This window comes from Uloborus diversus, chromosome 3 (assembly GCF_026930045.1).
Source record: "Uloborus diversus isolate 005 chromosome 3, Udiv.v.3.1, whole genome shotgun sequence".
NCBI lineage: Eukaryota > Metazoa > Arthropoda > Arachnida > Araneae > Uloboridae > Uloborus > Uloborus diversus.
The window spans coordinates 73,959,482-74,103,660 of NC_072733.1; the positions used below are offsets into that span (position 1 = coordinate 73,959,482).

General features: G+C 33.6%; 1 protein-coding gene across 1 annotated transcript; it reads left to right on the forward strand.

The window, feature by feature from the left end:
* The first annotated feature begins 20,458 nt into the window (after positions 1 to 20,458).
* LOC129218086 (uncharacterized) lies at positions 20,459 to 117,302 on the forward strand. Its single transcript, XM_054852282.1, has 7 exons — positions 20,459 to 20,594; positions 39,084 to 39,144; positions 77,040 to 77,100; positions 103,853 to 103,930; positions 104,008 to 104,097; positions 113,422 to 113,535; positions 116,135 to 117,302. Exons 1-7 carry the CDS (start codon positions 20,471 to 20,473, stop codon positions 116,231 to 116,233), a joined length of 627 nt encoding a protein of 208 aa, XP_054708257.1. The 5' UTR covers positions 20,459 to 20,470; the 3' UTR covers positions 116,234 to 117,302.
* Positions 117,303 to 144,179: the final 26,877 nt, after the last annotated feature.

Here is a 144,179-nt window from a genome sequence, read left to right on the forward strand (position 1 = left end):
AAGCGTTAGATAAGGGAATATGCTTAATTAAAGACGCTGGCTCATCGGTGAGCAACCCTTTCAAATATTGAAACTTTTGTACATTAGATAATGAATCTTGATTATGAACTGTTACAAGATAAAGATCTTTAAAATTTATCCAATCATTAAAATTGCCAGAGAAAGACGCAATATTTAGCTTTGACAATCGGAAATTACTTAAATTTGTCTCCGCATTTTGCGTTACAGTAGAACCACCACCATTAATTTGTACTTCTCTTATCTGAGACGGAACATGAAAGCTTTCGATTTTGTTTTGATACTGAACTTTTAATCTAAAATATGGTACAGATGTGATATACCCCCCCCCCCCCCCCATTTGGCGACATTCGATTTTTTTGCACAAAATTAAAATATTTTTCTCGCCAATGAGGCGATAATTTTTTATGCATGGCATCCCTGGCCAAACTAACCTGTGTTTAGCAACCCGAAGGCAATCTTACAGATCTGTTCAAACTTGTTTACTTGGGTTGTTTGGGTTTCACGCAGGAGAGATACGTGGTGTTGTTTCGTGCAATATACCTTACAGGAATGCTCATTTTGTGTTAGTTTAAATTCAGTAGTTGTGTTTTGAAGTAAAAACATTAGAAAATGCCAGTTTCTTCAAACTTGAAGGTTAATTAAAAGTTAACTCCAACGTGGTGTGTATCTGTAACGTGCCATTGTCATATGATGTATTGTTTTAGACTGAGTGTGAATATTTATACCATATAAAAAGGTAAGTTCTTTATTTTAGAATTCAAAAAAAAAAAACCTCTCACTTCCAAAATTCTTTGTTTTTACAAATCCTTGAGGGGTTCTTGTAGTTTTAAACTTTATTTTTACTGTATGTAAATTAATTTTGCAGAAATAGTACGGTTATTTTGTTCTAAAAGTTAATTCTTATCGATGCCACGAATTATTTAGACATTAACGTGCCTCCTTTAGGTACTGAATTTTATGTTAACAATTGAAAGTTCTTTCGGTTGTACTCTTAAAAATGCTGAATTTTATTAATAAATCTGCACAATAATGGTGCATATTTCACAATTAAAACTGTGTCATTATTGTACACTGAACGGAAGGAGCCACCCTTGGGTGTACATACACATGAATATGCATAATATACATAAATATACATAATTGTGACCATACTCCGACTGTAATGTATATTGACAGTCGGATGGATAACGGACCGAGCGGAGCGAGGTCCTGGCGAGCCAGAGGTCTCATAGTACTTTCGTAATGAGACCGAGGCAGGGCCGACGAGCCGAGGTCTCATTACGAAAGTACTATGAGACCGAGGGCTCGTATCCCGGAGAAGTGATGAAAAAAAATTAATGCATTAATTTCGACTTGTAATTAATACAATAATTTATTTCATTGTATTTTAATATGTTTACAAAAAACCCCGGCCCTGTACATTTTTGAAGCATATATTCGTGATGTTTTTTGTTGTGCTTTTATGTTGTTTTTATATATATTGTGTTTTGAAGTGCTTTGATCATGTTTTTTTATCTGATTTTTTCCTGTTGGCGCTAAAAAAGCATCGCTCAGAACGATGTATGACATATGTCGTCATACATCGTTTTCTTGGCGACGCTTTCTTGGCGCCAACAGGAAAAAGTCGCCAAGGGTGGGGTATATCACATCAGTTCCTAAAATATTTTTCCTCAAATTCTGCTATTTCAGAATCTTTATCATCTAATAATACATCAAGTTTTTCAAATTCCGTAAATAAAGTATCTAACCTTTGAATACGTATCAAAACTTCATTTTTCGTATTTATATCATCAAATGTATTCTCAAGTCCTGTTACAGAAGCTTTAATTCTTCCTCTAGAAACTATTATTTGAGTTCTATCTGCCCCTTCCATAATACTAAATCGAAAGTAATCGAATTAAAGTCCAAATTCTTAATTCAAATAAATTTATACATCTCGCATAAACCAATATCAAATCAGCATCAGTTCCAAAAAATAAAGTGTAATCCTCAATAAGAACTCATTAAAATATTAACCGTAAAATATTCTACAAATCAAATTAATACTTCAAATAATAATATTTTCATGAAACATCGGAAAATGATCTTATGCAATAAATACAAGTAAATAAAATATCAGCTGTAAATCTTCTCAAGACGTCCAATTATCTTCTTAACAGATTTTATAAATAGAATAAAGAATTTTAGAATAAAGCACTTATCTTAGTATAAAGCACTTATCTCACCGGTGCCTCCAATAATTTATGTTCTTCCACTTCACTCAGAAAATCTCATAAATCAATAATTCTAAACTTCATTAACTAATTCCAAAATGTATTTAAACAAAGGAAGATATTTTATTGAATATAACATAATACAGTTCTCCGCCGACGTAGGGCGAGAAAAAATATTCAACTACCACGTTGTTATTCACAAACTCCCACCTGTTCCGTTACAATTCTTCGCTGTTGCCATACATAAAAAGAAATATAAACCGCAGACGATAAACAGAAAAACTATTAAGCAGAACATTGTACGTAAAAGGAAGAAGCCGTAACATAGATAGATAGAAAAATAGATAAGTGCATTGATAAATAGGTAAATAGACATAGAGATAGATACGATATATAAATAGATATAGATAGTTATATAGATAGATAGATAGATCTCAAAGAAACTTAGTTTCTTTTTGAATCAAACTTTATTATGTTCATTCACTGAACCAATTTGTGTTCATTTACTGGTTCGAGGGGTTCATTCACTGGGTCGTTTTGCCATTTTTTCTTTAAACACCTAAAAAAGTCGGAAACGGTACCATTTAAGTTCCCACGATTTTTTAGAGATATTTACATAGATCAATTAAAATGTTTTAACTATCACGATCTGTATAGTATAGAATTTAAAATTACTAGGATTTTTAAAAAATGAAATTGTGCTTAACTGTTCATTCACTGATCGGTCTACCCTATATTTAACAATAGGAGAATGTAATAAACAGCCCTTGTTTAAATAATTTCACAGCTTATGTGAAATTATTTTTCATCAATTTCATACTTAGAATAAAAAATATGTGAATTAAAAAATAATTTAAATTAAAAAATAATTTCACAGCTTATGTGAAATTATTTTTCATCAATTTCATACTTAGAATAAAAAATATGTGGAGTGGCAATTTGTAAATTAATAAGGCGATGTTTTGACTAGTACGGTGTAGGGAGCTTCCTATTTCAGTAATGCTAAAGGGAAAGTCCATTCGAAACTAATATTTAGTACCCAATAAAGAAAATACTTAAGCACCGTGATTCACTTCCGAAAAATTTCGTGTCGCGGGTAAGAAATTCGCATTAGCACCAAATTTCGTTGCTCGAGAAAAACTCGCTATGTAGCCATTTTGCGAAATCGAATCGTGTTGTAGTGCTAATCCACTGTAGTTAAAAGTTTCACATTGATGTAATGCAAGCATTCTTAGTTATGTTCACTTTTCGGATATTTATTAATAATTGATTACAATTTGAGATAATTTTCTACGTCTTTATATTGATTTTCACGTCTACGTTTGGAATATTTTTCCTATTTCTTTATCTATTTCTTTTTTACTGATAGTGTGTTGATATATTAGCATTATAAAACTCAATTACACTGATAAACAAAGATTTAGTTGCATGAAACTTTTATAGCGTTTCTAGGGCAATTTTTGACGCTGATTCCAAATATCTAATTAGAATTTTTCTATCTCCCACAGTGTGTAATCATAGGTTTTAAGTGATTTTTCCCGTGTTTTCCTATATCACGTAATGATAAAAACTTATAATTAACAATTAAAAAATCTTGTCATAAAGACTAGAAATGTGCAGATAGTCAGATTTTCTAGTACTGCAATGGAAACATAGTAGTCTGTCTTAATGGCACCTATTTTCGTGATATAAGCTACCTGAATTAAATCATTTTTTGTGTTTTTACAATTGAATGCAAACATAAAGAACTTATAGATTTTTACTCTAAGGAAAATGCTTTAGTATACGGTGATAGTATTGACTCTATATATTCATATTTCAATATCAAACAGATTAGACTTGGTATTACTTCTTTCGAAACTAGTTTAAAAGCTATGCTTTTGCATGATTGAAACACGTTGTCTTCGGTATCACTAGCATATTCTGTTAAAATGAAGGAAACATATGGAGATTTGTAAGTATTTTTAGGTAACATTTTTGTACAACACAATCATGAAGAATTATTTCTGGCCAAAAATTGAATTAAAGAAATTTTATGAACTGCTTGGTTTTAACGCAGTGCTGTTTTCTGCTCTGCAATTGGGAAAGCAATAGCAATAATAGAAAGAAAAAAAAAGACTAGATGTTTTTCTACGAGCTTTTTATATTAAATTAAGCCTTTAAAAACTTTATAGAGAATTTAACACTGGTGCTGAATTTTAATACTTAAAACCAGAATCGCTATGTATTTTTATTGGTGTAAAACTTGAAATACGTATCTTAGAAGGATCCCCCCTTCCCCAAAGTGCAAGTGAATAAATTATTGCTGATTAATGCTAGACACTTAAGAGGAAGATCCCTGATGCCAAATACAGAAAGAAATGAACAATAGTTAAGTTTCTGATCATCATTTTAGTATTAATCATGCATGTAAAATGCGCATTTCTTTCAAACTTCAGTCTAGTGTTACAAAAGATGTGTGGGTGATGGAGAAAAACTGTTAGCGTATTTGAATTTAGCGCATCATCTAAGATCAGGTATTTTTCTCCATGTAAACAAAAAAAAATCATTTTTGTAGACTAGTGTTATTAAACATTGTAAGTTTTGGAGTTTATTTGGTAAAATTGAAAAATGCTTTTATTTCATTTTATTAGCGGCATAAGACAGGAGACGGTGTCTAGTAGGTTCAAATAATCAATTAATTAGTTCCTAGAAAATATAAGTTAATATAAATTAACTCCTATAATGAAAATTAAAGTTTTTCTCTTTTGTTTAAAAGATGGTTTTTATCATCTAAATTAACTTTGTGTATATCTATGTAAAATTTAAATAAAATGATGACTGCATCTATTTACATTTTCAAGTAGCTGAGTTGCATTTCTTGAAATAAATATTCATTGTCAAGAGAAGATTAAAAATTTGAAGGTTGAATTCTTTCAACTTTTTTGCAACCCTTCTTGCAGCGAATATTTGTAAAAATCGTGAAAAATGTTTGGAATTACAAATTGACTCATTAAAGGAAAGAAAGAACGAATAATTGTTAGTAATATTCCATGTTTAACTGGCCAATTTATTAATCTAAAACCACTTTTTGAATTTTTTCGCTCAATCCTCAAACGGTGAGTATGTGATGCTTTTTATTTATTTAGTTTTTAAAAAGTAGCGAAGTAGCGACTACATTTCAAAAGTAGTTTGTAGTTGCTAGATTTCGGAAAAAGTAGTTGTAGTAAACTAAATTTGCAATGAAGTAGTTGTAGTTGTAGTTCGCTACAAATCAAATGTAGTTTTCCAACCACTGGTTAAGACAACTTACATTTTTTTCAAGATGAAAAAATTGTAAATTTAATTTAAAAACTACCCTTTATAACGAGAGAACACAGTATTAAATAGGAGAGCTTTTCCATTAAAATGTGTTTATTTATTTCCATTTTTGGCAGTAAATTTGTACTTTTAAGACTTAATGAACTAGTTAATGAAATAGTTGATGAATGAGCAATAATTAATTTTCAATTAATGATTAACGAAATAATGTGTGAATAAATTGGTGAATAATAAATAAATTCGTCAATTATTAAATCCAGTCTGCTATCGCTACAACGCGATCCAATTTACGTGAAATGACTACAATGCGAGTTTTTCACGAATAACGAATATTAGATCTAATGCGAATTCCTTGTGCGCAACACAAAAATGTTCTTAAGGGAATAGCGGTGGCTTCGTTTTTGTCCATTGAATATTGATTTCCTTAATGGACTTTTATTCTTTAGCGTTACAGAGAAAGTTATTAACGGAAACATAACTATTCGATTTAAGGCAGATTTTTGCAATTTCCGTTTGAGAGCTTATATAATAGGGACAGAAACTCCTCGGCAGCCATAGTGAATGTATGCAAGTACTTTTCGCTCGTAACAGGGATGGAAATCATACTTAGCTCTCTCAACACGCCATAGATGGAAGCACCATCTATCAACATTTCGATAGTTTTGCTCCAGACCAGAAGCCAAAGAACCTTTGATCCAATATACATAGAAATATCTTTTTGTAATAGAAACTTAGAGAGTTTGGTGATCACCACATATTTAACGCGACCTTTCGGCTTCGAGTTCGGTACCTAAGCAATCGGACCACCTCAGCAAATTTGTTTTAAAAAATTGAAAAAAAAAAAATCCCTTCCAAACTTTTTAAAATTTTGAAAATTTTCTTTAATGAACATCATTTTATTTGTTTACTTTTTTTTTCAAAGATGTTCCGAACATATTTAATTTCCTGAACATCTTTGAGAAAAAAGTAAACAAATGAGAAATCATTGAGAATCACTTTGAAAAAAATGTAAAAAGGGCAATGAGCAGAGTTTTTTCAATTCGTAGAGCATTAGAATTCAAAATTATCTGAGACATAAAAATTCTTTATTTTTCGAAAAGAAGCATCCATGTAATACACTGCAAAAAAAAAAAAAAACTGCAGTACTACTTGAAAATATCTAAAAAAAACCTCTGATTCTATAAAATTTCCTAACATAGCTTATTGTTAAGTAACGCCTGCTAATGCATTACTTAAGAAAAAGCTGTATTGGTTCCTAAAAAGTTTTTTCGAATTCCAGATTCCCCAAGATTTGCTAGTAGTACCGTAGTTCTTTGTTTATTGCAGTGTATAAAATTGCAAAACAACGAAACAGTCACCAGGAAAATACTCACATTTTATGTTTTCTTAAGATTAACCTATTTCTCAGAGGGAATTTATTATTTTTCCCTTTGTTGTTTTTTATACTTTTGTTAAAGTACGGAATACATAATATAACTTATTCACTACGCATACACTTGCAAAACTATACACACCAAATTGTATAACATTAAGCTTGCAACTAGAAGTAAATGCTTAGAGGACGTCATATTTGACTTTTTTGCTTCTAATAAAAAGACGTTTGGAGAGGAATCGTTTTCATTTACAACAAAAAACTTTTTCAACAACCCTTTCTTTCCCTCAACTTTTTTAACAAACCCTTTCTTAATAAGTATTGGCTGCACAATTTTACCGTCTAATATGTTTTCTGTATATATATTCTTCTATGAGATCTATGCACTTTAGTAATAGATTTATCTTTCTACTAAGTCTCCAAGACTGATTTCAGATTTTGAAACATGTACTACATTTAGGAAAAATGTGTGATTAATTCCTTTAGTTCGTTGGAAAAAAGGGACTGCATAATTTTACCTTCTTGGGGTAAAATAATGAAACATCAATTGAAGAACCAGAAACTTGGAAATTATATCTGACAGAGAGAATCTACTATGCTGTCTCACTTCACTTTCCTGTAGCAAGCTCTTTTCTATAAGGTTATGATTTTCTGCATTTGCTTTTTGTGATTTCAATTCTTATAAAGGATGAAGGATTCGTATAATTGATTAGAGGGATTCAGCTATCAAGATCTCCAAATAGTTATCCATATACATACATAAATATATATATATATATATATATATATATATATATATATATATATATATATATATATATATATACAGGGTTGTCTAAATTAAAGTTCCCCAACTCAGAGGCCTGTGCAGGATGTTCTATGGGTCATAATGTGATGATATTTTGGAAACAGACACTTCAGATCATGCGCTCGTGATTTATTATAAAAAAATAGTACTAAAAGTTGCCGATAGATGGCGCTGTAACACAAATAATTGGGAAATTTGCATATTTCAACAATGTGATTTCCAGAAATAAAGCTTTTGCGCAACGTATGCAAAAGATGAGCCCTACAAAAGTGGAAGGTGGAAGACAGGCGCTGCACATGCAGTTATTTTCAACCTCGCTGGTACACAATGGTGACTTTGAAAGACAAAGCTCTATTGGTCAAACTTTTTTACTAGAATGACGAGAACTCATGTGCTGCTTTAAGAGCATTCCGTCGGCTGAAGAACATGCGCCGAGGACCGATGTCACCACGCGCTTTAAGAGAGATGATGAGGAAGTTCGAAAGATCTGGACAACTGGGAATTTTGTCAGGTAAAGGACGCCATGCTGTGAATTCTTCACACGTAGAAGACGTTGCTTTGGCGGTCGTGGATACACTAGACATTAGCCGCATGGTGTTGTCAGTGTACCACGTGTTTCTCGTGCTCTGGCGTGTGATGCGTCGAATCCTACGCTATTTTCCTTCCAAAATCCATAGTCTTCATCAGCTGTCGGACGGGGACTCTGTGGTTCGGGAAACATTTGCGCTGTAGTTCCTTGCCAGAATGGAAGTCGATGCTGCTTGGCCGTGGAATATCCTTTGGACGGATGAGGCCCATTTTCACCTGAATGGTCAAGTGAATGCGCACAACTGCCGCATTTGGGCAAGTGAAAACCCGTGAGCAATTCATCAAGTGCCCTTGCACCCTGTAAAGGTTACGGTATGGTGCGATTTCACTGCAACATTCTTCATTGGGCCTTATTTTTTTGAAGAGGTGACTCCAAGAGGATTCGAAACCTGCTCTGTCACAGGAAGACGATATCAGGACATGTTGACAACGTTTGTGATTCCTGAACTGCAACAACGTGGCCACCTCCAGGATATTTATGCAGGATGGTGCACCTCCCCCATATTCTTCTGGGCGTTCAACGGGTGTTACGGGCAACTTTCACTGATGCACGTGTGATCAGCCGCTGTTTCCCAACAGCTTGGCCTCCTCGCTCGCCTGATCTCAACCCATGCGACTTTTGGTTATGGGGATTTTTAAAAGACCAAGTCTACAGAGAAAATCCAGCAACCTTGGCAGATCTGAAAGACTCAATTATTCAGAATGTGCGTGTTATTAATGTGCACTTATTGCGCTCCGCTGTGGAACACACTGCTTTACGGATGGAAAAAGTTGTGGAGAACCACGGCAGACATATAGAAAATCTATAGAATGTCTTGTTGATCTGCAACGCCACCCATCGGCAACTTCAGGTACTATTTTTTTTTTTTTAAATAAATCACGAGCGCATGATCTGAATTGTCTGTTTCCAAAATTCCATCACATTATGACCCATAGAACATCCTGCACAGACGTCTGAGTTGGGGAACTTTAATTTGGACAACCCTGTACATATATTAGGGTGGTCCTTATTTATATGGGAAAAAATTTTTTCGGAATTCAACAAGTGACGCCCCCTAGTTTTGTGACACTATAATAAAAAGTAACGTGTGCAAAATTTGAACTCGATCGGTCAATAATGACACGTGTCCCTAGGCCGTTGAACTTTAACACTTTTGATAATTTTCTCACAAATCTTCGAAGTTTACTTCAGACCCAGTACATCGTTTCTCCTAGGTTTACAAAAACATTTTACAGTGAGGTAGCACTAAAATTAATCTTTTTAATTGCTTTATATCATCTAAAGATTTTACGTTGATTAAGAATGAAATAATGCTTTAGAAACTTTCCTTAATCGTACGCTTTTCTCAATGTATCTCGATAGTGTGTATTTTTTTCCGATAGTCTTGGACGGTCTGTAAAATAAATTGCTTTGTGACTCATATTTAGTAAATAAGTTGTGAAATTCTTCGATTAGTATTGTGCTCCTCTTTCAGTTGTATCATTCACAATTTTCAGTATTTTAACAATCTCTCTTCCCTTTAAATAGCTTCCTTCATTTTTCCGTGAATCAGGATCAAATGGGAAAAAATCTTTTAGTATTTGTAACTTATCAAACAGTTTTATGGACTCGTAATTGATTCTATAAAGAGGAAGATCTTTACTAAGTTAATTCTTTCATCCAATGCGGACAAAGCTACTAGTTTATCCCCTAAATACCATAAGTGATTTATAAATTTTCCAATATCTGCTTCTGCTGAATGTTTGTCGTCATTTTGTACGCTGCTAGTTTTTCAGACATTCCTATTCCTATTCAGAGTCACAACTGACTACAACTGTATTTTATGTCGAGGACTGCATACTAAGTGCCTTGCCTCCATTATTTTATATACCGATAGATGGCAGCACCATCACCGGATAGAACAGATAATGAGAATTTAGAACTAATCCAGGAGCTAATAGCTACCTAGTACTAGCACCCCCAGAGGTATCGTTTCACTTGGAGGACATTGAGACCACGAGCATATTTAACGTCGCCCAGTCCCCTTTAATGACGACGATGGGTCTTCGACCATCGAGGTTCGAACCCAGGACCCTCCGGCCCCGAATCCGACACTGTACCGATCGGGCTACCACGGCCCCAGTTTTTCAGACATATTATGTTATTCAAAGGAGCCTCGATTGGTGTGCCGCAAAAAACCATATCTTCATACAGCATTTAATTGTAAAACGGCTTTGTGAAACAGCATTGAAGAGTTTTCTTTTCATGTAAGGTTAATTTAAATTATTTCCTAAATATAAAAATTTTCAAACAAAAATTCCTTTTGCCACCCATGTGGCTCAGGGATAAGCTCCAGGTTGCCGTAAACATATCCCTGTACGAGGAAATTCACCAGGAAATATTATTACAAGTTATGAGAATTCTCTGTAATCTTTCTCAATTCCGCTTTTTACGAACAATAATATGTCATCAACTTCGTCTTTTGGAATTTAAGTGGTATGTGTACTTGATTGAAATGTTATAAGTTCTGAATGATGGAGATCTTTCCACAAAATTTTGAAGCTCTTAAATAATTGAATATCTGATCTAGAACTAAGAAAGGAAAGAACTTCTTTAAGGACACACTCTGCAGTACGAGTTCAAGTGCATGATGATGGCAATTCAAATGTAATATATCACCGTTCAGTTTTCGCTCTAAAAAATTACATGCACAATTTATACGGTTGGTATTGCAAGTCGTTGTATCAAACACTACAGTTAAAACAGTTGGCAATAAAGAGCTATCATCTAAGATATATACAACTGAAGAAATATCTAAGGAATTCCGAGTAGCTGTTCAATATTAGGTCCTGAAAGCTATCACGGTAATCCTGTCGGCGTTCTTTTTCCAGTTACATCTGGATGTAGCTTTGTATCCCAGTGAATAACTGCAAAATCTAAATTTAAATTCATGAAATTTAATTTTACCTTTCGAAGATTTTCTTTTGCTCTCTTAAGGAATGTACGATTGATCACTAGGGCATTTGGATTTAAATTTACTGCATCTACACAGGCTGTAAATAAATGAACAATATCTTTATCCCTAATATAGCATTTGCCTAACAGTGATGAAAGGCGAGCAGATATCAATAGTTGTCAAGCTTTTTCGCATTGTGGTAGACCTGCTGTAGAAAACAAAAGTTCAACGGGTTAGGATAGATAAACATTTCGGTTTCTAAATCTTGTGAATCGCAAGAATTTGATGAAAATAAAGGACTATATACTGAAATAGAAGAAAATTAATATAAAGTATAGATTTCTACATTGTTCCGATCTGGATATTTTTTTAAATTTATATTTTAGCTATGGAAAGTACAGTATATTTTTATGTTAGGAGTAATCGAGGATTTTTCGAAATTTGTATTTTAAAAATTAAAAATTTCATAAGCATTTAGGTATGTTTATAACTAAATAACAGCGAATTAAAATATAATTGCAATTACTTATATTTATAGCATTGAAACCTTGCGACTCTATTTGCCAAGCCTATAAACGGGAATTATGTAAATCAACGACCCCAAAGCCTGGAGGAGGCAGTTTGTTGTTGTCAAAGATCGTTCATTAATGGCCTAGACCATTCATTAATGGCCTATAGAATCCCTTAGGTCCATCTTGATGGGAAGAAACGTTCCCCTGCCGCTTGTTTGGAACAAGCGCAGAAGAGCGGTACGCTTGACCGAAGGCTATTGGTGTACATTTTATTCTCTGTAACATGTTAAATTTTACAGAATGAAAGTGAGAGAATGGCCGGTCTGGAAGTAGCAGCACCTATTGAGGTTCAAAATTACTTTAAATATAAAACGTTAAAATATTTTTACATAAAAATAAGAAAATCCGCAATTTTGTCTTCGAAGCTCAAAGAAGGGGGCTTTAGGGGCACGTGTTAGTATTCATGGATTGACTTTAAATTTTGCAGGGATCATTTATTTGTACAATGGAACAAATTGAGGGGGCGTCACGTAGACTGTCCGCTACTTCAAAAATAAGGACCACCCTAATATATATATATATATATATATATATATATATATATATATATATATATATATATATATATATATATATATATATATATATATATATATATATATATATATATATATATATATATATATATATATATATATATATATATATATACAGGGTAATTATAATTAAAGTTCCACTTTCAAAACGCTGTAAAAATAAAACCACTGGTCAGAATGACGTCAAATTTGAACGGAATGTTATCGAAGACGGGGAAACTTATGGCAGAAGAAAAATAAATAATTTCAATTTTTAGCAATGGATGGCGCTGTAAGCATCACAATTTAATTAAATCGGTTTTAATTGTCCTCAGGCCAAAAACCGCAGAAAAAGCATCAGTAAAAATCAAATCGGTCTTTAATTTTCGTGAGACTGGCGCAAAAAATGTTCAATATGCTGTCCCCGCCAGTTTTCTGAAACAAGTTGAAATCAAGAAACAGCATGAAATGTTTCATGTTTAGAATGTGTTGCGCAATGCGTGCCTTCAGCTCAGCAAAGTTTGCAATCGCAGCATTGAACACAACAGCTTTCAGATAGCCCTTTAGCAAGAAGTCACACGGGTTAAGGTCAGGTGATCGGAACAGCCAGGCTGTAGGGAGATGGCAACTTAAATGAGTCGTGCGCATGACGGGTGTTTTGATTTACATATTTTGACACCTGCAGGGCCATCTATTGCTAAAAATTCCAACTTTTTATTTTTCTTTTGTCATATGTGCGTACTTCTTCGATATTTCCCCCTTCTTCGATAATATTCCTTTGAAATTCGAAGTCATTCTGACCAGTGGTTCTATTTTTACAGCGTTTTGAAAGTGGAACTTTAATTATAATCACCCTGTATATATATATATATATATATATATATATATATATATATATATATATATATATATATATATATATATATATATATATATATATATATATATATATATATATATATATATACCTGTTGGTGAAAAGTGCAACACCATGAAGGAAGCATCATAAATGAATAAAATTTAATACACAGTTGAGTGGTAATGGTACAAATAAATGATTACATTTTCAAAATAAACAAACAATAAAAAGAGATAGAAATTAGTATTTTGTGTGTCCACCACGCGCCGCAATAAGAGCTGCTACAAGACTCTGCATGGAGTGAAACAAAGTTTGAATATCTGCCTGCGGAAGAGTATTCCATATTGTTTGTATTCGCAGCCAAAGTTCTTCTGTCGAAGCAATAAAACGAGGATTACGAGCAAGACGCCGCCCAACAAAATCCCACACATGTTCAGTCGGTGACATATCCGGGGAATATGCAGGCCAAGGAAGAAGCTGTACTTGCTGCGAATCAAGGTAGGATTTGACAGTCCTGACGACATGTAAACGAGCAGTATTCTGCTGGAATACTGCCCATTACAATCCTTGCAGGAAAGGAATAGCTTGGGGCTGTAAAACTTCGTTTATGTATCGGGTACTGTTCAAATTGCCCACAATTTGTAGCAATTGTGATCGTCCATGTTATGCTATGGCACCCCAGACCATAACTCCGAGTGTTCGTCCACTGTGGCGTTCGATAAGGCACTCCGGAATGTGCCGTTCACCGGCATAGCACCTGACACGAATTTGGCCATCATGGTGCCACAAATTGAAGCGTCATTCGTCAGAAAAGACGACCTGCTGCCAATCAGCACGCCAGCTCCTGTGCACATTGGCCCATTGTAGCCACAGGCGGCGAACGTTTAGCGTGAGAGGAATCCTGTATAAAGGAATCCTTGCGCGCAGCCCACACTGCAGCAGACGTCTCCGAATCGATGAAGCACACAATGAAACACCTGCAGCTGTTGACCACTATGCTGCCAATTGTCTAGAAGAAGCTGTGCGGTCCGCCTTCGCCAAACGCACCAGGTGTCTGTCATCGCGAGCTGACGTCACATTTCGAGGTCCACTCCCGGATTTCCGAGCTTCTGACCCACGTCCGTCCACTGCTTTCAAACGCGCATGATTGTGCTGCTGTTACGCTGCACACGAGCGGCTACTGCACTATAAGACAATCCAGTTTCACTAAGGCCGACGATTCTGTCACGTTCAAACTCCAAAATTTGCTCAAATTTCGCTTTCTTTCGTCGAAGAGGCATAGTAAAGATTTAGTTAACATTTACTCTAGCATATAAACACCGATAATCATGCACGCCTCGCTACAGCCGTCTATTTATATTCGGTTCCATCCGCCGTTCAGAGGGTGCTGCTCTGCATACGCATGCGCTACCAGTCTGCAATTCTAATCATTTGCATATCATGCCCTACTTTACATTTCCTGCAATTTTCAGCTCACTTGTGTAAGTCCTTCGTGGTTTTGCAATCATCACAAACAGGAGTGTACTTTCTGTTTAATAAAATGATTAAGAACATTATATTTGTTTTCCTTACTGTGACTTTTCAGCCGTCACAGGAGTTACTTATGAATAAATTTTTTTCTTTTTCTTTTTTGCCTTTTTTACGATTTCATAAAGAATTCTTGAGCCTGATATGTATTATGGAGCGAACCACATATTCATGCAGCATTTTATTGCTTTTTTATAAATGTTTAAAATGTGTCTAGAACTTTTCGGAATCTCTGTAATTCTTCCTCTCCCCCCCTCTCTCTCTCTCTCTCTCTCTCTCTCTATATATATATATATATATATATATATATATATATATATATATATATATATATATATATATATATATATATATATATATATATATATATATATATATATATGAAATATTTTGGATTATAACTATATAGAGGAAGTGGTGCAAATGTGGAAGCGTGTTGGTAATGTGGAAACATAACCTGTATGACTTGTGAGGCGTTGCACTTTTGCGGTGAACGCATCAACTTGTTACTGTGTTTGATTAGTAAGCCTGTAGGGAGCGTTGGTAGTCAACTCGTGATTTATTATCAGTGAAGTTGTTGTTTAACGTTTTTCTCGATTTTTCAAACTTCTGTGGTAAGTCTTTAAAGTTGGATTAATTACGTAGTCCATTAGGCTATTTCTTAGTACATGAGCAGTTATTGGTCAAGCAAAAAATACTCTACAATCTGGTGCAATTAAGTGGATTCCTGGCTTGAAAATATAGCTTAGTTTTATCTTCATATTTCATTATGGCTATGATGTTGATGTGGATGCCATTTGCATTTTCTGTGGGGAGGCTTTTTCGAATGATATTCAAGGGGAACTTGGACCAAATGTTTGGTTTGTTAGTCTTGGTACCATACTTTGTGCGCTGGATGTGTAAATGATCATTACATTTGTGACTTTTGCAAGTTAACATTATATTTTATTTATTTTTTTTATTTTATTTTTTTACTAAAAAGTTTAATTCCTAATCCTTTGTATTAGTTTTGCAATGTGTAATAAATACACATTTAAGTATGAATATTTTTAGCTAGTGCTTTTATCCAGAAAACAAATGTTTCCACATTACCAGCACATTTTGAAAATCAGGTTAAAGATTCAATTTATTATTAACTATTATTAATACAATATAAATGTATTGTTTTGAATAAAACCAAAAGCGGGTTGAGTGTTTTCCAGAATTCAGGCAAATTTCATTGATAAAAAAACTAGATACACCAAAAATTAAAACAGGGTTTCCACATTTGCACCACTTCCTCTACTTATTCAAAATTTGCAGAAGGAAAACACAGTTGTAAATATAACATCATTCGGAGAATTATCGAACAGTTTGTCTATATTGAGGTAATTCAAGAGCGTCATTAAGACAAGAAAAAAAGATCTCAGTTGTTGTTCAGTACTGTTAGTTAATGACGTCAATAGTAAACTGTTTTTCCTGCTTACCCCCAAAGCAAATTCTGTGATGCATTTCCTAATCACAGAATTGCAAATGTTATCTTTCCGGCTTAATCCTCAGGGAACAGTAGGAGCAAGTATTGCAGTGTTCTGTCTGCAAGAATGATTCGGTTTTGTGCGAATCTAAAGTTGTTTGAATATTTTTCTCTGTGGCCAATTCCATGAAAAGACAACTTTCTTAAAAAAAATTTTTTTCTAATTTTAATGGAATGACTTTATAAAATATTTCACTTTTTATACTATATTCAGTAACTTCACAAGAATTCACTGAACTTCTTTAAAAAAAATATTTGAAAATATGGTCATTTTTATTGCAAAAAGTGGATTTGAAAAAATTCTTTTCATTCTGTCACAACGCATAAATTTCAATTATATAAATTTAATGCGTTAAAAACTATTCATCTTAAGTTTTTATTGCTTCTTCCGTATTTTAGAAATAATCATCAGTAAAAACAATAAATTCATACAGAATTCACATGAATTACGTTTTGTACTGACGATAGAACGGTATAAACTTTTCTTTCCCGAAAATTTTTTTAAACATGTTTCCTACCTAAAAGGTGTCCCTGAATACCGGGTACAAATTTAGACACGAGATAAATAGCAAGGCAAAAAGTAAGAACCAACTAGGAACATAATGATCGCAAACAAAATGCTGACGCGTTACATGCACAGAAATCCTAGCACTGAAATACCCGAAAATAACTTAAATATTTATCTTTAGCAAAATTTTAATTTCTTTTTTCAGATTTCTTATTTTCCGTTTTCATATGCTAAATATATGGCTCATATTTTGACAATGTTGATGTTTTGTTTTTTTTTATAATGGATGCATACAGACAGAAAACTAAGTTGTTATTTTTTTCTGAAAAACAAAAGCTTTTTCATTCTGTGAAATGGGGTGGGGGGACACGTATGTTAACAAATAAATTTTCAGAACACGCGAAATGCCAAAATCGGTTTGTAAAACGCCTTTTTCTGCTGCGTTATGAATATGGCAGTGAAATCAAGATCGCTCTGAGGAAGAACTAAGTGGCTTGCTAACACGTTGTTTAGGCGTGATCAATTAAAATTGCCTTTCGCATAACATTGAAAGTTTCACTAACCGTATTATTTAAAATACTTTTTAAGCAACTCCCCAGAACGTGTGAAAAGCATAAACGCATGCTTTACACATTGTATTAAACACATAAAATCAAGTATTAATACTTTGACAAAAGGAGTTGGTCTTATACATAAACAAGAACAAGAATTTTTCGTCTCGTGTAATAAAAAGAAACAAATTTTAAGGTATCTTCTTCTTCTCTTCTTATTTTGAGTTTTTTTTCTCCTAATTTAATTATTTAATGTTATTCATGTATGAACAAAATGCGATCGTGACTATTTTCCAGATCTCTACTACAATGAAATATCAATTAACATCTAACTAAACTCTAGTCAACAATCGTGTAGGAAAAAATAATTAAACATCTCTAATATGAACTGCAACATTAAAAAATGAGCTGGGACAGAAAGATATTTGCTGAAACAAAATTATAATACCTGAAATTATAAAACTCTCAATGATGTTAATAAATTACATATAAAACTACAGATATATGAATATTTAATGCTTCAAAACGAAACAAAACTTATAGTATTAAAAGTTAGATTTTCAAAAATTATGATCACTAATTCTTAGCTTTGAAACAGCAAGATTTATTATTCTAAGAGAACATAGGGCAAACTGAAAAAACGAGGCAAAGCGAATTGGTAAATCTGTAACCGTAATTATTTCTGTTTGTCGCGCCATCTACCTGGAAAAATTTCGACTTCGATTTTCAACATATAGTTGGTTCTAGTCTGAAAATAGTTTCCTCTAAAGATCAAAGTATTATATAATGCAATCCAGTACAAAAAATTTTCAATCATATTGTAATAGTTTGCGGGACATCAAAAGAATTTCTTGTTCTTTACAAAAAGAGTCTTGTTATTAACAAGAACTGTGAAGTTTAATTACAAAATATAAAGTTTTATCTTTATGCATTGTAATTTTGAAATAAAAATCGAATTTGTTAATTTTAAAAATGCAAGTTAATTTTAACTATCTCACTTTATCCCACATTACCCAACAAGTGCAAAAAATCTTAATAATTGTCCTGTCAGAATAAATGTAAAGATAATTTTTAAACATAAAGGCTTGAATATTTGCTCACTGTTTGCTAAAATAGTAGGTAGATAAACTGTAGTAGTTTTTTTTTTATAGTATTTATACGTTTGACTGCATTGAGGTAGTAATTAATTAAAGTAAGACTAAATTTATTTGTGTTTGATGCAGTGTCAGAACAACACAGTATATAAAAATTACTCTCTGAAATTTCTTATGTCAATTATATTGCATGTTCATTTCATTTCTTAATATTTTTTTTTCTTTTTTTTACGATAAAAGTAACAGATTTTTTGCTCCGTCTGTTATCTTTCTGTTTGCATGATCGATTCAGTGACCATCAGTTACCGAAATATATGTGTATACATATAGCCATAAGTCACTCTAGAAACCTTTAGTGACAGAAATTGGGACTAGTGAGCAAGCTTGAACTCATAGTTTCAAGTAAAAATTCCACCACGTGTATATTTAGGAAAACAACAACAAGATGAAGAATGGTAAAAATGTTTTGATCATCCTGCATCACTTGCTAAAATTTAGTTGTAAATTTCACAAAATAGTTCACTTCCTGGGTAAAGTAATTTAATGAAATATCCGTAAAAATTATGCGCATATTCACAAAAGCAAATTGATATTGACTGCAAGCATATCAATTTCTTTGCTTCTTCTTTGCCATTTCATCGCAAGTTCTTTGCTTATGGCACAGTTTTGCCTCAAATTTCAACAAAATTACAGAAAACTTGACAGCATCTAACATACACATAATGCATAAAACAGAAGAAAAAATATTGAAAATTTGATTAAATATGTGTATTTAACTTAAATATTAATTTTTAGGGTGCGAAAGATAGCAATTTTGAACTTTCATAATTTCGGAGATCGGATATTTATTTTGGAATGTATGTACTCACCTAAATGAAGATTTCTGGTATAAAATATGTATGTTCATTTATGCAAAGTCTGAGTAGACTGAGTAATTTGACCTACCTTATTTTGCAAATGCATGAGCTGTTTGCGTTAAATTTATCTTAAAATGTGTAACATGTGTTATTAATACTATGGTAGAGTAGTAAATGAATATATATGATTACAGAACTCCGGTCTGTCTGGCTTTATTTTTATTTGGTTTTTGCACATATCCGGTGAATAGGGTGTTTGCTGTAACATATCTGCACCAAGCACTCTTGGAACTATTCACTAATCTAGAAGAAATTTCTATTAAAGCAATGTATTTTTCCAATCTTTTTTAAGAAACTGAAAATGGCAAAAATTTCTTTTTTTTTTAATTTCTTATTTTTTATTAATTCGACGTAATGTTTAAGTAATCCTTGTTTTTATAGGCTGCTACAGAGGCCAATGTGGTTAAATAATGGACAGTGGAGTCACAACTCGTGATTATTTTCGATTAAATCGGCTTGAGCGTTTCAAAATAGTGTTTTGCTGAAATTAAAAACTACTTCAATTTGTGATGCTAAAATAAGGATGAGTCGGGTACAGTTTTAATTGCATATACTCCACTAATTGAAAAAGGCTTTATGAAGTAAAAAATGTATTAATCAGACATCAAGAATAAGGTTTCACATCATGTGTTTGTAATTTAATTTTTGAGAAATCATTCTATGCTTTTGAGTAATTAAGTTGTATGACATCCAGTTTTTTTTCTCCCTGATGATTCACTGTTTACAATTGCAAAATTATGTATATAATCATTGAGCAAAATAAATAAATTAGAAAGCAAAGGTGGTTTTAAAAAGAATAAAAAGAGGATAACAATAACTCACAAAAAAAAAAAAAAAAAAGGAACACGAAGTTTCTTTTTTTTTTTTTTTCTCTCTAACAGTCGCACTTTCAAGGCTTCCTGAAATCCGAATTCCTGCAACGGCAGTTTCATCTACTTTAATAACCTTGCAAATTAGTGGGGAAAACCTTCTTCTCTTTCTTTTTCTCCGGGAAGGCAAATATTTTCTTTCGGAAATGTCTATTCGCTTTTCTAGGAGCAGTTTCGATACGCGGGAGGGATTACAAATTCTCCGGAGCAATGACGTCATTCCGGAATGATGTCATCCCGCGCAGCTCGGCATGCCCTCTGGCGAGCGAACCCCCTTCATTGATTGATCCGATTATCTCGTGTCAACATGGCAGCTGAGTTTGCAGCTACCTACAAAATTCTGGTGCTCGGCGACAGCAATGTTGGAAAAACCTGCATTGTGCACCGATTTTGTGATGAAAGATACTATGACACATATATTTCAACCATAGGTAAGTTTTTTTTTTTTTTTTTGAATATATGTAACATCTACCAGCTGACCTTGCAAACCAAAACTATGATTTAAGAAAAAAAACTTGCAATTAAGTTGCTGCAAAAAATAATAAATGCAAGAACTTGTGCACATGAATGTATTACTCATAACCCGTATCCAAAATGCTTCAGCTCCAAAATATTGTGATACTGGTAACATTGAAATTTCTTAACGAAATTTTCTTGTCTGAAACGACTAAGACTCACTTTCGATATAAATAACGTTGTTGCTTTCCATATATATGTTTATATAATAAATAAATATACATATACTATATGTAGCTTTAAGTAATTTAGTGTTTCTTGCTGTGTGTACAATTTCGATATTTCTGGTGAAAATTCTTAATTGCTGTTACTATTCTCAATAGTACGTTGTTAAATGTGATTACTCCATTCGATTATACTGTGACACCTTAATTATTTCTACGACTTTTTTTTGTAATTATTTATTTATTATGCCCATGAATGTAGTACTCATATCCTGCATTCGAAACGCTTTAGCTCCAAAGTACTGTGATACTGGTAACTTTAAAATGTCTTATCCCTCTGAAACAACAAAGTCTTACTTTCGATATAAATAGCGTTGCTGCTCTCCGTATATATGGCTACATAATAAATAAATATGCGTATTCCACATGTAGCTTAATGTATTTTAGTGTTTCTTGCTGTTTGTACAATTTCGATAATTTCTGGTTAAAATGCTTAGTTACTGTTACTATTCTTATTAGTCTGTTGTTGAATGTAATTGCTCGTTTGATTATACTTTTCAAGACCTAAATTATTTTTTATGAATTATTTTATTTAATATTTTTATTATTTTCAGTATTATTATAGATCTTACCTTTAAAAATCAAGATGCGAAAGTTGTGTTTTATTTATTTCTGTCACTAGTGTTCATTAGAAAGAATAATTGCTCATGTGTAAGACATAATAGGCAATTACAAATGTCATTTTTATGCGCAGTGTCTCTCTGTAAAGGAAATTTATGAGAGCTTGGAAAATTTTCTGAATAAAAGGTTTTGCTACGCAATTGTGATTCTAACTTCAAATCATTGTTTTTAAATCCCTAACTTGTGAATTAGGACTTTTTTATTTTGTTTCTGTTACTTACCATTCTAGCAGTGAAATACAAAATACATATTAATGTCATAGTTTTATTAAAAACATAGCTGCATCTTTGAAGTTGAAATTAAAGTTTGACTAAATTAGAAGCGTATTTGAACGAAAATATTTCTCTGCTGTTAAATATGGTAAAAATTAAAAGAAAAAACGATAGAAAGAGAGAGAGAATGAAAAGCTTGCAGAATTAGTTAGAAAAGGTGAATTCCAGGAAAAAGGCGACATGACACTTGAATTTTAAAACTTAATATTCTGTCACTTGCCATACACCATTCTCTTCAGAAATAAATGAACTTCTTGAATCTTAACCTGTTTTTTCCAAATAATTTGATGACTTCCAGAAAATCAAGGGCAAAGTCAAGTTTTCTCTTTATACTTTTACAGAGCAAAAAATCTCTTTTTTGTTACATACTGTAATTTCAATAAACTTGTTATCAGCATATAATATTTAGGTTAACTTTTATCTTTTAAATGTCTAGTTAAACTTTTTGGTAAGTAATTTAAAATTTCTATTTTTTTAAACCATGAAATAGGTCCATTACTTTGATGACAATTTGATGTCCTTCCCTTACCAAAATACTACATCTCAGTAAGTGCACAAAGAACCTATTGGGCATAGGAACTAATGTTTTTTTATGCAAAGCAGAATTATGCTCCTCGTCAAGAAGGCATAATTATAATTTTAATGGATATTTAATTTATAAGGTTTTTAACGATAACGGAAGGACGTTTAACTATAAGCTGATGTAGGGTAAAATTTTAGAATACTTGTATAAAACAAACTATTGTTTGAAGTTATTAGTCACATTTAAAGCATATATAAGTAATATTTGGGCAAAAATTATGAATGCTTTTTTTAAACTAAATAAAAATTTATTTAAAAAAGTGTTTATGATTTTATTCTTCTATTGTAGATGATAAAAATCATGAAAATTACCCTTAAAAGTTCCTAAGTATGAGAAAATCATTCGGTAGGACATGTTTGGGATATGACAAGCCAATTTAAGCAAAAAGAGTTACTCACAAACTTGATATTTATATTGGAAGAATACAATATTGAAATTACTTTCAGATTGATTGCCAAAAGTCACAAGAAAGGACTGTCCAGAGCATTGGTTTAACGTACGTTTAACGGATGTACTGTGAAGAGATCAATTAATTCAAAGATCAACTTTCAAAAAGATGGAGAAAAAAAGATCCAAAAAGATCCATTCTCATCCTGGCACACAAAATATGCACTATTTAAATCCTGTAACAAGTTATGTTATTGAATATAGTAAATACTTCAACAAACCGAACGCGATTTCATTTCAAAATCAACAGACTCTCTGTTATAAACTATGTTAAAAATGAGGATACTGCTGAATCAAACGCACAAAATCATAAGAATATGCCCACGTATTCATTAACGTTTGGACAAGTTTTGTTAGTGGGATCGAAGGGAAAGAAATTAACAGAGAGAATTTTGGACAAATTCTTCATATAGAAGATGAAGGAATAGAAATAACGTGTTTCAGAATGCACAATGATTTGCGCTGCAAAAAAAAGCTGTTGTTTTTACAGTAAAATACTGGCAGCTCGCATTCCAAAGAAAAACTGCAAAAATTACAATTCTAAACTGTAAAATTTGCAGTAATATACTGTTTTATAGCAGACTTTTACTGTGAAATTTACAGCGATAAACTGTAAAATTAGCAGTAATATACTGCTTTTTAATAGAACTGCCCTGTAAAACTTACAGTATCAAACTGTAAAATTAGCAGTAATATACTGCTTTTTAATAAAACTGCCCTGTAAAACTTACAGTATCAAACTGTAAAATCAGCAGTAATATACTGTTTTAGGAATGACTTGACCTGTAAATTTAACAGAGATAATATGTAAAATTAACAGTTATATACTGTTTTGTAACGGAATTGCCCTGCAAAATCAACAGTATCAAACTGTAAAGTTCGCAGTATTATGCTGCGGAATCAACTGAATTGTGCCATAAAAGCAGCAGTAGTATACGGTTTTATAAATGATTTGTACAGTAAAATTAACAGCAGTAAACCATAAAATGAAGTTATCAATTCTTATGCAAAAGGGTTTTTTCACCGTATCGTTTCTTTTCATAGCCGAAATCACTGCTTTTACAGCTGAAGAACAATATCGAAAAGTAAAGCAATTGAGTCAGTATGTACGTTGTATAAATCAGCCTACATACGAAATCTGTTCCTTTTCTTAAGTTTTTCAACAACAAAAATAATGTTTTAGGCTATGAAAAGCGACAAATAAAGAAATATAAAACACTTTTCCATAGAAATAGTTAACTGCTGCTAAATATATGTTTTATTGATATTAATTTCCTTGTACACAAAATAAATCATTGATCCATCTCAATATTTTATAAACACATGTTAAAGAAGAAAAAGTGGTGCATTTTCATTTCTACAAAAAACTTTTAGCTCTATTGCAGACTTAAAAGTTTTCAAATTGAAGGAAATTGCAAAATATGGTCTGAAGCTTTATTTTAAGAACAGTTATAGCTTTTTCATAATACAAAACTTTTTGATCCATGGAGGTAGTAAAAATGAGAAAGGTTTTTTATATATAACTGAAAATACTACATCATATCTTCACTAAAAGTACTTTTTTCACTTCCAGCATTATTGTAATGCTAAAATGTGCAGCATAACGTGAGAAATGTTTTGCAATATGCAATCCATTAAACCTTTAAGTTTATTTTAACTTGATGCATGCAATTATATGCATTTATTTTTCTTTTATGGTAAAAGAGAATATTTTCATGGTTTTCTTCTTTTTTTAATGTTATAAGTTGCATTTGGATCTACTTCATTTGAGAAATACTAGTAACAAATTAATTTTATTTCACACCATATGTGCAGTATACAGCATTTAGACTGCACAGAATGGTTTTTATTCTAAACTGATTATTATAGATTAAATAATACTTTATCCTATTAACCTTTTAAAGTTTACATAGATGAAAACTATAAATATGTGACGGTTTAAAATTCCAGAGCTACTAAACAGAAACAATTTTTCAGTCGGTATAATAAAATCTGCAGGTTTATGAGTACTAGTATTAAAGTTAAAAATTGGTTTTACTACTCCAAAAATTATATAACTTTATATTATGTTATACTGTTTTCATGAGAAAAAATAAAACATTCACACCATTAAAAATTGCCAAATTATTTTATTTCGTATACATCACCGATAAATATCGATTAGTAGTTTTTACAGTGAAATTGCAGAAATTCATTTAAAACCGAATGCTAATTTTTTCAAGGCCAATATTTTTCCATTACAAACTTGATTCTTCTTTGTGACATCTTTGCCGACTTAGGTGCCATCACTAGGCCTTATATCATGAAAGCATCTGTCAAAATAAAAATTGTTAGAATCTCATAAAACTTGTGGACGCCAAAAAACATTCATGGAAAAATCAATTTACGTAGGTATAAAAATACGCCCTAAAATAATTAAAATTATGACTCTGAATGATCTGAAATTAAGATTGCCTTGGGAGTTGCTTTTATTTTGAAACCGCTTAACATATACCTAAATTGTAATTGAATCGTTTATTTCAGGAACCAGTAAGCGCGAAATATGTTGTTTTAAGGAGAAAAAAAAAACTGCTGTGCAGCAATTTGGAAACTACGCAATTGAAACGGTGGTTTATTAGTGTCTAATTGAAATAGACCTAATCTGAATACTTTACATAAGAACTCAAAAAAGAAAAAAGAAAGATTACATTTTATCTTCCATGTCAAGAAATAGACTTATACTGGTTTCTGAAATACAATTTAAAAAAATCCTTCTAACTTTCGGTAGTTTTGAAGGATTTTGTAATACATAGGAGACCGTTGATTAAGAGTAATATTTATTTTTTTCGATCGGATAACTGAAGTGGTTGGTGAACGGGAGAATATATATCTTAAGGATAATAAAACTTGAAACTAGTTTCTTCTTATAATAGGCTCCAGATTATTGGATTGCAATATGTTTACTTCAAAGCAATAATTAGGATGCGGTAGAGAATTATTTTTTTAGAAAATGGAGCAAGGTCGACGTTTAGGACAACCAATTGGGAAATATTGAGGTATTCATTTAAAATAATGAATACTGTATCTAGCCTCTTTTAGCCCCCCCCCCCCCCTCCCCGAGTTGCTATAGTAGCACTGAAAACCGTAGATGTTTTTTCTTTCTTTTTCTTTAACTCATATTCCATTCCAACACTTGTTAACAGCTCGAGCTATGTTCAACTGATACCAGCTTCATATCCTTTTTCTTTGACAGCTGCCCATTATTAGAAATCTGAATATGAAACAATGTGTGATGTAAAATAATTTAGATTTCTGTACTTAATATGAAATATTTTACTTGTAATTTTTTAAAATATTTTTGTTTCATATATTTTATTCCACAATTGTGCTATTATATTGTTTAAATTTAATTTTTTGGAGCTTTTTTTCTAAGTACTAAGGAACTGCATAAAAAAATCATTTGAGTTGGAATAAAATAATACCGTAAGAGCATTCTATCTTATATCTGTCTTAATATTTGAGCATAATTTAAGATGTTTCATTTATATTTTATGTCTTTTAAAATGTGCCCCCCCCCCCCCCCCCCCCCGTTTTGAACAGCTATCGATATCCCCATTAAATCCGCCGGCGGCTTTTTTTTTTTAAGTGCTACTTCTTTTGATAGGATTTAGACAATTTATCTTTAAGTTTTTCAGAATTTACCTGAAACTCGGAAGAAACAATTCTATATTCCCAAAATCAAGATGACTTAGTTAAAGTCAATTCAGTAAAAAGTGAAAATCGATCAGAAAAGTTGAAAGTTTTAAACAAAAGAATAAATCGACAAACATGTCAAGAAATAGATTAAATCTGATACTGCCAGTTCTAATCATTAAGAAATTGTAAGTCCACATTTGGCCCGCCGTCCTTGCTGTAAACAATGCTTACCTTCTTGGAAATGCTTGCCAGAAGACCGCACCTCTTTTAACTGTAAATTTAAATATGCTCACATTTGCAAAATAACTGCTTTTTATTTACATTACAATAAAAAAAAAACTATAATTTTGTTTGATAAGTGTCACAAGTCTGAATATACGAAGAAAGTTTCATACGCTGTAATACATCGTACTTTAAACTCTAATCTTTATTGTTGCTCTCATTATAAAGTTGACTTTAAATTTTGTTCCTTTAAATTTTTACAAACATACGTACAATAAATAATAAAGAACTTAACATTCTGATTTGGTTCCTTCAATTTTACTAACATGTAAAAACAAAGAATCAGTGCTCCAAAATTTACTGGAAAATAAAAATAAAAAAATAAATAAATAATGAAATAAATTACGTTTAATTTAGCACTAACAGAAATTTCTATATTCCGGTGATTCTTGAAATGATATTTTTCAACTACCCATAAAAACCAATATTGAATTACAAGTTTAAAAAACCCAGACGTAAATGAATTGTATGATCCATCACATTTAAATCAAAACAAAATTTAGTTTATCTTGTTCCAATACATAGTTCTTGATTGTAACATAAAACCTGACAACGGGCACACAAAAATCAGCTTCAGGGGCCCAATATGGCACACAGACCGTAGGATAGGCTTTAGTGGCTAAGAACGCTCTAAAGCTCAAAAGCATTTTTGATTACAAATTACATCCTAAAACATAAAAATATAAATGAAAAAGGTACTTATAAACTTCCATTACCGGCATTCATGTCACTAAGTGAATCATTGCAACATCCTTCAGACTAGAGGCTTCTTTGAAATTCCAAGCGGAACACAACCACGAATTGCCATCTTGATAAAATGAGACCACCCATTCAATTCTGGTACCACTAAACTCATAGAAATAATATTGCATTAGTGAATAAATTTAGATGAAGGAAATTCAGGCGGCTGGAATGAAATACTTTAAGACATGAATAAAAAAAATAGAAATATATTACAGGCCATCCGTTTGTATGCACAAATTATAACTTAAACATAATGGAATAATTGAAACATTTCAAAAAAAAGAAAAAAAAAACCCTAGAAAAATATGTCATTGCAATTCAAGCTTTATGTAAGTTTTCCCTAGAGAAAGGTTTTGTAAAACAATCAGCTATATTATTTTTAGTTTCATCAAATTGTATTCCAAATTCATTTTTATCAATCAAATTCCTTAGGAAATAGTACCCCACATCAATCTGCTTAGTTCTGCAATTTTCTATTGCAGAACTAGAAAAATCGATTGCAACTAGATTGATTAATAGTACTCTGTACTGTGACAATCTAAAATTCTGAACTCTTTTCGTAGACAATTGATTTAAAATTCCTTTAACCCACATCATTAGATTATTCACTAATTGAAATATACTCCGCTTCCATCGTTGACAGTTGTACGCATTTTTGTTTGAATGTACCACCATATTATTCGGACCTTATCCAAAAACACTACAAGCCCCCCTCCCCCCCCCCATTGAAATCCGGTCGTCGTGATTCGAGGCGTAATCTGTATCAGAATGACAATGATTTATTCAATTTACAGACAAAATTTAGATTTCAGGGACGAACAAACCTTTCAGGTTGTCTCACAAATCTCCTCTTTTACATCCGCATATAGATACGCATTGCAAACATCTACATGGAAATGGACTCAATGTAGCTTATACACAAAAATTGAAAAGAAAGCCTCAATCAAAGGAAAGGAAATTACTGGAGAAAACACTTTCGAAAAGTACCCCCCCCCCCCCCCCCCACCTGGTGGGTATTTAAAATTACCAGTCTTGTCTTGAAGCGCATTATTTCATTCTGCTCATTTGTTTTTAAATAAAAAAAAAACATCTGTACCCTTTTTTCTTTCTAAAACTTTCATTCAGTGGAACCAATACGTAAACGTTTCTTTCTCATATCACCTGAATTTCTTGAGCCATTCCGTTTTGCCAAATTTAAATCTCGGAAATGTTAGCTTCTAGCATACTTGAATTATCCCCCTCTATCTTCATAAAAATCCTATACTTTTCTTGAATTATCATCACAAGTGAAATTAAAATATTTTGTGTCATATTCAATGTTATTTTCAGAACAATAAACCTCGGCTTCACGATTCGGACTTTAGAACCGTCGTGTCAATAGAATAATACTTATCCCTGTATTCTTTATTTTGCCTTGGACTTGCTTTAACCCATTTAATTCTCAACATGCTATTTTATGATTTTCAGGATATTCTTCTGCTACTTCAGATTTACTCAGTAGTGAAATAAAACTGTGTCCCTCTGTTTCTCGTTCCTGAGGGGGGGGGGGGGGTCGTCCAGAATTTATTTTCATCGAATTTAACATTCAGCGTTTCTGTCACTTCGCGATTTTTGAGATCCCAAATTCTGTAACCTTTCGTATGAAACGCATATCCTACCATGACTCCTTGTTGAGTTCTCATATCCAATTTGTTTATTTTCTGTTTTGGAAGTCCAATATACGAAATGCATCCAAAAAAACTTCGGGAGTGTTTAATAGATGGCTTTCTTACCCCAAATAGCTCAAAATAGGTTTTGTTTAATAGATGGCTTTCTTCCCCCAAAAAGCTCAAAAAAGGGTTTGGTTTTTCCTTTTAAAGCCGCTCTAGTCCGTAAGCAGTGGAAGTACATAGCTGCTTCGGCTCAGAACTGCTGAGGCAAACCCGATTCATTTCAAAGTTTCCATTCAATTAATGTTGACTTATAGTGTTCTATGACGCTACTTTGTTAACTAGAGGATTTGTTGGTTTTTTCGATTATTATGCTTTGGTCGCTAAGGTAAATTTCAAACCAGGAGTTCAGAAATTCCTTTCCGTTATCGGAGCTTTGCCACAAATCTCTCTTATCTTTTGAAACCTGACAAAATGTTCTTAAACCTCTCTTTTCTTCTTAAAGAAATAAACTGGAGAGTTTCTTGAAAAATCGTCTATTATTGTGAAAATAATTCCCCCCCCCCCTTTAAAGAACTCAACTGCTAAGGAACCCATCGTATTCAAATGCAAAAGGTCTTACCGGGTGTTGGCTTGAATCTCCGTTACAGGTTTAAACGAAATTCTCCGATTTTTTCATTTTACACGGATAACAATCTGACATATTTTTACTTTTGATAAGCAGTGAAAGACAGTGAAGTACAGAATCACACTTTTCGTTATTTATAATATACTTTTTGTCTTCATCCTGAACATGTTGATGCCAAAATTTAAGACTCAAAGTGTTCTAAAAGTTAAAATGTAAGGAAAGTGATGAGTTTCAAGGTTGTAAGAGTTTCAAATTCTACTGTAGTTTCTCGAGCATCTACTTTTCTAAATGAGCATGCCCTTCAAAGCGAATAAAATATGACAAACAATGCATAATAATGTAAATATTCTACTTTAAATTTAAAAGCTGTAATTTTGACGAGAACGAAACACTGCCAGATCAGAAATGAAAAGCTGAAAATTTTAAAATATAGCCAGGCATGGCCTGAACTTAAATATGTTGGGAAGGCGTATAATCTCAATTTGCCAAATGGAACTTAAATATTTGCCGATTAATAAAATACTGGTAAATGCACACATTAAGTAAGCACAATTAAGTACAATATCTAATGAAATTTGCACATTCGAGAATTTAAAAATTGCAACATTACAATTATGTCCCCAAATTTGCCGAATAGACAGACAAAATTTTCCCAGTATATCATTTTTGGGGAGGTCATAGAGACTTCCCGTGACCTCCAACCGAGTGCCTTTGAATATAGTTTCTAAAATTATTTTTACGTTCACAAGTTTCAATGGTACTACTGCAATTTTCCTGAAGTAAAACTTTAATTTCCTGCTGACGCAAATATAAAACTTTTAAAACACAAGGGTTTCGTGTTTGTATTTTAAAATGCTTATTTTTTGAGTTTTTTTTTAATTTTTTTTTTGAGTTCTTTATTGATGATTTTTTCAATTATTATTATTTTACTTTCAACCGTTAAGTATGAAAGCTGGCTCCAGATTTCAGAGAATTTTGAGTCGTTCAGACATCAGAGTATTGTATTTCCACAGTGACAAATTCTTCAGCAAAAAATATCAGTAAATTGTATACTGTTTGCATGTCTCTCTGTCACGTTGTTATTTTATTTATTTTCATTTTATTCATGGAATTATGTATAAAAGCTACTGATGCTATAACGTAAAGTTTTTCAATAAAATGGTTAAATGCAAAATGTTAAAGAATTTAAAACTGAACATAAGAAAAAAAAAAACAGAAGAAAGAAGTCAATCGCGATATGTTAAAAATTCACTAGAGAAAATAAAAATTTAAATTTTAAGCACTGACATAGTATATAACACAAAATGTAATCGTACACAAAGTTTAATGTTCTAATAACTTTAAATACGATCAAGAAAGGAATTGATTTATTTTTAAATAAAATTTGAGTTTCAGAAAATGTTTAAAAACTATCACACGTGCAATAAAATATTCAGAATCACAACAACTACTCGGATTTTTGCTAGAAAGCAATCGCTACAACTTAGCAACTATAAGAAATTGCAAAGTCAGCATCAACGAATATTAGGATACGAATTGCGATTTCAAAATAAACTGTTATTTTACATACATTTTCGATGATAAAGAAAACTATATTTTGAGGAAAAGGGAATGAATATAATATAACCAGCACTTACCTTTAACTTGAATTACAGTTGAACAGTTCTGCCTCAGCACATCCGAATCATCAAAAAACATGGCTGCCAATATCTTGAATTCATTAGTTTCTGTTCCCGTATGAAAGAAACACCTTTTGCGCATCGTTTTGCGCAATCTAAAATATTTTTACAGTTTTTCTCTGTTATTTAGCACAGCAGTATTAAACTGTAGGAAAAAGCAGTATATTACTGTAAAAACAACAATTATTTTTTGCAGTGTGGGAATGATCGTGTTTGCTGAGAAAGAAGATAAATGTTCCACGGATTATGGTAACATTATTGAGTATTTAAAGAATTCAGAATTGGTGACAGATAGCTCGGGCATTAGATATTGTTCCAGACTGCTGTATTAGCTGAATAAATGTTTGTAAGTTTAAATTTTCCAAGTTTAATTGTTTTGGACTTCTTGTCCTTCCGTTACCTTTAGCAAATACGTAATTTATATGCTTAAAATAACTATTTTTTAAAACTAGAGGTGGAATTATAATGGCTAAACACTCTTGTATGTGCTCTAATTTTTATAGAATTTTCCCTCTTATAGTTTAGCTGAACTTTTGGGATGAACATGATAGCGTGAAAATCATGTCGCAAAAATGTCCTTCCGTTACCGTTTTTTTAAATTTGATTTAAAAAAAAGTTACTAACAAAAAATTCTCGGCTTTGTCTTTTTTTAGCAACTTACTATAATGCGCATAAAAGTCTATGCATCAGCTTTTGAAGAAATATGTATTCTGATATGCTTACAGACAGAAATTCATCATTTTTTTTTTTTTTTTTTGTAAAACTGTCCTTCCGTTACCGCTGGAATTCATCAATATTTACACATAGGACTACTTCGGATCTATCTCATAACTTTCAGTGAAACAAAATTACACGAACTCCGTTATATATTTTGGTAAAAATAAAAATCAACTTTTCACTTGATTGTTTTTAACAACTACGTAAAATATTGAAGGTGCTGATTTTTTCACTTTGAAAGGTAGTTAAATAACGTGTTTAAAATTAATCCTTGTCTAGGAACAATCGTATAAAAGGTTATTCAGTATACTCTACTTATAGTAAAGCTTAAAGTCTGGATCTCTCTCTGGAAGTCTGGATCTCTCTATGGAAATCTGGATCTCTGTGACGAACATACGTCTAGACCGTTCGGCCGATTTTTATGAAATTTGGCACACAATTAGTTTGTAGCATAGGGGTATGCACCTCGAAGAGATTTTTCGAAAATTCGATTTTATTCTTTTTGTATTTCAATTTTAAGAACATTTTATTCAGTAAATTATTATAATATTGGCGAGTTAATTACCATAACATTGTCAAGCAAATTACCATAACGTGGGCGAGCAAATTAGCATAGCATATTGGCAACAAATTCATTATCCATTATTTGTAAATATACAGGCGAAACAAATGACCTTTTAATTTTCTACTACGGGCAAAGCCGTGCTGGTACCGCTAGTTTAGTATAAAAGAAAATATTTTACGAAGCTCCAAAAAAAGAAAAAGTCTTGGTCAAATATACAACTCTTCTTCATATATCACGCGTTAAGTACCATTTAAGCTTATTTTCTAGAGAATTTTATTACCATAGATTTCTAACGATTCACTCACGTCCTAAACAATGGGAGAGATGACTATAAATCATTGCGTTTATGATAATTACAGCTAATATTGTTTTCTCCAAGCCCTGTTACTGATGCTCTACTGCAATGCTTTTTCTAAGTACACCCATTAAGGAAAGCAAAGCGACATTATTTTAGATATTTGCTAATGAAAAAATTTTACCATTAAGGAGGTGTTTCAAACAGTATACTTGTTAATGCTGTTTTTTCTGTACCTTTTGTATGTATGCTTACATACTACGTCTATATTTCTGTATATTAATCTTAACAATGAGATAAACTACGTTTTTAAAGAAAAGGCCCCAAAGCTTTTATGTAATTTGTGATACAGTCTTCGTATTTGCTTGTGTAATTTGAATTTTTTTTTACTGATTTATTTGTGACATTTTGAAACAATTTCAAAACAATCTAGCTTGAAAAATTCAGGTTGTGTCATTGTTGGGTAACTTTTGATAATTGATTCCTTTGTACTTTTACCACTTATTCCAAAAACGACCTTCCTCCCCCCCCCCCCCCCTCTACATCAGGTTTCTCTCAGAAATCGTTGGGAATGTCAGAAGTAGCAATAAAATAAATAAATAAATAAAGGAATAATAGAATAAATACGAGTTAAAAAAAGTTATATTTATTTTTGAATGACTCATAATTTCTCTCATACTACTACACATTATTATATCTAAATAGGTTAGGCTCCCGAGGAAGATGGCGTGGATTTATTAAATGTTTTCTAATGAAAAAATTCCGCAAAACTATCCGAAAGTTATTTTTTAGTGTTCAGAAATTTAGCATTATGAGTTATTAATGTTTTCAGAAACTCTCTCTTTATTCATCCTTGAAGCCGAAGTATACAAAGCGTTAGCAGTATTTTTTCCATGTGGTCTAAAAGTTTCTTTGGGTGGTTCATCTTCTGTTTTGTGCTTTTCCTACTATATTGTCACTTTTAATTTCATATCCGTGTCCAAGTCCAGCAACAGTGAGCGATTTTTGTAGTACAGTAGAACTCCAATTATCCGAATCAATCGGGAGCTAACCCCATTAGAATAATTAAAAATACGGATAACTTGAGTTTAATTAAGGAGTTTATTTTAGCTAATCACTGTATGTGTGTTGAAAATTTTGAGAAAAAAGAAAACAATTTTTGCAGAAAATGAGCTTTTAATTAAATAAATGAAAAGTCAACAATGAGACGGGGCTCATCATCCCATTAAAGTTCGCACTACGCCTGCACTAGTTTCGTAGTATAATCTTTTTAAAAATCTGTCAAAATTTTTATCTGGAAATTCAGAAAGGTATTCAGCTGATCAGCGATTCGGAGAGTCGGAGTTTCGAACTAATGGAGTTTTATGGAGTTTATTGAAGTTCAATTTCCTTCCACTCAAAACTTCTCTTTCTATAAATGGTGTAAGAAGACCGGAGAGGTGGTATTACCTTTTGAAAAGCAAAAAGGAAGCAAAAGAATTGTTCTACAATGAGAATGTAATGAAAAATGTGATGAGTAAGCAAATTAAAAAAATCCTGTGCAAAACAAAACAATAGAATTACAACTGCGTAGAACAGAAAGGATCACAAACCTTTCCCCTCATTTGCTCACAATTTCTTCTCCCGTTCTCTTTATTCGTGTGGAAAAAAAAAAGCTCTAACTTTGATGCTAAAGAGCTCATTTATCTCATAAAAATAATTTAGGTATAGTAGGTATTTAACGCTCTAAGAAAGATATTTGGGTTAATTTTGCAACAATTTTCATTGTAAATTAAAGAGTCAATGGGTAGCACACCCCTTTCTTTAAGCCCCGTCCTTGTTTAAACGAAGCAGTGCAGTATAAATTAGTCAAGAAAAAAAATAATAGTAAATCGACGTTTTAAATAAGTTTTAAGGTTAAAAAAAATACCGGTTTTGCGAAAATTTTGAAATTTGCGTCTCACAGTAACTTCTGACATGATAGGTGAAAATGAAAATCGTTCAATATAAAATTGGATGTAGCACTAATAGTAAGATAAAATCATTCACCAATACTTCAAAAAACACACAACCATTGCAGGATAGTGTAATTTTATATCAGTTTCGTATGCAATTTCCCGATCCAGAAAGAGACTTATTTTTCAATATTAAATACCTGTAATGTCACGTATTTTAAACAATAATAATTTATCCTGATAAAGATAAAGAAATGAATATGACCAGGAAGAAAAGTAAGAAAATTGACCAGTAACGCTGTGTTGCTCCCTAAGTCTAAGTTTGAACTATTATAGAACTTAGAAATTATCTAGTTGCATGTTGTATGTATGAGGATTTCAAAACAAGTATCAAAAATCATCAATGAACTTTTTCATAATTATAATTAAGTTACATTTGTTTAAATATAAGAATCCAAATTTAGTTTTTAATATGAAGATTAAGCATATACAGTATCAAACTTTTGAGGCTTTAGTACTGCGTTAGTCAATTTAGCATTATTATCTAGATAGTGATAATATGTTGAAAGAAGTATTTCAGAAACAAGTCAAATCTACCTTTTCATACGCTAATGCTGTTTTGCTGTTACATATATTTTCCAGCCCATAATTTCATTGCTTGTTTTACCCATATATTAAAACGTTTATTTCAAAACAGATCTGTGATTTAAAAATAAATAAATAAAATTGACGCTTTTACGTTATTTTGAATTTTAACTACTATATTCCGCCCCTGGAGCATCAGATATCAGTAAAGTTTGAGCATTTATTCTAAAACCACTTGTGATCTTTAAAAACAACAAAGTTATCAATATTTTTATTCTTCAAAACTGAAATTAGGTTCTCCTTCATGCATAAAATAAATTCATATTGTTTTTTAACACGTTTATCGAATCAACATGCATCTATTATATGAATAAAAATTTAATTTTCTATTATTTTTTTCTCTATTTATTTTTCATTTCAGTTGTTTTTAACAGCATTTCATTTTATGGCAGTAAAAGTGAGTCACATTTTTGGTAGAAAAAACGTTGAGTGACACATCAAAATCATATGACAAAATACCTGTAATCAGAATTTCAACTCCTAAATAGCTTTCTTAAGTGGTACTGATATATATTTATATGTATATATTTAATATGCACAATTATTTAGAATGTCATAGAATTCTCTTTCATCATAGTACGTTCCAAAAAACGTTATGACAGAAATTCAGAAATTGAAAATAATTAACATTCCCTAAGTCATTATATTTAATTGCAAAGCGTAATTTTCATTTTCACTTCTCATTTCATATTCCAATCAAGTAATGCAAAACTCGGAACAAAAAAACTAAAACATGTGATATCTATGAGGAAATAATACCTTGATAAATGATATGTAAAGAAGAATCAAATGAAATTTTCAGAAGAAAAATAACAAGCATTTTAAATCAGAAAAAAGTGTGAGTAAAGTGCGAAAAAAGATAAATAAATTTCCTAAATTAAAAGGAACTAGGAGAAAATAAGACTACATTATGTTTAGTTATTTATTTTATAATTCTATTTACTTAGAAATGAAAAGATTCATTTAAATTGAATCATTAAAAAATAGAAGAAATAAAGAAAAATATTCTTCTTGAAAAAAAAAAATCGTTACCAAATGATGCTTCAACAAGTAGTATCAAAACCAATGCGTTAATTGGATGGAAATGCGTCCCAATATTTTTTCTAATCGTTCCAAAGATTTTCTCCTTTTTTTTTATAAAGTAGAAGTATTTTTTAAAAATTGATCGGTTCACTTAATCGATAGTCATCAATTTAAAAGTGCATAGTATAATGATAAATATCCGAAATAATTTTACAAAATAATTTCTACGTTCATGATGACTCGAATTAGAAACAAAATTTCTCGTTCACAAAGTCGTAAATTGTTGGCATTAGCATAATGTTCGCAACCAGCATTTAAATCCCTCGACACAGGCGGAAATTGCCGTCCAACAACAAGCGTACAAAAAAAATGACAAGGCACGTTAACTGCTTAAATGGATTTCATCCTATCATGTGTTATTTGGCAACGAAATGTATAAATGAAATGTAAATATACCAAATAAATTTAACTAAATGTGCGTTATTACAAGATTTTGTCCCAAACTTAAGCGCTAATCAAAAGATATTCATTGAAAATACCACTCATAACGAATTCGTACGTTTTAAGTATGAAACCCCGTCCCTGTTGTTCACACAATAAATATTTAATAACTTTGAAACTACTAGTAAATGCAAAGTAAAGTAATAAGCAATCAATGCAAGCATATTTTTATCCAAATGTTAAACAGCCGCTACTTTTATTGATGAAACGTTCATACATTACAAATATATTCCCTGTTTTATCAATCAAAACTTATCTATAATATTCAAAATCGAGGAAATTTTCTCCAAGGTCAAAAATTTAGCATACTCGAAACTTCAAGTTGCGCAATTTTATAACACTTGCAGCATACTTTCTTTCTCTCCACAAATACCGTTTTCTGTATTTAATTTTGAAGAAAAAGTGAAAAATATGTTTGGAATCCATGTTTAATTTGTTTTGATATTTTGGTGAAAGCATTCTCTTCCCAAGATTATAGATTATGAAGGCAAAAAACTTAATATTTTGCTATTTGAAAGTTGCATTGAAATGATTTAAACCGTTTAATAATTACTTGAGAAATATTTAAAGTGAAATAAAAAGGGATTAATTTGAATCGCACTTTTTTTTCCCAATGCTACGAATCGTTCAATATGATTCTTGTTTAAAATTGATATTAAAGTAATGATTCGCGTTTCTTTCTATGAAATAAAAATTAAAAAAGAGTCAGAACAAGATAAATCACTCATCGCTTTTAATTCAAATTGAAATGTCATTTTTCAACAACGAAGAAATGAAAAAAAAAGGAAAGTTTTTGGTTTAAGGTAAAATGATACAGTCAATTATAAATTTCTGAAAATACAAAGAAAAGCGTCGAAGGCATGAAATATCAGAAATTTAATCATCAATACAAAAATAAAATTAAGGTATGCAACACCGAGCATCAAGTTAATAAAAAGTTACTTTCTACTTTTTTCACTGCCCTAATGCTGCCCCTTTTAGCGAATCGAAGAAGGTGTTCAGAATATTATCAATAATGTAGGAAAACAAGTGGAAAATAGGAGAAAGACAATAAATTATTTCAGGAAAAGTAAATGACATAGCGAAAGAAAACTAGCAGCAACAAAAGCTGCTTAATTGCTTCTCGAGACGTTGATATTTTTCTTCTTGAAAAACTGTTACAGCTGAATTGTGTCAGCAAAAAGGAATAAGCGAAAATTGGAAAAATTACTATGTGGGATACTTTTCGAAGCTTAAAAAACAAATAAAATTCTCTTTGTGTCTCCATTGTATGTTGAGGAAGCTCAATAAACATCTAAAAGAGCTGAAAAACAATTATTAGAAGCAAGTTAGAAGTTTTATTTTACGGTGATGGCTATGAATTTTCTTTTCACTCTGTTCCGTATTGAAAATTTTTATGTCAAGAACTAGCATTTTCATTTTTTATAGAAATTTCTATAAATTGCAAGAAATAAGGCAAAGATATTTTACTCATTCCCTGCCTCTGTTCCTTCTTGAATCCACGCACACTTAAGATTTTATGCATTGTGCTTTAACTACATCTGATATTTTATGTTATATCATGATATATTAGAAAATTTTTTGTGTTAGAAAATAAACTTTTGATAAAAAGACTTCAAATGCATAGAGTCATCAAAAATGTCTTTTATGGTTGGAAAGTTTCAATGCATTCCTTATTGAAACTTTTTTTTTGCCATGAAAAAAAAATGAATCAATATTTTTCACAAAAAATATTAACTGCTAGAGAAGTAGCCTTCGGCAGCTCGTGCAACCCACCTGCGGCGTATTGGTGTACCCCGCCTTAACGTAACCACGCTTATTTTATTCCATAACATCGGTTATTTTTACAGCATACTGTGCACTACTTTCAAGAATTGATAATAAGTATTTAAAACTAATACCATCTTTTTCTTTTTTTAGGTATTGATTTTAAACAGAAAATAATAAATTTAGATGGTATGCCTATTAAACTGCAAATATGGTAAGTTTCTTTATCGCTATTTTGACAGTTGATCTTTTGACAGTGGTTATCGCTCGTTACATTTATTTCACTAACTGAGTGATACCATTGAGAAGAGATAAAATGGAGAGAGTGAAAACTTTCATTCGTGAAGGAAAGACCCCAAGTCATGCAATATTTTAAAGAAAAATATTGCAAGAAATCTTGTTTCTTTCGCTAGTTTCATTCAAAACGTGTCAACCATTCGTCGTTGTTGAGTCACGTGACTTGAGCTCTTTGCCCAAGCTTTTGCTTATCAATGATTGGACTGGCTGCCTCCATTTTAACTTCTGCTCTAAGGTCAACGAAGTGTATTAAAGTGTGTAACAGTGTATTAAAAAAAAATTGAAAAAGGCTAAGTAATGGTGCTGAAAAGTTGCCTTTCGTGTAGATATTTTGTCCTATGAAAGGGTTTTAATAGCGAACAATATCTTGGGGGTTAGGTCATCTCTTGAAATTGACAGATATTGCACCAAATTTTGTTTCGATTGTATGCCATTATAAAGCATTTAAGTTGTAAATTATATTTAAATGTACTCCATGTGCTTTAAAATTGAAGAACATCACGTCAAAATAGTAGGGAAGAGCGGGACTAGAAGTTCCGTTTTTCAAGCAAGTTCAAAATTTGTTATGAAAACGTAGTTCTAGAATTATTATTCTGAGATTAAAATATAGTAATATATGCTCCTATGATGTAAAAACTGTTTTTCGTGCAGTATTTCGTAAGATTTTTTATAATTAATTTTATCGTACCAAAAGTCGAGAAGGAACAACTTGCCCCTTCTTGGGGCTAGTTTTTCCGCGGGTGGGGCAAGTTGTTCCGATATTAACACGATGATGTTTCACAATGATGATTTCGAGATGAACATCGCTTCGAGACAAGTAATTTGTTAAATGTATAATTTGCGATAAAAAAAAAATAATTTTGATAAAAAAAGTAGTATTTATTTCAAGACGAATAAGTAATATTGTCCGAATACTCATTTTTTAAACTTTAAACAAACTAAACTTAATTCACATTTTAGCATTGATAATTTGTATTTAAAAACTCAATGATTCCCTTTTAAGTATAAATACATATATTAAGGCAAAGTTAATAAGTATAGTATTATTATAATATATTAACATAGTAAAAAATAGTAAGAATAGAATAATTTAGAAAAATTAAATAAAATATTTAACAGCTTTTGTAGCTAATAAGCTATAATAACTAGTTCAGTCTGCAATCATAACAGAAAACCATTTTTGACTACAACTGATACAATACTTTGCAGACGATCCATAAACGAGGTTAGTGCAAATTATAACAATTAACTGCCAATTACTCGCAGGCAGATATTGTTATTGCGAATGTGTTTAGTTATTGTTTATTTATTCATTCATTTATTTTTGTGTTTATAAATTAATGAATACAGAAAATACTCATTTTAACTTAACATGTGCAAGATCTATTTTCAGACATTCTGATTTCTTTCCTCCCCCTTTTTTCCCAAAAAACATCAAACTCTCCTCGGTCACCGAAACCTGACTAGTTGAAACTCGATTTTTTCACCTACACTCCATATGCCTGTAAATAAGTGACCGAACCACTTTTGCTGGAAAAATTTCTCCTGCTTTAAACTTACTTGTGTTTTTAATTTGAACACAAGTATTTGAGTTCTACAAAAATTTGATTAGGCTAAACTCAGAAAGGAGCAGCTAGTCTTTGACTATCATGACGGCCAAACAGGTAAATCGTAGACAGATCCACTTGCGTAAGATATGATTTGTTTAATGAGACGTCTGTCTTGTCTGAGCAACTTTGAACTTCTTCGGCTACTTTCTGAAATCATCACAAGGTGGCGTAATCAAGCTCTAGAACAAAAAATTTCGCAAATTTCATAATTTCATATGAAAGTATGGAAGATATTTTGATCTTCAAAAATTTCATATTCTTCCATCTGTTTATAATAGAACGACCAAATATTTTCAATGAATCACCGATGAGAGTCGACATTCTCCAATTTCTATATTTCACGGTAATGAATATATACATATAATATTCATTTACACGTGTTTTTGTTTACTACGTAGCTGCTATACATAAATAGGGGCAAGGAGTTCCTTGGAGCTAGTTGTTCCTCGGAACAACTAGCCCCACAAAGAAGGAACAACCTGCCCCGCATGCACAAGTCCTTGAAAAATTAAATCACAGGTTAGATAACGAAACTTAAATCGTTTCAGCGCAGTATTTCAGAATGCACAATAGATATTTGCATAAAAGCACCAAAGAATTAAACTCTATCATTTAAATTTCATGAAAAAGACCAAAAAGTTCAAAACGAAAATATTTACAAAAGTGGATCAGTGATGCACGTGCTCAGCTTTTAATATACCGGACGCCACTGGCCTGGCTAATATGGTTGCCATCGGTGCGCTACAACATTCCATTTTAATAAGTATTTACAAAATACATTTATCTTTTTTCTTCATTGAGTTATTTCAAAGGGAAAACTTACCCGCGGAACTTTTAGCTCCGCTCTCCCCTATAGCATCATAATGATACATAGTAAGAGAAAAGTTATTTTGATTTATTACCGAAGAAACATTAACTTTTGTTTATTTCAATGCTCATACACATGTGCGTGTAGAATCAACTATTAAAAGCATTTCTTACATTGTTAAAGAAATATTAAACTTTCCCGTTTAGCGTACGAACTTAACAGAAAAATACAAAATTGTCTCACGATAGCAAACAAAGGTTCCGTACATAAAAGTATGAAATTACGAATCCAGTTTGCTACATCCCTTATAAATTAAAGATGCAACACCACGAACATTTTGATGCTGCTAATTAATTCTCATATTTTTGAGCACTCGAACATCAAAACATCATTACAAACAACAAAACGTATAATTTGACAAGCCATTTTGCCTTGACTAATAGCTTGAATACTTTCTGCTTGAACTAAGTGTTAAACTGGGCCATAATTTTTCTTTATTCTAATTTGGCCTTAATAAGTCCAATTCCTTTAGTTAAATCATAAATCATAGCCGATGGATATCTCTGTAGCTAATTTAATCCACAGTTCCACCACTTGAGTACAAGAGGGCAAAATTTGGAAATCATACAATTCAATAGGTTCGATATGAAACACCAATCCTTAAACGGTTTACCAGAAATTACCCTTGTAAATGGATGCTATATATATATTTTAATTCTGCGAATCGATTAGTTTATGGTTGTCTTTATCTCGAAAGTTGAACTCTGTAATTGTAAATTTTCGTAGGGAAATCGATTTCCTCGACCTTTGCTACATAATCCGATTGAAACCAATTCTCTCTCTGACGAAGTTTTGACCACCTGTAATCATTGCTGGTATTATATTTTTTAATTAAAAAAATCTCAAAGCTTTCAATTCAGCAGAGACGACGTGATTTCTTTATTGTTTCAAAGAAGTTCTTATCAGGAAAGTCATGTATAGCCGCAAAATTCGATTTGTCTTCGTTAACCGCCTTAAGTGTAATACTGATGTATGCTATAGTTCTGATATTTTTTGTATTACTGACCGCAAACAATGGGATGAAAAATGGGAGACTAACTTGAATTGGCTAAAACGGTGCAACTGGCAAATAATTAAGAGCCATTGTCTGTAAGGATCAGGCAGGTTGTGATTGTTGACATTTTTAATTTTCTTTATTTTTGCATATGTTGTTCCTTATCATGAATGTAATGTAAATCCAAAATATAAGCTTTGTATGAGTTACCGTTTTTGAGAAATTAAATTTTTAAATTTAGGGGGCGTGGCACATTTTTACGTGTTTTTCAAATTTACAGATTTTAAAGTTCTTCTTGCTTCAAGCGCCCTTATAATGACATGGATTTTTAAATTCCATACTATTATGTGGTCATGTTAGATACTATTACAGCTGTCAAATCGGTGTCACTACGAGGGCGACGCCCACAAAGTCCGTTTAAAAATGACCAAAAATGAAATTTTTACTATATTCAAGGCCAATTTTCACAAAGTGCTTTTATGATGACACCAACGTTTTTACATCAATTTCTAGCTACACTTGCATACATCAAAAATATATAATAAAATTTGGTGTCACTACAAGAGCGCCAGAAGATATTGGAACTTTTATTTGATAAATTTCACAAAAACGCAAATGGTTAAAATCTAACTACCACTCTCGCCCTCATAGCAGAGATCTGAAACTAATTCAGGTTGATAACCAACATGTTTGTCTAACATTTTAACTAAAAAAATCGGTGTCACGCCTATTACTTTCGGAAATATAATCATTCGAAATTAGTAAATTATGGCGTTATTTAAAGAAAGACTTTTCAAATTCGAATGGCTTTTTGCACCGTTTGTTTTAAACTTTATTATAAAATTACAGTAGTGACACCTAAAATAATGTGTTTCTAATACTTTTTGTAAAAAAGCTTTTTAAAAAGCATTAGAAACACAGTAAATCGATATAGGTACAGATGGACTTATTGTGTAATGTGCATTATACGCTGAAATAGTCATAGTAATATTCATATTTTTTCAATCATACTAATTCTTATCTGTTATTTATATTAAAAATGCAACTATTTCTTTTTACCTAAACTAAATAAACATAATGAATTGCATAGTTATGAACATAATGCATTACATAGCGAATATTCAGAATCTGAAACAAAATTTGAGGATGACGTAGACAAAAAAGACATAAAATATCAAATTAACCATAGCTTCAGAAAGACGGTCATCTCTTTTTGAAATCAGGTAATTTTGTAGCACTAAAGCTTGGGAAAACATGGGGTCCCGGAGAAAAAGTAGAAGTTGAACATTTGCCAATCTAACTACAACTACTACAACTAGCCCCCTCATAGCAGAGATCTGAAACTAATTAAGTTTGATGACCAACACGTTTGTCTAACATTAGGCCTAATAAAATTGGTGTCACTCCTACTACTTTTGGAAATATAATCATTCGAGATTAGTATGTTGTGGCGGTTTTTTTTTTTTCATTTATTTATTTTTTTTATATTTATTGTATTTGTTTATTTTATTTATTTTTTTTAAATTTTAATCTTTTTACATTTAGATAGTTTTTGTTTTGTTACAAAGAAGTGTAACTTTTAACATAAACAGCTATGGGCAGTAAGGGCGCCTTTATCTTGAACAGAAAATGCTGGTTTTGATATAGGTACAGGTCTATTGTGCATAATATAGCTAGATTATCATACCAATACTCGCCTTGTTTTCCGGAAAAGCAAATTTATTTATTCCAACCCTTCTTGCCATGATGCATTTGACCTTTAAGTGCAAATGGTCAACTTCTACTATTTCTCCGAGATACCATGTTTTCCCATCCTTTAGTACTACAAAATTACCAGATTTTAATAAGAGAGGACCGTCTTTCTGAAACTGGTTGATTTGATGCTTTCCATTTTCTTTGTTTTAATCTACGTCATCCTCAAATTATGTTTCAGATTCTGAATGCTCGCTATATAATACATTATGTTCATAACTATATAAGACTTTATTTTTATTTCATTTAGGTAAAAATGAATAGTTGCATTCTTAATATAAATAACAGACAAAAAAAATTAGTATAGTTGTAAAAATATGAATATTAGTATGACTATTTTAGCCTATAATGCCCAATACACAATACGTCCATCTGTACCTATATCGATTTACTGTGTTTCTAATACTTTTTAAAAAGTTTTTTTATAAAAAACATTAGAAACGCATTATTTTAGGGGTCACTACTGTAATTTTACAATAAAGTTTAAAACAAACGGTGCAAAAAGCCATTCGAATTTGAAAAGTCTTTCTTTAAATAACACCATAACATACTAATTTCGAATGATTATATTTCCGAAAGTAATAGGAGTGACGCTGATTTTTTTAATTGAAATGTTAGACAAACATGTTGGTTATCAAACTTAATTAGTTTCAGATATCTGCTATAAGGGCGAGAGTGGTAGTTAGATTTTAAACATTTGCGTTTTTGTGAAATTTATCAAATAAAAGTTCCAATATCTTCTGGCGCTCTTATAGTGACACCAATTTTATTACATATTTTTGATGTATGCAAGTGTAGCTAGAAATTGATGTAAAAATGTTGGTGTCATCATGAAGGCGCTTTGAGAAAATTGGCCTTGAATTTAGTAAAAAATTTCATTTTCGGTCATTTTTAAACGGACTTTGTGGGCGTCGCCCTCGTAGTGACACCGATTTGACAGCTGTAATAGTATCTAACATGACCACATAATAGTATGAAATTTAAAAATCCATGTCATTATAAGGGCGCTTGAAGCAACAAGAGTTTTAAAATCTGCGAATTTGAAAAATGCGCAAAAATGTGCCACGCCCCCTAAATTTGAAAATTTAATTTTTCAAAAACGGTAAGTCAGACAAAGCTCATATTGTGGATTTACATTACATTCATGATAAGGAACAACATATGTGAAAATAAAGAAAATCAAAAATGTCAACAATCACAAATGCCCTAAACTGCCTGATTCTTACAGACAGTGGCTCCTAATGCTTCCATTCAGAAATGCTTTTTCGGTTATTCTACAGGATGCGCGTGTCAGACTTACAGTCTCATTGTTACAGAAAATGTCAAAATGGAAGCTCGTTAAAATGAAATTCACAAACTAACTATTGCAACGACTTCTTGAAATTAACTTTGAATAGCTGTAGCAAATGGAAAATAAACGTATTTTAGCTACGTTTAGGGCACAATTAAAAACTTTTATGTGGCATTAAATTTTGAATATTGAGAAAAATAAAATCCATGTATATATAAAAAAAAGTATAATGAAATTACGTTTTGAAGTGTTCCAGATCAGAGGGATCTTCAAGATGAACATTTAAAGTAAAAATATTTTAACTCTATCCTTTATGACATCAAACGATCCATCTTTTCTCCTGTACCAAAAATTAAATATCAAAAATAAAATTAGCCTGCATTAAAACTGAAATGCTACGAAAGCGGAGAAATTTTGTAGAACTCAAGGTCAGAATGGACCCTCAAGATGAAAACGCAGAACAGAAATGTTTTATCTATTTCTTAATGGTATCAAATCACAACTTTTAAACTTAACTATTAGAAATTGAACTTCGAAAAAAATTTTTTTTTGCCCATGCTTTTACTCTGCCCTAATGTGTAATTAGTAATAAGGACTACCTTACACGCAACATAAAAACTTTTACTGTAATGGGCATAAAGAAGAGATTGTGGTATTTTGCTTAATTGTTCTATGTTTTGTTTACACTTGAAAGACGGATATTAAACTTGAAAGAGATTAAAATGTAAAATGGGAAGAATGAAAGGTTAAAATACCAATAAATGAATGATTTTAGTTGCTTCACATCCCAAAGAGATGTTTCATTTTTGCAAAAGCTTAAAATAGCTAAAAACATAATAAGTTAAATAAAAAAAACAGAAAGGAAGGAAAATAGAGATGAGAAAAGAAAAGGAAACCAAGATTGGATTAATGCAAAATATAGTGCATTGTAAATCACCTATCCGGGAGTTCAAGTAAAGTCATTCAGTGCATCTTTGAGACACTTCACTTAAATTTACGCCACTTCAAATCTTTTAGTATATTCGAATTTCAACAAATTTTGAAAGCCCAGTGATTCGCCCCACTGACGAGATTATAAAATCGGCTTTCTACACCGTATTTTAGGAAAGTAATCCGCAAAACTGTACATAGCAAATTGTAAAATACAACAAATCTAAAGCAACTACTTGAAAGCCAATTTGGAATGCCAATTTGAAGTTGTTGAAATCCCGTTAGTTCTTTAAAATAAATAACATTAAATAATTTATCAGGCATTTATTCTCGATAGATGGTGAATTTCTCATTATCCATAACAGTTTATTTTGTAATATTCTGTATAATGCCAAAAATGTAATGCATTATAGTTCTTCTTCAGTTTTAAGGCTAGCTTCGAGCCTCCTCTATATTAGGCTTAGCTACTACGGATTGCATTCTATATACAAGTGATAATGTTAATTTTAAGGACATTTCTTTCTCAACACTCACTTTCTTGTTTTCGGTACATAACTCAAATTCACAGGCAAAATAGTTTTAGAATCACAAAGTCAAACTCACTTTAAAAACTCTAACGTAGCCATGTTAACGCAAGCAATAGATGTCTCTCAATAAAAAGATATTGCACCTTAGAACTTTCATGCTATTCATTTTAATATGTTGAATATGTTACATTTTTCCCTTCTTCTTTATCAATGTTACCAATATAAATGTGTAAAAAGAGGTTTATTTTTTAGTTTAATAATTGAAAATTATTTTCTTCTGCATTTTATAGCCTACTCAAATGATAAAATATTAGTTTTTTTCTCTAAATACTGATGCCTTTCTTCTTCCCCTTCCTCCATGTAATATTTAATGCAATATAATATTTTTTACAGCTTGTAACGCTACAGCACAAAATAAAGGAGTTCTTAAATGTTTATAAATCATATATTTTTGATTTAAAGTTCTTCAAATACACATTAGTTTTTTTTTTAAATAATTTATTTTTCAATGCATTTCTCACGTTGCTCAAAGTAACCCTAAATGTCAATCTAACTTTGACTCAGATAAATAATTCAATTTTAGTTTGTTTTTTTTTTTACCAACAACTATATTTCTTAATTTTTGATAACTACACAATACTTCAGGCTTTTTTCTTCTGTTTTATGTCAATATATGCAACAACCCAATAAAAATACGCGCGGAGGAAATAAAAATAGAGCAAATGTGCCGCAAACTTTCATTAAATGAGTGCAAGGCAAAGTCTCAATTAATTATAAAACTAATCCTGTATTATACTATGCTGTTTCAACTTTCCGACATTTAAAAAAAAATATTTCAGCCAAGATCCCTTAAAATAGTTCTTCTTTTAATCTTGCATTTGAGAAATTCATAGTGGTTTTAATTTCTCCTTTTCAACCATAGAAGTTGAATCAAAATGTTTTTTCATAGACTGTCTTTATTTCTGTAACTTTTGGCTGCTCAGTAGAATGAACTTGAACTCAAGCAAAACCTTTCCGCAAAAACAAAAATATTTGCTAAGAAATACGAAACCTTTTCAAAAATAATGCTTTTTATTTATTAAATTTAGAAAGAACAAATTTTTTGTTTCCACCGCCTCTAATTAATTAATTAACCCTACCAGAAACAATAATCCAACTTATTTAACTGCTGTATCTTATTAAGCAGTCAAAGCAATGTCGTCAACAAGACATTTTAGTTTTTTAAATAATAGAATTTGCTCATTATTCGGTTTAGTACAGAAGAGCATAAAAGCAGGATATCCGGCCTTACTCCTGAGGAATGAGTAAAGCTGCGATCTCAGCCGGAAGGAAGAAGTCTTTCCTGACCTTTGAAGCTTCAAGTGTCTTCTAACCTGAAACTTCTTGTGTAACTGCTTACATTTAACAATTCTCAATAAACAGGCACGTACTAGGTTAGAAAGATTAGTGTCATACGTAAAAGAACCGAGTAAACTAAGAGTTATAAACAATATATATATATAACTACTGTAATTTTTTAATGGCATTATTTGAAAATCTGAAGAAATAATATATAAAACATATTTAAATACATTCAAATGCTATTTCATCATTAAATTATTCAAGAAATGTGTCTATCCATATTTCGTAAGGAAATGCTACTTCCTATAGTGAAATATTTGTTTTTGGTACATTTTTGTATTCATGAACCTCACATGTAAAAGCTGAAACCTGAGCTCTGAGTATAATATAAGTATTTTACTAATGTTATTACGTAATATTAATAATTAGTAAACACTATTATTAAGTAATGTTATTGATTAATATTAGTAGTGCGTACAATTATAAAAATATATGTAACACATATTTAAAACATAATTTATTTTAATATATATGAACTAGTAAATAGCACTATTTACTGATATTATAACAAATAATATTAACTCACGAGAACTCGCGCCGTTATTTGTCACAGGATCATTCCATGTCAAATCAACACACTTATTCAGACTTGACGTCTCAGATTTTCATGATTTCTGTTATGGAGTGACATATCATAGACTTATGAAAAAATATCAAATTTCCGTCATGTAGCACAATTATTTTTGAAGTTATTAATTTTTAAATATTTAAATTTTCATGAAAAGTTTTCCTGTTTTCTCACCTTTGGATGCCTATATGCTGGCAACCAGTGATGATAAATAATTAAAAGTGGTCTCATTTTAAAGCTGTTGAATGGGGCTTTAATATGATATGACACAAGATGGGGGTTACAATTTCAAAAAAATTGAAAATTTAAAATTAAATTTTAAAATTTAAATTTTTTAAAAAGTGGCAACTTTAAAATTTCAAAAATATTATCAAAAAACGTTTGTTAGATTTTAATACACATAGCAAAATGGCATCATGGGATCTCAAAGGGATCAGGAGATACAGGGCTTCAGAAATACGGATTTTGTGAAAATGTCCCTAAGAGCAAGGGTGAACCCCCTAAATATTGTGAACCTCCTCTCCCCCCAAAAAAAGCAAGAGCCTCCCCAAAAAAGTGAAAAATACCCCATAAAACAGTCCCCCTAAAAATTTCAGTGGTGCCATGACCCCTCCCCCCGCCCACAGGTAAGGGCACCCCTAAATATAGTGAACCCCACCCCCAAAGAAGCAAGAGCCCCCGAAAAAAGTAAAAAATACCCCACAAAACATCCCCCTAAAAATTTCAATGGTGCCATGCCCCCCCCCCCCAGGTGGGCATCCCTGAAGATACTTACCATTAAAAATCCAATGTTATGAGTAACGTTTTGGGTCAATAAATTATTTGATGGGGACTTCAATTACTGGAAGAGACCAATGCGTCTGTTCATTTTCTTTTCTTGCATAGGAGTGATTAGGTTTATTAAAGGGTTAAAACAAACCATTTTTACAATCTTTTCAGTGGTATTCATCATGCATTTGATAAATAGTGAGAAATTAACAAGGAAAAGTGCAGTGACCAAGAAATGGGTTGTGTTTCAAAGATACAATGTCACAGGAAATATCAAAAGATCTTCCTACAATCTACACTGGCTATAAAAGAGTGGTTTTGTTTGTTTAATGAATTATCCATCTTCTACCTTACCCTGAGGAAAATCCCCATTTTATCTGAGTAAAAAGAGATTTCCTGGTACACTTGGACTAATCAGTTTTAGTTTTCTTTTAAAGAGAGGTTTCCAGACATGGTACTATAATGTAATCATTGTGGTTTATTCATTTAATAGTGTCCTGCACACTGCATAGATAAATTAGATATTAAAAAGTAAAATTTTACTAATTTGGTTCATTATCTGCAAAACATGTGTATTTCTGAAGCTCTGTACCTCCTGATCCCATTGAGATCCCATGATAGAATTTTGCTACATGTTTTTTGATGCAACAAACTACTTTTGTGAATTTTTTTTTAATTCTAGAATTGCCACTTTTTAAAATTTCAAATTTTTTGAAATTGTAACCTCTACCTTGTGGCATATCATTTTAAAGTCCCATTCAACAGCTTTAAAATGAGACCACTATCAGGTTCATATCATCACTGGTTGCCAGCCTGTAGGCATCTAAAGGTACCAAAATATGAACTTTTTTCAAAAAAAATTCAATTTTTAAAAATTAATAACTTCAAAAATAATTGTGCTACATAACTGAAATTTGATATTTTTTCATAAATCTATAATATATAGCTGCATGCCAAAAATCATGAAAATCTGAGACATCAAATCTGAAAATCTCCCAAAATTGTGTTGATTTGACATGGAATGACCCACGAATGATCGGGCATATTGGGGTCGAAACCGACCCAAATATTTCTTTCCTTCTTGCTTTAACTTTTTTCACGACTTATATATTTTATTTTATTCATTTTTATTTTTTCACTAACAGATTCTTCTATAATAATTAGTTTTTCATTTCAAACAGTTTTTATGAGCTAGATATGCAGCGCAAGAAAAAATAATGTGTTATGAGTTAAAGAATGCATACAATTTAGCAATGTATTAAAGAATTTTTTTCATGACAACTTTTTTGATAATTATTTCAAAACAAATTTCTACAAGGTATTCCGATTTGATTTCTATTCAATTAGCAAAAGTTGTACAAAACCCGCACAGCTAAAAAATGCAGAAAAAATCCTTTTACAGTTGTTGCAAACAATATTTTGATGCTCTTTACATGTATAATTTTTGCACGAAACACAAATCTGTTGTTAATTTTTGTCTTTACTTCTTTGGCACAAAGAACACTTGAATCGACCAGAAACTTTGACCTAATAAGTGTTCTTTGTAATAATTAGGACAAAAGCTACCTAAAAATACGGATTTTGCAACGACAGTTCTACGTAATCATTGTGTACGCTTGTGCCCTCAAAATTATGGCTAGAAGGGTTGTTGAAAACCCGTTCATTTTCACAAACTTCTTCGAAATTTCTTGAATGAATGTGTTGGAATTATTATTTTTAATACCTGTTCTGTTTCGAGAACTTTCCTGACATCACTAGTCGCGCGGGGTTGAAAATGACCCCATTCTCAAAACGACCCTTTGAATGCAAGAATTGAAAGAAAATACGAAAATACCAACTACACCCACACATCATTCAATGACACAATCGCAGCTATTGAGAAGACGGTTTCCTTACCTGTGTATGAAATTCCAAGAAAGCAAAAACAGCTGGACTCGTTTTCAAACCCGCGTGAGCTCTCGCAAGTTAACTAATAAAATAAGTTGAAACAAAATCATAAACAGTGTTGGTAAATTGAAGAGAGACATGATTTAGAAGAAAGACATAATGTAAAGGAACTTAAGTTGTTTTGTGTGAAAGTTTTATTTTTTTTTAACTAAAACTATTATCAGTTTTTTAGTGCGCGTGGGAGTTTTTTGTGTCATACGATTGATTTTCTAGGTGTTCAAAGAAAAAGTAAAGCTCCTTTGTTTGTACATATTTTTGAAGGAAAAGCAGGGAGAAATTAAATTAATTCCAACGATCTGCATCTTTTGTTGATTAGATTACATAAAAACAGATCATCTTTCACTGTTAATTGGCTGCAACACACTTTCAGCATTTTATTTACGTTTATTTTTAGTGAATACAGCAGTCAATATGCAAATGATAGAATATTTACAGAACGAGAGCTAATTTAGGTATTTATAAAGCAAAAAATGTATAGCTGAAGCAATAACTTTAATTTTTATTAACATTGACTAATAAATCAGTTTAACTGATCTTGTTTTGATGCTTTAGTAACTCGAAAATGCGTTCGCAAATGATTGGAAACTAAATATTTTGATGTAAACCCATATGTAAGATTTCTGTAACGCGTGGTGACGCATTAGTTTCGTTTCTAGCTGCTTTTTTTTATACTACTGATCATTTTAGATTATGCATCTAAAATAATTCTAATGAAATGGAAAGTTTAAATAATGCTTCTGTAATACAACTTTCTCTGCTTGTTAAAATACAATTATGGCGATTTTTTTTCATGTTTGTGTTAAATTAACCCAATATTTTAATCGCTACAACTTCAATATGGTAATTAGTGAAAAACACTTCTAAATGTGCGTGATAAAGCACATAAAAACAAAATTAATGTCTTCGTTTTAGATATTCAACGGGGTCTCCATGGCTCTGAAGTTCGCTTCGAATACCGGAGTTAATGGGCTTGATTCCCACCTTAGCTCTGGGTGTTACTTCCGCTCTCTGCACTGAAAATCTTTCTTGTGTTTTCTTATATGCTAGCAAAGAAGTCCAACCTCTCGAGACAATGGCACCGCATTCATAGTGGTTAATAACTATGACGCGACAACAACTTAGATTTTCAACAACTAAGTGCTTTAAAGTAAACGTATTTTAATTGTGTATTTAGTTGGCATATTTGCAATAGATATTCTTTTTTTTTTCTTTCGCAATCATCTCGCACAACTATCCGTTACAATACAGGCTACGAGAGAAATAGATTCATGTTTGAAAAGGAATAATATAAAAATGCAATAAAATTGTTTTTCCCTCTTAATTTTAATGTTATTTTTAGTGTACCACTGGCTCATTGAGTATTCACTAACAGTAAATACGCCACTTTAAGTTTGCTTCGAAGACATGAAATAAAAAAGTTCTTATAAGACTTCTCGAGATAATCGTGTTTATGATTTAAGCCTGTCAAAAAAACCTCTTGAGCAAATGAAAGTTTGATTTTTTTGTGGCAACGCCAATGCGATTAAGAAACATTTTAATGACAGGGCATCAAGTATTATTATTCTTTTTATGAAGTAGATTTTATGAAGAAAATTTTTTCAAGTGATTTCATTGCACAAATTGCGATTGGAATTTTATAACAGAAGGAAGATTTAAGATGCTATTTAATATATTCTAAAAACAATTTTAGAATAAGGTAAACTCTTAGGAAACAGAATTTTCAAGCATCTTTTGAGTAGTCTTTTTTCTTTTATCTACAATTCATGATTCATGCTCAAAACATTCATTTTATCTTTTAATTTTCTTCATTAAAGATATACGTGCTAACATGATTTTAATTTAATTTTGGCTCTTGAGACCCATTTCTGTACGACATACTGTTTAGATTATTAAAAACTCATTTAAAAAATTACATTTTTGGTAATTGATTGCCTTGAGCCCCAGAAAAATTTCTTTTCCTATAAATAATTCCTTTAATTTTTTTGTAAATGAATTATCCTAATCTTCAAAAAAGTACATGCTTGGAAAATTTTGCCTTTCAAAATATTGTTCATGCAATGAAAAGGGTATTTGTCCTTTAAACTTTTAAGTTTTCCAAATATAAATTTTATACACGTAATTTTTCAAGGGTCAGCTTACCCAGGGGCGGACTATGTTCCGCAAGAGGGCGTCAACCTTGGCCTCCAAAAGGGCGCAAAAAAAAAAAAGAGTCACGGGACGCTCGGCAGAAGTGATAACTTTTTTAGGAATTAATTATTATCATTATTTAATCTATGAAAGTAACAATTGGCTAATGGTCGAAACTTTTGCATTGTATGTTATCTAAAAGTCTTGCAAAGACTGCATCAAGTACAGTTTCGTGACTTGTAGTGTCGTCTTCTGGCTTATTAATCCTTTCTAATTGTAATTTGGTTTGTAGAAACGATACTAAGTTTTTAGCTCGATCGGAAGCAAAATTAACATTAAAATCTCCGGTTAAAATTAAAAGAATTATGTAATAATCTTCATAATAAAGCAGAACCTTCTTGTGTTTAAAAGCTGTTTATGAATAAATTAAATAATACTTGAAATACTTTTGTTTAGAGATATATATATGTTGGCAATAATAATGTGCTGCTTTGCTTCATTGAGACATTCCACTATACACATTTGATTGTATATTTCGCTGCGAGTGTTGTTGCGTCTGTTGCTGATGTTGATGTTGATGCACATCTGCAACGACTTCCATTTGAATAGCCCTAAAATAATGATTTGTAAATAAACATTGAACGTTTGAATACGTAAGAGAGGGAGAGAAAGGTGCTTGTGCTGGTTAGATTTTTATTAAACAAAATTTTGGAAAAAAAATGGACCGACTTCAAAATTGCTCTAAATGAAAAATAATTTTATTCTCTGATCACCATTCAGAATACTTTTAAACATAAGTTTTGATGTCGGCGCAAAAATATTACATTAAATGAAGCATCGTTTATAAATACTTCGTTTATCTAAAAAACACACTCAAACTTACGAAACATTTTAGACTTTATTCTGTGATGAACAAATTAAATGTTTATTTATTATTTTTGTATTTTCGGCCGTCCCCAAAACCCCGCGTTGCGGAATCTGCGGGGATGAAGTTCGTTTAAAATATGTACACCTTATCACAGTTCAAAACTCTAAATGAAGCGAGATATTTTTAGAATAACTAATCGCAAAAACGTTTTTGTTTCGAAAATAAATTTAAACATTAAATGATGTTTTGAATACATATTATTTACAATGTTATTGGTATTATATTGTATTATTAAACTCATTTTTCGTTAGGAGATTGCGTTATGTTTCGACGATTATCCATCTTCTGTTAGTTTCATTACTTTTTCTACTATCACTTAACGCTTAAAGAAAGAAAAAGGTGCAAGAAGAAAAAAAAAGAAAGAAAGGAAAAAAAAAAACGATGGTACATAGGTTTACGAGTTAAAAAAAAAAGAGAAAAAGAGTGAAGTAAGTCGCACTGGTTTGTGAGCGCAAAAATATTAATAATAATATAATGATAATAACAAGGAAATTGCATTTCATAATTAGTCAAGTGTATGCGGGGCAAAGTGAATGAGGCAAAGTGAAATAGATAATTTTGTTTACTTATTCAATCATTAATGAAAAAACTTGCAAATTCATTTATAAATTAATTCATTTGCATTCCTTCATTTAATATTTTACGTATTTATTCATTCATTCACTTAGTTTCTAGTTCATTCATTATTTTATTCATTCATTGATGTTTTCTAAGATATTAACTAGTTAAAGCATTAAATAATTCATTTATGGTTTCATTATCTATTCCTTTGTTCACTATTTTTTAATTTACTCATTCATTTGATGAAAAATATTTTAATATAATCAATTAGAACAAATATGATTTGAAAAATGTTTTATTTTCTACTTGATCCCATAAAGAAAAAAAGGGAAAATTTTCCTTTTTTTTTTTTTTTTTTTGAAGGTACGAATTTACTGCTAAAAATTAAAAAAATAATGTTTCAGTGCAAGTTTTATTTTAAAATACATTGCTCTTTATTTATGCAAAGTGGTTTTCAAAACAAAATTTCAAATTGCTCACTTGGAAACTGGTGCTTTTATCTCAAATATTTCACTTTTCCCCACATTTAGTTACCTAAGTCAAAAAACCGCTTAAGAATTCGTACAACTCCTAAGCAAAAAAAAAAAAATGTATGTTTTTTTTTCTTGCAATGCTGATCGTTTTGAGCATTATCTGTTACATTAGCCCTTCCCAGAAACCATCTTGCCTGCATCATTTGACATAATTACACAGAAGCATGCTAAGTCGAATCTCGGCAATTCGGATCAAATTTGCGGGGAAAAAAATATCCGAAAGCAAACATACTCTTTTCATGCTCTTAGTCGGAAAAATTGTAATTTATGCTTTAAAAGATGAAAAAATTGTCTCGAATTCTTTACCTCATAAAAAGCTACTGTCCTTTTTTATGCTTTGATACGTTTCAACACTACAAGTGGAATTTTTTTTCTATTTATGTCTAATTTTGTTTTCATTTCGATTTATTATATTTTTGATGATCTAGTCATTAAATCTTAATTATCTAAGCTTGTAAAATACACCTTTAACCGGGATATGGCATCATACATTGCTCTAAAACAATCAGGGATGCCCACCTGGGGGAAGGAGGTCATAGCGCAGACCACATAATTCAAATTTTTAGGAGAGATTGTTCCGATGGGTATTTTTCTCTTTTTTTTGGGGGGGGGGATCTCTCGGGGGATTCTTAGGACATTTGGGAGGTGCGCTTTTGCTCTTGAAGAGGATGGGCATCCCTTAACTTATTTTTCAATGTTAATAACTGTGTCAGTTAAGAAATTATTTTTCTATATCCAGATCAAGGAAGTTGATTCTTGGAAAGGTTCAAAAGTATTTCTGAGCTATAAAGGAAAGAATATTCCACTCACCAACCCTAAAACTGTTTTTCCTTTTATCTCCTACGTTACCTTTAAAGATAGTTTTCAACAAAGTTTGGAGTTGATACTTTGACTTTTTCTCTCGTAAAGCGCAGTATTTCTGAACATAGCAGAATATAACAGAAGTTTTCTCAGAAAAAAAAAAAAACTTTTTGTTGTATGCCTTTGCGAGTCAGAGCATTAGAGCTGTTGTAAAGTGTGCTCTTCCCTGATAAGTTCATGATTCAAAAATTCGAAGAAAAAGATTGCCGTTTCTCTGTCTATATTTACGAGGTGACCTTCGTTATTTTATTCATTTTTATTACTATGGGATTTTTATTGTTAGTAAACTTTTGCTGTTTCTTTTCAGACTTAAGTTTATTTCTTCTCACTAAAAAAAACTTAAGCTTGAGGGAGCAAGGATGAACATTTTTATCAATCACAGATTTTTTCCAAAACATGTTTCCTCCAACTGCAAACATGTTACCATTTACTGTTCCTAAGGGCTGGGCAATAAGGGAAACTTTTCGGTAAAATATGATTTTCAAAAAAAGTCAGTATTCAAATTTGACTGAAGTAGTACATGAAATTTACTAGTAAAATGAGGAATTATAATTTTTTAGCTTTTGATGACAACAAATTAATTTAGGAACTGTGGTAAGGTAAAGACGTCATATTTCGTCAACCAAATGTTTTCGTCACTGAGCACCATATGTTACGATCAATTAAACCAATATATATACTCGTAATGTATACGTATATATGGGTCATTCTTCAAAAAGTGTAACTTTTCTGTCACACGCCTTTTACAGTAAAAACTTTAAGGAACAATTCATTTAACAACTATTTTTAATTTCATCAAATCTATTTCTATTTAAACCTGCCAAAAATGGTTTAATAATTATCTTTTTTAGTATAAATTTGTTTCACAACATGTGAATTCTCACCTCCATGGCATGTCTCACACCTTGTGTGCCTGTTTATGTTGCTTAATAACTTGTATAATTAAAAGTATATACTTATTTACTGATTATTCCTTTCACAAGTGTATAAAATACTAATTGTTTAGGTATATTTAATTTTTTTTATATTGTGTTTTAGTTCGTTTTAGTAGGACAAGAAGTCATGTCAACACAAAATGCCATTCCTCATTAACATGTGGCAGTAATGACATCAAATTTTACTTTCCATGTTACAAGTGTGCCCCCTTGTTTACTTTCAACCATAGTTGAAATTATAAAATTTTTGTCGAAAGGAAAGAAGTAGATTTTGCTTTAAATACTTAGTATGGTTATTTTGCGTGAACTTGAATTTCAGGGATGCAAATTAATGCAAAAAAAAGAAAGTGAACATGTTTTCATATGCTAAACATGTGCAGATTGTAACAACGAAGAAAATAATTTTTTTCCCTGAAAAATGTATTAGACCTATATTAATGGAAAATTCCTCACCTCCGTGACAGACCTTATTAATTTCATTATTTCTGAGGTAAAAAAAAAACATGCTGGAGGGGAAATACATCAATAATTGGCAATGTACCAAAATTATAAATTGGCAGTATATCCTCAAATTTACTAAATACTGTTTTTTAACATAAATTTGAAACTGCTAATTAAGCTGTACTTTAAATTAAGCGAGCTTAATACACTCTGTCGCAAAAATACATGCACCCAAAAGAAATTGAGCTACACTCATGAAACTTGGCAGGCATGTAGTGTATAAGAAGATAAGAAGATGATTAAAAATTCTGAATAAAAGATAATTTTATTAAGCAATTACAGCGTGCAAAAGGTTACAAACCAGTAAGTAGTAAAGCCACCTCTGGTAGCTATAAAAACCGAAACACGACGTGGCATCGAATCAATCAGGTCACTTATGACCCCCTGCGGAGGATCATGCCATAATCTTTGTAACTGCGTCGTTAATTCCCCTGTATCCCGGGATGGCTGCAGTTGCCTTCCCAGCAGGTCGCAAACATGCTCTATTGGCGAAAGGTCTGGTGACCTGGCAGGCCATGGGAGTACGTCATATCCCTGAAGATCATGTTGAGAGAGTCGCGCAGTATGTGGACGAGCATTGTCCTGCTGATAAATAGCTCCTGAGCGACTTGATAGCGTGGGCAGAACAATCGGCGTTAAAATTCTGTCCACGTATCTGCGCTCTGTCAAAGTGCCTTGGAGAACAACTAGAGGTGATCTTGTGTCCCAAGAAAGCGCTCATTACACTGTCACACCTTGTGAAATGGCTGTATAACGCTCGACAACAAATGCCGGATCGGAGCGCTGGTCGGTGCGGCTCCACACACGTGTACGGTGATCATCAGCACTGAGACTGAATCGGGATTCATCGCTGAATATCACACTTCTCCAGTCTGTCACACTCCAAGCTACCCGAGGTCGGCAAAAATCCAGTTGACACTGCCTGTGATGTGAGGTCAGTGGCAAGCGTCTTAATGGACGTCGGCTCCTTAAGCCAACTTCGGCCAGTCGTCTCCTAATGGTCCCCCTTGATACCACCGGATGCTTGGAAGGAGGTAAGTCACGTTGAATCGATGCTAGCGACGTTTTCGGTCCCAACGTGGCCGCTCTTCTGATTGCGCGATGCTCGCGTTCATTTGTGTCCCTGGGACGCCCTGACCTTCCGCGACGGTAGACTCTCCCTTCCATGATCCACTGTTGTCAATAACGAGCAACTACCATATCACTCCGACGGAGGTGGCGGCCGATATTCCTGTTTGACCAACCTGCTTCTCTGAAGCCTATTATATATGGTCTCTATCAAACTCCGTCAGCTGTTCGTACTTTCGCCGGTTACGTCTTAGAGGCATCTTAAGTCACAATACAGTCTATCGAAGTCAACAGATTCGATTGAATAGCTCTACGGCACAAGTACTCATGCTTTTAAACTCTCCCACCTGTGCAACTCACCTGCTCATTGCGCGCTTAGCCTTGTTCCATTGGCGCTGAAATTTTAATCATTTGCATATCAGCTACCAAACTGCATTTGTGTCGAGTTTCATTATTGTGGCTCTAATTCTTCTGGGCGCATATATTTTTTTTGCGACAGAGTGTATAATGCTCCCACTAATCATTAAAATAGCCGATTGTTTGCACAATTAACAAAATAACCCCACTAGAAAGGATCTCAAAAAAATCTTTAAAAAAAGTTGAGAAAATCTGAAGGTATTTGGCCTACTTCATAAGCCTACATCTTAAGAAAATCTACAGACTTAAGATCTGTAGATTTTCTGTAAAAAGCTCTGAAGAAAATCTTCAAATTTTTATTCTCAAGGTTTTCTTAGAATATATAGGCTTAAAGTGGGCCAAATAACTTGGGATTTTCTGAAGGTGTGCGTTTCTGAAGATTGTCTTTAAAAATTAATTTTTCAGATAATTTTATTTATTTATTTTGAAAAATAAAGTAATTAAGAAAATCTTAGAACTCTTTCAGCTAAAACATAGTTCCAAATGATTTGAAACTCCCTAAAAATTGCATAATGATAATGTATTTAATCTAGATTTGATTATGTGCGTAGATCATCCAAATAAAAGCTTAAGAAGCATTTGAAATTTCAATCTACATACATGAGATGCTGTCATAACAAAAATTTCCTACCAGAAATAACTTTGAATGTAGTACTTAAAATTAGTTCAGAAGAATAAACCTAGATTTTTTTTTTTTCATTGTGCTTGGCAAAAACAGATACCTTGAAATAAGATTTTTTAATTTTGACTAAAATGTGTCCACCGTACTGATGTAGGACAACGTATACAATGTGTTTTTAATTCATTGGTGTTATGAATAGGATACACTTTTTTTATTTCTTGTAGATGGTACTAATTTTTTTAGGATAATGGTCATCAGTAAAGTATTTCAAATATAAATTGACAACAGAAATCCCTTCTACTTCAAGAACAGTTAGTAATAATGTTGAAAATTTTGTTGTGAAAAGTATTTCATTGGCTATTTGAGAAGTGGTATGCACCTGAATATTTTTCCAATCAGAGTAGGAAGATTATAGTTTAATGGGAAGATAGTAATAACCTTGAATTTTTTTTTTTTTTTTTTACATTATAATATATATTTGCTCTACTCTGATTTTGAAAATATATATACTGTCGGCCCTGCTTAATTGAATACTGTCAGTTCCAAGAAATATTATTTGATTAAGCGGGGAAATACTCTTTATCATACCAAATTGACAACATTTGTCTTAAAACGTAATAATAATGAATCAATAACTACTATGTACTGGAAGTAATGTTTTTGGTAAAAATATATTGAAACAAGCTAAGTGAACGACAAAATAATAGGTATAATAATTTTTAATATATATTAGAAGGGCGCAAGGAAAAAATGCAACTTACAACCTCATCTGTTGTATGCAAAAAATATAGTTTAATATTTTTACATGAATAATTGTTCATACGTAATTAATTTTTAAATTATTTAAAAAAACTTCTTAGCAAAATATTATGAAAGCTGATCAATATTGTTCGATTAAGCGAGGATCTTTGACATTTCCTCAGTGGGGAAGTATTCGGTTCCAAAAGGTTTTATTCATATTTGGGGTATTTGTTTATCCGTTACCCGTTTAAGTGGGGCTGGCAGTATATATAAGAATACACACACAATATAAATTTTTTGTTCTGATATGAGATATTTAGCATCAACTCTACACTTCTGAGACTTAATTGTGCTACAATTTCTTTATTCCCAAACACATTTAAATATATATTACTGTGAAAGCTTTAAATAAGAGAATGTTGACTTTCACCGTCTCATGTGGACAGTTGCCAGAGATTTCAAACTTTTAGTTTCATGTAGAGTGAAACTTTGGAAACTCGACTTACGGATAACTCGACTAACCTGGTAGCTCAACATTTATTTTCCTTATGGTTGGCTCAATGCTAATTTCAATGGGCTAAAATCTCACTAACTTGACGCACATTTGCAGGAACCCCTATAAGTCAACACCCAATTGCTATTCTAGTCCACAATTTTTTCTTTTAACATTCTTTCATACTGACCTTTTCTCAGAACCTTACGCTGTGATTTCTTGGTCAGTCAATCCTTTTTTGGGAAGCTCTTTTAGAGAATTCCATTTTTATCCAGGGGAGTCAGCCACCACTCTGTGCTGTTAGTGCAATTCTAAAAGGCTAAGGTAAGATAAATGTCCTCTAGAGAAAGGTGGCACCATGACATGTTTTTCAAACAAGGGTGAGCAGGACTTTATCTTAAGACGTGGCTGACAAGAATCTGTTTTATCTCTTTAAAAAAATAATGGCGAAATCCATCACTTTAGTTGCAACTTTCCATGACTCAGAAGTTGCAATTTCGTAGAAAAAACATGCATTTTTCACAAGAATACTGAAATTTAGTGTTTTGTGAAAAATAAAATTTCAACCACATGAAATATAGTTAGCACATTAAATTAAAGCGAAATGTAATGAGCTGAACTACTATTATAACTAAAAAACAGAAATAATAAATTTCAAGAACATTTTCTGGTTTTCAACAAATCATACAAAAATTAGGTAGGAATTTTCATGAAAGCAAATTTATTATTTTTTCCTTGAAATACCTGAAATGATACACAATAATCTCTGAATTACTAAAAATACTGATTTTACAAAACAAAGGAACCTGCTAAACTGGTTTTATTTACTGCTTTTTTTTTTTTTTTTTTTGAAATTTACTTTTAAAAATATGTTATTTTAAGAACAGAGAAAGACGCTAAGATTTAATTCGTTTGAAAGCTAGCAGTTTTCTTTTTTAAATGTGTGACTATCAATAATTTACTAATTACTAAAATCAAGTTCAGAATCAACCAAATGAAATAAATAAATAATCAGAATAAAATAAACAATTAAATTAACTTACCAACTTAATCAACAAAATTTTAGGAAAACCTACAAATATTTGAAACATTCCCAATGTTGTGTACACTACATTTCCACACTTATGAATAATTTTAGATAAGAATTACCCGAGCTTCCCATTTTCTATCAACATTTTTAAATGTTCCAAACGGGCAAGTGGTAATGGTGTATTTTCATTCTTGACCCTGTAATGAATATGCATAGATATTACAGAGGCACATGTTGTGCGCACATACATTTGCTGTACATGTGTGCATTGCCTGATAATTGTTAATTAATATCCATACTAAGCATTATCTTCAAAATAGGTAAATTAATGCAAAAAATTCCCCTTTTGCTTTCATGGATATATGATTGGAAAAAAAGCTAATGGGATTGTCATTTATTTTCATCTTTCAACTGCATATTGTTTTTCATTCCTGCAGATATTTTTGCATTTTCAGCGTGATGCTTGATGTGAATAAGTTCTTTTCTTACTGTAAGAATAAGTTCTTGGCTAATGTGAAATTTTTGAAAATCAACTCTTTTCGTGCTTTGAAAAAGAGTGCATAAATAAGATATTATGAAAGTAGAATCAGAATTAAAATTTTAATATTTTTTAGCAATATATTTTTACCTTTTTAAGCATAAACTAGAAGCATTCGTATGTAAAAGAGATACAGTAGAGTCTCAGAACTGGATAACTTGGCAGACTCTCAGAAACACATTGAGTAGGGTGAAAATACTGTTGTTAAACCCCATTCCCGAATTCCTGGCATTTCCAAATTCGGCCACCGTTTAGTCAACATTGGGGTAAGTTTTTTGACTCTGCTGCACATGGTACTTGCTGCAATTGTGCAAAATCTAGGAATGTAGTGATTTAATAAGCACTGTGTGCATTTTAGGAGCACTAATATAAAATAATTATCCCCTCACACAAGCTGATTAGAAAATCTTGTTTTTTGAGCAATCACGATTGCTTATTGTTCTCATTTGACCGTTTATGGTGTCCGTGCCTTTTTCAACTTGGATCAGGAACACCAGCACCACCGCCCACCGTCCTCTGCTGGCGGCACGGAGCGGCTGCTCCGGTTTTGAGCTATCAGATCTCCGATCTCCTGGTCGGAGGCGTCCATGTCCTACACACACGCACGTTCACACACATACACACGCACGTTCACACACATACACACGCACGTTCACACACATACACACGCACGTTCACACACATACCCACACACGACTTCACACACATACACTCACACACGCCTACGTACACAGGTCTACGCGCACACACAACTATGCACACGTAGGAGGAGAGGCAGGCTTGTGGGGACAGGAGCCGTTTCTAGAAACAATAACTCCAATGAGTAGGATCCTGTCTCAGTTGGTGATTGCGAAAAAAATAATTTGGATTCAAAATTTCAGAATTCAAATTAATTTTCTTTTTTTTTTCTTATTTTAAATGCATTTTCACGCATTAGACAAAACAAAGCTTTCGTAGAACTTTCCAACTTAAAAGGAGTTTATTCGAGATATAGAGAACTTTGTATTGAAAAAACTAAATTATTTTAGGACTGAGTGAAATCCTCGAGATAAAGAAATATTCGAGTTGTAAGGCTTTGTGTTATCGAGAGTCGACTGAATAGGACACCTTTGATCATGCCTGGATCTGTAACTTTTGGGCCCCCTAATTGTCCACCAGAATATGCTATGGCACTAATGGTCACTGCCATTTTAGAGGCGTGCCCCCCTCTTTCCCACATAGCAGGTACGTTAATTCGGGCCTGCCTTTGAAGACATTACGGTAAGGAACAGGGGGGGGGGGGAGTACACTATTACGTAAGTTTTGAGGAATGGAAGTTAAAAATTTATCTGAGACGATCTTCCGTGATGTTACAAGGCGGAGGTTTGCGAATTTATAAAAGGATAAGTATCTGAAATCAATCTATTCCTCCTTCTTAATTCGCACCTGCGGAGAGTACAAATTAAAAAATTTGGGGCAGTCTCGAAAAGTTTCACAACTGTCACAGAGGAAGAAACCGAGTACCCAGTTCCAATTGTGTTTTAAGAAATACCACTGACACACACATGACGAATTATGAACTGATTGGAATAGTAGTATATACCTCCATGTCCAAATAAGTTTTTAAAACAAAATTCCAGCTGAAATTTAATTATGCATTTTTTAAAGTAAAAATAAAAAAATACATTAAAGGTACGATTAATCAAGTTGGAATTAAAACAAAGCATATCAATCTATACTTCTAGTCCGACAAAGTTAAATAATTTTTTAAAGCAAATGAAACAACGTTAAAAGCACAAATGTGCAAGAGCACTGCAGACACGTCAGTGGCGGCTCGTCACTATGGGCCGAGCCCACCCGCATAGTTGTGCATAGTTAGATTATATAAAAATGTCTTTTTGTGTTTCAGTTTTAAATAAAATCAGGCATGAAACTGATTTTAAATTTCTAGCACTTTGCTAATCGCTAATATAAGAAAAAAGTGTTCCTTTTCTGTTGACTAGCGACAGCGCTTTAAGAATGATCCTTCAGGCCATTTCAACAGCGGCCCACAACTTAACCAACTGCAATCATTACGAAAATGGCAAGCGACGTCACCCCGAATAGACCAAGAGCTGAGCCCCCAAAACACGATTTATCTCTTTTATGGTTTGTGACCGGTTAAAATAGTAAAAAATGCAATGAAAAAACTTTGGCTCTATTGCCCCCCACTAATTTTGGGTCACACGGCTGCGTGGGTGGATGAAAGGTCAAAAAAAAAAAAAAAAAAAAGAAAAAAAAGAAAAATATTAAAGTGATGAGTTAAATGGCTAAAAATTATATAATAACATTAAATTAATACGAAAAAACACGTAGCAAATTTCTCCCCCAGCTATGTTGGGACAAACGTGGTGCCCCCCAGGGGTAAAGTATCGATTATTAAACTAAAAATAAAATCACTTTCGTGGGAGGGAATTTTACAGGGTATTAGTTTCATTATTTTGATTGCCAAAAAAAATTCCCCCCCAGTAACTATGGGTCAATTTGTCAAAAAAAATTTAATTGTTCCTCTTTATTTAGTCCAAGTCGAGTATTATTCGAACTTACGCATGACTGTTTAAGTTGCAAAAAAACCCCAGTTTGAACGTTTATTCGTTAAAAAAAACTCGTAGCAATTCCCCCCCCCCCACACACACCTATGGAGGGGGTTGCTATGCGGTGCGCGGTTTTACAACGTGGTGCCCCCCCAGGGGTGGATTATCGATTGATTAAATTAAAAATAAATGATCACTTTCGTGGAGGGAATTTTACAGAGCATACATTTAATTGTTTTAATTTCAAAAAGAAAAAAAAATCTCTCCCCCTCCCCCTCCAGTAACTATGGATCAATTTGTCAATTTTTTTTTTTTTTTTTTTTTTTTTTTTTTTTTGTTCCTTTTTATTTGGTCCGAGTCGAGTACTATTTGAACTTTAGCCTGACCGCTTAAATTGCAAAAAACAAAGCTTGGATGTTTATTCGTTAAAAAAAACTCGTAGCAAATTCCTCCCATCTATTTGTGGGGGGGGGAATTGCTACGCGGTGCGCGGTTTTACAATGTGGTGCCCCCCCCCCCCCCCTCCGGATTGAATTATCGATCGATTAAATAAAAAACAAATAACTGTCGTGAGGGAATTTCAGAGTATACATTTAATTGTTTTAATTGCAAAAAAAAAAAATCTCCCCCTACCCCAGTAATTATGAGTTTATTTCACAAACAAAAGTGATTTAATGTTAAAATTGCAATACCGATTTTTTTTACTTGTAAATTTTAATGCGTTAATCCGATGCGTTAAAAGAATTTTTAAAATAATAATTTGGTAATTCATACAGATTTATTTACCTTCATCATATTGGTTGTGATAGTGTCTATCTAGTTTGATAAAAATGTTCCTACAATCTCGATGATCTGCTTCTGTTAAGAACTCGGAAAAATCTAAATCACGGAATCTCAGTTTTCAGTGTTTTCGAATCTTTGAAACTTTTATTCCTTCAAATAAAGTTTCTGTCAAGACATTCAATCTTTTATCTAATGGCTGGCTACACTTAAAATTACCCTTTAAAACACTCATAATATAAAAACATCAAAATTTATTTTTGAAAAAAGGATTTTTTTACGTTTTCAGTTAAGGATGCGGTACAGCGTGCTCCGAAAAGAAAAACCAACAGCTATAACGACTTCACTGTGTTGGCTACAGTTGAACACTGATGTACGGACGATGAATTGCTTCCTTTCATTTTGAAAAATATTTCAAAATTTCTAATTTGAATTTAAAAAAAATTTTTGGGGAGGGGAATTTTTTTTTTTTTTTTTTTTTTGCTACAATCAAATGTAGACTCTGAGAAAATCCCCCCTCTCTACGAAAGCAATCTTTTTTTATTTAATCAATCGATAATTCACTCTTGGGGGCAACAAGTTCGCCCCATAGCTGGGGGGGGGATTTTCTACCTGTTTTTTTTTAATGAATAAATAATTGCAATTTTCTTTTACAATTTAAGGGGTCATGGGAAAGTTCGAATAGTACTCGACTCGGACCAAATAAGGAGAAACAAAAAAATTTCTTTTGACGAATTGACCCATAGTTACTGGGGGGGGGGGGGGGGAGAGATGTTTTGGCAATCAAAATAATGAAACAAATACCCTGTAAAGTTCCCAATCCCCAACCCCACGAAAACGATCTTTTTTTTTTATTTTAACAATCGATATTCACTTCTGGGGGGGGGCTCCCACATTCGCCCCAACATAGCTGGAAAGGGGATTTGCTACGTGTTTTTTTTTTTTTTTTATTAATTTAATGTTATTATATACTTTTCAGCCATTTCACTTATGTTAATATTTTTCTTTTATTTTGACCTTTCATCCACCCACGCAGCGTGTGACCCAAAAATAGTGGGCGGGGGGGGGGGGATTAGAGTCAAAATTTTTAATTGCATTTTTTTATTATTTTAATCGGCCACCCGCCATAAAACAGATAAACCGTGTTTTGGGGGCTCAGCTCTTGGTCTACAGGGACGACGGGTTCGAACTGAAGAATTCATTTTGTGTTGAATAGTCCATTTATTGAGGAAGGCTATAGGCTATGTAACATTGCGCTTTGACTAATAGCAGTGGAGCAGCAATAAGAAATGTAATGAAAACGGGAAAATTTATATAATCCACTATAATATTAAAATCTGTTCGCGTCCGTCTGTCTGTCTGTCTGTCTGAAGATCGATCTCCTCGAGAACCGCTGCGAATCGAGAGTCGAACGAGATACCGATCAATTCGAAATTTTCCAAAGAAAACAATAGAACCAATCTCGTAATTGTACGACTTTAATTAGCGGAGATATTAATTAAAACGTTAATTAACATAACGTTATTCAGGAATTTTTATTTCTTTCCTGTTGCCATTTTGCGTATGAGCAAATAAAATTCTAATAATTGTTTTAAAAGAGATTTTTTTGGCTGCTGTCCAAATCTTAAAACAACGTTTCCATCCAGAATTTCATTTCAAATTAATTTATAATTGGTTGTTCTATTCGGATATAGCCTTTATTTTATCGTCTGTCCTTTTTTTATTTTTTATTCAACGTTCTTAACTCTTTTCCTCATATAAAAGTTGTTTCTTTAGCTATGTTTATTGATTGTAGTGTAAGTTTATCATTCACCGGCCTCATATTTTGATACATTTAGGATGTGCGACTAATTATGTTTATTTTGTTGAACTTTTTCCCGTTACATGGGTGAGTTTTCGAATTGCAATAACTTTCTTTTTCTTTCCTGTTTCTATTTTTGAAATACAGTTTTTTATCGTTAAAAGAACATGTTAAATCAAGATTGTTTGGATTTCTTTAAGTGAAACAGAGTTGAACAAAAAAATTGATTTTAAGGATTTTAACTAAAGCTATCTTGGAATCTGATGACTCGGTATTTAATCGATGCTTATTGGTATTTATTTAGTCTTGGTGCTTTAGTTTCACATAATCAATCAAAATGTGTGTGTCATTTTATGTAAAAAGATGATCGTAATTGTACATAAATATTTCAGATATAGTCTATCAGATTTAATTCAGTTTAAAGTGACCAGAGATTATAGTTGATAATGCATATATTTTCATCTTTTGTGCTAATTAAAAATACTCATAACTTGTATCATTGATAACTATGATTAACGTTAAAGAGAATTTTGACAAAAATATGCTCTACTGGTGTTTTACAAACCTTGCATTACGCGTATTTATTTACTTCTTAGTGCTTTAGAAACTGACGTCAGAGTAATACAAAAACATCAATTGGACATCTCTTTCATTTTTTAGGTAGCCCGTGCAACGCCGGGCACGCAGGCTAGTTGTATAAAATGTTTGGAACGCCGAATACACGTACATTTTTGAGGTAGACCGTGCAACGCCGGGCAATGCAGCTAGTAGACTCATAATTACTGGGGAGGGGAGATTTTGTTTTGCAATTAAAACAATTAAATGTATACTCTGTAAAATTCCCTCCACGAAAGTGATCATTTTTTATTTAATCAATCGATAATTCACCCCTGGGGGGGGGGGGCGGCACCACGTTGTAAAACCGCGCACCGCGTAGCAGCCCCCTCCATAGGTGTGTGTGGGGGGGGGGAATTGCTACGAGTTTTTTTTAACGAATAAACGTTCAAACTTTGGGTTTTTTTTTGCAACTTAAACATTCGAATAATACTCGACAGGGACCAAATAAAGAGGAACAAAAAATTTTTTTTTGACAAATTGACCCATAGTTACTGGGGGGGGATTTTTTTTGGCAATCAAAATAATGAAACTAATACCCTGTAAAATTCCCCCCCCCCCACGAAAGTGCTCATTTTTTTTTTGGTTTAATAATCGATACTTTATCCCTGGGGGGCACCACGTTCGCCCCAACATAGCTGGGGGAGAAATTCGCTACGTGTTTTCCCTTATTAATTTAATGTTATTATATAATTTTTAGCCATTTAACTCATCACTTTAATATTTTTCTTTTTTTTTTTTTTGACCTTTCATCCACCCACGCAGCCGTGTGACCCAAAATTAGGGGGGGGGGCATTAGAGCCAAAGTTTTTTTCATTGCATTTTTTACTATTTTAACCGGCCACAAGCCATAAAAGAGATAAATCGCGTTTTGGGGGGTCAGCTCTTGGTCTAGAACGATGTGTATGGGCCAGCTCACTTCCTGCCCCTTCGAAAAATATCTTCATCCAATAGCAATAGTAGAAGCAGTGGGAGGAATGTGTCTCGTCTCGCGTCGCTTATACAATGTTTCAGTGAGGCAAAGGGCAGAAATTTCGGAGCCCACCCCACGAGGGAAGGAAAAGTTCTCTCATCGCTTTCTCTCTCTCTTTTGATTTAATCCATTTTTTCCTTTTCTTTAATCTTAAACGACTGTTACTATCAGGTATTGGGGTTTACAATATTTTGGGCGGATATATTTATATATTATCATTTCATTGCATGGGATGCCTATTTTAATTTGTTTATTTATCTGTATGGAACTAAGAGCGCATTCTCGAAATTTCTGAATGGAGATTTTATTTTCGAAAAGGCCTTTGCCATTTTTTAAGTTTCAGTTTGAATTTAGGTTCAGTTGGTTTTCAGTGTCGGGATAGTATAATAAGAGTTAAGACTATTTTTTTGAATTAAAAGCTGTTCCTAAAATAGTCTTCATTGAGTGTGATTTTTTCAATTTTCTTTCAAGCTAAATATTTGGTTAAAGTAATAAGTCTTAATCGTGTTGGGCTTATTGTCATGCCTCTACTATGCTAGAGTATTCTAGCACTGAGCAAACCTAAATTATTACTCAATTAAAATTAAAAGTAATTTAATATTCTTATAAAAATAACACATTGGTAATTAAGTAAACTGCGTGTTTCTAGAAAAATTAGTTACCAGTTTCGTAATTTAATATAAACGAAGCATGTTAAAGTGAAAGTTAATGCTGCTGCATGATCAAAGTCACAATCTAATTTTTGCTATCCTGCATGGGAAAAAGAGGGGGGGGGGGTCTCATTGGTCTTCATTGCTGTATTATTTGGCATACTCACCTTAGTTCTCTTCATTTTATCTGTTTTCCTTTTTTTTGTGAAAACTTTATACAATTGTAAGAGGCAACCCGAACTAAAACTTTTAGGAGGAGAGTGGGTAAGTGTTCAATTCACAAAATTAAACTCTGAACTTTACCAAATGATAAAAAATGAGCATGCACACGTACTTAAATATAATTAGAAGATACTCTAGGCCTAAACAGCTATATGGACTCCAAATTTGCCAAATAAAGAATATTTTGGGAGGCCACAATGACTTCCATCGGGGTGCCCCTGATAACAGCGGGCCCACCCGCCAAATTAAGCCACAAGCCACCGAGACACGTGTTTCTGTATTACAAGGAACATCTTTTTCAGTGCATAAAATGCGAGATAATGAATGTAAAAAAAATCGGATATTTGTCGGATGTCTTTAAATCCATAAGCTCACATTTTGTGCATTGAAAAAAGCATTCCTTGTAATGCCAAAACACGTGTTTGCAGTGTTCCTGCACATTTGTGCTTTTGACGTTGTTTTATTTTTTTTAAGAAAAGGTATTTTTATACTTCTTATAAATAATTTTGGAAGTGGCAAAAATCCATTTAATAATATAACTATTTCATATTTTCTGTACTTACCTCATTTGTCCCATTTTTAATAAATAAGTTTTATCAACTATGGGGTTTTAAAATATAAGATTTACTCCTTTGAAGCATAACCAACTTCATTCTTCTCAAAATTTGAATTTTACTTGTAAATTTTAATTGTAAATGATCGCGGTATATTATATGCTTGCACTTTTTTATTAATTGTAAAATCCACTTTGAACAATATTCAATTTTTTACAACTACTTGGTATTGGCCGAGTACCTGATCAAAATTTGGCCGAGTACCAAGTACTCGGCAAATTGTCCGAGTTAGTCGAGTACCGAGTAGTTACCGAGTACTCAGTACGTCTCTAATTTAAGCTATTTTTTATACTTATTGACAAAAAATGAAAGACGTATGCGGTAGGTTTTTGGCAAGGGGGACCGACCTGATAATAAATGTGTCAGCTATGGTGTATACGTCTGCCTTGCTACGCTTTCACTCATTCTCGGTTTTGTTCTTAATTTCGGGTTACTTATTAATTAGAAATTTTTTACTTACATTCAAGTTTTCATTTAAATTTTTCACTATATAGTCAAGTAACATGCGTCTATCTTTCCATGCTTGTCTACTAGCACATTGCTCAGTAAAATTCGTTTTTCTTTAAGTTACTTCTATGCATTAAGTTACTCACACTCAAGTGTAGTTTCAATTTCGCGCAAATAACGCAATAAATAAAAATAATCATAATAAAAGTAAAAAGAAAAAACCCGAACATATCAAATAAAACGAACAGTGTTTCAGCTACCAAAACACGCAATAAAAGCTGCACATGAACAAAAGTGTGATTTTTTTTCTCACATTAATATGAAAATTAAAGCACAGTAGGGACATCAAAGACTCAATTTGCATTAAACAAAAACAAAGAAATAACGAAGCTGAAAATTAAAATATCTAAAGATTAACTAGCAATTATAAGCACCTGTTTCACGTTAACAAGCCCAGCGATTTGGCGATATACGATAGTAAAGAAATCACATGACAACAAAAACCCTGTAGAAAAAAAAACCTGTAGCTCAATTAATATGAGCAAAAGCAGTTTAAAGACAAAATAAAGCTTAAAATTATAATAATAGCGAAAAAAAAATTGAATCAGCGAAAGCATGGAAGAGGCATACAAAACAAACACGTAAACAAATCGCCGGTCGCCGGTAAAGCTGGAAGCAAGTTCTCTTCACTTCAAGCCCGAAACTGATTAGTTTGGAGCAAAAAAAATATGAAAAAAAGTGATTTATAAATCATTAAATTAAAAAAATCTACAACGAATTAAAAAAGAAAAAAAATGCAGCATTTTCGGACAAACTATCAGAATATGAACTAGTGTTGTATTTATTTTCATTGTCGTGAATTGCTTAGATTTTGCTGGACTCTAGATTTTGCAGTAGGACAGGAAAGTTATTGCGCAATCAAAAGTTAATTTCATTTATAGATTGGTTCTTTTATGTCAATCGTATCTTGTTTTTATGGATAAAAATGTAGAAATATGTGTTCAATTAGTATAATTTTAATTCAAAAAGTAAAAATCAAAATTATGATATCAGTTATAAAAAATAAATTAAATAAATACTTGATAAAGTAAATAAGTATTTGCAAATTTTTAGTTTCAATCTTCAAAAACATCACAATTGCATTGTACTATCACAGATTATATTCTTAAAATCTAAAGAACACCTATGTTCACAATAATTTCTTTAACATCGAAAAACTCCATTAGACATCAGCATATAATAAAAGAAAAAAAAAGTGTAAAATTTCCCAAAGAGCTATTTTATGACTCAAAATTTAAATTTATATAACTTTGGATTTCTTACTTTTTTTTTAGAATCTCAAAATTTCAGTCATTGTAAAAAAAAAAAAGGTGTAAACATTCCGTTTCACAGATTTTCTGGCGTAACGCCCTGGAGGGTCTATCCCCCCCCCCCCGCGCACAGGGGTGAAAACCCCTCATGTAAACTCCTGAGCATTAAGAGCCTGTTTCATATTTAGCAATGATCCGATGCAAACTGTGGATTAGTATTAAAAAAAACTCCATGGGGGCGACCCCCCCCCGCCCCCCACATATGGGCGAAAACCCACCTATGCGAGTTCCTACTGATCAAAGGATTTCTGTGTCAAATTTGTGAAAGATCCGATGAAAACAGATATTGTACAAAGAAGACATCCCAATGAGGGGGGTCGCCCCCCCCCCTCATTAAGGGTCCTCCCCGCCCACACAAGTCGAGATTCCCCTTTCGTAAATTTCTGAGCATTGAACGACCTCTGTTCAAATTTAGCAAAGATCCGATGTAAACTGAATTTTTAAAAGGCCCCCCCCCATGGGGGTCGACACCCTACAGGGAGCAAAAACACCAATATGAGCTCCTCCTGATCAAAGGACCTTGGTGCCAAAATCACTTTAGATCCGATGAAAACTGAATTTGAATAAGAAAAACCTTTTTCAATGGGGGGGGAAAATCGACACTCCCCCCTCACTATAGGAATGAGAGGAATCCCCCTCTGAATTCTTGAGCATCAAAGGACCTTCGCACAACATTTATAAAATGAATTTTCAAAAAAAAACTTTAAAATTTCGAAAAAGAAAATCGCAAAAATCGTTGTTCGTTCGATGTTAATGGTATCTGCAGATTTTTTTTTCTGATTTTACTTTAGCGCCAAATTGTTTTTAAATTTGTAGAAATTCTTGAGACAAATTTAGCACGCTGTGAATGACTCTAAAATGTTTCAAAAAATTCTTGAGATATTTTTGAGGCAAAACAAAATCTTTAAAATATCTTCAGATTTCTGTAGAATTTCTCAAGAAAGCGGCACTTTCTAGAGAAAATTTTGAGATCCTTTTTAGTGGAGAACTACTTTAATATTAAATTAGCCTCGATTTTTTAATATTATTATTTTTTTCTTTTTTTTTAATTTCCGTGGTAAATATTTCATGCATGTCAAATTTATTTTGTGAGCTATTTTATTTACGAACAATTTCTTCGCAAGAGAAAGCTTGCAGACGCAAGTGAAAAACTATTTCGGAGGCAGAAGTAAAACTATTTCAGAAGCATTTTCAAATTACTGTTTCCGACTATAAATATTGCTTTTTTATTGCATCTTGGACATTCACAAAACACATTCAGGTAGAAGTGTGTCCTACTGTTTTTCGAGCTGGAAGAAAGCAGTATTTTTGCCACACGTATTGTTTGTAGGAACGGTAAGATTCTGAATATTTTTTGACGAAAACAAATCGGCAGCATTTATGCGTAAATCATTATGGAGCCGTAATCTAAATTTTATGAATGAATCAAATAATGTTTTGGTAAATTTTCTTTTAATGATACGAATGCTTAATGCAGATTAAGGTTTAAAAAAACTAATGATCTTAAATTCAATCTAGCACTATCATGCCTTTGATGCGACGAGATGTATGACTCAATGTAATGTGGCTGGAAGAGATTTGTAGATGTGTAACGACAAGCTTCTTTTTCATCATTGTATGCAACTTTTAACTACAATTAGGCATTAGGCAACTTACGAAATGTATATTGATACATATTATAAAATTTCAAAGTGCTGTACGAATATAACTGATGTAAATTAAAGTGGATTTTCCAACAATGCAAGATATAGAGAGTTTTATAATTCAAATATTTTGGAAAGCAAATGTTGTATAATTTACTGAAGGAAGTCAATCAGTTGCGCAAACGAAATGTTCTCTGTTGGTTCACATTAGTCTTCGTGTATATAAGGATTGGTTTGAAGCGAAAGAGAAAATTCTATTTATGCATCTGGTTATAAACTTTTTGCTATAAAAGTTTGTCCACCAAAAAAGATTTTGCAGAACTAAACGAATATTTTTATATGTAAAGACAACATCGATACAAAAAATTGATTACAAAATGAAAGCAAAACGTTCATTTATTACCAGAAAATCTAAAGTAGCCGAAGCTTTTAATGCCCAGTTGTGCTTCCTCTAGCGGGAATATAAGAGGCTATACAGGCGAGTATTCATTGATGCATAACAGTATCGCGCAATGTCTCATGTCATCTAGTATCACAGTTAGTTATTGAAAACGCCGACTAACTCAATCAAACTCGGAGTCTGTCCAACTTACCTTTCCAAGCGATCTCATAAATGCTCGATATGTAACAAATCAGGAGATCGAGCAGGCCAAAAAAGGTGATAATATGTAAGAGGAACTCCCCTAATACCCTTGCTGTGCTTGACCAAGCATTGTCCTGTCAAAAAATGGCTCCTGGGAGCCTTGCCAGGAGTGACAGCATATGAGACTGAAGCATGGCAAATATATATCGTTAGGGAGCCATGATGCTGTGGATTAGTTCTGTAGTTTCCACGTATCAGATGCCAGGGCACCCGATAGAGCCGCTCCAGCTACAGATGCAGTGTGCCGCTGAAAATAAAGGCAGGACTTCTAGGGACACTGATGCCCGACATTTGGAGTAGTGTCGCATTCGACGGATTTGACTGCATCCAAATGGATACAGATTGTATTTAGCGACGAATCCAGATTCGATTTGGACAATGATGACAAGCGTGTATGCTTGTGGAGACACCGCTGTCAACGCCCAAATAGTGTTTTTGCATTTCAGCTGATTACCACAACCACAGCTGGGGAGTTGTTATGAGGTGCTATCGAATACGAAAGATGATCCCCTCTTATATTGATCCACAACGCCATGAGAGCCTAATCGTACGTTTGCGGCAAGCTTCAAACACATATGTTGTGGCACTTATGTGTCTGAAGCATGCATATACGTACCATTAGGTTGCACTCAGCAAGGTTGTAAAGGAACTTCCTCTTCCACATTATGACCGTCTCGGTTCTGATCGATCCCCTAATTTGTGACAAATCGAGCATATCTGAGATCATTTTGGACGACCTACGAGTTAGATCGAATTAGTGGCCACTTTTCAGTAAATGTCAATCGAGGTGACGAAAGACAGGAAACGAAACTTTTAAGGCGTCAATTCTCGCCTCTGTCGCCTCATGCATTAATGTGCTAGACTTGTGGTTGCGCAACTGGTTAACTTCCTCCAATAAATTATTGACTTTACTTTCAACCGAATTATTGGTTTATATTATGCAAAAAGCGGTTTTGTAGGAAGAAATTGAAAAAAAAAATTTTGCTTTAGTTCTTGCGCTTAATATAAAATAAAAAGCTTTCCTAGCCGTTTCAAAATTAAAGGCATTTTTGGCATCGTACATGGAAGATTTATTTAAAATTTTTGACCACACGAATCACATTTTGCAATTTTATAGGTAAATAAATGGTTTTGGTTGAGTTTGAACTCTTAAGTAGTCTATTCATATTAAATTTTCGAAGCCATTTATTTCGTTTAGAATATTCTCAATTATAGTCTTTATATGCAAAAAGTGTGACAAAATAGAAAATTCATTTTACTGGTTTCCTTTTTTCTTTACTCTTAAGATTGCTATGCATATAATAGTTTCAGCAAAGATTTTTCCAAAGAGGGAAGAACGCTTTTGTTCAAAGAACTTATTGTTTTTTCTCTAAAAGTTTTAAAATCTCGAAACATCTTGAAATTTTTGTATGTGTTAGGGAGTGTGTCTAATGTGATGATTTTATTTTATTTCAAAACATATGCTTTATGTTTGAAATGTTTCTTTAACAGGGACACAGCAGGACAAGAAAGATTTCGTACGTTGACTACAGCGTATTATAGAGGAGCTATGGTAAGTTTGTTTATTAACTGATGATAATTTTTAATAGCTAATGACAAGTAATGTTTTAACTTCAGATACTTTCCTATCGTTAAGTATTTGAAAATTGAAACGATAGATAAAAATTTTGCTCACTGCGTCGAAGACTATACTCCCTGGGAGTAACTATGTATAAAAGAAGTAACTTCATGATCGTTTGCAAACGAGTAAAATTTACACCCCAATGTATTTTCATTTACCTCGGAGAACAAGGCGCAAACGGAAATAATGATTTCCTTCCCTGTCAGGTTGATGTTTCAACAACCTAGTTATACCTCAGTCAGACACTCGAACCGTTGGTCGAAGCCTTCTGCAACCAATCAGAATTCTTTTGATGGTTCGGATATCTGACTGAGGTTCAACTTGCCAGGTGAATGTGGGTGCAATATGCTTGATGAGATTTATAGCCACGGCAGTGACCTATGCGCTATCTGCCATCCACTGAATTTTCGTGAGTGATCCAGCAAAAGCACATGAAGGCAAAATAACAATCTTTTATTTGTGCTGACGTAACATAAGATTTTTTTTTTTTTTCATTTTCGAAGCAATAGATGCTTTATTATTGTCTCAGAAAGTGCCCTCATGTAAGATAAACTCTGAATCATTATCAAAAAAAAAAAAAAAAAAAAAAAAAAAAAAACAAGACAGTTCGTTTAATATTTATGTTCCCCAGAAACGTTTTAACGATAACTGTATAATTTCAATCATATCATCTGGCTGAATAGTTACAAAACTTAATACGGAGTAACATGCTTTCGGATTTGACAAATATTCCTTTCTGAGACATTTCTTTACTTTTAGCTACTGCTTGTGAAAGAAATGTAATAGAAAATTAAAGCTGCAAAACACAGTTTGAAATTCTCTAAAAGTGCAGATCATCACTCAAAACTGTTAACGTGAAAACTATTTTAGAACTAGAGTAATTCAAAAATAATGATGGAGTTTCATAAGACTTCCGGTTTGGAAATATTGGACCTACATCTCTCTGGTGAAGCTTGAATGAAAGAGCGAACTGTAAAGTGTTTACTGGCTATCCCTAGATGTCTGTGCGTGTTATCAGTGTCGCCGACTCCATGGGACCTGAGGGGGCCCAAGCCCCCTCAAAAATATTTTTGAGGTGGCAGAGCCCCCTCACCCCCCAATAAATCAAGAAAATTATTAGTTATATTATGCTTTCTAAACTCATACATTTATCTTTTATTTTCCTTGTTTGAAGATAGTTTACCTTGTAAAATTAATTCAGTAATGAGTTAAAACAAATAATAATTATGGTAGTATGCAGGTTAACTGAAAACGACTGGTGAGAATAATGATGGTGTTACAGTGCGCGAACTTACGGGTCCAGTCTGTTGCCTGTGGGCAGCGCTGCGGCGCGCTCTTCTAAGTGTTGCTGATCTGGAAAAAATATATGAGGGTTTGATTTGTATATTAAAAGGGAGGCGTGATAGTTTTGAATACTTTTGGGAATTGTGTTTAAAAGAAAAATCTTCACAAAATGATGATCCTTTCGCTTCCTCGGAATCGACGTATATCAAAGAAGTATGAAAACAACAAAGCCAGCACTGTAAAAAAAACTGTAAATTTTGAAGAAGTTATCCGTATTTTTTACAGAAAAAAACTGTTCGTAATAAAATACAGGATTTCTCTGTTTTTTTGAATCTGTAACCGGTTATACTTTGTTTTTCTTCGAATCTTCGAAATTTCGCCCGCGTGTTTGGATTTTGGTTCTCGTACTCGAGTTTTTGATCTTATATTTATTTAAAGCGAGTAAGTCTTAAATCGTTTGCAACTTCCATTTCATTGCATCCTAATCAATATTTCATTATTATGTTTTTTTGTCATCTGTTACAGAGGCATATTTGGAAATTTACCCTTTGTATACATGTATTTCGTAGTAGTATAATAAATATTGAAATGGATTTATGAAAGTATAGTTTCATTTTTTAATCTTCATAAAATAATAAATCAGCTTGAACAAATAATAAAAATACGGAAGATTTCTGTAAAATAAACGGAAGAAAACTGGCGTCCTGACTGACAGTTTTTTTCTGTAAATTTTACAGATTTTTTTTACAGTGAGCTCACCGCACACTTTCAAAATCCCAAAGTACTACAAGACAATACATTGAGGTGTGTGTAAAATCTTGCATTATTACTATGTGAGTCCATCAATTGGACTCACATAGGTCATTGCAGTTGAACAAGAGTGCTTGCTTTTATTAAACAAAGGTGAAACAAATTTTAAAAAATCAACTGAGTTTTTCAAAAATGACCACGACATTGAGAGATTGCTTGAATAAGTCAGCTGATTTCACTAATGAAAAAACAACTGGTCTTAAAAAACAGGCGTAAATCAAATTACCTTTTTACAAAAATACTGTGCGTGTTTGTATTTATTTTTTCCTTTTTTCAAAGCCAAAAAATATGTGCCAGGCTTGTCGAGTTTTCGGGGTTCTAATGTCGATTACATGACGTTAAAATGCTTATAAAAAAAACTTTGAAGCTCACTATTTTTGATCTCAAATTTAGAAAATTTCCCGCGGCAAGCCCCCCCCCCCCCCACACACACACAATTTTTATTTAAGTCGGCATCTGTAGGAGTGCCTTTCCATGCAAATCATGTGCTCACCTTTTTCAATGCCTCGCTACAGCACTGCACGCGGCTCCCCATAGAAAAGAACAAAAAAAAAAAAGTCTCTTTTTAAGACAAGTGACATGATCTAGTTGAACCAGAAAATTTGTATGCCAATTTTTAGATTGTTTTACGTTGAAAACGTCATGTCGCATTTGTTTGTTTAAATTAAACACACCAGAAAATATGTAAATTGGTATTTTCAAGGTGCAAAAATCTGACCTGTATTTGGGGGGGGGGATCCGTCTCCGTAGGATTACATAATCCCCTAAACTCTTAGGTGATGTCTAGCCCCCTCCAATAATTTTTGCAAGTCGGCGCCCCTGAGTGTTATGGTATGTGGCCCAAAGGTGTTCTTTGCTATTTAGTTAGTCAAAATGACGATCAAGGGAGAGTTGGTATAGCACTTTTTGATTGGTCTTCTAGGTCACGAGGCCTAACACCATGTGATTTTTTTATGTCGGGATATGTGAAGGATAACGTGATTATCTCTTACCTGCTAATCTGAACTTTATGAACTGAAAAATTGGACCACTGCAGCAATTGCTTCTTTGACTGCCTACATTCTACAACGTTTCCAGCAGGAATGTGAGTACAGGTGTGATATCGTTCTGACGTCAAGAGGTGGGCACAAAGAACATCTTGAGCATGATTTCAGAATGAAAAAAAATCGTTGTTGTTGCCTTGTACCCAGTTAGGCTGGTAATTTGGTTTGCGCTGCATTACTGTTCCAATTGTACCGTATTTTGGAGTGAAGTCCAACTTCCACAGCACACACATGCCGTACGGACTCGCTTATAAGGTAAGTAAACCTTCATAGCACAACAACACATTCATACACAAAAAGGACAAGGGCAGGAGAGATAAAGTACATCCGTGCTCGAGCCGGGATTTGAACCCAGAATCTCCCCAGCCAGATTTCTCTAACCATTAGACAAGCCGGTCGGCAAAAATTGGTTTTTTTTTTTTTTTTTTTTCACCGTTTTTACTCTTAGGGTTATACAGGTTGAAACCCCGCAATACATCATTTCTGCTTCACTTTCGTACCAGCTTCTATGAGTGAAGGGGTGCTACTGATCAAAATGATCGTCACACTCCTAAAAATTTGATTTCCAACCTATCCCAGGATAGTTTATTACTAATTCTTTGTTTCTGCTTCTATAACCAAATACTTAGGCGTAGTGCATGTACTACATCTTTTCATCGTTTTTTACAATAATCTTAAAACTTGTTGGGACACTTTTTATCCAAAATATATTCCATAAGTTCCCTTAAAACATAAAACATTATCATAGAATATATATCTTTTTTCTTATTTGCCGAGTAAATTCATCCATAAAATGTATGATGTTCGCGGAGAATAACGAGGACGAATATTTTTCTGTTAGAATAATAAGATGGGGTTCGCATATTTTTTCATTTCTGCTCATTCATTTCCTATAAAGCTTAAATTGACTCAAGTAAGAATTCCAGACGAAAATGTTTTTCTGAATATTCGAACGCACTTGAAATTCAATTTCGTAAGAAATACAAACTAAGTTCTGAAACCCTCCCTGGGTGGTTATTCATTCCTTCTGTAAGGTCGAAATAGAAATATCTTAAAGAGATTCGATATTTTCTCGCATGAAGTATAATGATTCAAAAATTTCATTTCGTAGAGAAAAAAATTACTTTTTTACTCAAATAGAATCCATAAAATTGGGTTATTTTGATACACTTTAAACTGCTATTGAATTCATATTTTTCTGAATAGGGCGATTCCGCCGCCATGTGTGGGACAAATAGGACTAATTTTTTCGTAATTTTTTTTTTACATAGATTATTTAGAGCTAATAATTCAAAATTTGATAGCCTATTGAATGTAACACCTTACACCATTTTTTACTACTATTTCTCATATGAAGTTAATCTGTCACGTTTAGGACACACTTTTGGAGATCATATACTAAACTTTTCAATTCTTGAGAAATATCCTCATAACCTAGTGTTTCTTTTTTTTAATTATATACGTTTCTTTTTCATCTATTATCTTTTTAGAGTTAGTTTCAGGAAAAGGTCTGTTTCAGGGAGAACATTAAGCCATTCCACAGAAAGTCAGCCGTTTGTTTTGCACGTAACAACTCTGCACTTCATTTTAAAACTACTATGTAAAGAACAAATGTACTATTTCAGACTCACATGTGTAATTTCATAGGCAACAAAAAAGTGTTTATTACACATTTTGTGATGAAATATAGAGCTGTCACGTGCAAGGTAAATGCTATTTTGTCAACAATGTATTTTGAGTGACTATAAATGGAACTCTATTTGACAAGACCTCAACCTGGATGTATGTACATATCACTAAAGCTTTATTTACATCCATACACACATTTGCTTTCCATTTCTTTTTCATCTTAACATGACGAAAGAATGGTGGAAACACTTGCCTTGTCACATGCGCCATGGAAATTTATGTTATTCAACTCGTAAAAAAGCATGCTGCAGGACATGCACTTTCCCTCATCTTTTCTTTCGTCATGTTGAAGAAGGAAGGGAAATTGCAAGCTCTTACTTCTTGGTTGCGTTCTTTCTGTTCCGATGATAAAATTAAAGCCTTAAATCGTAGCTTAAAAGTGTTGAATGTAATCGCTTTCTCTATTGGTTTAAAAGAAAGAACTGTGCTTATTTCTTATTGGAAGAGACATTTGCAGCTTTCCACGGAGTTCGCAAAATCTCTTCTTTAATCCACCATCGGACTTTGGAGAAAGCTTATTGCTATTTGAGAAACATCATTGGATACTGAAAATCTGCCCTCTATTCTATTTAAAGAGCCGCAGTCTTGTTTATCAGGGCTTCACTACATTTCTCTATGTCTTGTTGTATGTGTGTCCCCATGTTTCGTATTAAACGTATTTGTTTATGTTCAGCTGTCTGAATCTCTGCTTTACACAACCTTTCAACAACAGAGCGTGGTTAGTTCTAAGTTTCACCCAGCTACTAAATCACTGCAGTAGCGGAGTAACATGGGGGACGAGATAAAATATTCCGTTGAGCCTTTTGACGGAAGGAATTTCTCTCTGTGGTGCAGGAGAATGGAAGCGGTTTTCGCAGCAAAGAATTTAGAGGGTATTTGGAACGTGAAGCGGATTCTTCGAAAGCTAATGAACTTTTAGCGAGTAAGAAGGCCTATGCCTTGATGTTATCATTTCTTTGTGATAAAGTTTTAGTTTCGCTTTCGAAAGAAAAGACTTGTGCTGAAGTAATTGCAAAATTGAAATCGATCTATGTTCGAGAAGGAGCGGTCAGTCAGATATTGGTTAGAAAGAGACTTTCAACTTTGAAAATGAAAAAGGACTCATCCATGCAGGAGCATATTGATGAAGTGAACAGGCTCGTTACCCAACTAAAATCGTGTGGCGTGAAAGTGAGTGACATGGACAGTATTGTCTATCTTTTGATGTCTCTTCCAGTAGAGTATGACGCATCGAAATCTGCAATAGAAAATCAGCCTTCGGAGAACCTGACTTTAGAGTTTGTTTGCGGTCGTCTTCTGGATGCTGAAGCGCTGATGAGAGATCGTCGAGTCTCGGAGCCCAAATCTTGGAAAACAGAGTCATCAAATGGTGCAGCCTTTTCTACAAATCATCGGGTAGTGTGTAACAAGTGTCGCAAAACAGGGAACATTGCGAAATTTTGTGGAAGTAACATAGTTTGCTACCAGTGCGGAAGAAAAAGACATTTTAAGAGGAATTGCACAGTCCAGACAGGAAAGAATACTTCACCAAGGGATGGAGCAGTTGCAGTGACTTTCGTTGTTGGCGAAGTAGAACATCGGTCATTTATAGTGGATAGCGGATCTACAGCTCATATGTGTGCATATCGGGAATGGTTTGAGGAGTTAAAACCATTCTCAGGAACTGTGTCATGCGCTGCAAAAACCAGTAAACTGGAAGTAAAAGGAATAGGAACTATTCGCGGTGTATTAGGTGACGGTGTGCAGGAGATCCTACTGAAAGATGTGTTATATGTTCCAGAACTAAATGGAAACCTCATTTCAGTGAAACAGATACAAAAAGCTGGATACACTGTGAGCTTCAAAAATAACGAAGCAGTTATTGAAAAGGGAAGTACAAATTTCATTTTGTGCAAGCTGAATTCAAAAGGTCAATATGCAAGTGATTTTGTTCCCTTCATTTCAAACTCCTTTGTTGCAGAAAAAGATGGAGGTGAACTGTGGCATCGCAGGTTAGGACACTCCGGAAACCATGTTCTGAGCAAACTAGGAATACCAATAAGCGAAAAATATTGTGAAAACTGTGTGTTAGCGAAGCAGTCCGCGAACCCTATAGGAATAGGAAACCAAAGAAGAGAAAAAGCTCCCCTGATGACAATCCATTCTGACCTATGCGGTCCGGTCAACCCACCAACTCAAGCGGGTGAAAGGTATGTGTTAACATTAATTGATGATTATTCTCGTTTTTGTGAAGTTCGTCTTCTTAAAAAGAAAAGTGATGTTCCCGTGGAAATCAAAAAGTTTCTCAAATTGAATGAAAGCGTTCGAAAAATTCGTTGTGATAATGCCCAGGAATATGTTTCAGGTGAACTTAAAGTAATAGCAAATAAACTTGGAGTTACGATAGATCCCTGCCCCCCTTATACTCACGAATTGAACGGAATTTCATAGCGGATGAACAGATCACTTTTTGATAAAGCCCGTGCACTTTTATATGATGCAAATTTACCTAAGAACTGTTGGGGATATGCAATTCAAGTTGCAGCATATATTCATAACAGAATCCCTAGTTCAAGCATGATATGTCACCCTTTGAACTAAAATATTCCCAGAAACCGGATTTAAATCAAATAAAAATATTTGGTTGTGATGCTTATGCCAAAATTCCTGATGCTCGCAGACAAAAATTAGATCCGAAATCTAAACGAATGATCTTCATTGGATATTCTAGCATAGGATATCGATTAATGGATCCTGATACGCACAGCGTTATTTTGTCACGTAATGTTCGCTTCAATGAAAATAAAGTATATGTGCAAGATAGAAGTAATTCACCAGACGAGCTCCCGAAAAGAGAAGAAAAAGACGAGGAAAAACACGACAGAAATGTAAATAAAGAGTTAGGAGAAAACGAAACCAAAACGCCCACATCTGCACCCCGACGATCAGAAAGAGAAAGGAAGAAGCCAGAACGAAATGAAGCAATGTACACGTCAGAAGAGACGTTGACCTTTTATGACATCTCAAAACTACCGGAAGAACAACAAGCCCAGTGGAAAGTCGCGATGGGGGAAGAATTGCGCTCCATCCAGATAAACAAAACTTGGGAACTGGTAGATCTCCCTGATGACGCGACCCCCATAAAGTGTAAGTGGGTGTTTAGGAAGAAAAGAGACGGAACTCTCAAAGCCAGAATTTGCGCAAGGGGAGACCAGCAGAAGGAATACGTAGAAACTTATTCGCCAGTCATTGGGATGCCTTGTTTACGATTAGTTCTTGTTTCGATTCTTCAAGAGGATTTAAAGGCTTATGTGATGGATGTGAAAACAGCTTTTCTGAATGGTGAGTTGCAAGAAATTGTTTTTATGGAACAACCGCAAGGATTCAATGATTCAACGGGCAGAGTGTGCAAATTAAATAAAAGTTTATACGGATTAAAACAAGCTCCTAGACAATGGTTCTTCAGATTTTCGCAATTTATGTTAAAAATTAATTTTAAGCAGTTAAACTCGGAACCGTGTATTTTCATCAGAATTGTGAATGGAAGAAAAATAATAATTTGTTTATACGTTGATGATATTCTTATCGCTGGATCAGATGTTTCAGAAATAATGATTGTGATTAAACTTCTTCAAAATGAATTTCAGATGTCCAAACTCGAACCAGCTTCTGAGTTTTTAGGAATTCGTATGGAATTTACTTCTACTAAATTAGTGCTAGATCAAAAGGAGTATATTCTTAGACTATTGAAGAGATTTAACATGAGTGAGTGCAAGCCGAGTGCAACACCTTTAGAAGCAAAGTCAACTCCAGCTGACTTTGAGGAAGGAACTATCTTCAAAGGACCTTACCGTGAACTAGTTGGATCTTTATTGTATCTTGCGATGACAACACGATCCGATATACTGTTCGCTGTGAACTGTCTCAGCCAATTGCAGGATAATCCAACAGAATCGGCTTGGAACGGACTTAAAAAAATTTTATGATATTTGAAAGGTACATCTGATTATAAAATTGCGTATAGTAAGTGTTGTGACTCTAATGTTGATTTATCTATGTATGTTGATTCAGATTGGGCATCAGATCCGCGTGATCGCAAATCAGTTTCAGGTTGCGTTATTTTTTATAAAAAGTGTCCAATTTTATGGAGCGGGAAGAAACAAAGTTCAATAGCTGTTTCTTCTACTGAAGCTGAGGTACTTGCAGTTGGTAAGTCTTTATTAGATCTAGTGTATTATAAAAATATTGCATGTGAATTTCTTACTGTAAATAACATTGTTGTAAAAATTTATTTTACTATTTTCAGAATTAAGTAGTCATAAACAATACTGAAATTGAAACTCCTACCTCATTCTGTCGTGTTTTCTTCCCGGGGAGAGCTTGCTTCGTCAAGACATTCTAAGTGGCTGCAATTCACGCCTTATCTCTGGTGAAAAAACTCACTCAACAAATTTAGTGATTTTAAATATGTATATTGTAAACTACATACTACATTCTAAATTCTAATAGTACACTTATACACAAACAGACTAGACGCGTACACACAGTTGCGCTACTTGCTACTACACTACTTCTCAGTTCGTATATAAAGTTCTGTCCTGAAACTCGCTCCGAGCGCCCTCTAGCAGGCAACTGAAGACAAGTCTTTTTTGAACACTCCCCACTTGAGTTTCGGGGTTTTGCTCAAACGGAACTCAACATAGCACATCATGGTCTGTATTTGTCCGGCAATCGAACTAACCGTCTAAATCTCGTGGTGACTGGAGGAAGCCCAGGAGTCTCAGGTGCATTCGGAATAGCTTCAGGAATTTCTTGTCTTTTAGTATCATTTCTTTTAGGTTCGTCGTTGATGGGGAGTTTTTCTTTATCGAGGTCCAAGGGACATAGCTTCCGAATAGGCCTAATCAGTATTCCTGATTTCGTTTTTATCTTAGCCGTTCTCGCAATGGAATCTTTGCTGAGATAAATTGACAAGATTCTACCTAGATGCCAATATATTCTTTTCAGGTTTTCATCCCATATTAAAGCGATATCACCTACCTTAGGATGATAGATTTTTCCTTTAATAAATGGCCTCTGCCGCAACTGACTCAAGTATTCACTACGAAATCTGAAGCGCAAATCCGACATCAATTTTCCCCTATAGATGAGTCGTTTGTTTAATTCTTTCTTGTCTGATTTTAGTTTGTCTAAGTCTACTGTGAGACTACTGCGAGTGTCTTCTATGAACAGTTCAGGCCTTAAAGGATGCAGATCATCGGGATCGTCACTGATGTAAGTCAGAGGACGAGAATTTAATTGACTTTCGCAGTCGCAGAGTACTGTCTCCATTTAATGGTAGTTCAAAGAAGAGCAACCTAAGACTTTTCTTAGGATTATTTTTAGCATGCCTATCAAACGCTCCCAGAACCCACCCCACCAGGGCGCGCTTGGAGGAATGAATTTCCAGATTAGGGGAGCAAATGCTATTTTCAATTTTTCAATGTTGACCTTTTTTAAGGAGTTGTCCGCGCCGATGAAATTCCTGCCATTATCCGAGTATATAATGGTCGGGTGACCTCTTCTCGCTATAAATCTTCTCAGAGCTAAAATGAAATTGTCTGTTGACAAAGCTGCTAGTAGTTCCAAATGAACAGCGCGATAGACAGCACAAGTAAAAATAAGGATCCAAACTTTCTTATTTTCTTTTAAAATCAAAGGACCAGCGACGTCCACCCCAATAACTTCGAATACCGAAGCCTCTCGTACTCGATCCTCTGGCAGTGTACCTTCTGGAATGTCGGGTTGTTTGACACTAAATCTTTGGCAAACGACACAGGTTCTGATTATCTTCTTGATAGTTCTTCGGCTTTTAAGAATCCAATAATTTTCTCTAAGAGCCACCATTAAAGATTGTACTCCTGGATGTCCAAGCTCTTGATGTTTGCCTAAAATAAGACTCTTCACAACATGATGATCGGATGGTAGAACTATTGGAATTTTGAAATTGTCATCTTCTTTACTCATCGTAAGCTTCGTTTTAACTCTTAAAATTCCATCATCGTCCGTAAATGTTGCCAAAGGTTTCAGATGATGAGTCTTCTCACTCAATTCATCATGTTGAACTTTTCTCAAGATTTTTAGCTCAGCTCTTTTAATTTCTTCGCAAGACAAATTTCCCGATTTTTTTCTTAATCCTCTAGAATTTTCATAAAATCGATATATCCAACCTGTAACTCTAATTATTTTCTTGTAGGAAGAGATATTGTTATAGAATTCGTCACTCTTCTGATTCAAAGACGATACTATAATCTTCTTCTTTTCAGCACTTATGTTATTTTCATCAGGTGAAAGTGCGAAATTTGGCCATTTATCTCTCGAGTCTCTTAGCCATGCAGGTCCTTCGTGCCATTGTTCCTTCAGTAAGTTTTTTACCGAGCATCCTCTTGAGGGTAGATCAGCAATATTTTGTGCTCCAGGAACAAAATTCCATTCAGATGTTTTTGAGAGTCTTCTAATCTCGCTGACTCTGTTGGATACAAAAATCATCCAAGGACCTTCTTTCGTAATCCAATACAGAGCGTCCATGGAATCACTCAGAAAAATGATTCAATTCCTTCCAAACTCAAATCTGTCTTCACTGAATTTGCCAATCTAGCTCCAATATTGCATGCTAGTAATTCCATCCTTGGAATGGATATCCTTTTCAATGGAGCAACTCTAGATCGAGCTTGAATTAATTGGCAAGTGACTTCACAATCGTTTTCTACTCTTAAAAATACACACGCAGCATATGCCAATTTTGACGCATCACAGAAAGTGTGGAGAGTCAGCTTCGATTCACTTAGATCTAAATGAGAAAGTCTACGTGGAATTTTTAAATATTTCAGTTCGGATAATCCCTTTTTCCATTTTTCAAATTTTTGAATTATTTCTTCCGGTAATTTTGAATCCCAAGAGATTCCCAATTTCCAGCATTCTTGAAGGAGCAATTTTGGCATTAATGTTACTGGGCAAGTGAATCCTATTGGATCGAATAATTGGTGAGCTACAGACAGAATTTTTCTCTTTGTAATTTGTTCATCTTCGTTCCCTGTTTGGATCAGTTGGCAGGATAAGTTATCGTTTTCTCTATCCCATGCTAAACCTGACACTGGTACTTCCTTTTCTTCGTCGGCAATAGAACTATCACTGACCGGTTCTTCTATTTCAGGTAGAAAAGTATTTTTCCATCCACGTAAATCAAATTTAGCTGGTTTTAGAATTTTCTGAGTTTCTGTTCTAAAATGTTCCAATTCAGCAACCGAGCCCACGCTTGCAACACAATTATCAACGTACAATGAATTTTTCAGTTTCATTGCAACAGTCTTAAATGGCTCTTCTACTTGATCTAAAACGTGATTCAAAACTGCTAAGAGTAAAAATGGGGAGCTTGAAATGCCGAGCACGACCCGGCAATGCCTATAGCTGACTTCTTTTTGGGGATCTCCTTCCTTCCACCATAGGAATCGTAGAACGTCTTTGCCGGAATCATTTAAAGCTATTTGTAAAAAAGCCAGCTTGATATCCGAAATTACTCCGATTTTTCCCCACCTAAATCGGTTTAGAATAGCGGGGATCAGCTCAATAAGGTTGGGACCTTTCTCAACACATTCGTTTATTGATACGGTATTTCTTGTCTTAGCGGATCCATCGAATACAGGACGCACTTTCGTGGTGGAATTATCTTTAAACACTGCTCTATGAGGCAGATAATGTGTACCCAGACCCACAGGACCAGCTTTCTTTTGGTCAACTTCCTCAATGATGCCTTCTTTTTCCCATTGGTAAAAAACCTCTTGATACTCTGTTAATCGATTCTTCGATTTTAGGGACCTTACTGTATGCTTGAGTCTTTTCCGAGCTAACTCCTTGTTGTCAAGTAAAGGAGGGTGTTGATCTAACCAGGGTAAATTAACCTTGTATCTTCCTGTACTGTCCCTACTAACTGTTTTCCTGAAATGTTTTAAGGCAAGCTCTTGGGTTTCTATTTGAGTACGTTTCGTACAATCACCCTTAATTCCCAAGGTGTCTAAATTCCAGAGATCTGTAATCTTCGCATTGTTTACATGTAGTGACAATACTAACATTGAACTATTTGTTTCTGCGGTTTCTATATCAGATTTACCCATGATAGTCCACCCTAGTCGAGTTTCTACCGCAACCAAGCTTCCTGAAATATGTTTTATATTTCCTGTTAACAATTTACCATCGTAATCAGCACCAATAAGCAAATTAATTTCGTTAGGATTCTTTTCATGCAAGCAGGAATCTTCATTTATCGCTGCATCACTAAGTTGAATATTCATATCCTTCAATCGTTTTAAATAATGAGGATCAGTCATTTTAGGCAGAGAAGCAAAAATTTTCTTTTGATCTAAAACTTCTAATTCAAAGTCGTAGTTTTCATCAATACTTGACAGATTAATGAGGTATCGTTGATGCGTTTCCGCATGTGTAATTCCCCCAAATAACCCATGACTCACGTATTCCGCTCCTAATCCAGTTAATTTCATTTTTCTTGCAGTAAATTTTGAAATGTAAGACCTTTGGGATCCTAAATCGATAATTAGTCTTAAAAAATGTTTCAAATTATTTTCTTTAATGTACACAACTAAAGTTTGAAGATAAACTTCCCTAGAGCATTCGTTATTCGCAAGTGTTGTGTTCTCATTTATTTCAGAACGTTTGTTTGGTTTATCTTCATTAATGTCGGAGCGTTTATTTTCATCCCAACACATAATGTCAAGATGTCTTTTCCCACAAGTATTACATTTAACTTTCGCCTTACATGAAGCACTCAAATGCCCGATGCCCAAACACCGAAAACAAGAGCCCTTTTTAATCAGCATTGATTTCCTTTTTTCAAGTGGCAAGCCTTTTGCAAAACCACAATTAATGCTAGAATGCGATGCTTCCCGGCAAAAAAGGCGTAATTTAGATTTTGAGTTGTTATCGTATGCACATAATTCACTAGCAGTAGGATTTTTTTATTCTTTCGATTTGAGCTTTATTTCTTGCCCCACTCTCCGAAGATCTCCTGTTGTTTACGACTTCATTTCCGCGCGGGGGGAAAGAATTACCACATGGCCGTGAAGATTCTGGAAAAGTTTTGGTTTCATTTGGCTGAGTTATGAGTATCATGCGTTCGCGAGATTCCACTTCTCCCTTTAGAAAATTATTTAGGTCGGTAATTTTATTCTCTCGGGCCTCATGGTTTTTGTTAAAGTCCAAGGCCAAATCGCCTGGAATACTTCGAATTAAAATGGGAAATAATAATGTTCCGTAGCTATCTGGCACAATTCCTAGACTTTTTAATGCATTTATTTCAACTTGACATTTATCATACAATCTTCTTAAAGCAAGAACATTTCTAGAGTTTCTACAACTTTCTAAACTAAGTAAATTCGCCATGTGCCTGTCGATAATCAATTCTTTCTTTCCAAAACGCGATTCCAATATTGAAATAGATTTAGACTAGTTTTTTTCATGCGGAATTGGCCATTTCTGGTTATTGATAAACCAGAAATGGCCAATTCCGCATCTTTACATAAATACGACTTTAAATAGGAAAATTTCTCGACATTCGATAGGTTGTAATTTTCATGAACGGCAGTTTTAAACCTTGACTAAAATTCTGGCCACTTACAAATATCACCATCAAAGGTTTCAATAGTGAACCGCGGAAGTTTTACATATGTCGGCGAAATAGTTAAACCTGGTTTTGGGATTCTAACTCTAGCAGTTGAATTCTCGTTAAATTCTGTATTCAGGTGTTTAGATTGAATAGTCGATTGATTTAAATTCATGTATTTCTTTGCTTTGAATCTCCAGGTTATTATTTTTTCTCGATATTCTTCTGTTGATTCTAGTTCCTTATCTACTTCCGTAGGAGACCATAATTGTTCTAGATCTGAATCCACCAATTTAAGAGATTCAAATTTATCATTCAATTGTTCTAAGAAAAGATCAAGTTCGCTATCTTCCGTTACTTCGATTTTCTTAATTTCTATTTCAATCTTGTTTAATAGTTTAGTAACTGAAGATCGTAATGTTGTTCTTTTTCTTTTCAGTAATTCAATGTGTTGAGCGTTCTCAATTGATTTTGGTGTCGCGTTTTGAGCCATATTGCAGCCGCTTATCAATTTCAATTTTAATACAATATTCAAATTATTTTGCAAAATATATCATACATAATCATTCATCTCAACATTTAAAATATGATATTCCAGTAATGCAATTATATCATATATGATCATATGTCTCAAAATTTAAAGTTATGATATTCTAATAATGCATATATATCATATCGTTAATATAGCAAGCTCTCGGGGATGCCATGTAAAAATTTATTTCACTATTTTCAGAATTAAGTAGTCATAAACAATACTGAAATTGAAACTCCTACCTCATTCTGTCGTGTTTTCTTCCCGGGGAGAGCTTGCTTCGTCAAGACATTCTAAGTGGCTGCAATTCACGCCTTATCTCTGGTGAAAAAACTCACTCAACAAATTTAGTGATTTTAAATATGTATATTGTAAACTACATACTACATTCTAAATTCTAATAGTACACTTATACACAAACAGACTAGACGCGTACACACAGTTGCGCTACTTGCTACTACACTACTTCTCAGTTCGTATATAAAGTTCTGTCCTGAAACTCGCTCCGAGCGCGCTCTAGCAGGCAACTGAAGACAAGTCTTTTTTGAACAATTGTCATACATGAAGATAATCAGTCTGCAATCAAATGTATAACTACTGAAAATAGTTCTGGTAGATTGAAACATATTGATGTTAAGTTAAAGTTTATTAGAAATATTTTAAATGTTGAAAATATATATAATGAATATGTTTCTACTGATAAACAAATTGCTGATATGTTTGCTAAGGCTCTTCCTAAATTTAAATTGCATGAACTTATGTCATTGTGTTGTTTAGTAATAAGCGATTAAGGGCGGGTGTTGAATGTAATCGCTTTCTCTATTGGTTTAAAAGAAAGAACTGTGCTTATTTCTTATTGGAAGAGACATTTGCAACTTTCCACGGAGTTCGCAAAATCTCTTCTTTAATCCACCATCGGACTTTGGAGAAACCCACATAGCACAGTCACATCTCGGCAACGTAGCAAATACGTCGCACTGAGACGTCTGTAACGTCTCGGGCACGTCAAGGCACATTCCAGAAACGTCCCAGAGATGTTCTGGCAACGTGGAATTGTCCGACTTCAGTTACGTCGCAATGCGACGTGTATGGTTCGTCGCAATGTGATGTTTTCGTCGCATTGTGACAGCCCAGAGACGTTCTGGAGACGTGGAATTGTTCAACTTCAGTTACGTCGCATTGCGACATGTATGGGTTGTCGCAATGTGACAGCCCAGAGACATTCTGGAGACGTGGAATTGTCCAACTTCAGTTACGTCACAATGCGACATGCATGGGTTGTCGCAATGCGACAGCGCAGAGACATTCTGGAGACGTGGAATTGTCCAACTTCAGTTACGTTACAATGCGACATGCATGGGTTGTCGCAATGCGACAGCCCAGAGTCGTTCTGGAGATGTGGAATTGTCCAACTTTAGTTACGTCGCAATGCAACATGTATGGTTTGTCGCAGTGTGATGTTTTCATCCCAATGCGACAGCCCAGAGATGTTCTGGACACGTTGAATTGTCCAACTTCAGTTACATGCACATTCATTGGGCTTGTGATATTGCTGAGGAAATGTGACAGCTCGCAGCTAAAAATTTCTGAAATCTTTTCTTATTTATTGGGAAAAAACAAAAATTTTGTATTTTTCATCAAGTAACATTCACATTAATTCTAAATGTTTGCTAAAATTGTATAGCTAACCATTCAAACAAAATATTTAAATTCCCACATAACACAAACAATTTGTACAAGTTAGTACACACTAACTTAAGAAGTACAAAAGAAAAAAAAAACTCAGATTAGTTATTGCCAGGGGCGTGCAAAGGGGGGGAGGACACCTGTTGACAAAATATTTTTTAAACTAGGGATGAAAATAGGGATAAACAACATAAAGGGTAACGGGAAAGACATTTGTGATGGGGCCCCAAAATTTTTGTGCATGCCCCTGGTTGTTGAATACGAATAGTGATTGTTCAATTTAAAAAGTAGAAGGAGCATTCCACGGTATTTTTGACATTTATGTAGAGTCCGTAACGTGACCTTTTTTGCCATAGCTTTTTTATTTTCTGTTTGATTAGCATATTATTTTATTTTGATCTTTTCCTACCAACACACCAGCTCAAATTAAAATAATTTGCAAATCAAACTGAAAATTAAAAAGTTATGGCAAAAAAAGGTCATGTTACAGACTCTACATAATGTCAAAAATACTTTGGAATGTCCCAGAAAATAATATAGCAAGAGAATATTGTTGCCTCAGAGTAACAGTAAGAAATCTAATCCCAGGAATAATACTAAGATATCCTACTGTTGCTCTGAGGTGACGATATATATATTTTAGTAGCATTTAAACCCAATAATAAAATATTAATGCAAAAATATTGTTAAATTCCCAATATTCACGGTTGATACAAAATCTCGGTTAAAACGAATATTTTCTTAGTTAAGTTGGTTTGAAACAATCATGGAACCAAGCAAAAATGTTTGGATTATGGACGTGTTCTTTATAGGAGAAAACTGGATAATGCACATGTATTCTGGGACTATATTGTGTTCCGCCCTCCCAAAAATTTATGTTTCAGGCCAGTGCTCACTTTAGCGAGTGTTCAGATAGGGTCCACTATATATAATCAGTGGTGCCCCCCTAGGGTATACTCCATATAGTACAACATATATCCTATACCCTCAAGCTTCAAAAATTTTCATATTATGCATATGATCGCATACACATATTGTGCGTAATTGATTACTGGGAGTATACTCTCAGAAAAAATGATAGGACCATCACTGTACATAATTAAATTGAAAATCTTATGCACAATAGGTGCATTCAAATGAAAGTTTAGGCTAAAACAAACAAAAATTTTTGACCCCTCCTCTGAAAACTTTTGCTGATGAACGCCATTTTTTTGTCGAAATTATACATCATTTTGTACGACTAAAGTCAACCATACGTTAAATATTTTTGTATGGAGCATTAAGCCCTTATACCTGTTGTATGTGGACATTTCTCGGAACTTTCTATGTGTCAATGCGGATTATCACTTGTTCCTCCACTGTTTAGCATCCTTCTTTTCAAAAAATGGAAAATCTTAATAACTAACAGATACGTTCATACCGTAATAATGAATAGTAGTAATTCATTTTTTTAAGACAACACTCATTTGTTTTTTTCACTATTTCACTTATTTATGCAACTGTTATAAATAACAGCTAATCGAACAAATTGTGGAGTTTCTGGCATTTCACATTAACTAAGTTCAACTGTACAGTAAACTCCCGATTATATGAGGAGTTAAGAGGCACAAGTGTAGTGGATATCAAAAATCGCGGCCAAACCGCTAAAAGGCTATAGAGAGGGACAACCAAAGGTGAAAAATATTCTTGCTGACAAACATGGCTTTATTGATACATAGTACAGTGAAACCTCCGAATAGCGGACAGTCAAGGGACAAGAAGTTTTGTCCGTTATTGGGAGGTGTCCGCTATTAAGAGGAACTACTTAATTTACTTTTTTCAAAATGGGCTGTTGTTTCCTTTGTAGAACACAATCGAAATGATTGCGAAAGGTTTACTACATTTTACGTCAAGAGTAATTAATCTGTTTTTTCTTAATAAAGGTATACTGACAGCACACACTTGTCTTAAAAAGCATTTAATCAATTAAAGTAATCAGTTAAAACAGTTTGACATCTCTTTTTTGCCTTACAAGCCTGTTTCTCAACATAAATATTTAAATCATTTACCTTAGCAAGTCTTTCAGTGTCCCCTTTGCTCAGGAAAGTTTTTCAATTCTTTACTGTATTTCAGTGCTTCCGAAAATTCTCTACTTTATATGGCTAATTTATTTTATCTGGAGTATCACTATTGCATTATTGACAGTTGGCAATATGACCTTGAATATGGGCAAATCTTTTTCATGTCTAAAAATTAAATAACCCAACGAAACCACGGCGCCATAAAGCCGACTACTACCTGCGCCGGTCTGTTCAATTGCATCTCCCAAGAGCCCCAGTTAGAAAAAGCACCCAGTTTCCCCTTTTTTATCTTAACTTTTGAATAGTTATTGTGTACAAAAATCATTAAAATCTTAAGAAAAACGTACGTTAATTGTTACACTGACATCAGTTTTCACTTATCTGCTTCAATACTCTCAAAACTAGCCGTAACAAAATTATGACTTTTTTTTTCTGTTTCATTTTTTGCTGCTTGCAAAAAGTACCATGTCTTTTAGTTCTTTTTTTTTCTGCCCCCAACTTTTAAGCCCCAATCGCTGTTTCTGCCCATTACCACCCTTTTAATTCCAAGAAACAGTGATAAGGAAATGATGGTGAGGGGGGGGGGGGAATTCAGTTGTGGAGGATGAAAAGCTTAGTAAGGCAAGCAGTTACTAAGATGTTCTGTGAAAAGAAAAAATAACCGGAAGTGCTACGATCGCAAGTGAAATTTTTTGTGAAATAACTGTCCTTTATTCGGAGTGTCCGTTATTCAGAGTGAATTACATGGAATGGCCTATATTGAGGGACTGGGACTTGCAAAAATGTTCGTTAATTAGAGGTGTCCGTTATTCGGGAGTGTCCAAAATCTTGAAAGTATATGCATATTTTATTTAAAATCACAACAAATAAGAAAGGTAGACTATGAATAAAATAAGTCTTATAAATGAGCAAAATGTTTATTAAGTACAGTAAATATTAAACATGAAATTAATTCAAAGCTACTTTTTTGTAGCAATAATTTTACTATTTTGAATCTTTAATTTGAAAAGTTAATGCCGTTCACAATAGACAAATTGGGGAAACCTCAACTATGTTTTAAAAATATGGTTTAAATCTTTATTTTTCTGAATGAAAATAACTTTTTGGATTACGTAATCTTGCGTGAGCCTGATTATTTTTAAAGTTATGTACAATTTTGTGCAATTATTAGGACTTCACACATCTTATATGTCAGTCATTACACTGAAATTATCTCGAGTAACTTGAAGATTTTTTAAAACTATATTTGACAAAATCATATAAGCTTTTTTTAAACAGAGATACACAAAAATAAGAGAATTTTAAAGATATTAGGGTTTATTTTAAATTTAATATCTGCAAGTCAGCATGACTTGGTAGAGGATCTAGCAATAGATGGAATCACAGCACAATACAAAGATATACATCAATACTATTCATACTTACTTAGTCTGCATTCATGACATTTATAATGAATGCTTTATCATTCTAAGTTTATTGTACCAACTATAATTAGTTAACTGCTGACAAAAGGAATGGGACTGCTTAAGAAGACAGAAAAAGATACAACGGCAGAGAGAGTAAGAAAATACACTACTACCCTCTTTCGCTATCCATTTCTGAATTGAATTGTATTGCGCAGAAAAGTTAATATTTAATGTGTGCTGAAATACTGAAGACTAAGCAAATACACATTGGAGAGTAATTGTTTTCATCATACGTTATGCAAATAAAGTAATGAATATAAAATTTAACATAACTCATTCTATTCACACATAATTCTATTAGCTAACTTTTTTATGGATCGAAGACGATCCATCACCTACTAAAACTCAAAATTTTAAAATCAAATGTTTGATGAGAAGCTTAACCGCTTAAAATAAACCAGCACACGTGTGACAACATTAAAACACAAGGCATAGAAAAAAATAATATCCTTCCATAACAAAGCTATAAATTCGGATTTTTTAAGTATTATTCAAAAAAATTTTTTTGCACTCAATAAGAGAATAGTACAATTAGTTTACGAACTTTCTCGTTTAATCAGTAATCATAGCGGAAAACCACAGAAAAACAAACACATTGGAATCAATCAGTTAAAAAATTTACAGTCACAGTTAATCAGCACTCGCTAGCAATGTTCTTCATTTTGCGCATGCGTGTACTAGTTCCGAGAGAGGGGGAAACGTCTCAAGCATGTCGCATCAAGATGTTGCAGCTACGTTTGCTTGTAACATCGCAGCGACGTACTGTTAATAGCGCAGTGTGATGTGACGTGAATGGGACATTGCGACGTCGCTGGAACATCGCTCAGACGAAGTGTGCTATATGGGAAGCTTATTGCTATTTGAGAAACATCATTGGATACTGAAAATCTGCCCTCTATTCTATTTAAAGAGCCGCAGTCTTGTTTATCAGGGCTTCACTACATTTCTCTATGTCTTGTTGTATGTGTGTCCCCATGTTTCGTATTAAACGTGTTTGTATATGTTCAGCTGTCTGAATCTCTGCTTTACACAACCTTTCAACAAAAAGTAACTTGTCATCTTAGGCTAAACGCCGCTTTTCCCTATCTCTGCTATGGTGAAGTAGCGTATTTTACTTCTTAATTGTGATTTTTTATGAACCCTATTCACGGTTTGGCAACGGTCCCTTCAGCTGTCGGTCTACGGGTATTTTGCCCAAATTCGGCTAATGGCCTGGTTTTAAATTCTTGAACTGTCCATAGATGGCACCACCTATTGTGTTGTCTTCGGAAGGCAAGGCGCCTGGCACGCAGTCCTTCATAGTTTGAGCGCCCAGAGGTCCCTTTGATAGTTGATAGTTTATTTTGACCAACTACGCAGTATTATTAGTGCTAAAAACACTCGTTTTTGTTTAAAGATTACTTTACTTTAAACGCGTCATGAACATGCTTCGGGCTGATACAGGTTTATGACTGCAAAAAAAAAAAATGCTGAGAAAAGGGAAAAGTAAAAAGATAATTTGAGTTTTCACCATAATTCTGATAAGGAACCAAAGAGGCTCAAAGCCATGAAAATACGATTATAAAGAGAGTATTTCATATTAAATTAATCGTTCGTCATTTTTTTACAACGTTTCTTAGTTAAAAACTTCCAAATGCTGTTTTTTTTGAATAGAAAGAAGAGTTAATAAACCGCATAAAAGCAAGTGTTATACGCTGTAGTACCGGATTTTCATCTGCTACAGTTCCCACAATGCACTACAACGACGTTTTATACCCGCAGTGACGTTAGGTGAACAGGGTCCATTGACTCCATATCTATCTACAGTCAAGAAGCACCACAATTGTACGCATAAGGATGCTCAAACATTGAATCTTATAATAAGTATTGATATGTTACGCTCGATTAAAATTTTAAGCGTTAATGAAACGCTTTTATTTTTCCATGATTCTAATCTAATGTTACCTAATATTTCTGGTTGTTCCGGCAAATGATTGATAAATACCTTCCCTGTTCAATTTCAGTACGGATCATGCAATAAAAGTTGTCAACAACATATTAATTACTGAGCAGTCCAAGTGTGAATGCAAGAACGTTAGTGCACGAACAGTCAAATTAAAGTCATGAACACTTCTAAATTATGTTCGAAAGTTGAAATGCGATCAAATGCCTTCGTATATATATGAATCAAAATAAATAAAACACAATTGTATTCAAAAACTCACACAACACGGGGGGGGGGGGGGGAATCTCTATAGGAAGCAATAAAAGTGCCATTTTTCTCATCTAGGGTACCATCTTTCACCTACGGTGCACGTTAGGTGAAGGGAGCCAGTTTTTCACCCTTGCTAAAGGTGCAATTTCGGCTCTTTTTCGGGTGCCGCTGGTGAACAGGCGTTTCGCCCCTGATAGGTGCCAAACGCAACCTGTTGTTTTAACAGTGTATTCATGGGGGAAAACAACAACATTTTCTTGGTAAGTTTCTTAAATTAATTCCTCTCAAGTTTACCCATTTTTCATAAATACACTCTAAGGAATCACATGAAAGCATACAAATGCTTCGAACATATTTGGAATTTCACCACATGAAAAATAATCTAAAGGTAGCAGAGACTTAAAAAGTTGAAATTTTTATCCCAGTATTTGCTGCATTGATTAGATTTATTCATGTAGGTCATGCTTTTGTATCTTTATTTTCTTTATTCAAAGCAATGTTCTGTGTTTTGGTACGTAACATCTTCCTGACGATCACGTAAAGCCCTAACTTCTGTTTCAAAGAATATTGGACTGTAACCATGGAAACTGACTTATCTGAAACGTAATGCTTTTTTAACGTTTATCTTTCAGCTATATTATGTATGTATATCCTCCTGCATACATTATCCCTTGTACTGGAAACATAAATAAAAATGAGGTTTTATGTAGCATGAAGGGAGTGTTTCAGGAATTTTTCTTATTTCTTTCTTTCAAGAATTATTACTTCTGTGCCTAAAGAAGGCTGCAAAAATACTAGTACGTTTTTTTTTTTTTTGAAGTTAATAAACGTGTACTAAAAGCATAAAATTGCAGCAAATCACGTGTTTTAAGGCGTATTTAATAACATCGGAGTAGCCATAAAATCTTATTTTCTCACTAAAAATAAATCGTTTGTATACTCAAAGTAGTCTAAACGATTTCTTTTTCGGTAAGAAGTTAAGTTACTAAAGTTTTAAAATCAAAAAACAGGTTCCAAGATTTTCAGTTTATGTAGTCGAACGTGATTTGATGCTCATTTACCTTTCTAAAAAAATTCAACAATCATCACAAGATTCGTTGAAATTTAGCTCTAATGCTACTAAATATTACGCAAATAATCAACTTATTTCATATTTCAAGTATAATATGTCATTTTATTCCTGTGATATTTAACTTACGTAGCAACATTGCAGAAAAGAGAAAATAAAAAATCAAAAAAGACAACTTTCTTTTGCACTTCATTAGCTAAACAATTTTATATTTAAATTATATTCTTTCATTTGAAACAATGCTCAATATTTTTACACGCATTTGGAGTAAAATTGTGAAATTCTAACTACTGTTAGCATGATCATATTTTAATTTCATAAGCAGAGTTTAATGTGCAACTTTATATACTTCTGAAACATTATACATTAAGTTGCGTACATTACCATAAGCATAATGTGCCAAAACTTCATAACTTATTCAGATATACATCTTTAAAAGACGAATTAACTTATTCCGAGAAAGTAAACTGAAATTTACACGTTCATGCAATTCATTAACTTTTCTAAAGAATTCACATAGTAGGGGAATGTGGGGCAGGGAGAAATAGCGGGGCAATATGAAATGGTGAAATATATGCTCCGCTTTTAGCGCCACGTACCTAGTAATATTACTATAACCATGCAGTAATATATGTAGTCTATTCCGGCCAAGAAAAAATTACCTCTGAACATTATATCATTTGATAATGCAAGCAGTTTTCAAAAATTGATACTCAAATTGTAATAATTTGTTGTAAAGTCAATTTTTTTTTCAATATTATTAAATGATAAAGTTCTTGTTATTAACATTTCAATTATTAATTAGGAGCATCTAATACTGGGTGCAATATTTATTTAGTCAATATTTCGTTTATTTGTATTTTTAATCTTTTTCACGATTAGCCAAGTGCATGCGGGACGAAGTGATGGGGCAAAGTGAAACGGTTTATTTCGTTTAGTCACTCATTCATTTACAAAATCACTTACGTATTCGTTTACTGACTAATTTATTGACATTACTTCATTTGAAAAGTCACTTATTAATGTATTCATTCACTTATTTTCTTATTCATTCACTATTTTATTCACTAATTTATTTCTCCTCATGTATTAATCAATTTATTTATTTATATATTAGTTTATTGTTTCATTATCTCTTCATTTGTTCAACTATTTTTTCCCTATATTTAGTCATTAATATGTTCAAAAATTGTTTTCACAATCAAATAGAAAATTTTGTAATCGAAAAATATTTCATTTCTCACTTTACCTCAAGGAAAAAAAATTAAAAATTTCCACTTTTTTTTTGGAAGGAACAGTTTTACTGCCAAAAAATAAGAATAATGCTTTAATGGAAGTTTTATTACGGAATACAATCTTCTTTCTTTATGTATTGTAATTTTTAAAACAAATTTTCAGCTTGTTCATTTTGAAAAAGCTCAGTTATCTTAACTATTTCACTTTGCCGCACATATCCTCACTTTTTCCTTAAGTATTTCCATTACTAGTTGACTTTACTTTGCGTAGAAGGTCAAAAAGCGACTTAAGACCGCAGCAATAGATTTCTGCTTCCATTCAAGATATTTCAAACAGACATACTCTTGTTTGAACAAGTATACTTTTTTTTTTCAAGACAGAAAAAATAACGACAGCATTCTTTAACCTTTGACTGAAAGTTAATTCCTTCCGTGGATCTTAAAAGAATAGTTTAAGAGTGCTTGAAATTTATAAGATGTTTAGTTAAGATGATGTATGAAAAACTGTATGACAAAGAGGACACGTAAATCTTGTAGTTTTCTTTCTACTATATTTTATTACATTAATAAACGTTTACTGCTCAAGAAATAAGCAAATATGAATAGTTAAAGCATGTTTAAAAGTTATATCATGTCCATTTCGAGGGAAAGAAGACGAATAAAACTGAAAGCTTTTTTTTCTGCTGCGTGTTTTTTATGATAATTTTTTTTAAATGTTGTGAATAAGCCGTCAACAAAGAACAAATTTTTGAGAACATGATATATATTTTTTAAGTGTGTCTCGTTTTGATTTTTTTTTTTTTTTTTACACAGAACTATGCTAACATAAAATTTAAAAAAATGTACTGAACAATGTTTTAAAAAAATGTGTGTTTGGTTTTCAAGCATTATGCAAAATTGAGAAACCCTTTAAAAATAACTTTAAAGCCCTCCCAAAGGAGAAAATAAGTTATAATAGCATTCAATGGTATCACTTAGAAAACTTCAAAAAATGTCGTTTTTGTAATTTCCGTTAAAGTATATATAATTTTATTTTACGTGAAAAAATGCATTGAAGTGTGTAAAGCCAAACCGTGGCGTAAAGTAGTAGCAATCTTTGTTCACTTTGAATCAGCGTTGTTTACAATAACCGGGTCTAGCGCTTTTATCCCGTAAAGGATTCCACTAAACAGTAGAAAATAATGTGATGTATACTGCAAATATACAGTAATTGAATGTTCACGTACATACCTATCACTTCCCCACAATAAATAATATGTACTGGCTTTCATCATATTTTTTTTTAAATCCTTATCTGACGTGAGCATTTAACAAAAATTTACTAAAATACTGTAACGAGTTAAGTTATTTAGGTTATGTAAAAATTTCTAAATGATTGCAGACTCCTTTGAAGTTATGGGAGAAAAGAAAAACAAAATGTTTAAATGTTTGGCCTGCAAACAGAGAGTGTTTGTCTTTTTTTGCATAATTAATATCAGTACCTCTGAGCCAGACTAGCGTAAGTCCGCAAGTTGAGATTTTTGGTTTATTAGTGCTTTGTTTGTAGAAGTCGCATCGAGCCATGTGAATGTAGTTCTTTAAAAAAAAATAATAATATTAATTAAATTTTTTTACCAAAGTGACAAGAGCACGCATCCCATCCTTTACATGCGCCAGAAAAAGGTTTTTCTCCGCTCCTGTAAAATTTCCGTAATGTGACTTACGTCCTTCTGGCTCTGCGGTACAGACATTAGGTTTCATTTAAGTTTTAACTTATTTTATTGTTAATATTCCACATTAAAACAATAAAAATGCAATTTTCGTGTGTTTTGAGTTACTAAGGTTATTTATTCTACTTTTCGGCATTGAGAGGAATTATTTGCCTTAAATTTACATCGGAGAAAATTTTTTCCTTGAAATTTGATGCAAATAATTTCTGTTTAGGGCATCCTTGTTATGTATGATGTTACGAACATGAAAATTGATGCAAATATTTTCTGTTTAGGGCATTCTTGTTATGTATGATGTCTCGAACATGGACTCTTTCAACCATTTGACATATTGGTTTAGGAACGTCGACGAGGTATTTTTAAATTTTTTTTCTTTAGTACAAGCTCATAATTACATTACCCTTAGTTAAATATTTCTTACTTTTCTTAGAATGCCTCTCAAGATGTCGTCAAAGTGTTGGTGGGCAACAAATCTGATGCTACTCATATGAGGGTAGTAGATTACGAGCGAGGTCAGAAGGTACGTAAATAATTTTCATCTGACTTTCTTGGACGGTTACTCATTTTTAAGTGTAAGTTGACTTATACTTCAAGTTAACTATTCGATGGTTTAAGTTATACAGATATATTAAATGATCAAGTAATAATTTCGTTCTGTTCGTTCTAAATTGATAGGATAATTAGTAGATTACAATACTTGGAATTTCGTTATAACAGTTTAAAAAAAAGAGACCTTTCATGCTAGAAGCCCTTTATTTTTTGTCATCTTTACAGCTTTCAATAATTTGTTTATTCAATATTTATCAAGTTCATACTTTCTTACTACTAATACATCCCAACACTGTTATAACCAGGGGTTCCAGACGAGTGAATATATTCCCCCTAAGTTGAAAGCATGGTGCCCAAGAGTGCCATGCTGGCCAGGAAATAGAGCAGGGGTGCCTAAACAGCAAGCAACCGCTAAATGGCTCGCTGGCGCATGCGCTTCCCGCATACATTCACGATTCAACCACTTCAATATGACGGACGAATGATAGGTTGCATCTATGCGTGGCCCTCTATGTCTTTCACAATAAATGAAGCACACTATTGGATTCAATCTCAACTTTTCTAGGGTAATTGTTTAAAATAACAAGTACAGCTTTTGATCACTTTGTAGCTTTTAGGGCTTTCAAGCATAGTTAAAAGTACGTTCACTGCTTTTCAGTTGCCGTTAGTCCGTTACGGAACCGTAGTACCGTTAGTTGTTTAGTTTTAGTTTACCGTTACTGTTGTGAAATTTCCATCATTCAAAACGCTACTAAATATATCTATCATTATTTTCTTGATTATTCGATCAGCAACATTTAATCACCAAAATAATAACCGCAATAAGATTATCAATAATCAACAAGTGAGAACCTAAATAAAAATGATTCTTGTCTTCGTAGGTTACTACAAAATAGCAAGCGCAAAAAATAAAAAAGAAATCTTTCTCCGTCTAGTTATTTTTTTTTTCTTTTTTTTTTTTTTTTTTTTTTTTGCTTTTTCATTCAAGTGTTTGAATCATTTCCATTTAGCGGTTAATATTTCGATAGCGTTAGGAGTTTCTTTAAGTTTTTAAACTGCCGAAAAATTTCGTATGTGCATTTTATTTCATTGATACTCTTGATTGAAATTTTGAACGTTCGAGAAACGATTTTGTTTTTCTGTAACTTTAATATCAGAGAATATTTTTGGCTCTTCATGTAAATAATCCATAAGTACCTCTACACTTTACTTTCGATGCGGTTATTTCTCACAAATGATCATTAACTTAACTATGATTATTGAAATAATTACTCGTCTTTAACTTTAAATATATTTGTGACAATTCTTTGATACCAAGTAAGGTGGGTAGATATTTATTGTTTTATTCATTTTTAATATTACTTTGTAAAAAAAACTCATCAGTACGCAGAATTTTTTCACAAGTTTTTAACGGCCCGAGAGTTATTACAGTTATTTTTATCTATTTTACTTATTTTTAAGAAAAGGATAAAAATTTCACAGGTCCGCAATGTTTTTCATTTTGCTTTTACCGACCTGTGGGTCAAAAGAAGTTGAGAAACATTGAGTTAGAGCACGATCAAATGAATTAAAGCACTTCTTAACTATGTTGAAAACTCTGAAATATGATCAAATGATGAAATTACAAGTTTGAATCATTTCCAGTACTGAATTCATGCAATGTGAAAAATGTCCAAAACATAAAATATCATGAATCAAAACAAAACTATTAAAAAAAATTTAAAAAAATAGAGTTACACAACTGTACTCAAAAACGCACACAATACGGGGGAGGGGGGAGGAGGATCTACAGTAAGGGTGCCATTTCTCTCTCCGAAGGTTCATTCTTTTCACCCCGGCTGCCTTTTTTTTAAAAGGTGCCTGTTTTTCACTCGAGTTAGAGGTGCCATTTCGGCTCCGTATTGGGTGCCGCTGGTGGGCACCCCTGAAAGGTGCCGAATGCAATCTGTAATTTTAACAGTGAATGAACTTTACACCAGTTCGAAATTAGTTTTAATGTACAAGCAAGACATTTTTATAGCACTAAAAGGGAAAATGACCTCCAGGACACCTGAGTGGGATCCAAGATTCATCTAACAATTTGAGTTTTAGAATTCGTGTAACGTTACGCCCATTAATCCGTGTAACCTTACACAATTTTTTTACAGTGTCGCACCCAGTAATACAAAAATAAAATGTAAGCGATCCTTCAATTAGATACAGTGCGTCATTGTTGAATGCGGTCATTTGTAAACATGATCTTTATAATATAGTAGGGGGGAAAAGGGTAAAGTGAGAAACGAAAATTCAATTACGTTTTTTTGTTATAAAGAAAGACAGAAATCAGTTTATTTCAAATGGTATTATATTCGTTACTGTAATAGTTATTATAAAAGCAGATCTAGAAAAAACTACGAATTTACCCAAACGAGAAAAAAAAAGCATAAACGAAATGCAATTTTGTCTTACTGTTCTGCTAGTAAGTGGGAACAATGGGACACATTTTTTGAATAAGCAAATTTTGAAAGAATCTAAATTTACCTGGAAAAATATGAATGAGTGTTGTCGTTTTGTTCTGGTATGAGCTACTGCTTTCGGCAAGGTACAGTTCATGTAGTCTTGACACTCAGTAGTGACATTTGCCGTATTTGGAACTGAAATGTAGAGTAGTTAAAAAAAATGCTAGATTAGTAAACTGACTTGAAGTTTGATCTTGTGTTACATCATTTGAGAAGGATGAAATGATTTCACTGGAGCCTTTGTCTATCCCATATAGAGCCACTTCCTGCCTGTATCAGAAAAGCTCTAAAATAGCTTATCTGACTTTCTTTTTTCTAGGCATATTGAAATTTTAAAATGTAGACACATATTATTACATTTAGCACAACGTAATGAAACAATTAAAAAAATAAAATAACTTGAATATATACGAAATGTAAATATTTATGTTATATAGCTATAAAAGTCATTATACTATGCGTGCACCTTTTTTTTTTTTTTTTTTTGGTGCACGGCTTCCAAACGTATTTTATTATTATTTGTATAACAGGATAGTAGCAGTTTAATTAAATTCAATGTATAAATTCTTCATTTTTTATATGAAAGTGCCATGGGAGCAGAGAGCAGCGAATTTATGGTGTCTCACTGTTCCTGTCCCACTGTTCCCTTATTGCAAAATAGAAACTCAAAAGCTGACGTTCTCAGACAAAGAAAGTAAACAACATTAATTTACCCGCTAAAATGAACGTTAGTTAACGGGCTAATATAAGATTAATAGCGGCATGGAGATAATCTACTTTTATGTGTTCAAACTATGATTTAGTTACTTTTCTAACATGATACTTGAAATCAACCTTTTTCTCTTTAGTATTCTCTGTATTGTTCACAGTATGTCGAATTGTCTTTTCAAAAGTTTTACCAGGCTGGAAATATCCAAACAGAAAATAAACTGTTTTTATTTCACTATTCTCTCTGAATCACTGTACTCACTTCTCCCTTAATACGTAAATTTAAAGACTTCTCTTATTTTGCCTAAAAAATATAATCCTCGTTTTTTTTCAGCCTGTTGCAATTTTCAATTTTATATAAACAAATTAAAAATTTAGTTTAAATGCTTGTCTTGTCCTCATATTTTCCATGTCACATCTATTACTAGCTCTATACTGCACGAAAACTGCTGTGTATGCATATAGATCCATTTCAGACTAGATAGGACATTTCACATCGTCATTACACTTTAAAAGAAAATAACTACACTAGTTACGATTATCGGTAATGGAGATGGAAAATTTATTAAAGAAAGATGCAGAAATGTTTTCTCCAGTTCCAGCCTTCAAAATATGAAACATGCGGTTCGATAGACATCTCTATCATTAAAAAGGGCTCAAATTCATTCAATTTCATTTTCGTAAAGTGAGATTTTTGAGTAATCTCACTTTAAAAATCGCAACTATAGGAAGTGTAATTTCAAAATAGAATTTCTAAGGTTATGCACCTTAAGTGTGTAATAAAATACAACGCGAAACTTTCATAAAAGGCATTAATATTTAATTCTGTTCAAAGTTTGAAATAAACAGAGGTTTAAAAATCCAGGAGTCGGAGATCGGAGTCAGACTCGATCATTTTTCCTCCGACTCCGCAGCCCTGCTACTAATTATAGTGCTCAATTATACTATATTGTTTTGAAACATACGCATCTATATGTAACAATATTAAAATAAACATCATGCTTCGCAGTGCTGTAGGGTTTAAACATGCGACTCATGGTGCGACATCAACTTGCTTTACCACCTATGCTCCTGGGAAGCTACAAATCGGCTAAGAAAGACATCCGTTAAAATAGTTACCTAACTGCTTCTTCAGTTAAAATTAAGTTAATTTTACGGAAACTGTTACAATTTTAATATTAATTTAAAAATGCAAATTAGGCATTGGTAAGTTTTTAAGTTTACGTAACTATCGATAAGTAAACAATAAACATTTAACATAGGCGGCGGTGTACAGAAATTAAGGAGTAATAGGTTGTCTGAACATAACGCTGCACAAAAGTTTTCCAAGTCAACAAAAATAATACCATAACATCGCCAAGAAGTAAGAACATGGGTAATGCAAACAGCACTTCCTGAAAACAGAAATCAAAAGTGTAAAAATAAACTTCATTGAAAAAGTAGTACAGAGAAAAATGCGATGTAAAGTCAAAACCTTCTTGTACCTGATGTTCATCAACAGACATTCAGCCTTTAGTAGAGGATAACTCTCCTTAAAGACCAAGTAGGCTACACAAAAAAAGTACTCATAAGGAACATTAAAAATTTCGTTAACGGAATAAAAGTACATACATAGCCAAGCATTTATCGCTTGGTCTGCCAGGGCGATGGGACCGAGCGGGTTGGCGGGGGATCAAAGATCACCAATTTCCAGCAGAAAAACTGCAGATTTCTGCATGAAAACTGCAGTTTTTCAGAAGTTAAAGCCTCAAATCTTTAAAATATCTGTACAATTCTTCAAAAATTTTGCAGGTGAACTTCTGCAGATTTTGTGAGGAAAACGTAGCACATTTGGCTATTCTCGTTTAAAATTAGGCATTTTCGCGTAAAGCAAAATGTGGTACTGATTTGATTACACTAGTTACACTGATGTGTTTAAATACATGTATTTTAGTTACAGTTATGTCATGAGATTACGTTTGTGGGCGTGTACGTAGCACACGTATGGCAGGGTTTCTTCCTGTTTTTTCAGAACAAGGGATGATCTGCATGAGGGGGGAACAGATTGCACATTGCTCTCTTAAACTTGGGGGGGGGGGTCTGATTTTGTACCGCAAATAGCGCCACTGATTAAGCTATGGATTTTAGAAAAAAAGGCTGGAATGATTTTGGAGATGGCAGATGGCTAATCTCTTTTGCGCGTAGTAATAATTGGACAAGTTAGCCAGAGGTTTCTCCCGTCCCCCCCCCCCGAATGGCGCACCCCCCCCCCCAATGTTGCATAGCAACCCCCCCTCCCCGTTCCCTTCTTCAAAAAAGAAAAACTCCAAGAGACTAAAAGCACGTTTAAAAATTGGATTCAAAAATAAAAACAGCGCATTCTGCGTCGTTCCCCCCCCCCTCCTCTTCTCCGTCTTCACCGCCATTTTTGGCCACTAATGCTCTTTAGCCATTATTATTAAAATAACGTGCTCGAATCTTTTTCGAGATGTCGATGGCTGATTTCTACTACGTGTCTTAATATTCAGAATCTTTTTTTCAGAAACTTATCCCCCTACCAGAAAATGGTGACTTCCCCCAAATTTTGCAGCGCCCCCCCCCCCCCATTAAAATAAGGAAACATCTGAAAAATGACAGTAAATCCACGTTCGAGAACAGCCATTAAATTTTTTAACAGCACATTCTGCGTCATAAATCTCCCCCCCTCCCTCCCTTCGCCGCCATTTTTGAGCACTAATGCTCTTCAGTCCTTATTATTGAAATTACGTGATCAAATGTTTTTCGAGATGGCAGATGGCTGATCCCTACTACGTGTCTTAATATTCAGAAACTTTAGGAAGGGGTTCTCCCTCCCTCCAGAAAATGGTGCCCCCTCCCCCCCCCCTAAATTTTAAAACGCAACCCTTCCCTAAAAAAGGAAACCCCAGAAAAAGTGAGAGTAAATCCACTTTGGAGAACCGCCATGAAACTTCTTAACTGCACATTCTGCGTCATGACGACCCCCCCCCCTTCCCCGTCTTCGCCACCATTTTTGGGCCCTAATGCGGTTTAGCCATTATAATTGTAATGACGCGCTCGAATGTTTTTCGAGATGGCCGATGGCTAATCTCTACTACGTGTCTTAATATTCACAAACATTAGGAAAGGGGTTCTCCCGTCCCTCAGAAAATGGAGACTCGCTGGAAAATTTGGGGGGGGGGAGTATTCTTTCCTTAAGCTTCTGAATATTAAAACACCTAGTAGAGATCAGCCATCGACCATCTGGAAAAACGTTCGAGCACGTTATTTCAATAATAAAGGTTAAAGAGCATTTGTACCCAAAAATGGAGGCGAAGACGGAGAAGGACGGGGGGGGGGGTGTTTATGACGCAGAATGCGCAGTTGAAAAGTTTCATGGTGGTTCTCAAACGTGGATTTACTCTCATTTTTCAAAGGTTTCCTTATTTGGGGGGAGGGGCGCTGTAAAATTTGGGGGAGGGTCTCCATATTCTGGTGGGAGTACCCTTTCTTACAATTTCTGAATATTAAGACATGTAGTAGAGATCAGCAGCCATCGGCCATCTCGAAAAACATTCGAGCACGTTATTTCAATAATAAGGGCTAAAAAGCATTAATGCCCAAAAATGGCGAAGAAGACGGGGAAGAGAGGGAGGGGTTTATGACGCAGAATGCGCTCTTTTTATTTTTTGAATCTGATTTTTTAACGTACTTTTAGTCACTCTTCTAGACGGTCTTTCTTTTTTGAGGAAGGGAAGAGGGAGGGAGGGGGTTGCTATACAACATTTTGGGGTGGGCGCGATTGGGGGGGGGACCTCTGGATAAAGTGTCCAATTATTACTACTCGCAAAAGAGATTAGCCGTCTGCCATCTCCAAAATCATTCCAGTCTTTTTTTTTTCTAAAATCCATAGCTTAATCAGTGGCGCTCTTTGCGGTTCAAAATCCCCCCCCCCCCAAATTTTAAGAGTGCAATGTGCAATCTGACCCCACCCACCTCATACAGATCACCCCTTGTTCTGAAAAACAGGGAGAAACCCTGCCATATACGTGTACTACGTACACGCCCATATACGTAATCTCGTAACATAACCGTAACTAAAATACATGTATCTAAACACATCAATGTAACTAGAGTAATCAAATCAGTACCACATTTTGTTTTGCCCAAAAATGCCTAATTTTAAACGGGAATAGCCAAATGTGCTGCGTTTTCCTCACAAAATCTGCAGAGGTTCACCTGCAGAAATTTTGAAGAATTGTGCAAATATTTTAAAGATTTGAGACTTTACCTTCAGAAAAACTGCAGTTTTCATGCAGAAATCTGCAGTTTTCCTGCTAAAAATTGGTGATCTTTGATCCCCTGCCAACCCGCCCGGTCCCTTACCCGCCCTATGGCAGACCAAGCAATAAATGCTTGGCTATGTATGTACTTTTGTTCCATACAGAAATTTTTAATGTACATTATGAGTTTTTTTTTGTGTAGCCAGCTCTTAGTCTATTACTGCTCTGCAGGTTTCTCATCGTCTGTTGGTACTGAATATGGCCAATATGTTGCTGATGCATTACTGCTTATCCCTCCTGTAGCACCAAACACAGCTTTTGATTTATTACTAATAATAAATTACATGCTGTCAAACTTCTCCCTAGAATTTTTCTATACATGCTCGATATGATTTGGATTGGGAAACCAAATTTGATTATTGGAAATTTGAATTCGGCCTATCTATGCATTTAGTATTCTCACTTAACAACAGCTCCGTTTTTTCGTCCAGTGAAAAGAACTCAAGACCCATGACACTTTTAAAAAGGTGCACTTACGGAAGGAAAACCTCGTTATACATGTAAAAGCGAGTCTCGGTGATTGAACCTCCTTTAAAAATATGAAGGACTGTATGGACACCAATCGTTATACCTCTCCAAGCGAGAACTCCGCGACCGTTAAAACGGTCCTTATGATGGTGTTGGAGGATTTATTGCGTGTTATATACTCTCTTCAGATGTTTATGCTTCCATTATTGTCACTTAGAGTATATCTACTCTCGTCCACAAAGATAACTAGACCTCGTGAATTATCTGTCCAGTTCGGTTGTTTCCGGTACCACATAACACGCCTTCTACGATATAAACAGGGGTTAAAGGTTCAGTCCGTACAAGTCATTAGGCAAACAGAGCAATACTCTGCTGTCCCGTTGTCACGGTAAGACGCGATATTGGTTGCACAATGCTGTCAGGGGCAGGAAAAGGGCAGTAGCTGTAAATTTTTCATGTTTTTGCAATTTTGTCATCTATTGTACGTTATCGTTATTGTACAAGCTTGCTCATTTGGTTTCTGCTGAAAAAAAAGCTCGAAAAAAGTCTAATTCCAACATTTCCATATTGTTAGCATTGTATCCAACACACATTGCTTTAAATATCTTAAAAATTCATTTCTGCAGATACTGTCGTTCACCTGCCCACGGCAGAATAGTCTACTGCATATGTTTTGCTATTGCTCCCACTTTCTGCTGCCTGTTTCTTCTTGCCTTTAGGGTGATATATTGACCGCCTGCTGCCATGGTTGCTTGTGGACATACACTGCTGCACCGTCTGACAACTGTTCTTGCTGTTTGAAATTTTCGCCTAACTCGTGAAACAACACTATGTGCAATCCCGAACTTTGCAACCACACTTGTCATGTTTGAATCAAAAGCAACCTTTCCAATGACTCTACCTCAGCTAAAATCGTCCAGATGCCGTCTAAAGATGCCGTCATCGATCGATAGACATTTCAGACTGAAGCAGCATCTCGAAGACGTTTACATTGATACACGCAGTGCAATCGCTCTCCCCACAGATTCTGAGTTCACACCAGAGCATATAAATAAATACGTGCAAAATATAGTTCTCCCTACGCGATGAGTAAAGATTTCAACGATAGTTACTATGCACAAATTGATAGCACTTTAAAAAATAAAGTATAATTCTCATAAAATTTAGTGCATAGAAAATGATTTTAGTAGCTCTTGCGAGAGTATAAATAGCGAAAAATATGGTTTTTTTTAAATTATTTTTTAAAATATTTTTTTAACGTTTGCACAAATTTCTTGCCTAACACATGTTTTTCCTTTTCAGATGGCTGAAACCTTTGAAATCCCCTTTTTCGAATGTAGCTGCAAAAATAATGAAAATATTCACGAAGCCTTTATAGAGCTTGCTCGAAAAATTAGAGAGCAACGTGAAATACGAGTTAGTATTTTTAATTATTCACACTCACGCACACAAACATACATAAATTCAGTAATTAACATTGTTTCTGAGAGATTCTTGTTCTGAAAGAATTAGTCCCCAAATTATATATATATATATATATATATATATATTCAGGCTTGGAGTCAATTACGAAAGAATAATCGATTACAAGTATGATGTGCCGATTACGATTTTGATTACGATTACAGACTCATGGGATAAAAACACACGCACATAACTATATATATTATTCTCATTGCTCGTTTGCGGTAACTACGTCATAGTTAAAAATTATGATTTTTGATTGTGCATTTAAATACTACATGACTATCTTGCTAATATATCCTGCATAGGTAATTAAATATCCCATATATAAATGGCTCGCCCCATCATAATGCATATTGTACATGTTCAGTAAATTACCGCCCATTAGCGAAACAAACTGTGCAAAACTTTGTTTCGCACTCTTGGCTTCCTTAAGAGGTTTTCCATCTCCAGCTCGGTCACTTTCCTATGCCGGGCTGATGAGTGCTAATAAGCACGAAACTGTAGTCCTCGGCTGGAAATGACTGAGCTGGCGGTGTATTTCACGTATTTCTGCTTTAGCCCTGGCTAATGGGCGGTAATTTACTGAATATACCCTGCCTTGCGTTCAATCTTCGAGTTGAACCGAACCATTGCTTCGGTCACTCGTCTGGGGGCTGTTAATTCTATATTAGCTACCAGTTTGTTTCGCACTCTTGGATTCCTTAAGAGGTTTTCCATCTCCAGCTCGGTCATTTTCCTATGCCGGGCTGATGAGTGCTAATAAGCACGAAACTGCAGTCCTCGGCTGGAAATGACTGAGCTGGAGGTGTATTTCACATATTGTACATGATTTAAATATTCATTGTTATTTTGCATACAACCAAAATTTTAGAGTTTACGGTTTCAAAAATTTACGAGCTATATTTCTATATTTTATTCACAACTTAATATAATACTATTTAATTCAGCCCAATAATTGAGAAAAAAAACTGTTTTTTTTATGCAGGATTTGTAAAACATGCATAGTATTAAAATACATTCAGATAGTATAAATAAATGATGTGAAAATAAATATTCAAAAATAAATACTGCATTTAAAATAATCTTTTATTGCATTTCAATAGCACCAAATGCTTCAAAACTGTCAGGTTTCATTCTCTGAGAAGTGTAAAATTTTCCAGCAGTGCCGAAAAAACGCTCAACTGGAGCAAATGATGCGCAAAGGTGTAATTTTACTAAGCAATAGGTACACATGAATCTTTGATCCCCAGTATTTTAGGGAATCAATATCATGCCCATTTAGTGCGCTGGTTTCGTAAGCTTTTTGTTCACTTTCAATTTTCTCTTTCATGAATGAACTAGTGGTACCCGCATGGCTTTGCTCGTAGTAGAAAATTAATATGTAATTTGATTCGCCTGTATATTTACAAATAATGGATGATAAATTTCTCTCCAGTTTGCTACGTTCATTTGCTCGCCCATGATCGCATATGGTAGTTTGCTCTTCCACGTTATGGTAATTTGCTGGTCGTCCATGTTATGGTAATTTGTTCGTCCACGTTATGATGATTTGCTCGGTAAAATGTTCTTAAAATTGCAATAGAAAAAGAATAAAATCGAATTTTCAAAAAATCCCTTCGAGGTGCACACCTCTGAAGAAACTAATTATGAGCCAAATTTCATGAAAATCGGCCGAACGGTATAGGCGCTATACGCGTCACATCCAGACTTTCAGCTTTATTATTAGTAGGTTATCACTTTGGAAGTGTGGGCAGGTTTTTCAGAAAATGCGAAGTTTCTTTTTCTTTTTTGAAGGCAGTTTTGGTGACACAAAGTGCAAGCATTGAACTCTGCTGATGAAAGGTATTGCTTTCTCTTTATTAAAAAATGATTAAATACCTCACACGACGTTTGTTTTTCTTACTGTGACGATATAGCCATAACAGTAAGCTTTCAAATACATTGTTTACTTTTATTTCCTTTGTTTCCCCACTGTTTTACCTAAAGCTTTTTGAACCTACGAAGTATTATGGCGCAAACCACATATTCATACCAGAATTTTTTGTTTTTCTATGAATTTCCAAAGGACTTTTCGGACACCATGAGTATCCCTCCACAATTACATGTCTGAGTTCAAAAATTCAACCACTTCTCACTATCCATGGCACAAGAAAACCACACCATTGTGTGCAGCAGTTTTAACGCATGTACTTCATAACTGTCAGAATGTGTATGATAACTCGTGTATCACGTTTAAAAAATAATTTTTAGTTATTTCTACGATACTAGATGAATACTTTATATACTATTAATTCTATACAATACAAACAATTGGAAAATGGATCACGTTGCTCGGAATATGCAATGAAAACCATTTCCAACGCATAGTTGATATGGGATGAGTATTTGAAATCTGAAATACATGCATATTTTAGCTAAACATACAACTTGCCCTCACTTCCATGTATAAACTATTTTTTCTTTATACTTGTAACATATTGGCAGTTCAGATTAGCATGTGTTTAGTTTGCTTGAATATGATCATGTGAAAACAAAAAGTTTCTTACAGGCAACTAAATTTGATGAAATGGAAAGACTTCAGTGGGAAAAAGCTGATCTTAATCAAAGCAAACAAGTGACATCAGGATCCTACCGATGCGGTTGCTAGGACTTTCTGCAGTGTATGGAATCTCGTTTCAGTGACCTCATCAAAATAAAATGAACTAGAAACGCACATCTAGAGATAAACAATGTTTTCCAGATAGGACTGTTGAAGATGAATGTCTCATGAAGTTCGATAACTTATAAGATGCGTTGGAGAAATACAAACCTCTGAGTTGTGCTAATCAGAAGTAAAACTTATCGTATCCGAGTGAAATTTAGATATACTGATTTGAAGAAGCTACAATGGAAAGAAATGCTAGCGATGCAATTCCATTCTCTTTAATATATTTGTTAAGTTAAATCCGTCTTACCTTGCTCTGTAAATTTTGAGTGTGCTTAAAATATTAATCATAATGAGCTAGATTTTTATCATGTTATCTGATGGGAAGATCTACATCTTGTTATTACACAATGTGAATACTTTTCTTAGATGTGATTGTCTTCTGAAAACAGACCCCTTTTCAGAACAGACTTAATATTTCTTTACCATAAATGAACTCGGAATAAAAAAGGAAAAATCACTTGCTGCCTTAGCATGATTTATTTAAGCTGTGGCCTCTTTCAGAGAAGACTTTTTCCGAGAACAGACTTCAGTTTTTTTCCCCTAAAGTTTTGAAATTAAATGCATCCGTTAAGGAAAATATTCACACATAAATGAATTCAAAACAGACGGGAAAAATATATTGTTGTTAAGAAATTAAGAATACAATAACAAATAGCATCATTTAACTATTACTTAGAAGTTGAACACATTCATACTGCCAAAACAATTGAAGTTATTTTTTTGAAAAGTAATATTTGTCCTTCAATCTTATTTTTATTTAGAATTCAAGTTCGTACTGAAATATTACAAACCCTTAAATAACTCAAAGCATTTCTTTTAATAAACGAAACGAAACTAAACGGCACCCTTTGCATACCTCCAACGCGTAAATACAAAAATTTCTCCAAAAGTTGCAAATCAGTCTGTTTCTTGTTTTCTGGACCACGATTCCCGCACTTTCCAGGAGCTGGCCAGGCACTGGATTCCTGCACTGTTATTACATGTTATTAGTTCTTTAAAAATAAAAAATATTGATGATGGACAACTAGCAATTTCTCTTAATAACTGCATATGACCCCAGTATAGATGAAAATACCAAACGATGTCTTGTCCACAAAACTACACAGGTCTGCAACTACTGGTTTCACCAACTAGCAGCGATTCAGAAACTATCCTTATGCGACACGATGACGATATTTGACGATTTCTTTGAGAAAGTCTAAAATGTCTTCTCGCTCGCTTCTGAATTTCAAGTGTTGCATAACAGCATTTAGTAAAACTAACGTCATGTGTTAATATGTTATTGATGAACAGTTACACGATGAGACACGTTATGGCGTTAGTATTAAAAGATTACTAGCGGATCTGGGTAACAAGAATAGATTCCTTCTATCTGTACATTTGTATGAATAAATTGAATGCATAGTAAGTTTGAGAGGGAAAACTAATATTTGTTGAATTTTACTGCTCTTGTATCATCACGTTAAGGATTAAATGAGAAAGAACAGGCAATTTCTGTAAAAAGTTATCTACTAGAGCTCTATATTTTAAAGCCACGTTTAAACTATGCTTTCATTGTGCATATTTGTAAACAGTATTAATTCAAAGTAAAAATGTTTGAACTAAAATTCTTTAATTAAAATCAAGAGCGATGTGCTGAAACAATGTACATTTTACTTTTTTTTGGTAAACCAGTAACTTATCCTTCGCTAGTACTAATGGCCTAAGTTTTCCTTGTGGCAACTATTACTTAAATACATATCTGAGGACAAGTAGATTGTTTTTATTACTTGAAAAACTATATTTATTTACTATTACATTTTATTTTTTAAATTTTAATGTTTTAAAATAATTTTAAGGATTTTATATATACTACTGGCCATTAAAATTGGTACACCAAGACAACGTGCTGAACATTTGAAATTCACTCGTCAGGAAGGAGATGCTTTGATTTGTAAATAAGATTTTCATCGTATTCATTTGAAATAGTTGGCGGTAGCGCCACCCCTTCAATGTATTTGATTAAATAAATTAAGTAGCTGGTTTCGCACACACAAATTGCATTTGAGTATTGTTTTCACGGAGAAAAATGTTGCAATGCATCGTGTATGAAAGATCAATGCTTAGCAGTACGTTTTTAACCTTGATAGAGGTTAAATTGTGAACCACGCTGATTGCGGCTTATTGTAACGCAGTATTACTGCTGGCGTTGAACAAATCCTATGACTTTGTTGAACATAATTGCCGGGTTCTAGAGGGTCATAAGAAACGCCATGCTGTACCACAGAGGTTCCCTGTTGCTAATAATGGAGAAGATGGAACATATTGCCCGTGATGCCTTAACGGATCGTACAACCACGTCGCTAGCCCTGAGGGCCGATCAAAAGACAAAAACAGTCTGCACAAAAAAAATCAACATTTACAGCAGCATGGTATGTCGGGTTGTCGGCTATGACTTCGGATACCTTTGGCTCTCAACGATGCGACAACACACGGGAGCAACCACGGGTAAGTTGTAAACAGAACCTGGATTCGGCTGAAAACATGACGTAACCATCAAGCTCACATACCATGCTGCAGCAAATATTCAAATCATGCAGGATCCATTTCTTCATACCCAAATGAGCCCAGCTCAGGGCTCACGACATGGCTGTTCGATCCATTAAGGCTCCACGGGCAAGATGTCCGATACCTCTGTTATTATTAACAGCGGTCGTCTGAGGTTCAGCATGGTGTTTCTTATATCCCTTTTGAATTCTGCGATGCTATTTTTAGCAGATAGTCACAGGACCTCAACCAACGCCAGCAGCAGTACTGCAATACAATAAATAGCAATCCCAGGGGACCACGATTTAACCTTTATCAAAGTCAAAAACTTTATGCACGAGGTATCGCAGCAATGTTCCCTTTATAAACATTGCTCAAATGCAATTTGTGTGTGAGTTTCTCACACGCAAATTCTATTTAAGCATCGTTTACACGAGGGAAATTGCTGCAATACTCTCAACTACTCAATATAAACGCATTGTAGGTTGTGCTACTGCCGCCTATTTTACGGAATTCCGTTGAAAATCTAAACATTTGCATAACAATGTTTTCTTCCTGTCGTGTAAATTTTATGTGCGTCACCAGGGCCGGCTCTAGAAGTTTTGCCTCCCCGTACAAATCTGCAAAGTGCCGCCCCTCCCACAGGTAAACAAAAAAAAACAAAAAAAATACGTTCAAACATTTTTATTTTTTCATTTTTAATATGAAACGTTCTTCCAAAAATGAAACCTCGCCCCTCCCCTTGCACCCCCTAAAATGGTTATGATTGAAAGCAGTTGCTTCGCCGTTGTCTATACCCATATATCATTTTATCGGTCCTAAGTATGACCATATCTTCCTACACTGACTGACAGTTTCACAACTAGAAAATATTTTAAGGGGGGGGGCATGTGCAAATTTTCCTGTACTAGGGGAGTCCGAAGGTTCTCCCCGGGAGGAAATTTTACTCCTAAGAACGCAGTTTTAGACGGTCTCCGACGGTATAGAAGGTGAAAAGCTTCAGGGAGCCTTTAGAGGAAATTTTAAATTACTGAAGTCTTAAAAACGTGATTATAGGCGATATGTGATGACGTTAGAGTAAGGGATGGAACTTCGGTGCTGTCTTCGATCATTTTTTTTTCTTTTTTTTTTTTTTTTTGAAAATAGAGTGAAATCGATCACCTATCATCCCAATTTTTCGACATTGAAGTTCCAAAATGCAGTTACCGACAAACTTTATGAGGCTCTTTGGTTCTCCCCCCAAAAAATTGTCGAAATAGAAGCCCTAAAAAGCGAAGTTTTTAAGCGATATTCAGGGACTAGAGTGAGGGTTTAAAGGTCTCACCTTAATTATTTCTTAATTATAGTTTTTTCATTTTCAGATTTCATACGGGAACATCTTCTCAATCTATTTAAAAAGACTGCGTACTAAGCATCTTAACATATTGTCGTTTTTAAAAATCCATTTTTTGACGATTTGAATGATATTAGAAGGAGGGTTTTGAGTCGCGAGGCCTTTGTCCGGAAGTTTTCCGAAGTGAAAGTTTTAAAAACGCGACTGCACACCATATTTGGTAACGTTACAGGCTCTGCAATTTTTCAAAATTGTAGCTCCAAAAAAGCAGTTTTAAACGATTTTCCATGTTGTTACAATGCGAAGTGTTTAGTAGTTCTTCCCCTGGATAGCAAAATTAAACCCTTGGAAACGAGATTTGAGATGTCCTTCAATGATTTTGGCTGAGGACATTTTAAGGATTTTCTTAATATTGAACCTTCTAGGAAAAGGAAAAAGAAAAAAAAATGAGGTGGAGATGAAAGAAATATGAGGTGTGGGAAGTGATTAACTTAGCAATAATTTGTAACTATCGAAAAATCAATTTTAAGGTTTTTTTTAAAAGAAATTAAGATTTTTCACAACATTCTAATTTTATCCTATTAAAATTACTTCGTTTTCCCGAGGAGCCTTCGTTTCTTCTCTTTAATGATATGGAATATTTTTGAAAAAAATATTATACTCAGCCCTCTGGGGGGGGATAGCCTTCGCGCGATCCAACTCCTGACTGTAGAATTTCAAAAACTGAAACTCCAAAAATATATAATTATTTAAAGCGTCCAAAATAATAATTACACTGCGTCAGTGAAATTTTTAGAAGAAGGAGGTGTTTTCAGGGGTATATTTCTCTTTTTTTGGGGGGGGGCTCTTGCTTTTGGGGGGAGTCATAGTGATATTCAGGGGGGTGCGCCCTTGGGGGGTGGGCACCCCTGCTATTGCAATTTCCCACGGCGCCCCTGTAGATGAAATATGGCTCTTCGGGGAGGCACACAATTTGGGATAAATTGCCTGTCGAGTCACTAAACCAGTTTAATATTTGACAAAATTAGTTGGAGACAAAGGTCTAACTTCAAAATCCGGACCTTATGCCCAGCCTGTTCAGATGGCAACTTGACCTCATGTCATAGGTGCCCAAAATCGGGACCTTCTATCCGTGGAACATCTGTACACCGGACCATATGTCCACTGGATCTTAAGTCCGCTGGACCTTCCGGACGTACGTGGATAATAATTATGTTATTATTCAACCTCATGAACACAACACAAGAAAGCGAAACGAATAATTATTTAAAAAACATAAAATTTATCTCAGAAAGATTCCTTTCCTGTGGAATATTGAACACACTTATTACCTTCTTTACACGCTTGAACACACTTATTACCCTGCACACTTATTACCTTCACATTATTAGGCTGGTTCAAAAAACATTTTTTCAGCTAGAGTCCAGGACACCACCTATTTTTTTTAGATTTACTAATAGTATTATGCTGTAAAAGTTTTAACGTAAAACTCAAATTCTAAGAGGGTTCTCAATGACCCCTTAATTCAACATTAGCTGTAGCATAGAAAATGCCACAAATTTAGAAGCATTTAATTTCCCCAATCGTTTTTTTTTGGAAATAATTATCTTTCTTCAATGTATATGCATATTACTCGTATATATTGCAATGTGTAGCATTGCTTTTTCAGTTCAATGTAATTTTATAACCCCTTCCTCATGCTTATGATGTTTGGGGGAGGGGGTTGAGAACCCCCTTTCAGTTGAAATAGGAAGCTAAAATTCTTCCAGTATCCACAAGTGTAAAAATATTGAGGGGTGTCCTGTTATCTAGGAGAACATTTTTTTTTTACATGTATTTTTGAACCACCCTAATATTTATATTCTTTACATTTTTCCTTTGCCTAATGGCACTGATGGCAACGATATTTGAACTAAACTGCAATGGTAACAAATCATATTCAGTTCTTCGACTACAAAGATACAGAGCGCTTTCAAAAATCACTTTACTGGTTGAAAGTTCTCTGCTCGAGTGTCTGGTTAATTTGTCGGGGAACACAATCAGCTCAAAGAGAAAATACCATTTTATTGGAAGGGATGGCGGTGGAAGCGGCTCACGTTTTTTTTTTTTTTTTTACTGGTACGAAAGAAAAATACAACCCTTCCAAAAGAACGCCAAAATATTGCCTTTTTGCTCCCGTTGTTTAATCATCAGTACTTAAGACCCTGGTCAGTACGCGAAACAATGGACAAGAAAAGAGCTGCATGGGCAATAGTGTTCTGTAAAGCCTAGGGCCCAGAATCGGGTGGAGGATTCTGATGAGAATCGGATCCCACCCATTCTGTCTCACTTTACAACTAGACACATGACCATCTGACGTTGGCGACAGCAATAACAGTACAATAAGCGTAGGAGAGTAAAATGACCAACAAAGTTCATGCACTTTTCAGATTCCCAAAAGCAACAAAAATGGTATTATGTTTTCAAAATACTTTTGTACAAGTTTGTCCCTAATGGGAAATCTGCTTTAGACATTCGAACCTAAATGCCGCCCTTAAAATTTGCCGCCCCGGACAAGAGTCTGGTTTGTCCGGCGTTATATCCGCCCCTGACGTCAAATTCTTACTGTAACAGTTTTAATGGCTAGTAGTGTACATTCTTTCTTGATATTTTATTGTTTTTCTAGACAAAAATTAATGCTTCACTTCAGTAAAAGTTTATTAAAAAGAGTCACAGAAAGTAATGTTATACTATAACTTTCTTTTTAATTCAAAATCAGTTGGAAAATCTAGGGGTAGGCACGATAATTTTAACTTCACTTAAAGTTTAAAAAGATTATCTTCAAAGACAAAAAAAAAAAAAAAAAAAATCAATCTTTTCATACGTTTTTCTTTTTTTTAATCAAACCATGTTATTTAAACTGCCATCAGTTTTAATTTTCTTTTTATACAGTAAGCACGTCATCATAAGCATAATGAGGAAAAAAAAAACTCCTAGAAAAATTCTCAGAAACCCTACATGATGCATCAAGGGGCGCCATTTTACGTGCGTAAGGGAAACATTTTTTTATTTTAGTTTCCCGTATGCCTTCTGTCCTGTTTTAATGAAGTACACTTTATAAATAGTACACCTGAAGGAAGTATTATAACATAAATCATGCGACTGACAGAATAAGGAACATTCTGTAAAAGGTCGATCTGGAGCTCCAATATCTGCATTATACTCGTATGGTCACACAAATTTCTTGTGTGCTTTAGGCTTCTCAGGAAAACTCTTTAACCGACCCTACTCAGTGGAAACAGAGCAATGATTTTTATAATTGATTTAATTGTGAGGTGAGAAAATACTTTCAGGATACTCAAATATCTATTTACTTAATTTATAGATCTAACCTAAACGGATGTCCTTTGTCTCTTTTATTTTCCTTTCTCTTTGAAAAATGGATTGTAGATTAATTATTAATTATTATTATTTATCATGTGTAGATTAATTATTAATTATTATTATTTATTATTGTTATTTTTCAAAATGGAAGTTTATATTTTGTTAAATTGAAACATTTCAAGCCAATCAACATGCAGTTTGTTGCTTCAAAGCTTAATGATATTACTAAACGTTTAAGAATTTGCTTAATGAGTATAATTTTGAACGTACACTCCTGTTTGTGAAAATTGCAACACCACGAAGGACTTACGCGAGTGATCTGAAAATTGCAGGAAATGTAAAGTAGGGCATGATATGCAAATGATTAGAATTGCAGACCGGTAGCGCATGCGTATGATGAGCAGCTCCCTCTGAACGGCGGATCGAACCAAATATAAATAGACGGCTGTAGCGAGGCGTGAATGATTATCGGTGGTTATATGCTAGAGTAAACGTTAACTGAATCTTTACTATGCCTCTTCCACGAAAGAAAACAAAATTCGAGCAAACTTCGGATTTTGAACGGGGCAGAATCGTCGGCCTTCGTAAAGCTGGATTGTCTTATCGTTCATTAGCTGCTCGTGTGCAGCGTAACAGCAGCACAATCATGTGTGTTTGGAAGCAGTGGACGGACGAGGGTCGGACAGCTCGGAAATCCGGGAGTGGATCCCGAAATGTGACTTCACCTCGCGATGACAGACAATTGGCAGCACAGTGGTCAACAGCTACAGGTGTTTCATTGTACGCTCCATCAATTCGGAGACGTCTGCTGCAGCGTGGGCTGCGCGAAAGGAAGGTTTTAGATGGTAGCAGAACGTCTGAAAAGTGGCAGAAACAAGGTTATCAGTTCACATTACGGGTTTAACAAAGCATTCCGTGTAAAAGTCGCAAATATTATGAAATTTCGGGTCCAAGTTGCCCCACTTTACGGTACACTTTAACGTCTAAGAAAGGTGGCACGTTCATTTAAATACCTAATTTGCATTTATATTTTGTTATAATAATGTTTTCTCCAAAAAATAAGAAGTATTCTATTTTGAATTTGGGTTGTATAATGGATGCACAATCTCAGTTCAATCGAATTATATTTAGAGGTCGCGCAACACGATCGAATTCCGGGGAAAATGAGCAATTTGGTCAGATGAAGAAGAGTTTTAACTGTCATTACCCAAAATAACATTTCATTCAAAAGGGTATGATTTCAAATCTTTTACTACTCTACAGTTTAAACAAACTACGATCAGTTTGAAAAAAAAATCCTTTTGCTATAAGGCCAATATAAAAGTTGCAGAAAAGCTAGTAGCCGCTACAGTGGAGAGTGTGATTCAAACTGTGGAAGATTTTACACTTACTCATTCGTCCTTATGACAGCAAAGGCAAACTGTTTGCTTCAAACTGGCCATTAACATTCAAAAGTCCTTTATGGCTGTAGCCACCTTGATAGTCAGTTGGATGGCATACTAAAGAAAAGTACATGGATCATTCTCCAGAAAATGTAATTTTTGAAAGCAAGTATTTTTCAATTTCGTAACCTTTTGTTTTCTTTTGTTTTTTCGTTGTTACATGAAAGTGTTACCTACTAGAAGTAACCATAAACAATTTCCCAGCTACGTTCCAATTATTTTACTCATAAATTAAAAAAAAAAAATACCTTGTTTACAGAAATAAAAAAAAGGAAAAAAATTTTTGTGATTAAAAATAGAGGCTAATTTAATATCAAACAAGTAATTTTGTTAATTGTGCAAACAATAAGTTATTTTAATGATTAGTGGGAATCTAATATTAAGCTCTCTAAATTAAAGTACGGCTTAATTACAAGTTATCCTTTTAGTTCAAATGTGTGTTATAAAATAGTATTTAGTAAATTTGAGAAAAAACTGGCAGTTTATAATTTAGTAGAATGCCTAATATTGATGTATTACACCTCCATCATTTATTTTCACCTCAGAAATAATGACATTGATAAGGTCTGTCACGGAGGTGAGAAATTTTCCATTATTATAGGACTAATGGATACATTTTTCAGGGAAATATTTTTTTCTTCGTTGCTACAATCTGCACATGTTAAGCATATGAAAACATGTTCACTTCTTTTTTTACATTAATTTACATCCCTGAAATTCAAGTTCACGGAGGTGAGAATTCACATTTACCTCACTTTGTTTTTAAAACAAAATCTATCTTCTTAAAATTTCAATAAAAATCTCCCAACTTCTGAAGGGCTGAAAATAAACAAGAGGGCTCCTTTGTATCATGGAAAATAAAATGTGATGTCATTACTGCCACGTGTTAATGCGAAATGGCATTTTGTGTTTAGGTAACGGAGGTGAGAGTTATTGTGTGTCATGATTCCTTATCAAACTAAAACGAACTAAAGCACAATATTAAAAAAATAAATATACTTAAACAATTAGTATTTGAGATACTTGTGAAATAAAAATTCAATGAATAATTATATACTTTTAATTAAACAAGTTATTAAGCAACATAAACAGTCACACCAGGTGTGTGACATGCCTTGGAGGTGAGAATTCGCATGTTGTGAACCAAAAAAATTATAAATAAAAATTATTACTAAAAAACTGTTGGCAGGTTTAAATAAATATATTTTTGATGAAATCAAAAAGCTATATAAAGCTATATACTATATAATGTAACTGACAACCCACCAAATGCTGAGTTAAACACTAATATAACAAAACGCGAAAGTCTTTCAAACTAAACCTTCTCAGTTACGTTAAGTAGTAGTTTATAGGAGGCCCCGACTTCAAATGGTTATTAAAGATTAAAAGATCGTATATAATTACTTAGGTATTAAAATAATTCATCGAATAGTAATTAAAATCAATGTTTATTTTACAATTGGGTGTTTAGTTAAGTTGATTTTTGTACTGGATTTGTAAAATAAAGTTGATTTATACGTTTGGATAGGAAATCGTATGTAAGTAAGACTAATTATTTTTTACTTATTAGTTCAACTTTGTTTTTTGAAGTCGGTTCTTTTTTTATTTGAAAATAATTTATTTTTTGCTTTTTACTGGTGTAAACATAAAATAAGTACGTAGGGTAGAGTATGTGGTACACTCCTTACGTACATCTCAGTGAGAAAGCGTCGAGCACAGGAGTCTGAAAACAGCTATGATGAGCATAATAGAGAAAGAAATAGAGCACAGCTTCTCGGAGACTTCCGAAGACTGCGAAGAGAGGCTTTTTCAAATGAGCAATTATTTGCAAAGAAAATTGTCTTCATCATCAGTTTGACTTTATCAAATTATGCTTTCCGAAAAAAATTCACTAGTCACTAAAAAACAACAGAAATCGCTTTTACTTTGAACATAGAATTTGAAGAGTTTTCTTGATTTTTCAAGGATCCCATCTTCAGATATGACCTGATGACCATGGGATCACCTGGGAAGTATATACCTTTTCAAACGAGAAAAAGAAAAAAAAAAAAGAATTTTCCAAATTGATCTATGCGTGTTTGAATTTATTTTAGTTTGTTACACCGCTAAAATAAATTGTCGTCCCCACTCCTGAAAAACTGGGGGAGGGGCAGCACCCCCCACACACCCCTTGGCGTCGGCTCTTCACGCGCACGCAGTGATGAATGATTTGAAATTTCTTCAGCATACAAAAACGAAAATCCGAAAAGACCGACTGTTGTCACAGACAAACTGCAGTTTTGGTATCTCTTCGAGCATTTCGTCGCTCTAGCTCTATTCGATTCAGATATTTGAGAGAGAAAAGCGAAAGATGGTAAATGTTTTTACCATTAGGATAAATCACTGGAGCTCGCCAGGCGGAATAGGAGGAAGGATATTAACGAATTCAAGCCTAAAATATTAAACATTTGTTGAGCAATCACGATTGCTTATTGTTCTCACTTGACTGTTTTGAATTCCTATGATTTTATTCCCCCCCCCCCGCCTCCCTCCGCAGCACCACCGTCGGCCGGCCGCCTTACGATGCTGCTCCTCTAGCAAAAACCGTCTCCAGGTTGCGTCCATATCCCTACACTGTTAAAAATTCAGGAAGATTTTCTGGTAATTGTTACTGTAAAATGGTGGACTTAACGCATCGCTGATATTTACGGTAATTTATACCGGAGATATAAGCGATCCCAGCGCCAATTGGTTGCTGTGGCCTACCGAGGAAACCGTAAAATTTTGCGGTAACATTTGATTTTTACGGTAATAGTTACTGGCAACATGGATGCCATACATACACACACCTTCACACACACACGCATACATACACACACATACAGGGTGGTCATAATTAAAGTTACCCTGTTTAGACCCCTCTAGTGACCGTTCTGGCATCGGATTTCGATGAAACTTGGAATATCTATATATATAAAAATGGATGTATGTTTGTGGGTGTGTGGGTGTGTGGGTGTGTGTGTATGTTCCTTATACAAATCCACAGTTTTCGTCGGATTTCTTCCAAATTTGGCACAAATGTAAGTTGTTGCTCAGGAATTCATATAGGCGGGTTTCTGGAATTTTAAAAACACCCAAGGAGGTCTAATTTCATATTTTGAGTCATAAAATTGCTCTTTTCTGCACGATCAAATTTCTGTAGAGTTATGAATTACGTCTACATGAAAAGCCCGTAAAAAACTGCCCTAGATGAAGTTTCTTCAAAGTTTAACTGTAATCGTTAAATTTGTGAACCTTGGTTCAAAGCAAATGAAAATGGTTAGCAACATATAACCACCAGGAGATATTTTAAATGCAATCAACACAAAAAGTATCCTCAACCATGGCCGTTAATGTCAATTAGCGACAAGCGTAAAGCATGTTTGAAAAGAAATCTGAACGAAAAAGAAATGCTGTTTTTCAGTAGTTCTTAAATTGCACCCGGAAAAGACATAGGGATGCATTGAAACACCGTCGGTTCTTCATCAATTTGCTTGCGCATTTTGCTAATAAGTTTTCAAGTAATAATAGCGTAACAATAAACGAAATTTTGATCTGTATTTTCTGCATAACCAGCACAGAAAATACCAAAATGAGATAGGTATTAAAAATGCATTCAATTATCGAAGTACAATCTTCAACAGTTTTAGCGTTAGAATACTAAACTCATATTAAAACGACATCCTTGCAAAGGAAATTTAATTTAATATTGTATTATCCTTAAACAAATCAATATGTAAATGTTATTTATACTATTCCATGATTTACCTAATTCGGTTCACCTAAGTTTCACCGAAATCGCTCCAGGTTATCAAAGAAAAAGGTGTAAAAGTACTAATAGGGCTAATGGATTGCAAAATAATCATTTTTGTGCATAGTAGTAAAGATTGAATTTACCTTTCAAGGGGGAGGGGGATAGTCATGGGGTTCATTACATGTACATAAACTACCATACTAGGATTGCTAATGTGTGGTGAAATAAAAGACTGTGCACCTTTAGACCCAAAACCACACGGAAATGTAATACGGCGGAATTAAAAGTTTTGGAAGCGTAAAAGTTTAAAGTTTGAAAAAATGCAAAGAAATATTAATTTAAATTTAAACTTTTAAAATGCATAAACTGTCTCCATTTTTATGAAAACAAATTTCTTAATCGTTTAAAATTTTATGTTACTTTAACGCTCGAAGCAATAGTACACCTGATTGAGCATCTCCGCTGACTAGCAATAATTTTAAACCAGTTAGCGGGTATGATGCAACTTTTGACACTAAGAGATTGCTCCTGAAATGGGCATGATGAAATATTACACCACATTATAAAGTTTTTTCTTTTTAGTCTTCATCGTGAAATTAGTTGAGCAAAGCTCCATTTCCAATTCCAAGACTCTCAGTTCGATAACTTTTATTGTAAACAATCGAAAAATATTAGTGTTTGTAACTACTATTAAGTAATTCAACCGTCATTGAAAAAATGGTGTAAGATAAAAATGGATACGTATCAGTGTTATAGAAGCAACTCTGTTCTCAGTGGAGGGATAAGGTGAAACAATTTGTATCTCATGTATAACCACTAATCGCAATACATCATTCCTTAAACTTCAAGAAATTAAGATCTCCAGTAAGACTTAAGTTCTGTATCACGATCAATAAGTCAGAAGGGCAGGCGATCAAGTACTTTAAATGCATGTGAAAATTACCTATTCCCCATATAGATAGCTTTATGTTGCATGCTTAAGGTTGGGTTCACTCAAAAATGTATTTCATTTTGCTGCTGGAACGGGGACTAAAAATTGTATTTAGGAGCAAGATTTGAGTTAAATTTACAAATTAAAAAATTTTGAATAATTTAACTTTTTAGTGTTTGAATTACGTTTCTAAACATGGAAATACATTTCCTTCGTTTTGAAGCTGCGGATATGGGGAACAGAATGTGCAACAAGCTTTTGTAAAACATAAACAAAAAATTGTCTAATATACAGTTGTAAGTAGAAACAAGACGGTTTTTTTCTTTCTTTTAATTTCATGACCTGCAAATAATTTTTTAAAAAATACGCAGATAGTGACCAAAATGTGTACGCCTATTTCTTTATAAGGCAGTTCAATTGACGGGTTTTATATAGTTCGTTCCATAAGTTCGTGTTCACGTACTCCATTTTTAATGCTTAATGTAACTTAAAATAATAACTATAACTATATCTATAGTAACTATTATTCAGTGGAACCATTCCTACCCCTCATTACGACTGTGCCTATGTAAATTAAAATTTCGATATTCTCAAAGGAATACTTTAGAGCAGCAAACTTAAATAAGTGCTCTTACTACCTGCATCAGATTGAGTTATCATGTACAACATTTACGGCAAAAGTGTGAGGTTTTAAAAATTGGAAATAAAATTTTAATCAAGACAAATTTTGAATCGTTGCAAGAAACCAATATTAATGTCTAACTGTCATTTTCGCCTACGAAAATAGAAATTTGACATAAATATAAGAAAATAAAATGTAGTTGACGCACGTCTTTTTATGCAACTTACACTTATCCAATTTTACTACATGGCATGCTACTAAATCTACACGGAAAAGGCAAACAGACACATTTTGTGAAATTATTTATACTAAGTGACAGTTTTCTGCGTGCTTGCATACCTGAACACTTATAAAATGAGTCTACCTAACACGTGAAACCGTGAAAGTAAAAACACCGCCAGAAAATCCGTGAAACGGAACGTTAACTTTTATATCTGAAAATATTGTAACGGTGTCATATTTTGCATATATTTATAACTGATAAAAGCCATTGAATTTTACTCACGACTCTTTCTAGGAAGACATTCCATGATTTTTTTTCCAGAATAAAATGTATGTGAAGAGTACTGCAACATGCTTTAATGTCTTGAGGTATACAAAACCTTCAAACACAGAACAACGGTTTTCGTATTCGAAGCACCACGTAAAAGGTTGTCCCACAAGATATGCAAGACAATCATTTGTCTCTGCATTAAGGCAATGGATGTACCGCCCATCTGTTTCAACCGCAGACAACGTGCCAGTGGACACGACAGAACCAAAGAACATTGTTGACAGAACCCCGATAACATGCCTCATGCTTTTTCGTTTTTACTTGATGCTATTTTTTCTGCAAATGCTCAACTTTCTGTGCTATTTACATTCTTGAAAATTTGACTCTAGAGTGGTGTGAATGCAGGTTTTTACTGTCATTTAGATAGAATTCCTCCATTTAATTATCTGAAAGATATGTTGCATTGAGAAGCACCCGGGCAACGCCGGGTATTAAGCTAGTAGATTATATAGACCATGGGGAGTAGAATTATGATATAAAAAAAATTAGTTCAAACTCTACCACCAGGGTGGAAAAGGGCGCATGAATCAAATAAGACGGAGACTGTGACACAAAATCGATTTTATTTACTGAATTAGTTCAATGTGCATTCCATGTGCGTCAAGCACGTGTTCAAAACGTGTTATAGCGTGAGCCACATTTGCACGAAGGGTTTCCCTTTCAATAGCATGAACATGGCTCTTATGTTGTTCTTTAATTCAGGCACCGTCCGTATGCTTCCACCATAGACTCGATCTTTCAAGAAGCCCCACAACCAGAAGTCACACGAATTTAAGTCCGGCGATCGCGGGGACCAAACCGTAGGAAAATGTCTAGAAATTGTCCTGTCATCACAGAAATGCATACGAAGCCAAGGGCGTATATAAGGAAGGGGCTGAGGGGGCCCGGGCTCCCTCCAAAATCTGTAAAAAAAATAAATGAAGGTAGTTAGTTTTGGTTTTAGTTGCTCACAAATAATTTCTAAACTTTTAGCTACAAAAAAGAGAAAATAATAATAATGAATAAGTAACTATGATTGTGGTAATAATAATTATAATACGTTAGATCAGAGATTTCTGAACTGGGTGCCGCAGGAAGAGGTGAGGGGTGCCGCGAAGTGCCCTTGGTAACAATATACAGAACACTAGACGAGGATGCCGTGAGAAAATTTTAGTTCTTCAAAGGGTGCCGCGAATCGTTAAAGTTTGGGAACCCTGCATTTGAAGGCACCAGACAATGGTGTTCAGAAAGGGTCATGGGATCCGTACCCCTTACTCACGAAAAGAACATGTCTTGGGGAAGCGAAGTTATTGTAACAAGTCAGTTTGAAAAGAAAGGTCTCCAAAATGTTTCTCTCGTTAAATCTCGTCCCCTGCAAGAAATTTAAAATAAGTTTTAGTTGGGTTGAGTAACAATGGAAATTTACGTCCTAAAAACGCATTTATTTAGGCCTTTTTCGGACATCAATTTCGAAACAATTCTGGAAGAGGGTATCCGAACCAACACCCTTTAACTAAGGTTACTACCAAAAATAGTCTGATATTGTGCCTTTAAGATTTAAATTTTGAAAAGTTCGAGAGGATCCGAAAATTGCCTGATGTTGGGAAAAAATCTGAATAGATTTTTAAAATAACATTAAAATAAAAAATAATCAAAAGGTACTGACTATTGATCTGGTAATTACGTCCAAGTACCCCTATTTCTTTTACCGGTCTCCACCCCATTTTTTTCCCCTTTTTCCCTATTGGTCTAAAAATAAGAAAGTATTCAAAATGCTGTACTCTTAGCAAGCCCCATCCAACCATTAAGACCATTAAAGAGCTTCTCAAACCTCTTTTTCAGGGCTTCAATGTCGAAAAATTTCCAGCGGGCAATTATCTAACGCCTTGCCTTCTGAAAGCATCGAAAATCGTTTAAGACTGCTTTTATGGAGATTCAATTTTGAAAAACGGCTGAACTCCTAACGTTACCAAATATGATTCACAGTCACGCTTTTAAGATTTCAATTACGAAAAAATTTCGTATGAGGGTCCAACTGCTCTCGTATGAAATCGAAAAAGGAAAAACTACAATTTCGAAAAAGTTTTAAGGTGGAGAGCGTTTACTCCACCTAATATTACTGAATATCTCTTTAAAACTACGGTTTTTAGGACTTTAATTTCAAAATAGTTTTGGGAGAGAGTCCCATAACATCCCTGCTCGTAACATTATCGAAGGTAGTCTAAATCTGCGTTTTTAGAACTTCAATTTTGAAAAATTGGGCGGTGGAGTGACGGATTTCGCTCTATTTTTTAAAAAAAAGCCATCGGGGGCAACTTCGAAAAGACCCATTCCTTTCATTACACTAACTTCAACAAATATATCTTATAATAGCGTTTTTAAGATTTCAATTTCTAAAAATATCCGCAGAAGGCCTTCCGAATTTTCTCCCGTAGCATCGCCAGAGACCGCCTGAAACTGCGTTCTTTGTCCTACAAATCCAAAAAATTTCTGGGGAGAACCCCCGTACCTCCCCCCTCTTCCACCGACCAAGAAGCGAGAACATTTTGAGTGCCCTCCTAAAACTATTTTTTGGTTGGGCCACTCGATGACAGTATGAAGTCCTAGCCCCACCTCGAAAAAAAAAAAAAAAAAAAACGAAAAGGTCAAGGCACTGTTGCTCCCCCCCCCTTCAAAACAAAAGTGGCGGGGGGAGGCTTGGTTATATGGGCTCCCTCCAAATTAAAAACATATATACGCCACTGTACGAAGCAGTGCCTTTACTGGTCGAGCAATGTGAGGGGGTGATCCATCTTGCATAAAGACAGTTGAGTCCAAACACACTGGTTGTTGGAAAGCTAGAATGACTTGCTGCTCAAGAAGTGCGCAATATCGGGGACTTGTGATCGAACACCTTTTAGGACCTTGGGGTGGGGGTCTCCTAGAAGAAATAGGGACCGAAGATGAAATCACCGGTGAAACCACTCGATATGGTAATGTAATCGGGATGCAGTGACTGTTCATTCACAACATTGTTGTTGCCGGATGTTTTACGTGTGTAGAGCGCTCCCTATCGTCGATTTTTGAACTATTTTTTTATTGCATAATCCTGCTCCCCATGGTCTATATTATAGATATTCCAAGTTTCATCGGAATCCGATGCGTAGAACGGTCAGTAGAGGGGTCTAAACAGGGTAACTTTAATTATAACCACCCTGTACATAAAACACACATACTCATGCCTGCACACAGACACAAACACACATGCCTACACACAAATACCCCCCCCCCCACACACACACACACTCGTGATTGCGAAAAACATAATTTGAATTCAAGATGTCAAAATTCAAATTAAGTTTCTTTCTTTCTTTTTTTTTTTTTTTTTTTTTTTTTTTGTACGAAAAACACGGACATACTTTTTTGCTCATTATGCATAGACAAGGAATTCCTGCATTGCATATTGCAGACGAGCGTTGAGAGATAAAAGATAGCTGCTAAATAACATTGTATATAGTGACATGAAGTAAGAGGATGAAATCGAGAAGAATGAAAATTATTTTTTTCCCATCGATTTATGAAGCACCCTACTCAACATTCTTCATACACAGTGTGTTCCGATTTAACCTGCAAGACCTTTATATTCGCAACCGTGAGCCCTAGATGTATACTTCCAATTGCAAAAATGTTCGAAATCAGATGCAGAGTTGAAATGTTGAAAGTTTGAAGTGAAAATTAAAGAAAGTCAAAAAGTACAAAATTTAACTTTTTATACGGTCCCAGGTCCCCCAACTTATATTTAGGGAAATAATCTGTATTGAAAAATAATTCCAACGCAAAAAGTTTGAAATTAGTACGACCAATATCCACTGAGATATGAAACGCAGCGTTTTATGACACAGATATATCTTAACTGTGTTAAGATATTAGTGTTGATATCTTAACACAGTCAAAAATCAACACTGAGATATCTTAATCTGAAATTATAAAACTGAAATTATATTTAAGACAGATATCTTAAATAGATATCTGTGTTAAGATATCTTATGAAATAAGCTATCTTAACACAGTTAAGATATTGAGAGTTTTGAAGCAAAAACAAAAATGAGTCAAAAAACACAAAATTTAACTTTTTATACGGGCCTAAGTCCCCTAGCTTATATTTAGAGAAATAATCTGCATTGAAAACTATTACCGACACAAAAAACTTGACATTTGTGGGACCAAAACTCAAGGAGATATTCCAGTTTAAAGTTTTAAGGGACCATACAGAAGATGCGATTGGAACTTATCGCCCTTTCAGAAGAATGACAGGTCGTCAAAGTAAGAAAAACAAGGTATTTCTATTTTTCATTGCTATTCAAAAATAAATGCAAATGTTATGCCCTGATACGCAAAAACACATTACAACAACAATATGAAAAACCACACTATGCACACAAATATAATTTTAAACAATTGTTAACCGCTATACTCCCCCCCCCCCCCCGGTGCTATTAACGACGAGTGAAAAGTGCTGTAAATCACAAAACACTGCGTTTCATATCTCGTGAATATTGGTTGTACTAATTTCAAACTTTTTGTGTTGGAATTATTTTTCAATGGAGATTATTTCCCTAAATGTAAGTTACGGGACCTGCGACCCGTATAAAAAGTTAAACTTTGTATTTTTTGACTTAGTTTTATTTCACTTCAAACTTTCAATACCTTAACTCTGCATATGATTTTGATCATATTTGCAATTGGAAGTATACATCTAGGACTAACGGTTCCAAAAATAAAGGTCTTGCAGGTTAAAACCGAACACCCTATATATTTTTCGCGCATTACAATAACTTTATTTTCCATACATGATCTTTTCTTATCTTCAGTAAGAAAGAAGATATTTGAAAAACAGTCGACTCAGCATTCTAGGGTGAGCACAAGAACGCGTAAAATTAAAAAGCGTAAGGGAACATTACGCAAGGGGGACCCCAAAATGCACAGTACACGAGTGACTATCATCGTTATTCGATCCAATTAAAGCCCTGGATCGTTCTGGAGAGACGGATCGAGGCTTTAGATCCAATGAGCTGTCCAGTAAACATTATTGATCAGTAATCACCTATCACACGGCTGATCTCAACATCATTCATGCTGCCATCTAGTAGCTAGTTCTATAAATAATAATTAAAGTTAAAATTCTAGCATAAATTTTATTGGTATTTTTAGTGTGGTTTCGGAATACTGAAGGGTTTTTTTTTTCTTTTATTTACTCTTTACTATTTTACAATTAGCAGTAGTACAGAAAATGGCAGGGTGAAAGCATTAGCTAGCAGCATTCAGATAAAAACGATTAAACTAGGTTGTGGAAATGTGTAATGTTAAAAATAAGGAAAATTGTGATTCAAAATATCAAATGAGAAACGATTCAAAAGTATCAAAACAGAACTTGGTAAACAAAAACTCTTTTTTATTTTCCTACAAAGGGATCGTTTATGCTTGAGATTTGAGACATATAAATAAATAGTATAAGAGAAGAAAACTTTATTTTCTATGCTTACTATAAAATGCAAATTAATTAGTTAATAAAAAAGAAGCAATATATTGCACTGGTGAGTGTGAGTAAAATCTTCAATGCAAATTTATTTTTACGAGTTATTTGAGATAGCAAAAGTTTTTCAAAAAAAAAAAAAAAATAGAGAGAGATAATTAATTAATTTAATTATTTATATATTTCGTAACTTTCTGAATAAATGTGTTTTACATTCATATCAAAAATAACTAGTGGCTCTGAGAGCTATTATTTGTGAAATAATGATTGATTAGATAATTTAAAAAATAATGAACGTTTTGGAGAATTCATATGTATCATCTAGAAGATTAAAATTAAGCTAAATGAAAAAAAAACAGCTAATAATTGCCAAAATTGAATTTTGAATGTACTCTACGCATCAAACTCATGGAATTGACCGAAAAAAAGCGTATATGAATAGCTTGAAAAAAAATTAGCAAATTCCCCTGTTTATTCAGTATATCGTCCCTCAGAGCAACATTAAGACATCTAATCCCAAGAATAACAATAAGATACCTTACTGCTGCTCTGATGAGACGATATGCATATTAAACAGCTGTTTTAAATCTCAAAAAGTGACATTATAATTTTTATATTTAGACTAAATACTTTTAATAAATGTAAACTATCTTGACCCATAATTACTGGGTTCTCCTGCCACGGAAGTTTTTAGAAATTGGGCAGTTTTTCCGAATTTGAAGCAGGGATTACAAGTTTCTTCCAAAGAAGAAAAGATCCCCGAAAAAAATATGGAGAAAACTGGCCGGAAGAAATAGTAGGAACGTATTTTAAAAATTCGCCTTTTGAGTTGAAATTTTGTATGATCAAGTTTATAATTTTTAAAGGAAATTTTAAGTATATGCGCAGGAAGCTAAAATAAAAATGAGTCAAAAAAAAAGCAAAATTTAACTTTTTATACGGGCCCTAGATCTCCTAACTAATATTTAGAGAAATAATCTTCGATGAAAACTATTACTGACCCAAAAAACTTAACATTTGTGTGACTAAAACTGAAGGAGATATTCCAGATCAAAGTTTTAAGGGACCATACAGAAGATGAGATTGAAACTTATTCATTTTTCAGAAGTATGACAGGTCGTCAAACTAAGAAAAACAAGGTAATTATATTTTTCACTGCTATTCAAAAATAAATGTAAATGTTATGCTGTGATACACGAAAACACACTACAAAAGCTCGAACAATTTGAAAAACCATACTCTTTGCACACATATAGTTTTAAACACTTATTAACCGCTATATTCTCCCCAAAAAGGTGTTATTGACGGCGAGTGAAAAGTGGTGTAAGTCACAAAACGCTGCGTTTCATATCTCGGTGAATATCGGTCGTACTAATTTCAAATTTTTCGTGTTGGAATTACTTTTCAATGGAGATTATTTCCCTAAGTATAAGTTAGGGAACCAGAGGCCCGTATAAAAACTTAAACTTTGTATTTTTTTTGACTTTTTTTTTGCACTTCAAACTTTCATTATCTTAACTCTGCATCTGATTTTGAACATTTTTGCAATTGGAAGTATAGATTAGGACTAACGGTTGCGAAAATAAAGGTCTTGCAGGTTAAAACGGAACACTCTGTATATATGAGGCAGTTAGAAGCAAAGGGATGTATGTGGACATTTTCAAATTTTTAATAAAACGCGTTTAGAGATAAGATAAGGTCGTAGGTAGGCTTTCATTCATTTTTTTTTCTTTTTTTTTCTCTAAATCATGCAGAGGAGAGCAGCACCTACCGGCAGGGCTACTAGTACTATCTCTTGCCCCAAGACAGAGGAGAGGTTCACCTACTATTTATAATGGTCACTTCCAAATTTTTAATTTTTCGACTCACATCCCTTTGCTTATCAGTGCCTGATATACTTTTTTTTTATTTTAATGATGAAATTTTTAGTATCATATTATCAGCATAATAGCATTATTACGTTGTATCTTTTTTACAATTATTTGGTATTTTTCTCAGAAAACTTTTAAAAACCCTTCCTGTAAATATCCGTTAAATTTAAAAGTTTGTAATTAACATAGTTAACATGTTTTCCATAAAATAATATTTCTAAGGGAACTAATGTCATCCATATTGTTTACATTTGAAGCAATTATACTAAGAATATATTTATGCTAATTCAATATAGTTTAACTATTAAGAACTAATTTGTTTTTTGTTTGTTTTTTTATCCGTTTTCTTCCAGTTTTTTTCCTACTTTTTTCCACTCTCCTGAACGAAACTCTACCCCGACTTGAAGTTTTAAAAATGCAAGTCTGGATAGAAAATGGTAGTCTTCGATCACGTTAAGAAAAAAATTATTAAATAAAAACAAAAAACCCGACTGCGTAAAAACCAAAAAAACTAAAAAGAAAAATGTGTAAGCCCAGTAGTTTAAAATGTTATTAAGTACTACTGAATAACTACACAGTTGAAATAGTTTTATAACCGTACACAGATAAGACAAATCATAAATTCAAAAGCAGAATGGAAGGATCAACAGTCGGGGCTCATTCAAATTTTACGGGATTCCTTGAATCACAAAGGAATGGGCCCCGACTGTTGATCCTTCTATTCTGCTTTTGAATTTATGATTTGTCTTATCTGTGTACGGTTATAAAACTATTTCAACGGTGTAGTTATTCAGTAGTACTTCCTATTCCTATTCAGAGTCACAACTGACTTCAACTGTATTTATGTCGAGGACTGCATACTAAGTGCCTTGCCTCCATTATTTTATATACCGATAGATGGCAGCACCATCACCGGATCGAACAGTTAATGAGAATTTAGAACTAGTCCAAGAGCTAATAGCTACCTGGTGCTAGCACCCCCAGAGGTATCGTTTCACTTGGAGGACATTGAGACCACGAGCATATTTAACGTCGCCCAGTCCCCTTTAATGACGACGGTGGGTCTTCGACCAGCGATGATCGAACCCGAGACCCTCCGGCCCCGAGTCCAATGCCTTACCGATCAGGCTACCACGGCCCCTTCAGTAGTACTTAATAACATTTTAAACTACTGGGCTTATAAATTTTTCTTTTCAGTTTTTTTTTTGGTTTTTACGCAGTCGGGTGTTTTGTTTTTATTTAATAATTTTTATTTTACACTTTTTAGTTAATTTTCATTGACTTAGTTATTATGATTATAAGACGGTCGCAATCTTGTCATTTCATTGAGAGGGTTGGTTTGTATCGTGAGGTTTATTAAGTAACTTGCGGTGGTCTAAACTACTGATAATTTTCGGCTTAAAGCTACATGTGCTTGACCTGCGGCAAAAACGCGCGAACTTAAGTCAACCACAACACAGCTATATAAACAGCCTGTATAACTCATGATGACGCGAAATCGGAAACGTCGTCAGCCAAATCTTTCTCGCAAAACTAAAAAAAAAAAAAACCTGTCAAGAAAGTACACGTAGCGAAACTCAGTCCCTTGAATCAAGGCAAAAACAAATGCAACATGTTAGAGATGAAAATCGAATTAGTAGACTTTCTTTCTTTTGATGCTGATTGCACGGGTTTATTTTGATGAGACTACAATCTGAGTGTCTTGCCTTCGTTACGCATAATATATTTTTATTAAAGTACCGAATACATATAAAGAACACATGAAAGAATTTACATCAGAAAGAGGGGAAAGTACATCTGGAGTGACGGTGTCTTGACCCACCGCCTCAAGTGGGAGAAGCAATAGATTAGACCACTCGGCCATTGAAACCCCAATCAGTAGACTTAGTGAACAAAAAAAATCAGGCAGCGAAAACTACCTGCATTTGTCGCAACCCAAGTAGCGTGCGACACAGTGTTCAAAACCCAACGTGTGCTGATCCCGAACTGACAAAATATGGCAACTGGTTGTTGATATGGTGAATTTTGATTACTGTCATGTGTTTAGTGACACTCCCAACGTTAAGAGAAATCGATTGACGTAAGAATTACCAAAATTGGCCAAGGCGTTTAGCCTGTAGAACGCCACATAGAAACGGACATACATACATAAACTGATAAACACATTACCCTCCTTTGCGTCGCGCACGCGCAGTCGGGTAAAAAGAATGGGGTTCACGAGCTCTTCCCCAAAACTTTTCGAAAACTGACGTCCTGAAAACGCAAACGTAGATCAAACATCTTCAATGTATCCCCCCCCCCCCGCCCTCAAAAAAGTTAAAGTTTTGATTTATTTTTTCTGCATTTATTTACTTTGGTTTTGCTTGTTTATTAACTTTATTTAAATATTTGTTTCGTTCTATTTTATTTTTTGTGTGCGTTTGTGTAAACTGAGCTTTCTTATGGGAAGGCAGTTGACTTGTTGACTACCTCCGGGGAGGCACCACCCTCCCGGAGAGATGCCTGAAAATGAAACATAAGTCTGAATCTGAAACATGTTCAAAAGAAATCGAAATTGAAATGAAGGGCATTGGGGGGAAAACTCCATCAGTCAGTTTTTTCAGGGAAACGGAGCAACGGCGCCATCTAGTGATTGCTGAAGTATACTTTTCGAACAGTCTAACATTTTTTGGACAGAACCCAGTGAGCAAGCTGAAATATTTGTTTGAATATTGACGGTTCTGAGAGGAAAATCCGTCAGTCCAACATCCAAATACGTTTTTCTTAAAAACGTAAAAAGAAAAAAAAAATGTTTTTTCCCAGTTCCCTTTGATTATTACCATTCAAAATACATTATTTTCCCGATGCTTGTTTTTTATGAACTTTTTAGACACACAAAAACTTTCTTTAGCCCTGAATAAGACAAAGCAACGTGTACTAGGTTTTAGCACTTTCAATCTATCCCTAAAAGAAGGTGATGTATAAATTAGAGATCAAAAGAAGGTGAGTGAATGTAGGGGAATGTAGGGCAGAGTGAAATAGCTAAGATAACTTAAATTTTTCTAAATGAACAAGTTGGAAATATGTTCTGAAAATTATGGTATATAAAGAATAATGTATTTTAAATTAAAACATGCATTGAACCATTATTTTTTTATTTTTGGCCACAAATCTGCATTTCCAAAAGAAGATGAAAAAGTACTTTTTTCCAAGGGGCAAAGTGAAAAATCAAATTTTTTCAAATTCCATTCGATTATTAAAGATATTTTGGAATCAAATAAATGAATAGATCAAAGAACGAATGAATAAATGAAAAGGAAATGAAACAACAAACGAATAACTAAATAAATAAGGCTATAAATGAGAAAAAATAAATCGGTAAGTAATATAATGAATGAATAATAAGGGAATGAATGAATGTGTGAATAAGTAAGGGACTTTTAAAATGAAGGAGTGTAAATGAAGTAATTAATAATAGAATGCGTAAAGATTGAGTACGTGAATGAAATGAACTTATTTCACTTTGCCCCATCCACTTTGCCTCGCATTTTTTTGAATAACTGTACAAAGCATTTTAAATATAAAAAAAACTTAATATTTAACAAATAAATACTGTAATGAATATTAGTAGGTCTCAATTAATATTTAGAATGCTAAGAAAAAGAACTTTATCATTTAATAATGCCAAAAATAATTTTTGACGACTATTATAATATGACAACAAAATATTGCAATATAGGTTTCAATTTTTGAAATTTGCTTGTACTATCATATTTGATTTTCAGAGGTAATTTTTTCTTGAGGGGAACTGACTACATGTGCTACTACATAGTTAAAATATTGCTTGATAGGTGGTGCTAAAAGCTGAGTAAATATTTCGCTATTTTACTTTTCCCCTCTAGTTCAATTTGCCCCAAATTCCACAACTTGTGAAATTTACCTATTGCGAGAAATTCGGTATAATGGCAGTTTTCACAACTTCAAGGAAGGAGTCAGAGTAGTTTTAGCTTAGAGTTTAAAGGCGAAAAATAACTGAGGCTTAGGGATGTTGAACTTTTGGATATAGTTTTAGAGTTCTCTTTTTATGTATCCTACTGTGAACGAAACGGAAAACAGTCTAAATAGTAAGAAATATTTAGAAAAAATATTACTTACAACTCTTGTAAGTATTTTTTTTTCTTTTTTGAGCAATCACGAATGCTTATTGCTTTTATTTGACTGTTTTGATGTTCCTATGATTTTATTTTCCCACCGCCACCCTCTGCACCATCACAGTCGACCGACTCCTCACGATGCTGTTCCTATAGCGAAAGCCGTCTCCAGATTGCATCCATGTCCTATGTATTAGAAATGACGTTCCAATAGTGATCTCTGAAGTGAACTGAAGAGGAACCTTGCTAAACGCAAACCAAAACTGTAAACTGAAACGCGAACTTTCAAATCCAAACCAAAACTTTTTCATTTTTGTTCCGCGTTCGCGTCCATATTGTAAAACAGTCAGTCTCTCTCGAACCACCGTAGTGTGTAGACATGTGATGTAACGTTAGCTAATAAATGTATTTAATTTCTTTATTAGTTAAATTATTGAGCAGTGACTACATAAAGCATGTAATAATGACAACACTACACAATTAAAGGAAATATAAAATGATTATAGAGAGAAGGCCCAACGTGAACAACAGATGAACAAATGAAGGTAAGCTCTTTGCTTATCTATTATCATCTTGTTTTATTTAAATTGATTTCATATAAATGGATAATTATTATTAGAATGGCCTACCGAGTCATAACAGATTATGAGACTGAAGCGCTCTTTCGCTCGGATCTCATTTAAAGGCAAAGCTAATTAATACATTTGAATTAAATTATTATAATATTCAAGCACATCTAATAAAGGTCAGAAAAACGGTATAATTAAAATGGCTTCTTCTTCAAAAGAAAGCTTTACAATTGATAAATTAAATCAAAACAATTATGCCGTGTGGAATTTCAAAGCTGAAATGCTTCTCATTAAAGAAGATTTGTATGACCATATAATCGGTAATCCACCGAACCCTCTAACTGAAGCTTGGTCTAAAAAAAGATCAAAAAGCAAGAGCGTTAATAAATTTATCCATTGATGATAAACAAATTGTTCACGTAAAAAATGAAGTCACTGCTCGAAGTACTTGGGAGGCATTAAAAAAGATCCACGAACGATCTAATTTATCAAGCAAATTATATATGCTGAGAAAATTATACAGCACAAAATTAGAAGAGGGTGGTAATATGAATAACCATATTATTAAAATTCTTGAGATCACTGATAAGCTCAAAGCTATTGGTGAAGATATCAAAGATTCCCATTTATCTGCTCTCTTATTATGCTCCTTACCCCCAAGTTATGATACATTAATTACAGCATTGGAAGCACGGCCAGAAGAAGAATTAAACTCAAATTTTATACAGGGTAAATTAACAGACGAATATAACAAAAGAATTGAAAATTCCACTTCAATTAATGAAAGCGCTTACAAAGCAAACAATACAAATAAAAAGAAAAATTATTCAAAACGTGAGAATAAAAAATTCTGTACATATTGTCACAAGAAAAATCACGAGAAATTTGAGTGCTGGCATTTAAAAAAGAAACAAAGTAACTATCTGACAAATAATACCAAAAGCAATGAAAAATTCCTAAATAATTCATCGCTCTGTTTCGAGACGAATAGAGTTCCGAAATCAAACGCATATAGTGAAGCGAGTTCCGATGACCCACTTTCAAAAGGAGAAAGATATAAAACCTCAAGTAGGGATCTGGCTTATCTCTCCTCAGACAAGATCCAGAGGTACAGTGTTTTGGTAGATTCAGCTTGCAGCTCGCATATATTTAATGACAAGCGTTTATTTACTGAAATGAATAATGATCACAGCTCGGTAACAGTCGCGAATGGTGAATCATTAAGCTCCTATGGCATTGGAAGCGTCAAACTTAAAACGAGGATTTCGGATGGGAACACTTGT

Bases quoted from the DNA above. Each gene is read 5' to 3' on its own strand.
- LOC129218086 (XM_054852282.1), top strand. From the start codon at position 20,471: ATGGCAGCTGAGTTTGCAGCTACCTACAAAATTCTGGTGCTCGGCGAC. The intron at 20,595-39,083 runs GTAAGTTTTTTT...TTCTTTTTTTAG, and splicing joins CACATATATTTCAACCATAG to GTATTGATTTTAAACAGAAA. The intron at 104,098-113,421 runs GTACGTAAATAA...TTTCCTTTTCAG, and splicing joins ATTACGAGCGAGGTCAGAAG to ATGGCTGAAACCTTTGAAAT.